This window comes from Pelmatolapia mariae, linkage group LG15, assembly GCF_036321145.2.
Source record: "Pelmatolapia mariae isolate MD_Pm_ZW linkage group LG15, Pm_UMD_F_2, whole genome shotgun sequence".
NCBI lineage: Eukaryota > Metazoa > Chordata > Actinopteri > Cichliformes > Cichlidae > Pelmatolapia > Pelmatolapia mariae.
The window spans coordinates 19,828,982-19,972,305 of record NC_086240.1 but is presented as its reverse complement, the minus strand read 5'-3'; the positions used below and the strand labels follow the sequence as shown (position 1 = coordinate 19,972,305).

General features: G+C 40.4%; 7 protein-coding genes and 6 non-coding genes across 30 annotated transcripts in view; 4 read left to right on the top strand and 9 right to left on the bottom strand.

The window, feature by feature from the left end:
* The window catches only part of esco2 (establishment of sister chromatid cohesion N-acetyltransferase 2), an 8,833-nt gene extending 4,627 nt beyond the window's left edge, over positions 1-4,206 (bottom strand). The window contains exons 1-6 of one of the 4 annotated variants that reach the window (XM_063495387.1): positions 4,148-4,206; positions 3,050-3,112; positions 2,340-2,482; positions 1,853-2,165; positions 1,461-1,755; positions 41-162 (exon numbers count right to left, since the gene is read on the bottom strand). In XM_063495387.1, coding sequence (XP_063351457.1) covers positions 41-162; positions 1,461-1,755; positions 1,853-2,165; positions 2,340-2,482; positions 3,050-3,108 — 932 coding nt within the window. In that variant the 5' untranslated portion in view covers positions 3,109-3,112; positions 4,148-4,206. Of the gene's footprint in view, positions 1-40; positions 163-1,460; positions 1,756-1,852; positions 2,166-2,339; positions 2,483-3,049; positions 3,113-3,482; positions 3,550-4,060; positions 4,114-4,147 lie in introns of those variants that run through there. The other 3 variants (XM_063495390.1, XM_063495389.1, XM_063495388.1) reach the window with 3 other exon arrangements.
* Positions 4,207-4,514: 308 nt separating this feature from the next.
* ccdc25 (coiled-coil domain containing 25) lies at positions 4,515-10,001 on the top strand. Its single transcript, XM_063495375.1, has 9 exons — positions 4,515-4,692; positions 4,829-4,876; positions 5,040-5,079; positions 6,121-6,172; positions 6,408-6,483; positions 6,625-6,728; positions 6,852-7,054; positions 7,489-7,534; positions 8,759-10,001. Exons 1-9 carry the CDS (start codon positions 4,668-4,670, stop codon positions 8,786-8,788), a joined length of 624 nt encoding a protein of 207 aa, XP_063351445.1. The 5' UTR covers positions 4,515-4,667; the 3' UTR covers positions 8,789-10,001.
* Positions 10,002-10,203: 202 nt separating this feature from the next.
* Positions 10,204-10,276, bottom strand: trnaa-agc (transfer RNA alanine (anticodon AGC)). The gene has a single exon. It is a non-coding gene; the product is annotated as a tRNA-Ala (tRNA).
* Positions 10,277-10,788: 512 nt separating this feature from the next.
* Positions 10,789-10,861, top strand: trnaa-agc (transfer RNA alanine (anticodon AGC)). The gene has a single exon. It is a non-coding gene; the product is annotated as a tRNA-Ala (tRNA).
* An 881-nt stretch (positions 10,862-11,742) lies between these two features.
* Positions 11,743-11,815, top strand: trnaa-agc (transfer RNA alanine (anticodon AGC)). The gene has a single exon. It is a non-coding gene; the product is annotated as a tRNA-Ala (tRNA).
* A 14,419-nt stretch (positions 11,816-26,234) lies between these two features.
* Positions 26,235-31,423, top strand: LOC134642707 (up-regulator of cell proliferation-like). The gene is made up of 2 exons (XM_063494660.1): positions 26,235-26,403; positions 26,769-31,423. Exons 1-2 carry the CDS (start codon positions 26,235-26,237, stop codon positions 31,421-31,423), a joined length of 4,824 nt encoding a protein of 1,607 aa, XP_063350730.1.
* A 20,036-nt stretch (positions 31,424-51,459) lies between these two features.
* On the bottom strand, positions 51,460-51,532 carry trnaa-agc (transfer RNA alanine (anticodon AGC)). The gene has a single exon. It is a non-coding gene; the product is annotated as a tRNA-Ala (tRNA).
* Positions 51,533-52,724: 1,192 nt separating this feature from the next.
* Positions 52,725-52,797, bottom strand: trnaa-agc (transfer RNA alanine (anticodon AGC)). Its single transcript has one exon. It is a non-coding gene; the product is annotated as a tRNA-Ala (tRNA).
* Positions 52,798-52,977: 180 nt separating this feature from the next.
* trnay-gua (transfer RNA tyrosine (anticodon GUA)) lies at positions 52,978-53,065 on the bottom strand. Its single transcript is given in 2 exon segments — positions 52,978-53,013; positions 53,029-53,065. It is a non-coding gene; the product is annotated as a tRNA-Tyr (tRNA).
* Positions 53,066-53,361: 296 nt separating this feature from the next.
* Positions 53,362-69,282, bottom strand: tmem214 (transmembrane protein 214). Its single transcript, XM_063495805.1, has 17 exons — positions 69,023-69,282; positions 61,405-61,598; positions 61,045-61,195; positions 60,815-60,949; positions 59,818-59,900; positions 59,464-59,569; positions 58,672-58,753; positions 58,409-58,510; positions 58,113-58,254; positions 57,827-57,918; positions 57,657-57,705; positions 57,373-57,480; positions 56,738-56,855; positions 56,559-56,655; positions 56,083-56,251; positions 55,658-55,809; positions 53,362-54,402 (listed from the first exon to the last, which is right to left on the bottom strand). Exons 1-17 carry the CDS (start codon positions 69,174-69,176, stop codon positions 54,273-54,275), a joined length of 2,064 nt encoding a protein of 687 aa, XP_063351875.1. The 5' UTR covers positions 69,177-69,282; the 3' UTR covers positions 53,362-54,272.
* Positions 69,283-71,470: 2,188 nt separating this feature from the next.
* On the bottom strand, positions 71,471-82,820 carry LOC134642922 (microtubule-associated protein RP/EB family member 3-like). 8 transcript variants are annotated; one of them, XM_063495008.1, is made up of 8 exons: positions 82,722-82,820; positions 77,996-78,075; positions 77,454-77,581; positions 77,226-77,371; positions 76,529-76,688; positions 74,838-74,968; positions 73,967-74,113; positions 71,471-72,987 (listed from the first exon to the last, which is right to left on the bottom strand). In XM_063495008.1, the coding sequence occupies exons 3-8, from the start codon at positions 77,572-77,574 to the stop codon at positions 72,919-72,921; spliced, it is 774 nt and encodes a 257-aa protein (XP_063351078.1). In that variant the 5' UTR covers positions 77,575-77,581; positions 77,996-78,075; positions 82,722-82,820; the 3' UTR covers positions 71,471-72,918. The 8 variants fall into 8 exon arrangements, with proteins under 8 accessions (XP_063351078.1, XP_063351083.1, XP_063351080.1 ...); XM_063495013.1 differs by having other exon boundaries at positions 77,454-77,578; XM_063495010.1 differs by having other exon boundaries at positions 77,996-78,062.
* A 3,101-nt stretch (positions 82,821-85,921) lies between these two features.
* Positions 85,922-117,078, bottom strand: LOC134642886 (dihydropyrimidinase-related protein 5-like). The gene is made up of 14 exons (XM_063494941.1): positions 116,950-117,078; positions 103,392-103,506; positions 101,300-101,449; positions 94,227-94,385; positions 92,117-92,296; positions 91,966-92,034; positions 91,442-91,486; positions 91,283-91,358; positions 91,039-91,195; positions 90,758-90,899; positions 89,850-89,992; positions 89,502-89,709; positions 88,548-88,725; positions 85,922-88,455 (listed from the first exon to the last, which is right to left on the bottom strand). Exons 2-14 carry the CDS (start codon positions 103,500-103,502, stop codon positions 88,370-88,372), a joined length of 1,704 nt encoding a protein of 567 aa, XP_063351011.1. The 5' UTR covers positions 103,503-103,506; positions 116,950-117,078; the 3' UTR covers positions 85,922-88,369.
* Positions 117,079-119,113: 2,035 nt separating this feature from the next.
* The window catches only part of LOC134643295 (DNA (cytosine-5)-methyltransferase 3A-like), a 101,624-nt gene continuing 77,413 nt past the window's right edge, over positions 119,114-143,324 (bottom strand). For 6 of the 8 annotated variants that reach the window (XM_063495586.1, XM_063495592.1, XM_063495587.1 and 3 more), the window contains 16 exons: positions 143,259-143,324; positions 141,263-141,370; positions 140,636-140,783; positions 138,204-138,347; positions 137,938-137,982; positions 137,185-137,264; positions 135,929-136,041; positions 134,488-134,671; positions 131,379-131,463; positions 129,877-130,022; positions 129,680-129,770; positions 129,451-129,599; positions 129,171-129,256; positions 128,554-128,623; positions 128,259-128,377; positions 119,114-125,813 (listed from right to left, as the gene is read on the bottom strand). The exon at positions 143,259-143,324 is cut by the window's right edge and continues 93 nt beyond it. In XM_063495586.1, coding sequence (XP_063351656.1) covers positions 125,672-125,813; positions 128,259-128,377; positions 128,554-128,623; positions 129,171-129,256; positions 129,451-129,599; positions 129,680-129,770; positions 129,877-130,022; positions 131,379-131,463; positions 134,488-134,671; positions 135,929-136,041; positions 137,185-137,264; positions 137,938-137,982; positions 138,204-138,347; positions 140,636-140,783; positions 141,263-141,370; positions 143,259-143,324 — 1,776 coding nt within the window. In that variant the 3' untranslated portion in view covers positions 119,114-125,671. The remainder of the gene's footprint in view (positions 125,814-128,258; positions 128,378-128,553; positions 128,624-129,170; positions 129,257-129,450; positions 129,600-129,679; positions 129,771-129,876; positions 130,023-131,378; positions 131,464-134,487; positions 134,672-135,928; positions 136,042-137,184; positions 137,265-137,937; positions 137,983-138,203; positions 138,348-140,635; positions 140,784-141,262; positions 141,371-143,258) is intronic. The other 2 variants (XM_063495590.1, XM_063495594.1) reach the window with 1 other exon arrangement.

Here is a 143,324-nt window from a genome sequence, read left to right as displayed (position 1 = left end):
ACGAAAAATGAAGTCGATGGCAGGTTTAATACATCAGTACCTTGATGGCTGTGGAGTTGCAGGCTCTTCATTAACGGAGTCCATCCAGTCTGTTGGATCAAACTGCATTTTCTGTTTTGTGCTTGGTTTGTTCTCATACGCCCTCAGCGGCTTGACGGCAGTCTGCAGGAAACAACCAGGATTAAATATTACCATTAACATGACAATATTTGCCATGGAGGGGAAAAACATAATCATTCATTTATTTAACATATCAAATGGCAGACACCATTGCATGAAAAACCTTTAAAATCATCATCATTATCTTATTATCAGATGTAAAAAATAAACATATATTATTTATTGTTTATTCAGGCTTCCAGTTGTCTTTGCTGACGCAGAGGAGCTAAATGTCTGAGGGACTTGAAAACTTCAACCTTAGTTATAAAGGCAGTTACAGTGGTCCCTCGTTTATGCGGGAGTTACGTTCCAAAAATAACCCGCGAACTCACTACACACTTTATACACTTTTCTCAGACAGGCATGAACAGTGAGGCCGCGAAAGGTGAACTGTGTTATTGCGAGGGACCACTGTATACAAGTTTTTCCTGTGCCCTGAACTAAACAGTAATTATTCAGGTTGAAATGTTTCCCCACAGAATGTGTCCTAAATGCCTTCTGTTAATTGTAAGAAAAATATTACAGCCAAGATTAAGATCTAACCTGTTGATCTTTTGAGTGTCTGCTAAATTTAACGCTGACCCATCCTTACAGTTTTCCACTTTACAGCAAGACACTGTGATTAATGCATATCTGGCATCCTGACAAATATAAAAGCACTCCCCAGACCTGCACAATTCAGGAATGGACAGATATAGCAAATGATAGTTACCCCTTCTTATCTTTGAAGTCTAACAAACTCTTCATTACTGTCTGCACACTTTGTTTCCTAAAATGTATAAACTTTCGATATTTTGTAAAAATACAGCCAATACAATTTCAATTTGTATTTTCCTTGTAAACAAACTGCTGGTGGTTGTTTATTCACATTCCTCTCATTCCTTTAGTTAATTTAGTTTCTGTTTTTCTAATCATTTTTAACAAATTCACAAGCAATACATTTCAGGTATATTTAAAGTAATCACTGTCCAAAAATAGTATCTCATTGGATCAGTAAATGGACCCATTTCCCATCTCACTCCAACATCTACAAGACTTCTGTTTCATTTTACTGTACACCAAACTAGACTGTAAGTATCTCTCTGAAACCTCAACGTTCTCCAGGACATCAAGCGACATTTTATTAATTGTAATTGTGCGCAAGAGCCTGAAGAAAGTTACTTTTTTCTTTAAGAGTGAGCTGGAAGGTAAAAATTACTCCAGTGTAGCTTGTATCTGGAATATAGAAACCTTTTCACGATTTTAAGAAAAGTGAATCTCAAGAGATGAGATATTCCAGTAATACTTAAATGTACACAAACCTTTTCAGGTTCTTTCTGCTGTTGGTTTTCCGCCAGAGCACCCTGCGGCTGCTTTGATTCTTTGCCCTTTGTCTGCGGTAGGACAGCTGCAGACGGCCTGGTTGAAGACTTTGGCGCAGTTTTCTTGTACATGGATATAGGTTTCTTCCCTGTACCGAAGAAAGCAGCTCCAACAAATATCTTCGGCTTAGGCTTCAGGTTGCTGAATGTGATGGTGATTGCTTTCTTGGACTCTGTGGGTTTGCTGCTGGCAGGTGCAACGGTAGGAGGATGAGCCGGTTTAGCTGCGACACTGCTGAATTAAACAGTGAGAATTAGAACAATCTTAAAAGACCAACTAAAACAACAGCTGTTTGAAGAAGGCTTCAGAAGTATCAACAGCTATGACAAACCTGCTGCTGGGTTTGGGTTGGGACAGCTTGATCCTCTTTATAGACGTTGAGTAGCTTTTGGTACTCATCTTCCCCCCTTTACTAGATCCTGCTACTTTTCTTGGCTTACTGCCTCCCTTAATGTTCTTTTTTGTCTTCTTTTCTGGCTTTTGGGTCATAGTAGGAGAGGGTGGAGCAGCTGGACAAGGCAGAGAGTCCTTCAGTGCTTTCCTCTCAAGTGGAGTGAGATAGACTGGATTCTTTTTGCCATAGAAGGAGCTCGTGACCAAGGAAGGTTTGAATGGAGATTTTCGAGGTGATCTAGCGGGAGAGCCTTTAAAAATAAATAAATAAAAAATAAAATATCAAATAAATAGATAATAGATAAATAAATCCAAATTATTATAAATGTACGAGGAAAAAACCATTGTTGTTTGCATTAAGTTTTGAACAAATAAGAATTACAAAAGCATTTCTATTGCAACAAAACATGTTTAGTCCATCCCACCTGCTGGTCTGCGATGAGATTTCTGTGGCGAGGTGTCCAGACGGCCAGCTGGCTTCTTCCTGGAAGGAGACTGCTGGGGCTTTCTTGGAGATCTCCTCTTCACAGGTGACATCTCCCGCCTCACCCCCTTCTTGGCTGGGTGACTGATGTTTGAGAAACAAAACAGATGAGACAAGCGACGGGTGAATTGGCCAATAACTTGTAACTGGCAAGTTTGAGCCCATAAACTCGTCAGGAAAGTGTTTACTGAGATTACAGAGCAGATGATACTACTGCCTGAAAACAGGAAGGTTTTAGGTTTGAACCTTTTGGTGAAATCAGGTTTTTCTGCATGTAGTTTTCATATTCTCCAGTTTCCTCCCACAATCCAAAGATATGCATGTTCGGCTAACTGGTCATTCTAAACTGGCCGTAAATGCAGGACTATGTGAGGTTGTTATGAATCACCGTTAGCCCTATGGCAACCTGTTGCAAGGTTACCCCCACTTTTCACTCAAGCCTGAGTTGTAAAAGCAGTTTTGCCCCATTAGTGTCAATTTCATTATAGTAGGAACCCAATTCTAAATTTGTCATAGTATTAAACACGAGCTTCCATAATCTCTCGACTGTAGCACAACTAAGACTATTCTCTTACATCTGAGTGTATAAGTCCAACACAGAGTACGTTTCAAGAGTAAATCAGCAAGCCAAACAGCATATACACAGCTTACCTATCAGAGTCCAGGGAGGACTGCTTTCTCTTTCTGGTTATGGTGGGCATCATCTTCATACACCTGCACAAAGGTAATGAAATAAAATGAAAAAAAAAAAAAGGTTAAGAATTTCAGCTTTGAAAAAAAGACCATCGATCTGAAAAGTCACTCCTAATACAAAGAAAATAAAAGGATTTTTTAAAAATTCATAATCAACCTGGATGTAAAAGAAAATAAAGAGATGCTTTAATCTACATTAATTACTCAAAAATTAAGATGAATCAAAAGTAACACTGCATCTTATTTCAAAAAGAACCAAACCAACCAAACGAGATCTACTGCCTAGTAGAACACCAGCTGCAAATCAGCTGTACCATATTATTCATGCAGACATCTTTTGCAAATCGTAGCATATCTGGGTCACAAATCCGCCGTTGAAAGCAATACTCACTGCAAAAGGGTCACTGACAGAAATGCAGCTTCAAGATATATTTCATGTCCATGGCGTTAAATCAGGAGATTTTCTGCAAGGGTCTGGTGTGACTGTGGCAGGTAAACAACAGCCCACGACCTATGAGTTTAATGATCGATTAGGATGCTGATTATGAATCTCGATATGAGACAGAGCCTAAAGGTACCCTGACTGTCATTTCGTCAGTGAGGAAAAACGAATAATCTCGAGGGCAGCTTTAGCTCGACGGTACATGTTAGCTAACGACGCGGTCATTTAAGGGCACCAAGCGGAGGCGAAGAGATAATTGGCGGGACTATTGGCTTATGCAAAGGCAGCACGGTCTCCATTACAAAACAACGGGCATTTTTCATATCGATCAGGAGTTGTGCACACTTCAACTGGATACGTGCATTTGTTTGTGATTTAAAAGGTGAATAAATTAAGCATTAAACATAAGCTAGTTCTGACTGGCGGGTAAACCTTTATTACAGTCACGTTACTTAAAACTAATGTACCCCAACTATGAGATAAAACACACAAAAATACAACTCTATAGGTCGCTTCGTGTTCCTTACCAAGTATGTTTCTGTTGAGCTACATAAACCAATAAATGTTTGTATATCTGTATATATATATATTTGCGTAGCTGGCGGGTCTCCTACCTCTTCGGCTCGCGCGCGTTTCTTCTCTGTGTTTTGAACAGCGCGCGCCAGTGTCGGGAAAAAACCCTACACCGTAACAGGAAACGGAAACAGCTACCATACGGGAAACGTAGTAAAAGCAGAGAGAAACTTCTAGTTCTAGCCTTCAAAATAAAACATCTTCATGTAAAAAAAAGCCACTCATAAAATTATGAGATAAAATTCAATTTACTAATGGAAAAAAAATTGATGAGGATTATATAAAAATATAAATTAACTTAAAACGAATCAGCATTTACTAATTTTATCTATCGATGTAGACCTTCGGCTTTTGTTTTGAAGGTAAATTTCGCTGTTTCCTTTGCGCTACACGCTACTTTCCCTCAGTTAGGTAACAGCTTCCCAGGTCATTCTGTACACGCGAACGGCAGCAGGTCTTACTGCAGATGAAATTTGTCTTTCTTCACAGTCAGCGGTTTAGTGTCCAAAGTTAAAACACACACTGTTCATCTTTTTAGTGGCAATTTTTAATCCACGTAAAATGGTGTTTTATTTCACGAGCGCCGGTAAGTTGAGCTGCCATTAGCTGTTAGCCTGGTTAGCTTCGCACTCCTTACAGCTGTTTTGTGTCTTTCACGAGTTTCGTGCCAGGTGATTTTGCAGTTTCACTCAGTAACGGCCCACTTCCTGTCTAATTTTCAGTGGTGAACCCTTCCTTCACGATCTACATGGGAAAAGACAAATATGAAAGTAAGAGAGCTGTCCTTTGGTCGCGCACTCACGCCCTTCTCTACCTTCCTCCGATGTGTGCTATATCTGTTCATTCCTGTGTTACTTTGTTGCTTAAACACCGGTAATAAATCTCTTATTGAATCTCATCACCTTTTAACTCGAGGCTGTTTCATGCCTACAGATGAAGATCTTATCAAGTATGGATGGCCCGAAGATATCTGGTGAGATTCTTTATCTGAACTCTGAAATAACCTGAATTTTCTGCAGCTGGAATTTGTAAAGAAACTGAGATGAGCAATAAAAGTACGTGGTTCCTAAACTCAGAGATAAATGTGTCTTAACACTAAGACACATTTATGATTAGGGAATTAACTTTAAGCACCATTTGTAAGAATGTATTGAACGGTCGAGTTTATAGCAGTAGAAACATTAAAGTGCAGTCCGTTAATGTAGGCATGACAAATTCATGTTAGTTTACCTTTGTAATTTAGGGTTGAAATTAGAATAAAATGTTTTCCATGCCAAATATTCACATCCCAGAAAGTTGACTCTGGTGAAGTGGATGCAGCAATTTCAGTCAGTTCAGAGATGGTCCTTTTCACATAAATAGCAGATGAACAAGAATGAGATTTCCATACTGTTGACCCGTAGGATGCTGGTGAAAACAGTACTTCTGCCAAAAACAGAGAAAGAGAGGAGGAAGGCCTGATTGGCGGTAGGGAGAGAGAATGTAGGAGTTTGGAGAGTAGAGGCCTTAAATTGAGGGACTAGACCGCGAGTGCGAGAGCTTGATGGTTTGGACATGTTCAGCAGGGGAAAGTGGAAATACTGAAATGCCAGAAGAGAGGAAGACCACACAGAAGGTTTATGGAGGCAGAGCATGCGATAGAGGCAGATGATCCGCTGTGATGACCCCTGAAGTGAGAGCCAAACGATGAAGGGTTGAATTAAATTTAAAAAAATGCACCAAGAATTATTTGCAATTATTCAGCATTTAAACAAGTGCTTTGGATTTTCTGTATTACTAATGTCTCTCTCTTTAAAACCGATTCGTTGTTAAAAATAGATGACTTTCATTTTTGTTGATTCATATTTTTATTTCCATTTAACTATAATTATAGATTCTTTTTAGAATTATTTGTTCCTTGCCTTTGATATTAATAACTTTTTTCTTCTGTGTATAATTTGTTACAGTTTTTCTTGTTAAAATTATACTTTATGGCATCCTGTCATTTAAACGTTCTCATTTTTCCCACATCCAGGTTTCACGTGGACAAACTGTCCTCAGCTCACGTATATCTGAGAATGCCAAAGGTAAGCATCAGCTCGCCCAACGAGAATGACCCTGAAAGACAGACTTTTAAATAAAAGTTCACGCTCCTGAGTTTTTTCTCGGAACTGGCAATTTATCAAGAATCTAATTCTTAGAATAACTGTTACTAAATATAACAGTCTGTTCTCTGCTTTTGGTTGTGTCAGCGACACTCCACATAAAATTTCTATGGAAAATATTTGACAGTGATGTAACTATTATGTGATTAATTTCTAGGGTCAAACCATTGATGATATCCCACCAGAGGTGCTGATAGACTGCGCACAACTGGTGAAAAACAACAGCATCCAAGGTAAAGAGGAAATACTTTCACCCTTAAGCCTGCAGGCTGGCCTGAGAGATCCTCTTGTACAAGTTTCTGTCTGCTGTTATTTTTACTGAGAGGAATTTTGTATGCAGATGTGGTTAAACTTGACGTGTTACATGTTTTCAGGCTGTAAGATGAACAACATCAATGTGGTTTACACACCGTGGGCCAACCTGAAGAAAACAGGAGACATGGATGTTGGACAGATCGGCTTTTATCGACAGAAAGAGGTCAGCAGACCTGACTTCATGTACGCTGGTGGATTATTATGCAACAATCAGCGTAATACTCTAACATTACATAGTATTTTTAGTCAATTTTATGTGTTCGCTAAACTGGCTTTGTGTTCACAGGTAAAGATCGTGGCAGTGGAGAAGAAGATCAACGAGATAATAAACCGTCTGGAGAAAACAAAAGTGGAACGGTTCCCTGATCTGGCAGCAGAGAAGGAATCGAGAGATCGGGAGGAGAGGAACGAGAAGAAAGCTCAGCTGCAGGAGCAGAAGAGGAGAGAGAAGGAGGAGCAGAAAAGGAAAAAAGAGCAAGAGGAGCTCAGGTAGAACAGTGTTTTAGAAATGTTTAATTATGGCTGCATGATTATAGCCAAAACGATCGTATTGATAAGTACGATGACATTTCAGTCTGCAGCACTTATATTTCACAGGAGCCTCACAGCAGTTGATATAATGCACACCACTTTAAACCTACTGATTGGTTTTTGTGAAACTAAATTTCATCTGACAGCTCTATATGTACTAATTTGTGTCCATTTACACAATATTAGTATTTTCTCCTTAAGAGTCGAAACTATACTAACCAAGCCATAGCAGGAGGTTCCTAAAGCACACACTTATTTACTCTTAACCTTATCTGTAACAGCAAAAACCCGACCACATGTACATTTTAGATATAAATACTTATAAAATAAAAATATGTCTCAAATAAAGTTTGGCCGCTATGTGTGACACTCTTGCGTTTTGGTCACTGCAGGAACTACTCGTCACTGATGAGGACTGAAAACATGAAGACTAATGAGGTGAACACCAAGAAGGATTCTGTTATTTTGTTCATTTACCATGATGTCATATATATATATATATATATATATTAGGGGTGCAACGATACACAAAATTCACGGTTCGGTTCGATACTTTGGTGTCACGGTTCGATATTTTTTCGATACAAAAAAATGTTCATGCTTTTTTAATTTGTCATTTATTAAAATTATAAATATATATTTTAACTCAAAAGTACAGTTTTTAAATTTAATGTTGCTGAAATGACAAAGTAATAAAAAAATAAATATCTCATGGAGAAATCCCTCATCTTTGGAAAAGAGAGTTTATTACAGAGAAATGGCTCTTTCCAAAATAAAAGCTATACTATAGCATCTTCTGGGGTATACTCTCAGCAGCATATTAAACATATCAGGTCCCCATAAGGAGAATCATGTGCTAACGGCTGTCTAAATGACGCGGGTAAAGTCTGTAGCATGCGTGCTTGTTGTTTTTGTCTGCTTCCACTTGTCTTTGCACTAGGATGATGTCGGAGTAAATGTGCAGTCATATTCATTGTGTTCCCACTAGTGCTGTCAGCGTTAATCTGAAATGACGTTAACGCCACAACACGGCAAATCTCCGTTAACGAGCTACCGCGGATCGCCCCGTGCGTGGGGCTGGACGGCGTCAACACGTTAACGAGCAAACTGCGCTAACGCAGTAGTTCCCACCCATGTAATTGAGCATTGCGTGGCACATCCGACATACTGTTTTACTTTTGTCCATGACGCGCTTACCTTCAGGGTCATACTTCACATGAAGACCAAAATAGTTCCAAAGGCCAGATCTGAATGAGGGTGTGGGAGGTTCAATTTGCTATGTTGCAACGAGTTTAGCTTCTGTCTTGCTAGCTTGCACTGCGCTCAGTGGATCTGCGCTCGACAGTGCAGCCTAGGCGGAGTAGTCGAACGCAGATCCACAGCATCGTCACAAGAAAAGTTGATAAAATAAATTAAAAATTTTATATTGTTCGATACACATGCATACCGAACCGAAAGCACTGTATCGAACGGTTCAATATCGATACGAGTATCGTTGCACCCCTAATATATGTATGTGTGTATATATATATATATATATATATATATATATATATATATATACACATACATATTGATGTTTAAGGTGATTTCTTTTAGCGAAGCAGTAGCAGTTGATGATGAACAGTCTGTAACTTGTGCTTTACTGCCTGTACTCTGCAGGACGGCAACGATTCAGATGACTTCATGTGAGAGGAGAAAACGAGGCAGCATAAGACAGACAGCCTGCTGTCCGGCTGCTTTAGCTTCCTGTAACAGACACTGAAAAGATTAAAAAAAACTCAGACAAACCTTTTTGGCTTTGGGACACTCGGAGCAGAAAGTGAGACAGCGAGGGATTGAGGCGCCAGGACTCGTGGTTCAGAAACTGCTTTCAGACCAAACCGAGCTGATTGACCTCCTTATCGCAGAGAGGACACGGTGGACGAGGAAGCACGGGGCACCAGGATTGATGAGGGTCATTTTAAGGGGGGAGACATGCTCAGATAGCAGAACATTATCTGATGGAATTTTCACTGCCTGATGATGTTCATGCTCATGATGATAAAACTGTCTGTGTCTGTGCGTTTGTTTCATGTTGTTGCTCCCAGTGACAATATTTTTATTTCCCCGCATGACAGATTTTATTGAATGCAGATCAGTGTATGAATTAAAAATCACGTTTATTATGAAATCTTCTCGTGTATTCAAAATAGGACCAGTCATTTCATTTAGTTTGAGCTCTGATGAAAATACTAAGAAAAAACAATATTAAATTTATACAGTCTTCATTTACAAAAGTATATCATATTTTTTCTTATTTGCCATCATGACTCCTGATGTTTACAGACCAGTGTAAATATCTTTTAAAGTTAAAATTGAGTTTTTGCACAACAATAGCCAGTAAATCATAACAACATGCTGCTTATTGTAATATAGAGTTATTACCTTCGGAGGCTATGAACCCACAGCCTTTAACACTCAGCCTTAATAAACACAAACACTGATCTCAGGCAAGCTGGATGTCTCATTAAAGGTCACATTTTATTCTACACTGGGAATCTTTTCAAGGTGCTTTCAATAGTCATTACGCATTGTGATAAAGTACATAAAGAGGTGTGTTTATTGTGCAGACTTATAAAATTCTCTGTTGCTGTGACGGAGAGCTTATGGTCATTTGGAAGATGATCCCTCTGTGAGCAACACTCCCCCACTTTTATAACAGCTGTTTAGGACATATCACTATTTTTAATTTTACAACGTGGTTTATGAGCTTTATTGGGCATTAAAAAGGTTCCTTATCACCCCAAAACACTGCGCAAACTAAAATGAAGTAATGTATTAAAAGTAATATAAGTAATAACTAACCTGTTCATATATCAGTATAGACTTAAACTGTGCTGTGGCAGCAAGAAGCTCATAACAACCTGGTAATTAATAAATAACAAAAACACCTCTTTATCCACTGTTTTGTGAAGTTGTTTTTGTTTTGTTGTGGATATTTCTCACGGGAAGTTACGAAGATTCTCTGCACAGAGGGGTTTTTTTATACGACAGGTTTGGATTTCTCACGCTGCAGAAATCTTTTTTTAGTTTTAGTCTGCTTTTAGTTTATGGTTAAATAAATTTGGAGGATGCGGGCATCGATCCCGCTACCTCTCGCATGCTAAGCGAGCGCTCTACCATTTGAGCTAATCCCCCACTGATGTGTGCGGTTGATCACAGGAATGCTACGGTCGCTGAGCGCAACAAGGAGGAACTATCCCCGTATAATTTCCAGAAGCAAAGCCCACGTGTGTCCGTTCTCAGCTCTGCGCATCTGCAGCTCTACAACACCACAGCATGTGTGATCAGTTAAAGGTCACTAAAGCAGACTTGTCTTAGAGTACTGCACCTCTAGTTATTACGTTAAGCATGTAAACAGGGTGATCCAAGGTCTCACAGTGGTTTGATCCGAAACCTCTGCTGATAATGACACATGCCTTTTTTCAGTAAATGGTAAAAGTTACTACACTCATTTGCTGTGGTTAATGCTGTGGGATATGATTTATTTTTGGTCCTGCCTCAATACACAGTCCGAAAATATCTGTTCAATTAACCAAATTAATTTTACTTTCATCTCTGCTGGCGATTCACTTCAAAGTCCGACCTTTCTTACACATTTTAAGACTATTGCTCACTGTCTGATGACGTCACTCCGGGTTGTTTCTTGTGGGGGATTAGCTCAAATGGTAGAGCGCTCGCTTAGCATGCGAGAGGTAGCGGGATCGATGCCCGCATCCTCCAAAGGCTATCCTTTTAGGCATCGTCACAAAACATATATGTTTGCACAGTGAAATCCCCCTCATCACCTACCCAAACAGACAGACGTTGTGTTTTTTTACCCCACAAAAATACTGTACATGTTCAAGCATACAATGGTAGCCCAACATCACACAACTCTCAAATGACATTAAACAGTGGCTTTCAACTGAGCCGACAATCATAATCAAGCAGTTCATTTTAACCCTCTGGGTTTGTTCAGAATCACTACCCTTTCAGCTTGTTCGTGGCCAAAAGTGTCCACCAACAGATTAGGTCTGTAATTTTTATTATTTTTATGATTTTTGCCATTTTTTCTGCATAAAGCTTTTAACTAACTTCAGTTCTTTTCATAAATATAAAATAGTTATTAATTTTGACATTTTTGACCCTTTAAAAACCAGTTTGATTGTCCACTGCACTAGATGGAAGACAACCTCAAATCTCACAATTATATATATTTGCAGTGCTTCTGGAATTTCTTTTATTATTAATAGTAGAGTCCGGGACATGTAATTGATTCACATCAACATTGATTATAATGCATTGTTATTTTTGCGAAGGGAGAGCAAAAACATAAAAACTCCCTCTCAGCTTGTTCGTGGCCAAAAATGACCCATGCCCTTTTTTCAGTAAATGGTAAAAGTTACTACACCCCTCCCTCTTGTCATTTGCTGTGGTTTATGCTGTGGGATATGATTTATTTTTGGTGCTGCGTCTCCAAGAAGAGAATACACAGTCCGAAAATATCTGTTCAATAAACCAAATTAATTTTACTTTCATCTCTCAAATACTCTTTCTTACACATTACACATTTTAAGACTATTTATCAATGTGTGGTGACGTCACTCGGAGTAGTTTCGGGTGGGGGATTAGCTCAAATGGTAGAGCGCTCGCTTAGCATGCGAGAGGTAGCGGGATCGATGCCCGCATCCTCCAAAGAACATTGTTTTAGGCATCATAAGTTTGCACGGTGAGATCCCTCTCATCACTTACCCGGACAGTTCAGTTTAACCCTCTGGGTTTGTTCAGAATCACTACCCTTTCAGCTTGTTCGTGGCCAAAAGTGTCCACCAACAGATTAGGTCTGTAATTTTTATTATTTTTTTTATATTTTTATTATTTTTAAACCCATTGTTTACGTTTACAAAATGCTATAAAATTAATATATCTTTAAAAAAAATTCCACTTTCATTGACTTGATTTTAATTCAAATTCAGAATTTTAACCCTTAAAATACCAGATAGATCACATAATCCTAGGAACTCATAAATGGAAAAAATCATAAAATCGTATTTGTATTTGCTGATGATTCACTTTCACAGTCCAACCTTTCTCACACATTTTAAAACTATTCATCGGCGTCTGATGACATCACTCACTGCCTGGGCAATCATAATCGAGCAGTTCAATTTAATTTATAGATTCAAGCGGCTCGTGATATTATTGGCCACCAGATGCCACCAAAGACGATTGTGTTAAAAAGCTTTGAGTAACGAACCCTTTTCTATACAAGCTTCAGTGTTTCAGAAAACTTAATTTGGCCAACACTAGTAACCAACTACCTCATACACATAAAATTTAGAATGTATTCAAAGTAAATAAAGTTTATTTATTTATTATACAGACTTTAAAGATGAACATTTTCTGTTGATAAAAAACTCAAATGGTAGAGCACCTGCTTCACATGCACAGGCAGTTAAAAAGAAAAAAAGGTGGCAGGCAGTAAATCTAGTAAAGGGTAAGTCTTTCTTTAACAGTGACTATTTCACTCCTCCATTGTTTTAGGGTGATAAATGAAAAAATATAGAGTACATCCTTTAGCTCTGTATAAGCACAGTGCTGAGTCTAGACACATGGGGGGCATTGCATGTGGACCTTGAACTGGGATTGCTGCTCCTTCCAGTATAACTTTACTTAACCAGGAGTAGCTGAACACTGGGCTTTAAGGAATTTGTTTACTGTGGAAAGGAAAGCTTTTTGTGTTGATGCTTGAAGGCAAGGCCTTTTGGAGGATGCGGGCATCGATCCTGCGACCTCTGGCATGCTAAGCGAGCGCTCCACCATTTGAGCCAATCCCCCTGTGTCTTCGGCTGTAGCAAGATCACAATGCAATGACGTGTGCCACTGAAAATATATCAAGAGGTATGAGTTATTATTTGTCAGACTATATCAATCGCCCATTGATGATGGCTAAAGATTACATTGCTGTTTTCTGTAAAGGATATATTCCTGAGTGTCGTGACGTACTAGTGAAAGTACGTCGATCCCGCTACCTCTCGCATGCGAAGCAAGCGCTCTACCATTTGAGCTAATTCCCCTCTGGTTGCGACTTACAAATGTCACATGATCTTTGGTGTTTCAGAGCTGCCCATATGCAGTCCTGAGTATACACCAGGGCTTTGCTTATGAACCTTGAACTGGGATTGCTCCTCTTTCCAAAAGTAGTTTAATGAAATTTAAGTTCTAGTAGGGGTACCTGGTCACATGAACTTTTCAAATATTGTAAAGGCCATGCACAGAATATAAAGTCAATGCAGCATTTGAAATGATCTGCTACTTAGAAAAATGGATAAACTCTGGCTCATTGTCTTGAAAGGCAGAGTGCTCGTTTTAAATGGACAACTGTTCCTTGTTGCCCAAACTGGCACACTGCAAATTGGTTTGCTCTGATTTTTTGTTTAAAGATGGTAATTCCCCACTTTTCGAAGCTCAGACTCCTCCCAACCAAGGTGTAACTCTTTGCATTTAGTCTTTATTGTGGCCCATAAAACAATAGGTACCAACAGCATTTAAGGGCTAATGCAAATTGATATCAATGTAAGTGGAATGTGTTATGGCTATGTTTAAAAAAATTGAGAATTTAAGAATACTGACTTAAAAAATTCATTATGAAGACATATTTATTTTAAAACTTTTTCAAATGCTGTGTACATACAGTATATCATGATTACTAGTCATCCTGCAAATTGTTGTGCTATATATCTGTGAACTTTAAAATGTTTACCAAAAATATCCTATTTGAAATCATTACAAGTCTAACAGAAAAAAATGGTTACCCTCAGATGCTAGTTTTTTTCTCCTCTTGGTTTGTTTATACAAAAAGGAAAAATTAGCAACAAAATCAGTTTCATTGACACATGAATTATTTATAAATGCACATAACATGGAAGTGCCTATACCTATAGGTGTAAGTATTAAAATGTGTATATGAAAAATCAAAAAGTAAAGATATTTAAAAGTCATAAGTAGCATTAGCATTGTTGACTTTATCATCATGCATACAGTGGGATGCAAAAGTTTGGGCAACCTTGTTAATAGTCATTATTTACCTGTATAAATCGTTGGTTGTCATCATAAAAAATGTCAGTTAAATATATCATATAGGCAGTAGCGGTTTTTGATACGGGCCACACGGGCGGTTGCCCGGGGCGGCATCGTGGTGGGGGCGGCACCACGGGCATCGGCAAACCAAAAAAAAATTGCTCGTACTCATGCTGCCCCGACATCAGCCAACGCATATTGGGAATGGCATAGGTACCGATCGGTTTTCTATCGCCCATTTGCTGGGAGTAAGGGTGCCCTCCGTTTGTGAGGTGCGCCTGCTGCTTGCCGCACAGGAAGGAGAGGGCGGGGCGGCGGGGGAGTCTCTGGGTGGCTGGAGCAGCATCTAATAACCAACTCATGAAATAAAACAAAATAAAAACAAACCAACAAACACGAAAACACCAGACATTATGATACAGACTTATAATTTGCACTGATGTTTTTTCGAAATTCTATACGCGAAAAGTGAGCGCGGGAGCCCTCGGTGCGCCTGCTTGCTGCTGAAGTCAAAGTAAACTTTATTGTCATCTCCGCTACATACAGTCCAGTATATAGAGAGACGAGAGAACGAGGCTCCAGTTACAGCAGTGCAAGTAAACAAACAATAAATATAAGAAGAGTAAGAAAATAAATATACACTTTAGGACCAGGGGTAAAGGGATCAATAACAATTTAAAATGTATATTTTATATTTTGTTGATTTAAAGTCTCACATACGAAAGGGGAGGGAGACATGCTGCTTCCAAGTAGAGCACATTTCATTCATAATGTTGTAAATCCAAGCCCATTATGGATTCATGATTTGAACTCTGGGTTGTGCAAAATCCCAGAAATAAACCCTAGACAAAATCAATCTGTGAACTAAGGTGCAGGTCTATTACGTTATGATTCTCGGGTTGGGGGATGGGTGATCATACTGGAGTACAAAATTAAAACCAAGATGGACAAGAAAAGTTCAGTTTAGAAAAAAGAGAAAAGAAGAGGAGGAGAAACGAGCAAAATATACCGGTAAGCAGATGTGTCATTGGATAATGGCAGGTCATCCTGAAACAATCAGAAGCAGAATACTTTATTAATCCCTAAGCAAATTATGTGGGTTACAGTTGCTCCAAGAAGAAATGGTAAAAATAGTAACAGTAACAGACTAAACTCCAAACAATACATTGTGTTACAGATTTTAATATTAATTAGTCATTGTCAATTGTTGATTTGTCCTGTTCTCATTGTATGACGAATTATGATGGCTGTTTGGTAGCCGTTTGTATACTATGCATACTCTCTCTCTCTCTTCATATGTGTGTGTGTGTGTATGTTTCTCTGGTGAAATTCAGTATGGTTCCGACAACAGTTTTATGTTAATGTACAATCCTTAATATGTTTTATGTGTGTGTGGGGGGGGGGGGGGGGGGGGGGGGGGCGCCAGTGGGAGTGTTCGCCCAGGGCACCAAACAGGTTAGGACCGCCACTGCATATAGGAGACACACACACAGTGATATTTGGGAAGTGAAATGAAGTTCATTGGATTTACAGAAAGTGTGCTATAATTGTTTAAACAAAATCAGGCAGGTGCATACATTTGGGCACTGTTGTCATTTTATTGATTCCAAAACCTTTAGAACTAATTATTGGCTTGGTAAGCTCAGTGACCCCTGACCTACATAGTGAATCCAATAGTGAGAAAGAGTATTTAAGGGGGTCAATTGTAAGTTTCCCTCCTCTTTTAATTTTCTCTGAAGAGTAGCAACATGGGGGTCTCAAAACAACTCTCAAATGACCTGAAGATAAAGATTGTTCACCATCACGGTTTAGGGGAAGGATACAGAAAGCTGTCTCAGCGATTTAAGCTGTCTATTTTCACAGTTAGGAACATATTGAGAAAATGGAAGACCACAGGCTCAGTTCAAGTTAAGGCTCGAAGTGGCAGACCAAGAAAAGTCTCGGATAGACAGAAGCGACGAATGGTGAGAACAGTCAGAGTCAACCCACAGACCAGCACCAAAGACCTACAACATCATCTTGCAGCAGATGGAGTCACTGTGCATTGTTCAACCATTCGGCGCACTTTACACAAGGAGATGCTGTATACGAGAGTGATGCAGAGGAAGCCTTTTCTCCGCCCACAGCACAAACAGAGCCGCTTGAGGTATGCTAAAGCACATTTGGACAAGCCAGCTTCATTCTGGAATAAGGTGCTGTGGACTGATGAAACTAAAATTGAGTTATTTGGGCATAACAAGGGGCGTTATGCATGGAGGAAAAAGAACACAGCATTCCAAGAAAAACACCTGCTACCTACAGCAAAATATGGTGGTGGTTCCATCATGCTGTGGGGCTGTGTGGCCAGTGCAGGGACTGGGAATCTTGATTTATTTAAATTTATCTAGAATTGTGAATAAGTATTTTCACTCGACCCGATCGAATGCCTTCTCTGCATCTAAGGAGAGAATGCACTCAGGACTCCAACTGGAAGGGGTGTATAATATATCCAATAGTCGGCGGATATTGGAATAAGAGTAACAATTCTTAATGAAGCCTGTTTGATCTTATAACTGAGGGCAAAATATTTTCTAGTCTGCGTGCCAAAACTTTGGCCAAAATTTTAGCATCGACATTTAATAGAGAAATTGATCTGTAGGATGAGCATTCCACCGGATCCTTACCTTTCTTTGGGACAAGAGCGATACTTGCCTCGTAAAAGGATGGCGGAAGTTTACCACACTTCCATGAGTCGGAGAGGGTTAAATGTAACTGGGGTAAAAGCTTTGAAAAATTCTACGGGAAAGCCATCAGGACCAGGGGATTTTCCAGGCTGCAGTGAAGAAATGGCTGCACCCAGCTCCTCTGGCGTGATGGGTTCATCTAATCTGTTTTTACTATCAGAGGAAAGCATAGGTACGTTCAAAGACTTTAGAAAGTTATCCATTAAGGTGATTTCCTGCGGGAATTCAGAGGTGTAAAGTTGGGAGTAAAACATCCTAAACGTATCATTAATTTTGGAAGGGTCCGAAGTGATATTCTCCATTGCAATGTTGATAATGGTTACATCACTTAGACTAATGACACAGGTTGGTATTCACTCCTGTATTCATCCACAGACAAACCAAGTTCAACAGCTGTGTCAAACATGTTGATAATTTTCATTGTGGTTACATTTGAGGTCTTAATAGCTGCACTAATATTTTTTGAAATCTCGACAAGGTTCATTTTTGAGTCTTTAATTTTGATGCTGGATTTTGGTAAATCCAATTTTTCTCATGTTGCCTTGACAGACGACATGTCTTCTTTTGCATTCTTGTCTTTGACATCAACTACCAAGAACAGTTTTGTTTTCACATCTGGTAGAGAAAGCAAAATCTTCTGCTCATTTTCTTCAACTTTGTCCAGAAACACAAAGACAGCAGTTGATACTTGATAAAGAAAATTGAATTGTGTGAGCGACTCACAAATGTCTCCTCGCAAATTAGCGAAAGCAGCTGGCTCTGGAAAAATGTCAAGATTTTCTCTTCCACTGGGCAGGTACCAACAAACCTCAACCAGTCCATTGGCAATTTTCTTTTCAAGTGCTCCTCCTTCCATTTCTCTGTGAATGAAGTAATTTTGTTTCTGATGACCCCGGCTGAGAATCATATTCAAAAGCTGTGACTTGGATAGGCTGCAGCTTTTCAGCCTCACAAATGAATAGAGTGGTATATCTGGTAGTGGTATATAACCTACTATCTGGTTGGGCCACCCTTAGCAGCAACAACTGCAATCAAGCATCTGCAGTAACTGGCAATAAGTATTTAACAGCGCTGTGTAGGAATTTTGGCTCACTTATCTTTGCAAAATGGTTGCAATTCAGCGACTTAGGAGGGTTTATGCCCATGAACTTGCTGGTGTGGTCATTGTCCTGCTGCAGAACTGACGTGCGCTTCAGTTTGAGGTCATGAACAGATGACCGAATATTCTCCTTTGGGATGTTTTGGTAGACAGCAGAATTCATGGCTCATTTTACCACGGCAAATCTTTCAGGTTTTCAGACAGCAAAACCAGATTATCAACTACCAACACCATATTTTACTGTTCGTATGATTTACCTTTTCTGAAATGCTTTGTTACTTTTACGCCAGATGAAATGAGACACACATTCTGAAAAGTTAAATTTTTCACACAGGGCCATGCAGGTTTGGATTTGTTTCCCCTTTATAATTAACACCTTGATTTGTGTTTACTTGTGTTATCTTTGGTAAATGGTAAATGGCCTGCATTTGTATAGCGCTTTCTCCAAGATTTAAATTTGTTTGATGATCTAAAACATTCAAGTGTGAGAAATATACAAAAAATAGAAAATTAGGAAGGGGCACACACTTTTTCACACCACTGTAGATATTTTTTATTTTTTTTATTTTGTGTGGGTGAACCAAATATTTCAAATATAAATAAACAGAATAAAAAGGAAAGACAGATCACCAGTTATTTGGCTTTAAACAAATTATAATTTGTTTTAGTGCCACAGGCTTAGATGAGCAAAAAATGCAGACTGGGGTTAGGATTAATTATTTTCTTTATTGTTTGTTTCCTTTTCATTAATAAATTTTAAACAACTATTTTAGCAGGGTCCCTTTAATTTTTGAACTGTTTAAATTATTCTCATGGTGGCAAACACCAACAACTAAGATAAAAAATTAAGTGAATAATACATACATGTAAACATAATGTCTATTACCTTTTAAATGAGAAATTTTGACAATAACAGCATTAATGTGCATGGCTGTGTACCTGGAGTTTTGTCTTCTCTGTCCATCATTCATGAAGTCTGATTGTTCCTCTGTGCTCTTCTCTTTAAACCTAAAGAGAAAATATTATTTACCATATATACAGCTATGAAAAATAACACTTCTGAATACTTTTACATTAATGAGTCAAATAGATAAACAAACAATCCATACTTCACTGAGTTAATACAAAGATTGCAAACCAGGATTTTCACTTATGTGTCTATTCTCTTTCATCCCTTTCATAGGATATCTTGAGTTGTTAAGTCTTTGTGATGCTGTTGATCAGCAACACATTTGTGCAAAAAAGAAAATTATTGTTAGAAAAAGTTTAGATTTACCTCTCATAGGTGACATGAAACTGTAATATCTTTCTTTCTTTCTTCTTAAGTGCTGGTGGTTGGGGATAACCTTGCGAGTACTATACAGCGATGATACCACACTCACTGATACATGACATCATGTTGAAACCATAACCTCATAAAAAAAACATTTACAGCTAGCAACATATTCACCATTTAATAACCTACTTACCAGCACTGCCTAATCTGCTGACAGGAGTTTGAACTCTTTTAGGAGCTAAATGACTGAATTAAAAAAAGGAGGATGAGAAACCGCATATACTCAATTTCATCTCCCTGTGGAGTTGATATCTTAATTGATTGTTGTTAGGATAAAAATGTTTTTGTATTTTTTGAAACAACTTGCTTTATTGATTTATTGATGTTTCACAGATGATTTATTTTTAGATGTATATTTAAATGTTTTCTAACATATGTTCCCTATAAAGTCTGTGAGCTTTGATATGTACAAAGTTCTAATTAAAATAAGAGATCATTTTTATTGTCACTGTTGCAGGCACACTGAAAAATGGTTTAACAGCTGTTCAGGTTAAGCAGCATAGATTCAAATAAATATAACAATAACAATGTAAAAATGTGGGGAAAAAAACAATATGTACAATATAGTGCAAAATGGAGTCTCTTTTAAAGAGACCTGCTGTAGTACAGTTTCAAACAGGAGGTGAGAGGAAGACACCTGATGGCCTGTGCATATAAAGTTTTATTGAGTCTGTTTGTTTTTAATTTTATGAATCTGTTTTTAATTATTTTATGAATCAATAAACATACTTTGACCCAAAATCTGCTGAATCCCTGCCATCCATAAAGAAAGTCATATAACAAGATGATTTTTGGTAAGGAGTTGTCACGTAGCTGATAACAAGTAGATAAAGTCTAATGAAGTGTGTTGCAAAAACATTTTGTAGCAGTAAGACTATGAGTCTTCTTCTTTATTTGTTTTTGCCTGGCCTGGCCTGTCTGGCAGTGTAGCAATAAGAATTATTGTCTGAAAGCCAAAAAATGGCCAACAGATTTATTTTCCCAAGTGGACCATTATGGCTTTTGTGTAAGTTAGCTTGTGTTCATAATATTTCTCCATGTATATGTGTAAAGTGGGTGTGGGAAGCCATAGCCCTGGCTCCCAGGACATGAAGCGGGCATGGAGGAGCCCTAGGCCCCATACATCCATAGGCCCCCAGAGCACAGAGCTCAAGGAGGACCACCGGAGGGGTGGTCACAGCACCCAACGAGAAAAGAGCTGAGGAGAGCCCTGGAAGGGGGTCGCCCAGCAGCCACTGTGCAGAAGTCCCACGGCAATGAGTTAGCAGGCTCCGTCAGCAGCTGGCCACACCTGAGCACACTGAACCCTGGGCCCAGAAACCAGAGGGCCCCCTACACCCCAGCAGGGTCCCAACAGAGCCAGGGCAAGGAGCCAGGAGAATATTTAAACTGAAAACGGGCCTTTATTTGTGCTGTATGAAAATACTACAAAAACCACTAGCAAAGGGGAACAGAAAACGAACTAACAAAACCCTAAACTGGAAACAGCTAAACATGAAACTGGAAAAAGAGATAAAAAAAAATATGAAAATACAGAGGGTGAGACGCAGGGGAAGATGAACAGGGGGTGATACGCAGATGAAACACCAGGATGACAAACAGACGATCCGACGAGGAACAGAGTTCCAGTGTTTACACACACAATATATACACACAGAGGGAAATGAAGAAATGGCACACAGCTGAAACTAATTATACTAGACGAGATAAAGGGGAAGCAAAACACAGAGCATGGGAAGTGAGACTGTCCAAAGTAAAACAGAAAACACAAGACAATCTCAAAGACGCAGAGTAGACACTGAGACAAAGAGACATCACTGACTGGGGAAACAGAGGGAACATAGATCATGGAGCACGGGGACCAGGGGCGGATCTAGAGAAATTTTCTTAGGGTGGCATGAAGGTGACATTGAAATCAAAGAGGGTGGCAAAATCAAAGCCTTTTTTAAATATATTTGCAGTTGTTTATGGAAGCCTGTTTCCACCATAAAAAAAAAAAAAGGATTCATAACTCGAAATTTCGAGTTATCTTTCAAGTTATTTTCTTGAAATTTCTTGAAATGGCATTACTATCAGCAAACGTACTCTTGAAAGGATTTTACACAACAACAGACTTTAGCACAGAAAGAACAAAACAGGGGTGGGAAAGGTGACAGTTTTTATACAAGCACAACTGCAACCCTCAGGGCAGTGTCATGGGTACTGTGCCATATTCTTCAGGGTAACAAGAAAATGGCGTCATTCATGCAGACTCCTGATTGGCAGCAATAACTCGAAATTTCGAGTTATTTTTCTTAAAATTTTGAGTTAATAAGTCGAAATTTCAAGTTAATAAGTCGAAATTTTGAGAAAATAACTCGATTTTTAATTATTTTTTTTAAGTGGCAGAAACGGGCTTCCACAGATGGTTAAAATGATTCAAATGCAGTAAGTATAGACGTTTCATGTAAATAAAGTCTACAACTTAATTATTTTCTGTAGCCCACAAAATTAAACATTTCAGTTACATAAAACATGTACATTTTTATCTTATGTACTGTATAGTCTGTATAATAAATAAATATGTAGCCCAATAAGTATAAAATCCAGAAAGCTACACACTAAAAAGTGACAAAAAACATTAGCATCCGCTGTACACTATGCGTGGGAAGAAAACTTGCACTTCAAATCTGATTGTCTAAAGTGTCTTTTTCTCACATGGAGCATATAAAAGGTATAATCTGCTTCAGTTCTCACTATTCTGTGTGGTTTATGCAAGTGTTTATTTAGTAAAAGCTAAAGGTAATCATTAGGTTTCAAAGGGTCCTTTAATTTCATTTTTAATTAATTTTAATAATACCAGTTTCATTTTACTTATAAATAGGGATCCATGTATGAGCCTCCAGTGAAACCTAAAATAATATTGTATTAATGCTGGGGTTTTTTTGGATGGCAGCATTAGTTTTTTGGAAATGTGACAAAATATTGTCTTTGTTATCTTCTGATTGTGGTTAATCACCGATTAAATGATGTAAAAGTGATAAAACTTAGAGGTTAAATTGAGTCAGAACCCAATTCCGGCTCCTCCAGTTAATGAATAATTAAAGCTGAGAAGTCATTTAACGCATTCCACATTTTATGATTTAATTGGACTGTAATAGCGCTGCTGATGTTTAATAACCACCTAAATTATGTCAATAAAAGAAGAGTGAACAAGTAAATATACAAGAACTCTGAACCCTAAAGTAATTGTCAAAATATTAGTTAATGATATTCCAGTGAAGCCTTCCAGTCAATGCAAATTTTGTGAATTTGTGACCTTCTTTTGCTGTAATGAGAGGGCTGAGACACTGGATTTAAGGCAGGAGAAAAAGATGGGAAGCAAAAATTAGGAAAAGACATTAACAAAATGAAAATGCAGACATAAATGCATAACAACACAGTGGAGGACAAAGAGGGGGTGTACTGGGGCCATTAGAAAAACAAAAGATCAACAACAAGAAAAAAACAGAAACAAAACTAATATCACAGAAATAAAAATTCAACATCATAACAACCAGCTTTAACAGTGACAATTCCTGAATAAAACCCTTCAACCTTTAGTGTTTTCCTAGTTTGGAAGACTACGAGTCTCCATCGGGCCATTTAGGTCTAACTGGAACATTCTTCCATTTAATTTAGTTACTTAAATGCATGCCATTTGTCTAGCCAGCCTTTATATCTGCTTATCATATATAAATGAATAGTCTTCATCATTTTACATTTACACTAATATGGTAAGTAAAGAACCCCTTAAAACAGCGGTTCCCAAACTTTTTTTGCTAGGCCCCCCTTGTTTTACAAGAAAAATGTTCGCGCCCCCCCTCCCCCCACCCCCGCGCGTGCACGCACGCACGCACACGCACATCCTCCAACCACACACCCATATTTTGCTCCATTCTGATTTATTTCACACCTCAAACATTGATTAAACAATTAAGCAAATACAAGTAATCTGCAATAATTTACAGGCAGCAATGAAATAAACTACTAATTCTTTTACGCTACGGCCACACCTACACGGGTATTTTTGAAAACGCAGCTGTTTCGTTCACATGTAAACGGCGTTTCGAATCACCGAAAACGGAGATTTTTTTTAAAACTCCTTTTTTGCGTTTATGTGTGGACGAGGAATACAGAGTTCGTCACGCAATGTCAAAGGTATGTGCCTTTTTTCACGTCACGTTGTTTACATGAGATGAATTGCAGAATGGCAGATAGAGACGAAATACTGTTAATCTGACTATCTGCAGGTTTTACACGCTTACATTTACACATGCAGTTACTGTCCCTCCATTTAGAAAGGCAGAGGCCTCACGGTGTGATTATTTTACGTGTAGTTGTTTTTTTCATGTGTAATAATATTCAACATTGCCCAGCGCCTGCTCCTGATGCAGGGAAAAGCAATTCTGCAGGGAGACCTACCTTGGCACTTGTGCAAGTGAAGCCAAAGGGAAGATATGCTTCACCATATTTTCTAGTCTTTGGCTTAGAATGAAGTTGGTTTGGAAACATATTCAGCCATGCTTCATCTCCTGCTTTGCGTTTCTGTGGGTGCACCGTGCTAGCAGTGTCCAAGCAGTTGTTTTTTTGTTTGTTTTTTTCCCTTTTCATCCCGCGCCCCCCCTGCCATGGCTCTGCGCCCCCCTAGGGGGCGGGCCCCACACTTTGGGAAGGTCTGCCTTAAAAGATCTTAATAGTCCTGCTGTTACAAAATGTTTTTACAACACACTTCATTAGACCTTATCTACTTGTTAACAACTACGTGACAACTGCTTACCAAAAATCATCTTGTTATATGGCTTTGTTTATGGATGGTACGGATTCAGCAAGATGTTGGGTCAAGGTCTGTTTATTGATTCATAAAATAATTAAAAAGAGATTCATAAAATAAAAACAAACAGACTCAATAACAGCTTCTATGCACAGGCCATCAAATGTGTCTTCCCCTCACCTCCTGATTGAAGTACTAATAATCCAACGTCACTTACCTGTACTACAGCAGGTCTCTTTAAAATCCACTGACTTCATTTTATATTCTACATATTGTTTTTATTTCTTCAACATATTTATATTCTAATTGTTATATATAATTATCCATCCCCAAAAAATCACTCACCTCTGAAATAAGACTGAATCAGGTTGTCACAAAAAATATGAAAAACAATAGAAACTTTTTATTGTTGTATGCAGTCACTAAGCTCAGTTTATTCCATAAATATTTATGATGTTGTTATAATTTTAGCTCTGTACACCATCACATAAGATTTGAAATTATGAAAATTTGATGTACTTAAGATGGTTTAGAAATCAGATAAAAAGGCATCACATCAAAAACTGTTAGGGAATTGCAGATACTTTATTCAGCACTACAGAAACTGCAATCAGGCTCATTAGTGTTTGTCTTAAGTACAATGCATGATAAAATGTTAAAATAACTGAAAATGAAAGAGTTCAAACTCCTGCCAGCAGATTAGGCAGTGCTGGTAAGTAGGTTATTAAATGGTGAATATGTTGCTAGCTGTAAATGTATTTTTTATGAGGTTATGGTTTCAACATGATGTCATGTATCAGTGAGTGTGGTATCATCGCAGTATAAATACTCACAAGGTTATCCCCAACCACCAGCTCTTAAGAAGAAAGAAAGAAAGAAAGAAAGAAAGAAAGAAAGAAAGAAAGAAAGAAATTACAGTTTCATGTCACCTATGAGAGGTAAATCTAAATTTTTTCTAACAATAATTTTCTTTTTTGCACAAATGTGTTGCTGATCAACAGCATCACAAGACTTAACAACTCAAGATATCCTATGAAAGGGATGAAAGAGAATAGACACATAAGTGAAAATCCTGGTTTGTAATCTTTGTATTAACTCAGTGAAATATGGATTGTTTGTTTATCTAATTAATAACTCATTAATGTAATTAACAATAACTCAATTAATGTAATAATAATAATTAATAACTCATTAATGTAAAAGTATTCAGAAGTGTTATTTTTCATAGCTGTATATATGGTAAATAATATTTTCTCTTTAGGTTTAAAGAGAAGAGCACAGAGGAACAATCAGACTTCATGAATGATGGACAGAGAAGACAAAACTCCAGGTACACAGCCATGCACATTAATGCTGTTATTGTCAAAATTTCTCATTTAAAAGGTAATAGACATTATGTTTACATGTATGTATTATTCACTTAATTTTTTATCCTAGTAGTTGGTGTTTGCCACCATGAGAATAATTTAAACAGTTCAAAAATTAAAGGGACCCTGCAAAAATAGTTGTTTAGAATTTATTAAGAAAATAATTAATCCTAACCCCAGTCTGCATTTTTTGCTCATCTAAGCCTGTGGCACTAAAACAAATTATAATTTGTTTAAAGCCAAATAACTGGTGATCTGTCTTTCCTTTTTATTCTGTTTATTTATATTTGAAATATTTTATTCACCCACACAAAATAAAAAAAATAAAAAATATCTACAGTGGTGTGAAAAAGTGTGTGCCCCTTCCTAATTTTCTATTTTTTGTATATTTCTCACACTTGAATGTTTTAGATCATCAAACAAATTTAAATCTTGGAGAAAGCGCTATACAAATGCAGGCCATTTACCATTTACCAAAGATAACACAACTAAACACAAATCAAGGTGTTAATTATAAAGGGGAAACAAATCCAAACCTGCATGGCCCTGTGTGAAAAATTTAACTTTTCAGAATGTGTGTCTCATTTCATCTGGCGTAAAAGTAACAAAGCATTTCAGAAAAGGTAAATCATACGAACAGTAAAATATGGTGTTGGTAGTTGATAATCTGGTTTTGCTGTCTGAAAACCTGAAAGATTTGCCGTGGTAAAATGAGCCATGAATTCTGCTGTCTACCAAAACATCCCAAAGGAGAATATTCGGTCATCTGTTCATGACCTCAAACTGAAGCGCACGTCAGTTCTGCAGCAGGACAATGACCACACCAGCAAGTTCATGGGCATAAACCCTCCTAAGTCGCTGAATTGCAACCATTTTGCAAAGATAAGTGAGCCAAAATTCCTACACAGCGCTGTTAAAGACTTATTGCCAGTTACTGCAGATGCTTGATTGCAGTTGTTGCTGCTAAGGGTGGCCCAACCAGATAGTAGGTTTAGTGGGCAATCACTTTACTTGTGTTGGCTTTGTCTGCTATTTAAATTAGCTTGATGGTCTGAAACATTAAACGTGGGACAAACACAGCAAAAAAAAAAAAGGAAATCGGGAAGGGGCACCCATTTTTTCACACCATTTTACATAGTGAAATAATTGAATAGTTTAATAACAAATATACCAAGCATAATCACAGACATTACAGATGTTATTTTAGCAGTTTGTGTCTTTAATTTAAACTTATCTGTTTGTCTTCTTTAGGCCTGTTAAGACTTATCACTAAACTTGGACTGGAAAACTTTTATCCCAACAAGCTGACTCTGCAACTTCTATTAGAAATCAACAAAAGCAACACATATGATCATCCTGTTCAATCAGTGAAAGATATACCATGGTGCTTCTTTAGAAGATTGTTTACAATCAATGCAGAGTGCAGGGACTGTACACAGGAACCAAATAATAACCTCGAGGAGGATCTGTCTGATGATCAGTATGACTTTGACTTTTGCAGAATGGATGACTCTGACGATAGGTTTAACCCAGTTGACATCATAGTAGCACTTTTCGCATGTGCTGACAGCTTCTTGCAACAGCAAATGACCCTAAAGATGTCAATGTGCCAGTTTTCTGTCCCACTGTTGATGCCACATAGCAATAACAGTCAGTGTAGCCTGATGCTTTGGGCTCTGAGAGACATTGTCAAAGAATGGCGTCCACATGATTCATGTCAATCAAAAAACTTTGTTGAAGACAACATTGTTCAAGCAGATATGCCACTCTATTCATTTGTGAGGCTGAAAAACTGCAGCCTATCCAAGTCACAGCTTTTGAATATGATTCTCAGCCGGGGTCAACAGAATCACAATTACTTCATTCACAGAGAAATGGAAGGAGGAGCACTTGAAAAGAAAATTGCCAATGGACTGGTTGAGGTTTGTTGGTACCTGCCCAGTGGAAGAGAAAATCTTGACATTTTTCCAGAGCCAGCTGCTTTCGCTAATTTGCGAGGAGACATTTGTGAGTCGCTCACACAATTCAATTTTCTTTACCAAGTATCAACTGCTGTCTTTGTGTTCCTGGACAAAGTTGAAGAAAATGAGCAGAAGATTTTGCTTTCTCTACCAGATGTGAAAACAAAACTGTTCTTGGTAGTTCCTGTCAAAGACAAGAATGCAAAAGAAGACATATTGTCTGTCAAGGCAATACGAGTAAAATTGGATTTACCAAAATCCAGCATCAAAATTAAAGACTCAAAAATGAACCTTGTTGAGTTTTCAATAAAACTGCGTGCAGCTATTAAGACCTCAAATGTCACCAGAATGAAAATTATCAACATGTTTGACAAAGCTGTCGAACTTGGTTTGTCTGTGGATGAGTGCAGGAGTGAATACCAAAAAAAGGCAGCTGAAGAAATTGTGCGGGACATTGAAGTGCAAGATATATCCGATTACAAGAAACAACAACTTCCTCTGCAGGGAGATAACTGGAAGAAGTTGTCACAGTTGGAAAAGAAACAGTGTAGATTAAAAGATTTTGGTGACTCAGGACCGGAAGACTACAAATGTCAGCTCCAGCAAAAAGTGAAGCAAATTAAGAAGGAGCAAAGTACCTACAAATTGTCCAAAGGAATGAGAACTTTCATTGCTAACTTATCTACGAACAACAAGGAAAAACAAAACTATTTCCTTAAATGGATGAAACTGAAGCTTGATACACAATCACGGGAAAAACTCTCCGCATTGAGAAAGAAATTCAAAGAAGCGTGTAAGAAGAAAGACTGCAAAATCATTGCAGAGCTGGATCAAGCTTTGCTGGAGAGCTCTTTAGGAATAGAGCATTACATGAGAGAGATGGGGCTGATCTATGAGTTTTATTTGCACTCACAAAAAACTACTGGTGAAATAGCTGCTCTGCCAAGTGTTGTAGCTAAAATGCTGCTTGATGGATATCCTTTAGAACTCTTGGATGGAGATGCTTCTAATATTCCAGAGAGATGGGTGGCAGATGTGCTGATGGAGCTTCATAGGAAGGTTGGAGAGAAGAGCAGACTGTTGGTAGTGTCTGTGTTGGGTGTTCAAAGTACAGGAAAATCAACACTCCTCAACACCATGTTTGGTGTGCAGTTTCCTGTCAGCAGTGGCAGATGCACAAGAGGGGCTTATATGGTCTTCCTCAAAGTTGGTGAAGATTTAAAAACTGAGTTGAAATATGACTTCATAGTTCTCATTGATACAGAAGGTCTAAAATCTTCTGACATGGAACAACTAGAGGACAGTTATGAGCACGACAACGAGCTGGCAACCTTTGTCATTGGTCTAAGTGATGTAACCATTATCAACATTGCAATGGAGAACTCCACTGAAATGAAAGATGTCCTACAAATCACAGTGCATGCATTTTTGAGGATGAGGCAAATTGGTAAAAAGTCAGTTTGTCATTTTGTACACCAAAATGTTGCTGGTGTTTCAGCTCATTCCAAGTGCATGAAAGAGAAGAAACATTTCTTGGACCAGCTAAACGAAATGACCAAAATTGCAGCTAAAATGGAAAAGCAACCTTCTATTGAAGCATTCACTGATGTGCTGGACTATGACATTGAAAAAAACCACTGGAACATCCCTGGACTCTGGCATGGAACCCCACCAATGGCACCAGTGAACACAGGTTACAGTGAAGCTGTAGCAGATTTTAAGAAAAATCTTTTGGAAATAATGAAAGATGACAGAGACAGAGAAGCCACACAGATCCCAGATTTTCTTGAATGGATGAAAAGTCTGTGGAGAGCAGTCAAATATGAAAACTTTATCTTTAGTTTCAGAAACACTCTTGTGGCTCATGCTTATGACAACCTTTGCAACGAGTTTAGTCAATGGGAGTGGGAGTTTAGAAAACACATTTTCTCCTGGCAGACAGAAGCAGAGCTAGAAATCTTAAATACTGACAATGAATCTGAAGTTAAAACTTGGGAAAAAGTGGTTCATTCCAAAAAATCCCAACTGTCCGACAAAAAAGAAGAACAAAAACAGCTAATGATGGAGAAACTGATTGACTATTATGCAAGGAAAGACAGACACACAAATCTGATAGAGAAATACAAGGAAGATTTTTCTAGAAGTATTATTGGCCTTGCCAAAGAAATCGAACAGTCTGTACGCACTAAACTCGAATGTACCCTTGAGCTAAAAATCAGCAAAAAGAAGGCTCAAGATATACAGAGAAATTACAGAGATGTGATTGAAGAGCAGGTCATGCGGCTCTTGGGTAACTGGAAAAAATCAGCTCTGTCAGATAAACAGCTGATAGATGAGTTTGAAAAGATGTGGACAGAAGCAACAATAAATGTGTGTGGTCTGAAAGAGCAAGATATTGCAGGATCAGTCCTGATGCAGTTAAAAAAAAATTTCTCAAACCGGAACGTTAACAAGGATTTACAGGTTGACTTAAAAGAATATGGAAAAAAGCCATTTAAAGTTATACGTGTCCATTTTGATTCCTGGATCAAAGGGGTAATACACTGGATTCTAGGTGATTGTCAGAGCTTTGCAGACAGTGCAATTGAATCTTGGACACAGTTTGTACTTGATATAGTGAAGACAAATGGAGATTACCATGAGATTTTTACAAGGGATCTTCTAGAGAAAATCGATAGTTTCGTTGAACACAGTTACAAACATCACAAAACAAATATGCAGTTTGAGATTGACCTGAAACTTCACATTTGTAGCTTTGCCACAAGGCAGTTCCTGGAAATGCACAAAAAGTTTTTGTACAAGAACAATCCTAAAAGTCAGCTGGAGAAGTTCAAGAATCAGTACATGTCAGACTTTCTCGATTTGTACAAAGAGAGAGATCACTGTCAACGAAAAGCAAATGATTTTGCCAGAGTTTGCATCAAACCTGCAGTGGAAGACTATGTAAACAGATCACTGGGAGTAGATATTGTAGATGAGATTTTGACCAGCTGTCATTCAACAGAGTACAGTTCCCGCTCTTATTTCCAGTACAAAATTCAGAGAGAATTACTTCAAAAAGAAGACTTTAATAGTTTTGTGAGGTACACCAGTAACTATGAAATGTATGTTAAGAACTGGACATTTGAGGACATCAAGCAAAAAATGTCAGAGGATGAAACTTTGTCCAAACTGAAAAACAAGATCCTGCAGGTCATATTTACAAAAATAACAGAAGCATTAAATAAGGCATCAAAAACAAAGGATGGCACTCACCTTGAAGATAACAAGGAAAGCATCACAGAGTTCATCAACAACATGCACAAATATCTAATTAAGGACATCTCATTTTCAGAGGAGGATGAAAAAGCCATCCTGTTTCAAATCCAAAGCACATGCCATCCATTTATCAAAAGTCTCAAGACCTCAATAGAAGACTTAAAAGCAGAACTTCAGGAGGAATTCTCAAAATCCAAAGATATTGCTGCTGATTTGGAAAAACTTCCAATCAGACCACATGATGAGCTTTTCAAGCGGGTGTTTGGTTGTGGACAACAGTGTCCATTTTGTAAAGTGCCCTGTGAGGCTGGAGGGAAAGAACACAATGAGCATCATGCAGCTGTGCATCGACCACAAGGTCTTGGCAGATATAGAAACCATCGCACAAAGAAGCTGGTTGAAGTACTATGTACAACTGATGTGTACAGTGAAACTACATTTTCTAACGCACTAACTAAGTATGAATGGCATCCTTACAAAGACTACAAAACATATTATCCAGACTGGCACATTCCAGCAGACCCTTCCATAGAAGCATCGGACTATTGGAAGTATGTTTTAGTGAAATACAATGAACAATTTGCTGAAAAATATGACACCAAGCCAGCTGATGTTCCACAGGCCTGGAGAAGCATTACAAAGGAGCAAGCACTGAAAGGCTTAACAGAAGCATTCAACATGAAGTGAATCAAGTAAAATCCTAACAAATATCATTCAAGAAAACAATGTTAAAATAAGCACTGATGTGTACTTAGGATACAGGACATCATCATTATAAAGATCAGTGCAAATAAAAGTGAATCAATACTGTTGAGCAAATTATTTACTTGGCTGAAAGACGTCAAGCTTTCCTATTTTATTTTGTATTGTGTCCTTGACATATACTTAAAATAGTTATTTTAGAGTTTTGGACATATGTAGAGAACAGTCTTAGATTCTCAATCTTTTTTTTGTTCTTGCTTTTGTTGTGTTTTGTTTTGTTTTAGATTAGAAAGAGTTTGATTAATGTTGATATACTATGAGCATGAGAAAATTTGGTTTTTAAAAACAAATCCTGACTTTTAGATTCTGAATTTTTCCTGTTTTTTCCCATTATTGTAGATATTACATATTTACTACAAAGAATATGTACAGTGTGATCATTTATAAAAAAAATTCCTCTTTTTTTCCCCAAACTGAAATATTTCAATATGACAAATAATTTATAGTTCATTTAAAAACACTTAGGCATGCTTTATAATATATATATTTTTTTATTTTTAAACAGCTGGTCATGTAATTTCAGACTTTTTCTTAACATTTCATTTTTTAAAGCATTTCCTTTCATCGGTTACATATATTTTCACGCAGCTATGCATAATAATAAAAACAATTCTACTGCTAGTAGATTTGTAAATTTCAACACGTAAATTTCTTTACATATAAATTTTTGGTGTAGGCAAATTTTCATATGTGCATTTGTCATTAATTCAAATGTTAATAAAATTGACTTTGTTGTTCATGTTTCCTCTTTGGGGTTGTTTTTTTGTTAAACAATTTCACGTTTTTAAAATGGACAAAGATTAAAATATAAAGGGAGTTACACCTTGGTTGAGAGGAATCTGAGTTTCTAAAAGTGGGGAATTAGCATCTCTAAACAACAAATCAGAAAAGTTTGACTTTGCAGATTGAAAAGATTGATCCAATCACTCTGAAAAGACTTTCTAACAGGTCTTCTCCCTTTTAATGCCTCACAAAAACTGAAAAACATCCCTGCTCATCCTAAAATAATTTCAGTAGAATCATGACTTCTTCTTTAGCATCCAATGCTACTGAAGAGCAGCAGTCACAAATGTACTAACCAGGGGCAGATGCAGAGAAATTTTCTTAGGGTGGCATGAGACTGGCAAGGAAATCAAATAGGGTGGGAAAATCAAAGCCTTTTCTTCAAGCACATATACAGGTGGTTACATATGTTTAAAATGATTCAAATGCAGTAAATATGCATGTTTTTCATATAAATATAGTCTACAACTTAATTATTTTCTGTAGCTCACATAATTAAACATTTTAATTACATAAAACATGCAAGTTTTAATTTTATGTACTGTATAGCATGTATAATAAATAAATATGTAGCCCAATAAGTACTGTGAGATTATTATATTATCTTATGCCACGTTATACCCCTAATTAAAGATTGTGAAATTATTATGTAGGTTTAGTTTGCATTATTCTCCTGACTTAGAAGAAGGTGATAACTATTACATTTATTAAACTGATTTGTATTACATTAGATTGCCGATTTATGGTGAATGAATGATATTGTTTTATGATGCATTATACTGCTGAGTTATAAGAAATATTGTTTTCAGAGAATCATGGCCTTATTTGTCTGATTAGAAAAGAACAGAACTGCAAAGAAGCCAAGGTCATAACTTAGGCTCACTGAGATAGAGAAAGAATGTGGATGCTTAGGTATTATGACTTTGGAGGGGGGCTGAAGCTATAAGCATGTGAGAAACGCTCAGACACTTCGAGATCAGACGGACACCCTCCCGCGCTCATTTCCCCTCTGGATGGTTTATGCTCAAAAGTGTTGTATGGAATAACAAGAATTGTATGGAATAAAATGATTGTTGATTGAGCATTTATACACCGAGTGTTGTCCTTCCTTCAGCCCAAAGATCAAAAGAACTGGAGATTTAACAGTACATAATCCAGAAAGCTACACAACATGGGGTGGTTCATTTACAAACAAGTCTAACTTAAGTTTGACACCTTTTTTGTTAGAAAAAACATCAAATTGTTACATGCTTAAATTTACACAAAATGTCAGAAATCTGCACCATCATGAACAAAAATTTAAACCAAATTTTTCATGATTTGTTTGTTAACCCTCTGAGGTCCAAAATATAACTGGCTATTTTTGACTCCTTTTGATTTTACATTTGTATTTCACCTTCAAATTGTTTTTTGTTTTTTTCACCTTGCCTTCCTTGGTATCATTCTTTTCAGTTCAGCTTCACGTGCCTGAATTTACAGTTATTTTTTTCATTGACATCCTGTATTAACACAACTGTTCTGAAATCACACAAAAAAACCTACAATCCTAGTAGTAGTATTTTTTTAATGTAAAAACCACAGACATGTTGAGTAAATTATTTTATAGCTTGAAATGCAAAAATAAATTGTCCATTTTGAAAACTTATACAAGTATTTATCTAAAAATGCAGCCAATACACCTGGCATATTACATATTTTGTACAACCATTTAAAAATATTATCTAACTAAAATTAGAGAATAATCAGGTGTCACAATAAGATGCCCCACAAATTATTTGTTCCAGTAAAAAAAAATTTATTTGTCCGCCACAAGACAGAGGAGAACTCAACAGGGATAAACTCAACAGGGATAAACCCGCAGGCCTGACAACAGGTGTATCACTCCTCTTTTCCACCTAGAGACAGTGTTTACATTGCAATCTGCCTTTGTAAGTGGTAAATGGATTGATTGTTATATAGCACTTTTCTACTCTCCCGGAGTACTCAAAGCACTCTATATAACATGCCAAATTCACCCAATCACACAAGCACTAACTACATTGATAGACATTCACACTGCAATGGATGCATTGGAGAGCAATTTGGGGTTAGTATCTTGGGGTTAACCGACTGTCCTCCCCTGCAGTTTGCTTTATACACCAATCTGGCTGAAACATTACCCACACAAACCAGTAGCACAGGAAGGTATAGCGGAAACCATTGAAGGACTTCTGAAGGTGGGTGTTTTGGAACATAGCAACTCACACTGGAACACGCCTATCCTTCCGATAAATACCAGATGGTGCATGATTTGCAGGCCATAAATGCTGTCTTTAAGACCAAAACTGTCCCCATGCCCAACCCATACACTACACTGAAAAATCTTTCTCCTGATCAGAAGTGGTTCACTTGTATAGACTTAGCAAATGCAATTTTCTGTCTTCCTCTCCGCCAAAACTGTAGGGATATTTTCTCATTCACACACAAGGGGCAACAGTACAGGTACACCAGACTCCCTCAGGGTTTTTCTTTGTCTCCAGGGCTCTTTTATCAGGTGTTAAAGGCAACTTGTGTGTTACCTTCAGGCACAACACTGATTCAGTATGTAGATGATCTTCTCATTGCAGGTGAAACTGTAGATGTTGTCACTTGGCCTCTATGACGGTTTTAAGCACACTGGCACAACGGGGATTTAAAGTCAGCAAGGAGAAACTGCAGTTGGTAAGGACTCAAGTCACCTTTTTAGGCAGAGTGGTTTCTCAAAAGGGTTCTGGCCTGTTACCAGGCCATAAGTCTGTAATTTTGAATCACACCAAATCTCTCACTGTGAAAGACATGTTGTCTTTCTTGGGCCTGACAGGATACAGTAAAAATTATATCCCTAACTACACAGGCCTCACACAGCCATTACGTGACATGGTTAAAGAGCAGGTTAAAGGTGAAGCCTGGTACCACTGGAGCCAGTGTGCAGTAGATGAGGAGCCAGGAAGGTCAGTGAAGGAAATCCAGGAGCAACTTGAACACCAAAGGGGAGAATCGAGCTCTGACTCAGACGAGTCAGAGAACACCCAGACCTCAACCACAGGGGCAGAATAATCCCCTGGTCTGTGGCAAAAGTCTCAGGGTAGTCTACCCCTGAGACTGAAGAAAGAAGAGGAGGAAGAACGCCGAGACTCACCCTACGCTGGAAAAGAAGACTGAGTGAATAGATAGGAAGGTTGTGAACTCCCCAGAAAATACCCTTAGGGAAGATGGTTTTGGGGGAAAGGAAGAAATTTTTAGCAATTGGTAGCTGTGCTAGTATTTTTATTTTAGGGTTAATTTTCATTATTTGTAAACTGGTCAGAAAAGAGGTTAGGAAAGGCTGATCAGCGTAGAGACAGATTGCGTCCGGATGGTACTTGGAAAATGTGGAAATGTGGACGTGTATGAATTACGGCAGTGGAGTAGAAATCCTGAAGACCAACCAAATCACCAATGGTTGGGTACAAGATTTAGCCATTTTTAAGCCTCCACGTTGTAAATACATTGTCATTCAAACAATGTATCCCCCCCCCCGAAACATTCAGATTAATTACTTCAAGGATAAATTTATTCATGAGGGGGAAGTTAGATGGATAACATTGTGAGTTCAGTGCATTGATGTGACATTGTCCCAAAGGATTTAGTTATTCTCTACGGTTAAAGAAATTGCACTAATTAATTTATATTTATTATAAATAATCCTAATTATACATCTTGCTTCCTTGTTTGTGTCCTGTGTCACTAAAAATACATTCTATTTTAGTTTTATACATTGATTAATGACCTGCAGAGTCTCCTTATCAAATTAGGTGTCCATAATTGTCACTTAAATTGTCACTTTCTCCATCTTGAAAGTGACTGGATGCTTGCATTACATACTTTAGGTTCATTTTTTGCTGGCAGGTTTCCAACCCCCCCCCCAAAAAAAAAAAAACAACAAAAAAAACAGGCAGTTTTAGAATATAACATGCAGCATTCTATAGATGGATACATAAAAAGAAAAATATACATGTTTGTGCTAACTTTCTAAACACTTTATTTGTTACATTTGTGTTAAATGGATTTGAAAGTAGATAAAACACATTTGTGTTGGCCTTGGCTCATTAAACTTTTTGTCTTTAATTTAACTTTGTCTTTGTTAGTTTCATGTACTGCACTCTCAGAGACTGAATGAACCAGCATTGCAGCCATGGGTCATTGTGAGCATCACAGGGAAGGTTGAAGCCGCCCACTGCACCTGTATGGCTGGAGTCGTGGATACCTGCAGTCATGTCACTGCTCTTCTGTTTAAAGTGGAAGCAACAGTGTTGATCCGTGGCACACGGACTGTTACAGATGAACCTGCATACTGGGTTTTCACCAAGATACACCCAGAGTTTGGCCATAAGATAGACTTCTCCTCCTCCTCCTCCTAATTTGCATTTACCAAATATGTACTTACTAAGTAACAGTGTTCAAAAGTTGAATAAAGAAACAAACACATTTTTGCCTTTTTTTTAACATTAAAACCAAATTGTAGAACATCACATTAGTAACAATGTAGAATCAACGTCATGTATAGTTTACAAATGACAAAAATGTTTACATAAAATCACGATAGCATTTAAATAATATCACGCACCACTAGCATTCTGTAATTTACTGTCTCTTTTGAAAACCTATCACTACATATACAGCACGAGACTTTTAAGAGTATTTAACAAGAGCATTTTCCCTGGTTTTACTACCACACTGGGGCACATGTTCACCAAAACGCAGCGAACCTTCACCATCTTATCTAGAAAAGTCACCTCTTCACCCTCACATGGAAGAATTAATCTGATTGGCATGATGGTGTGTAGCATGTAGTTTGAAGCAGGTTTTCGGAGTGCCCCATGTGTAGCGTTGGAACCCAGTCATGATTTGTTTCATCCATTTCATAAGCTGGTTTGCCTGCAATAATGCCATATAATTAGCAACTCTATAACCCTCAGAGCGCACTGAAAAGAAAACTAACATGCTATAAAGAGTAATGTGATGGCATCTGCCACACAGGGGTAAATTAGTTCATTTTTCACTTTATTAGTTTGCTTTGCAGTTTACTTCATTAAGTTAATTCATTAATCATTTGGTTAAACCTAGCACTGGTATTATGAGGCGCGCGCATAGTAACATTGTGTGGTTTTTCTAAAATGTTTTGTTATATTAATTATGTTTCTCTCTTTGAGTTACCTGGGTTTGGGCGGTGGCTGTTTCCTGTCTGGGCAAAAGGCGTGGCTGAGGACTCTGGGAACAAAATGCCTGCTCAGCAGGACCAACCATGGGCTTACCAGGAGCAGGGGTGTTTTAGGTTTTAGTTAGGTTATTCTGTGCTTAGTTAATATTAGTGTGTGTGTTTTGTTTTCCCCCCTATTGTGTGAAAATGGTTTGGCCAAATCATTATAAAAGTTACCCTCATGTGTCTTTGTAATTAGGTCAGTTTGTGAGTTAAGTTGTGTCTCACTTTGTTTTGTTTGAGTTTCTGGAAAATACTTTTTGTAGAGTTATATTTAGTTGACCTCTTTTACGGGCCTGCTAAGTATGTTTTTGAATTTTGTTAATTTTGGACTTTTTGAGGGTTAAAATAAAGAAAACCCTTTTTGAAGATACTTTTTTGCCTGTGTCCTCTATGCTTTGGCTGCTTGGTCCCTCACAAGTAATATGAACTTATTTAGAACTTACCTGAATAAAAAATGTCTGGAGCACACCAACACATATCTGGGTATGGTAGAGAACTGGATATCAGCTCGTCTCACAGCTGCTATCCAAGCTAGACGCCTTCTTTTGGTAACATCTGATACATGAGCTCCCTCATGAAGCTTCCATGTGAGGAAACAATGAAAAGAGAGCCCATTTTCAAGCTTATTCCCTTGCCAGTAGTGCGATCTAACATTACAACCGACCACGCAGTAAGCATTTGTTTGGACTGCTAATATGGAGCCTTGACCTGAAATCCTGGTCACAACCCCTCCCGTGACATCACGCTCCTATCCCAGTAGGAATGTTTCTGTGTTGATGCTTAACACTAGGTTTACTATCCTGCGCAAATTTGCGTAACTTCACTAAACCCAAAACCCCCTAGAATTACTGGCTTTTTTATTTTCTGGTGCAAGTCCCGAGGTGTTAAGCACCCCTGCTGAGATTTTCACAGGTCGTCAGCTTGTTTCTCCTACAGCTTTTGTTGTGCAAACCACCCATTATCCTTGAGGCCTGGCACATTTGCATTTTCTCACTCAGAGTTGCTCAGATCCAAGGCAGGCCAAACCTCTGTGTTACAACTTTCAGAAATGCCTGGTAGAAATGCTTCAACTTACTCATGAGATTTTGACCACATTTCTTGCGGAAGTCACAGCTGTACTGAATGCACGACCGTTGTTGCCAGCTGCAAGAAATGCTTGGTAGGGAACAGCTGTTCCCTACCAAGCAAAGAACAAGGTTCGTTGTCCATTCACACAGTATATTGCAACCAAGCCAGACAAATTTGGGATCAAGTTCTGGATGGCCACGGATTTGGACACCAAATATGTCTGTAGTGCATCTCCTTTCTTGGGAAAGGACCCCAGTCGTCAGAAGGGAGAGAGGCTGGCAGAGAACGTGGTCATGAAACAGATGGAGCCGTTTTTGGATGATGGGAGAAATGTCACAACGGACAATTTCTTTACTTCACTGTCACACAGACTGCTGCAGTGCAAAACAACGTTACTGGGCACGGTGAATAAAGTCTGTGCCTGTGAACTTCCTCAACTTGCAAAAGATACTGCAAAGCGAGAGGTATTCTCCACTTCAGTGCTTAGAAGTGGCAGTGTCTCCTTGACAATTTATGCACCTAAAAAAAAAACAAGACTGTGTGTGTTCTAAGTTCCATGCACCAAGACGTGACGATCGGTGACGGCAGAAAGAGGAAACCCAACACGATAACACACTATAACCACATGAAGGTATGTGAATGTGTGTACAATTTTACACCAGTGCTACAATGTTTTCTGATGTGTGCTATACAGGCCTATAGAAAAAAACATATACTCATGACTCTCTCTCTCTGCTTTTACAGTGTGGTGTAGACGTGTTGGACCAAATGGCATGGATGTATTCCGTAAAATCAGCAACACGCAGGTGGCCAGTAGCGGTTTTCTACAATATGCTGGACCTGGCAGCAGTGAATGCCTACATTTTGTACAAGGCATGTACAGGGTGGACAGGCAAAAGAAGATTGTTTATGAGTCTTCTAGCTCAGCAACTTCGTTGCCGATTCATGCAGCACAAGGAAATATTATCACAGAGGCTGGCTTCTGCAGCTGCTGTGCCGGCGCAGTGCCAGGTGCAAGAGAGCTGCAACAGGAATCGCAGCAGGTTTACCTGTGCAACATGTCAGAAATTCACCTGTGCCAAATGCAGGGATGATGGACACTGGGTCTGCAAACGCTGTAAAGTTTGAAACACTTTGAAAAAAAAACAGACTTGTGTACCCATATATTGTGAATGTGTGCCTTTTGTATGTAGGTTGTAACACAGAGGTTTGGCCTGCCTTGGATCTGAGTAAACAAATGCCAATGTTGCACAAACAGACACACACACACACACACACACACACACACATACACACACATACACACACACACACACACATGTCTGGTTTGCTATCCTCGTGGGGACATCCCATTGACATAATGCTTTCCCTAGCCCCTTACCCTAACCCTAACCATTAAAAATGAATGCCTAACCCTAACCCTTACCCTAAACCTAACCATAACCTAATTGTAACCCTGACAGTAAAACCGCATTTTGAGTGTGAAAATTGCTTTCAACCCCGAGGGGACCTGGATTTTGGTCCCCACGGTGCAGAAAGTCCCCACCAGGATAGTAAAAGTCAGATTTTGGTCCCCACCAGGATAGTACGAACCCGTACACACATACACACATACACACACACACACACACACACACACACACACACACACACAGCAAATCGAATAGTTATGTCTATAACTTCTGTTCCCTGAAGGAGAGGAACGAGGTACAACACATAAGTATGGGATATCATGCCCTCGCGTGTCCTGGCTGAAGAAACCTTTATTCACGCCTTTAAGGCAGATGACGTGTGATGACACGCGCACGGCCCCGCCTGCACATATAGCCGCTGTCATCACAGTCATCCCTCAGTTCGATAGCCGCTCTTCACCGAGCCAAACTGCTCAGTGGGGCCACCTTGTGTTGTACCTCGTTCCTCTCCTTCAGGGAACAGAAGTTATAGACATAACTATTCGTTCCCTTTCAGTCGATTCACTCGGTACAACACATAAGTATGGGACATATATACACGCCCCGCAGAGCAGCCACCGAACCGGAATTGGGCCACTACTTCCTTAGTGAGTGGTAGACCCAGCAGAAAGGACAGTATGAGCCACCGAAGGGGCTGTAACGTCCAACCGATAAAACTGCACAAAACTGTGCGGTGATGCCCAACTAGCTGCCGCACAAATATCAGCTACAGGCACCCCTTTAAAAAGAGCCCATGAGGTTGCCATCCCCCTGGTGGAATGAGCCCTCACCCCGTGGGGCAAAGCAAGACCTCTGGTGCTGTATGCCAGTGAGATAGCTTCTATAATCCAGTGGGACAGCCTCTGTTTGGACAGAGATCTACCTCTATTTGGATTGGCGAAGCAGACAAACAGCTGGTCACATAAACGCACATTCTGAGTGCGCTCAATGTAGGTGCGTAGCACACGCACTGGACAAAGAGAATGCATCCTCCTCTGCTCCTCAGATGCAAAAGGAGGGGAGCAAAAGCTCAGCAACTCAAACTCCATTGAGCTATAAGATGCAGGCATGATCTTGGGAAAATAGGCAGCATTTGGACGCAATACGACCTTGTGGCCATCAGGAGAAAACTGTGTGCAGGCGGGATGCACAGACAGCGCATGAAGGTCACCCACTCGCTTTGCCGAAGCCAAAGCGAGAAGTAATGCAGTCTTATATGAAAGAAATTTCATATCCACAGACTCAATAGGTTCAAACGGGGGGCTACAAAGGGCCTCCAGCACCAAAGACAAGTCCCAAGCAGGGACACTGGACTTAAGCACGGGTCTCAGCCGGCGAACTCCTTTCAGAAAACGTATGGCGAGGGGATGTGCACCTGGTGTCACCCCGTCAAAGCCAATATGACAAGCAGATATAGCTGCTAAATAAACCTTAATTGTCGAAAATGAAAGGCCCTTATCCAGCAGCTCCTGCAGGAATGACAAAACATCCACAATAGAGCACTGAAATGGGAGAGTGTGGCGGTCCTGGCACCATTGCTCGAAGGCTCGCCATTTGTAAGCGTACAAGCCTCTAGTAGATGAGGCCCTAGCGCTCTGAATTGTCGCTATCACACTAGGTGGCAAACCCTTAGCAACCAAGTTTAACCTCTCAGCAGGTAAGCATGAAGGCGCCACAGATCTGGGCGCGGATGAAACACTTCTCCTCCCGCCTGAGAGAGGAGATCCCTGCGGAGAGGAAGCTGCCAAGAACTCGCTGCTAGCAGGCTGATTATTAAAGGGTGTAACCTCCATTCTCTCACCAGAGGACCCCCCCTGGAGAGAAGGTTCCAGGTTCAGGTGGCCCGGGACATGGGTGGCTCTCAGAGACAGAAAATGAACACTGCACCATAACAGCAGAGAGCGAGACAGCCTCAACAGGGGAAGAGAGCGTGTTCCTCCCTGCCTGTTTATGTAAGACACCACTGTTGAATTGTCCGTCCTGACTAAGACATGCTGGCCCTCCAGGACTGGACGGAAATGCTTTAGAGCTAAGAACACTGCTAACAGCTCTAAGTGGTTGATGTGCAGCTGGCGCTGAGCTGCGGACCAGATCCCTCTCACTGATGCACCCTTGCACAGCGCTCCCCACCCTCTTAGGGAAGCATCTGTGGACACCACCTTGCGAAACAACACCCTCCCAATCCGAGAGCCCTGATGCAGCAGCCTGGGCTCCCTCCAAGGACGGAGAGCTAGCATGCAAGACGCGGTTAGCGGCAGCCTCCTCCGGGGATGACGCGATGCACACAGGCGGTGAGAGAGAGTCCAGCGTTGAAACGCTCTCATTTTTAACAGTCCAAGTGGCACTACGGCGATCATAGATGCCATCATGCCCAACAAGCGTAATATCATCTGGAAACGCAGTCTGCGTCCCAGCTGAAACTGAGCGAGGCAGCGATGAAACGCGGCCACTCTGTGCTCCGACTAACGTGCGTGGCTGGAAAGCGAGCATATTTCCAAACCGAGGAAAGAAATCTGCTGACTCGGGATTAGCGAGCTCTTTTGAAAGTGTGACAGAACCAGTGACAGCTGTGTCTCCGCCTGCTCTCTGGAACAAGCTGCGAGAGCCCAGTCGTCCAGGTAGGCTAAGATGCGGATGCCTCTCTCTCTGAGGGGCGCTAGTGCTGCCTCGGCACATTTCGTAAAGGTGCGAGGAGCGAGCGACAGCCCGAACGGCAGCACTAGGTATTCGTAGGCTACGCCCTCGAATGCAAACCTCAGAAATTGCCTGTGTTTCGGGTGTATAGCCACATGAAAATAAGCATCTGTTAGATCGATTGTCGCAAACCAATCTCCCGGACCGACTGCATTCAAGAGCTGTCTGAGTGTTAGCATCTTTAACCTGTACGTACGTAGATACGTGTTCAAGACTCGCAGGTCGAGGATGGGACGAAGCCCTCCCCCTCTTTTCGGAACAACAAAATAGCGGCTGTACCAACCTTTGTTTGTCTCCGAAGCGGGGACCACTCGTATTGCTCTTTTCTGCAATAGCGCCTTTATTTCCTCTCTGAGTATCATGGCCGCCTCGGTGTTGACAGTCGTGTTTACGACTCCTTGGAAACGAGGCGGCTTGACCCGGAACTGCAACCGGTAACCTATGGAAACAGTTCGCAGCACCCACGGAGAGGGGGCGCAAGCGCGCCACTGAGGGAAGTGAGCAGCCAGCCGGCTGACCTGCAGCACCGTCGGCAGGGCGTTGTCGCCCCCCAGTGTGTCTGCAGGGAACTGCATCACCTGCCTGACCTGCCTCATTCTGCCCGCAGGCTGAGCATTTGTGATTGTTTGAGAATAAACAACACTCTTTATTGATTGTAACATGGGAACATGTACATTCACACAGTTTGTTGAAGGCACCTTTTCTGGGGCACAACAATGAAAAACAGCGGGAACACTCGATGTGGTCACCTGAACATTTAACACATCTGAACAGGGAGTTACCTGAGGCATTTTGTGTGCAGGGGTTTTGTGCTTGGGAGACAGTGTTAGGAAAGTGCAGCGCCTTCTGGGGCTGACAACCTGAACAGAACTTAAGCGGCACCTCTTGTGCGGCAACAGAGGGGTAAAAGCAGCATCTCCCTGCTGCTGGACCCCTTCTCCACTCGAAACCACAGCTAGGAGGGCTGAGGCTTCTTCCTCCTGGGCGTCGGGTCCCGCTGGGGGCCCGAGGGTGGGCCTTTGCTCCAGGCCGACTGGCGTGGAGCTCGGGCCGGAGGATGTGCTCTCGCTGGCGGCACACCCACTTCAGCAGTGGGCGCCGATCTCTTGCCAGTCGGCAGAGGAGCGGCGTGCCTGTGAGAGCTAGCTGCGGGCTTGGGTTTCGGCTGACGTCTGGGGATGATGTCGCGCAGAGCTTCTGTCTGCTTCTTCCTCAGATCGAATCTAGCCTGAATGGCTTCAAGTGAATGTCCGAATAACCCAGCCGCAGACACTGGTGCGTCCAGATATACAGCTCTGTCCCTATCCGGGACGTCAGAGAGGGTCAGCCACAGGTGCCTCTGCGCCACTACTGTCGAAGCCATCCCTCTGCCCAGGGAGAGCGCTGCACAGCCAGACGCACGGAGGATGTGATCTGTGGCGACTCTGACCTCGTTAAGAAGAGGTGCCAGCGAGCTGTCATCAGGAACCAGCGATCCGATCTCCGCCAGGCACATTGCCTGGTACGTCTGGAGCATGGTGACGGAGCTCATGGCGCGAGCAGTGCCGGCCTGAGCCCGATAAATCTTCTCCAGCTGCGAAGCAGAGAATCTGCAGTGCTTGGACGGCAGAGTTGCGGGGCCGCCGACACCATGGTTATGGGACGGGGCCAGATAAGCAGCCAGAGACGGCTCCATAGGGGGTGGGTTAGCTAAGCCAGCCCCCTCGGCGCCGTCCAACTCCATGTACTGTCCATAGCCGGGCACAGTGACGCGGGTAGACAGAGGTTTGTCCCATGACGCTGTTAGCTCGCAGAGAAAGTCTGGGAACATGGGAAGGCAGTTTTTGGCCGTTGCGGGCTCCGGTGGGAGGAAAAAACCCGCGAACCGCGACGGCTTCTGAGCTGGCGGAGGAGAGGGCCAGTCCACCTGCAGCTTCTCAGCAGCACGGCAAAACAGGGAGAAAAGAGAGGTGTCATCGTGGCCGACCGGCGCAGCAGTGGCGGCACATTGGGCCGACAATGAGCTCTCCTGCTCATCCTCCGACAAACCATGGATGTCCAGGCCGATGTCCAGCACGTCATCGTCTTCCTGGGGAGCGCTGGCGGGCTTCAACCCAGGCTGAAGCCCGTCAGCGCTCCTGCATGGTTCCGGCTCGTCATCGGCTAACCCGTCAACATATTCCATGTGGTCAGCCCAGCTAATTGCGGGGACATCGACCGGAAAATCCTCGTCTTCGGACTCGGACGAAGCCGGGGCTCCAGACTCGGAAAGGAGAGGGTCATGCCGTGCGACAGCTGAGCGTCCCAGCACTTTTTCCACAAACGTCATCCGTCTTTCCAGGGTCGAGCGCCGGAGCTGGCGGCAAAACGCACAGGCTTCGGGCTCCGTCAACGCTCTCCTAGCGTGGACGATCCCCAGGCAGACAGGGCAGGCATCGTGCTGGTCGCTGTCGTGCAAAGAGAAACCGCATCCCTGAGGACAGGGGCGAACAGAAGATTTCTGCTTTGCTCGCTTCGGTTTGGAGTCCATTCCAAAACGCAAAGCGAAATGCTGCACAGGAAAACTTGAAATTAGCGCTCCGCGGGCAGCCTACACACCAACAGCGCGGTGGAGGCTAACACCAACAGGGGCAGTTAAGCTAAGTTCAAGTCGGCAGACAACGGAGCTAACTAGCAGCAGCTAGCTAGCCCAACTCAGCAGAGGTGTTCTCAGCGAGGTGAAGAGCGTAAGAACTGAGGGATGACTGTGATGACAGCGGCTATATGTGCAGGCGGGGCCGTGCGCGTGTCATCACACGTCATCTGCCTTAAAGGCGTGAATAAAGGTTTCTTCAGCCAGGACACGCGAGGGCGTGATATCCCATACTTATGTGTTGTACCGAGTGAATCGACTGAAAGGGAACTGCATTTATTTGTCCCACAAGTGGAAAATCTACATTGTCATTGCAAAAAAGTGGACAGAGCACGGTATAGAAAGTGCACTATACAAACAATCTGGAAACATATATATGGACACGAGTATTCAAAAATATTGGTGTATGTATACACACACATCTATCTATCTATCTATCTGTGTGTGTGTATATATATAGATATATATATATACATACATACATACATACACACACACAGATCTATCTATATATATATATATATATATATATATACATATATATATATATATATATAGATGTGTCTGTGTGTATAACTAGACTTTATGCATATTATATAAGGCGTCGCTATATAAATATATAAATATATGTACAACTCTGTGTATATATGTTTATGGACAGGCATCCAATATAGTGACAAGGATTGACAAGAACTAATATTACATATGAGAAATATTGCACATAGAAACTACCATGGTGTATAGTACGCTGCAGGTAAGGAAGGAAAGTAGCCTTGCAGGGAAGGAAAGAACTGAATCTCTCATGGTTAGGGGTTGGGGAAGGGTGTGTTTGCACAACAAAAGCAGGAGAACAATGGAGCTGAAGACCTGTGAAAATCTCAGCACAGGGGAATTTACGCAGATTTGCGCAGGCTAGTAAATCTAGTAGTAGGGACTTGCACCAGGGAAAAAAGGCTCAGTAATTCTAGTGTTAAAGGAAAGGTCGCTTGGAGGATGCAGGCATCGATCCCAGCATCTCTCACATGCTAAGCGAGCGCTCTAATATTTGAGCTAATCCCCCTGTATCTTCAGCTGTAGCGAGATCACAATGCAAAGATGTGTGCCACTGAAACAACATCAAGATGCATGAGTTATTATTTGTCAGACTTTATCAATCGCCCATTGGTGATGGCTAAAGATTACATTACTTTTTTCTGTGAAGGATATATTCGTGAGTGTCGTGATGTACTAATGAAAGCCCAGTAACAGTAAGGTCTGGTAGGGGTAGCTAGTCACAGGGATTTAAGAGATTTGTTCACTCTGCAAATTAAATGTTTTCATGATGAGGTTTAAAGCGAAACATCCATTTGGAGGATGTGGGTGACAAACCCGCTACCTCTCGCATGCGAAGCAAGCGCTCTACCATTTGAGCTAATTCCCCTCTGGTTGCAACTTACACATGTCCCATGATCTGTGGTGTTTCAGAGCTGCACATATGCAGTCCTGAGTACAGACACACCAGGGCTTTGCTTATGAACCTTGAACTGGGATTGCTCCTCTTTCCAAAAGTAGTTTAATGACATTTAGCTTCTAGTAGGGGTACCTGGTCACATGAACTTTTCAAATATTGTAAAGGCCATGCACAGAATATAAAGTCAATGCAGCACTTGAAATGATCTGCTACTTAGAAAAATGAATAAACTGCAATCGAAAAGTCTGGCTCATTGTCTTGAAAGGCAGAATGCTCGTTTTGAATGGACAACTGTTCCTTGTTGCCCAAACTGCCACACTGCAAATTGTTTTTTTTGTTATCCAGGTAAGGAAATTCTAAAACGTTTGTTCTCTTAAATTAAAGCCACAGAGATGCGGTGTTTAGAAAAAATGCATATCAACTGTTCTGATACTCCTGATGCATACGGGATCACTACAGGTTTTCGAGAAGGCAGCTGTCCTTCTCTCCTGGATCAGCTGGAGCTTTCTTTAGGTGCCTTCCCAGCGTTGACAAAAGTCCAGCTGGGATAATCACATTTACTCAGGGCCTCCTTGGTGTGATGTTCTTCTGCTTCTCTGGGCGCTGTGGCTGTGGGGATGGTGTTCGCTCTTTGTTGTAGCGTCCTGATGACACCCAGTTTATGCTTCATTGGATGATGAGAGTCAAACCTTAAATACTGATCCGTATGCGTAGGTTTACGGTACACATCAGCTTTTAGATGTCCCCCATTGCTGATGGAAATGTCACAATCTAAGAAGGCTAACCTGCCACTTCAGACAGTCTATCACTCTCTTCCTGTAACCACTTCCTGGGTCTCGTTTCAGGGACTCATAAGTATTTTCGTCACTGAGCAGTGACAAAATGTTCTCATGATAGTGTTGCTGGTTTAGCAAAACTGTGCACCTACCTTTGTCTGCCTGAAGGATGATAATGTTGTTGTCATTACTAAGTGATGTGAGTGCCTTCCTCTCCTCCATGCTGATGTTGGATGCTGGGGGCTTTGTGTTGCTGAGACAGGCCGAAACTTTCGCCCGTAGTTGCTCTGCTTCCACATCTGCAATGTTGTTGTTTCAAATTGCTGTTTCTGTGACTGTGATGAGTCCCACTATAGTGGGATTTGTCTTGGCGTCACAGCAAAATTCAAACCTTTAGCAAGGATGTTTTTCTCTGTTTGGGTGAGCTGTCTGTCAGACAAATTCTTCCCCCACTTGTCCACATCCTCGGTATGGCATCCTTCTCTCCTCTGGCCGCTGAGGACACTCTTTGTATTTTGCTGTGGTTTCCGACATACAACAAGTAATTCAAACTTCCTTTGTTGCCTGGTTTTAGACTTCTCGTGCTGTGCTAGACGAGCCTTCTCGGTGAATTCAAACACCTTTTTAAGAGTATTCTCATCTAGAAGCATTGTAAGTCTCTGTCGGATCCACTCCTCTTCAGATTTTAACACGTCGATGGTCAAATTTGTTTGCCTCACCCGTTCATTAAGCAGCTTTTAGCAGACTTTTAGGAGTAATCCTGTTTTGTCGGCATCTGAGGCTGAATCTCAGGTGGTCCCTGTAATCAGCCATCTTGCGTGCTGTTTGCTCATACTGACGTACTGATCTACTTACCTGGATGATTGAACATGCATCAAGACGTTATACTTAGAAAGTGTTAGTACATTTGTGAACGCTACTCTTCAGTAGCACTGGATGCTAAAAGAAGCAGTTGCCATCTTTCTGATATTATTTTAGGATGATCAGAGATGTTTTTCAGTTTTTATGAGACATTAAAGGGAGAGGACCTGTTAGAAAGTCTTTTCAGAGTGATTGGATCAATCTTTTCAATCTGCAAAATCAAACTTTTCTGATTTGTTCTTTAGAGATGCTAATTCCCCACTTTTAGAAGCTCAAACTCTTTTCATTTAGTCTTTATTGTGGCCCATAAAACAGTAGGTACCAACAGCATTTAAGGGCTAATGCAAATTGACATCAGTGTAAGTGGAAAGTTCAGCAGGTGATGTACTAACAATGTGCTAATTTCTGAAGAGACACAGGCAGTTAAAAAACAAAACAAAAGAAGAAGGCAGTAAATCTAGTTTAGGGTAGGTCTTTGTAATAGTGACCATTTCACTCCTCCATTGTTTTAGGGTGATAAATGTCAATATAGGAAGTCATCCGTATAAGCACAGTGCTGAGTCCACACTGCATGTGTTTTTGTGTTGATGCTTGAAGGTACGGCCTATTGGAGGATGCGGGCATCGATCCTGCTACCTCTCGCATGCTAAGCGAGCGCTCTACCATTTGAGCTAATCCCCCTGTGTCTCCTACTGTAGCAAGATCACAATGCAATGACGTGTGCCACTCAAACAATAGCAAGACGCATTTGTCATTATTTGTCAGACTATATCAATCGGCCATTGGTGATGGCTAAAGATTACGTTGCTTTTTTCTGTGAAGGATATATTCCTGAGTGTCGTGACGTACTAATGAAAGCCCAGTAACAGTAAGGTCTGGTAGGGGTAGCTAGTCACAGGGATTTAAGAGATTTGTTCACTCTGCAAATTAAATGTTTTCATGATGAGGTTTAAAGTGAAACACCCCTTTGGAGGATGCAGGCGTCGATCCCGCTACCTCTCGCATGCTAAGCGAGCGCTCTACCATTTGAGCTAATCCCCCTCTGGTTGCACAGATCATGTCCCATGATCTGTGGTGTTTCAGAGCTGCACATATGCAGTCCAGAGTACAGACACACTAGGGCTTTGCTTATGAACCTAGAACTGGGATTGCTCCTCCTTCCAAAAGTAGTTTCATGACATTTAGCTTCTAGTAGGGGTACCTGGTCACATGAACTTTTCAAATATTGTAAAGGCCATTGATTTACGCAGTAAATCTAGTGTAGGATAAGTCTTTGTTTAATAGTGACTGTTTCACTCCTCCATTGTTTGGGACTAATCCCCCACGGATGCGGGTGTTTGATCACACGAATGCTACTCTCACCTTAAAACGCCAAAGGAAACAACTGACTGTGGCGTACTGAAAGGAGGAACTATCCCAGTATAATTTCCATAAGCAAAGCCCACATGTGTCCGTTCTCAGCTCTGCGCATCTGCAGCTCTACAACACCACAGCATGTGTGATCAGTTAAAGGTCACTAAAGTAGACTTGTCTTAGAGTACTGCACCTCTAGTTATTAAGTTAAGCATGTAAACAGGGTGACCCAAGGTCTCACGGTGATCACTAATCCATATGAGCAAATCCCCCTCTGATTGCAAGTTACACATGTCACTGCTAAAGAAGCAGTTGCGATCTTTCTGATATTATTTTAGGATGAGCAGGGATGTTTTTCAGTTTTTGTGAGACATTAAAGGGAGAGGACCTGTTAGAAAGTCTTTTCAGAGTGACTGGATCAATCTTTTCAATCTGCAAAATCAAACTTTTCTGATTTGTTGTTTAGAGATTCTAATTCCCCACTTTTAGAAGCTCAGACTCCTCCCAACCAAGGTGTAACTCTTTTCATTCAGTCTTTATTGTGGCCCATAAAACATTAGGTACCAACAGCATTTAAGGGCTAATGCAAATTGACATCAATGGAAGTGGAAAGTTCAGCAGGTGATGTACTAACAATGTGCTAATTTCTGAAGAGACACAGGCAGTTAAAAAGAAAAACAAAAGAAGCAGGCAGTAAATCTAGTTTAGGGTAGGTCTTTGTTTAATTGTGACTGGTTCACTCCTCCATTGTTTTAGGGTAATAAATATCAAACTAGAGAGTCCATCCGTATAGTGCTGAGTCTAGACACATAGGGGACCTTGAACTGGGATTGCTCCTCCACACACGCACAGCTTCAGACACCAAGTGTCTTTTTGCACAATTCTTAGTATTTTGCACATTTCCATTGCACTGTCTTGTCTCTGTATTGTCCTGTTCTGTCTAGTGTTGTGCCGTCTTGTCTTGTTGTCTGTGAAGATTCTCAGTCATCCAGGTCATTGTAGTCTAAGGAGCTTGGAAAGAAAAAGCATCTGGACTTCTTTGTCTTCTTTGTTTTGTGTCTCACATGAACTTTTTAGTCATTGTAAATGCCATGCACAGAATATCAAGTCAATGCAAGTAAACTTTTTACACAGTTTAATACAAAAAGCTCTAAAGCTAGTTAATTTTTCATGTGCGCTTGATTACATTTGCACTTTTTACCAAATGATAATAAGCTACCTCACAGTTATCTCATAGTAATGCCTCTCTTTCCACCTTCTATACATTCAGTGCTCTGCCATGGTTATTAGTGTTAAAGAAAACGTTGAAGCTGCAGATGTATCTTCTCTCTTGTGCCTCCAGGCGGCAGCAGAGACACATCTACGGCTATCAGGGAGTCATAAGCATACAAATACGTTTATTCTCTATTTCAGGTCGTTTCTTCATTCTACTAATTAGGGTGATTTATTTAAAGTTATGTTTATATCAACTTCATATTTCATTAATATACACTGCCATATAGAAATAATCATTAATCAATCAGTTCCTGTTTGCTTTACAGATTTACCTGGTACTCTTAAAATGTATTACTCTCCGTAAACAATAAACAGTTTTAAATCACATGAATATTTAAAATGCTCTATTTAAAATATTTTAACGCGTCAGAAAAACTCTTGGAAGATGCGGGCATCGATCCCGCTACCTCTCGCATGCTAAGCGAGCGCTCTACCATTTGAGCTAATCCCCCCACGCTTCAGAAGTATCCCGTTCGCAGTCCCAACGCGTAATATGCTGACGATTTGTCAAGTCCTGCGATGTTCCTGACGAGCGCGACAGGTGAGCTTCCGCGTTCTTATGCTACGCGCCAGGTTGTCAGTGAAATCTAGTACAATGACGCTCCCGAGGTAATACACGTTCCAGCCATGTATTCCAGCCCTAGCCGTATCCCAAACCCTAACCATAATCTTATCCCTAACATTAACCAGCATGTTATATAGTGTTTTCCAAAGAGATATCAAGTCAATGCAAGTAAACTTTTTACACAGTTTAATACAAAAAGCTCTAAAGCTAGTTAATTTTTCATGTGCGCTTGATTACATTTGCACTTTTTACCAAATGATAATAAGCTACCTCACAGTTATCTCATAGTAATGCCTCTCTTTCCACCTTCTATACATTCAGTGCTCTGCCATGGCTGGGGGGATTCTTTGCCGCCCTTCTGCTGTGTGCCCAGCCTGGAGGCTGCGGTCTGTGACCGGCTCCCGGTGCAGACAGCTCCCTGTGATAGTGTTTCCTCACTTGGCTAATGCGTACCCAGCCCAATTTTACTCTTTAAGTGTGTGTGTGTGTGTGTGGTGGGGGGGGGGGGGGGGGATGATGTGTGTATCCATGACCGTTTCTGTTAATGAGAGTGCGGGGAATGAGTGGGGTGGGGTGGGCTGCTTTTAACCATGTAAAGCACTTTGTGCTACAGTTTGTTTTGTATGAAAAGTGCTTTATAAATAAAGATTGATTGATTGATTGATTGATTGATGTAAGTAAAACGAGTGTACATGTGTATATTCATTCCAAACGGTTCTCTTGTTTGCTGATGTTGGGTCCCCGGAAGCTTAAGATATCGACGATTTGTCACCTAGCTTAAAATGTTAGGCTTTGAAGGTGAGAACGTGTTGACAGCAGGGACCTATAATAGCTTATACAAAGACTCCCTAAGTTTGAAGTGTCGAACGAATTGATTTCAGTGAAATTCGTCGCAAAAACTTTCGTGAAAATGTAAATGTGACATTGGCATCTTCTTTATGTTTTGTGTCTCAGCTCCCCCCCAAAAAATTACCAATTTTTAAAATAACCATATTTTCTAGTCGGTCTGGTTGGTTGCATTTTGCAACTTGAGAGTTAAAACAAACTCACGCCAACCACATCGACGAGACACAAAGGTTTGGAGGATGCGGGCATCGATCCCGCTACCTCTCGCATGCTAAGCGAGCGCTCTACCATTTGAGCTAATCCCCCTTGTGCGCAGTGCCTCGCAACCTGATAAAATATATCTATGTAATCGGGTTGGGCTATAGCCAACAGAGTCTGTTGGTTTGCTAGCAATGGTGCTGGTTCGGCTAATGAACCGTATCTACCGTGTAATCTGTATTCGATCGTTGCGCTTGAACACCGTGAGAGAAGAAAAAAAGTGTCGCCTCCTTCGAGCCGGATTTGAACCAGCGACCTAAGGATGTCTATTGCACTCCTCTACAGTCCTCCGCTCTACCAACTGAGCTATCGAAGGGGATAGTATCGTCTCCCCACAGTGTTTGTCTATAAGTGGCAGCGCTACTAAGCAGGCGAGAGGAAAACATTTACTGGGACAAGATACGTTTTTAAGACGACTGCTGAGTCTGCAACACTTGACCCTGAATACACATATCTAATAATTATATTTTAATAAGAACATACACATGCAAAATTGAAGTTTGAGGGCAAAGCCCCAAGTCATGACAAGACAACTGTTAACAAGGTGGTTTCTATTATTTGCTGTGTAGCTCGTGGCACACTTGCGTAAATCAGCTGATAAAAACACTGCAGTGGGGTTGGAGTCTTTATTACAAATCATTTACATTACAAAGTAAGACAGTCTCTTCCATATCATCTTGTTTACAGGGTGGGGGGTTAGTTAAGTAAAATGTCCAGAGGAGGGCATTTCTCAGATTACAGCATACAGGATGACAACGCTGGCATCACTGATCCACGCAGACAGAAACACAGAAATGCATTGACCTTCAGGTACATGATGTCGGTGCTTCTCGCAGCTCGGGCGAGAAGCTTCTGCTGGTAGGTGAAGCATTAGAAAACGGGACAGAAACAAAGCAGCAGAGACGAGACACAGATTTTTTTCTTCTGGACTGATGTGAGAAGACTGTTTACGACCGTGCTCTGGACGAGCAAATCCACCCGGAGACACAACTCCCTAGTTAGGTTTGACAAGGGGTTTGCACACACAGGACCAGGTGTTGAAGATGACTTAACCCTCTGATGAGGTTTTCAGTGGCTTGGAGAAGTTTCTGACATGTTCCCTGCCTTTACCAACTTTCACAACACTTTTTTTTTAATTATATTTAAATAAAAACGTTTTATAAATCATCTACAAACCTATATTTTCTATAAATTACAGAACCTGCTTAACCCAGAGGCTCAAGCAGTGGCTGAAATTTGCAGTATAAAACTCAGGGAGAGAGAAAGAAGGGTACGACCTCCGTATCCAGCAGTGACAAAAAGGCTGATAGAAAAAAAAACCAAAAACATCTAAACAACACCAAACTGATTTTAAAATTTAACCAAAACAAGAGACAAAAAGGGTCTTTTTTGAGTGAACTCGTTTCCCTCTGACCCTGCGGCATCCACTTGCGTCACAAAGGACATGACAGACTCACGCTGGGCCAGAGTGTGTGTGTTGGTGTGTTTAGCTTCCTGTGTGCATATCGTGTGTGTGTATTGCGTTATCCCGCTCGAGTGAGCAAGTCCTGGGCCCATGTCTTGATTGCCGAGGTCGTGTGTTGGAGTAGCTGCCACGTCGAGTTGGTAAAGGACAAGGCGTGGCCCTGCAGACATGATACAGACACCTCCCCACTGCAACAGAGAAAGTCAAAAATCACTCACTGCAGCTTTATGATGCTTTTAGTTCCTTTTAAACAATACAAACAAACACATTTGGCTACTACCCTACTCATAACTGGTTTAAATAACAGGCGAGACAATTTGTGGGAATGCTCATGATTTTCAAATCTAGATAGTTCTAGAAAATCTAGAAAAAATTACATAGTAATAATCCATTGTTCCATAAATCGCCACCATTGCACTCCCAGGTGATTCCAGAATGGTTCCGATAATTTAGAGTTACAAAGCAAAATTATCCCTGGTGAGGAGTCAGATTCAGCGTGAAGAGAAGATGATACACAGACTAATCGATGATGATGCCGCTTACATTTAAGCCAGGCCTGCATTAGAGGCTCTTAAATCAAGCACCTTGGTGGTTGGGCCTTAATGGGCCACATCAGCAGGGATCCAGTGTTATATGGATCTGGTGGTCAGAGGTGGAGGCCTTAGCGGTCTGCTCCACATTTTCTGAACTCGTTCTCAGGGTCTTGTTCATGAGTATACAGAGCAGGAGATTGACAGATGAACTCTGTAATGATCTGTCAATCACCTCAGAGGTTATCAACAGCCAAGGAAATGGCCAATGATGCATCTCTGCTTTAGACTGCTGCCCTCACAACCGAGACCTGGACAGTTGTCAGAGGATGAATGAATGGAAAAATAGTCTGATTGTTTATCAGCAGGGTGCAACTACCTGGCTCCAGTAAACAGAAGAAGAACACACTGCTGAGAAGTGAAATGTGTGTGGTGCTGTGACGGTACTGTGCAAATAGGAGAAACATACACAGACAAAGCCTACAAAGATCTGCCAAAAACTCTGGTGAGCGACTCCCTTTAATGAACAAATAGGAACGAGGTCCAAACTCCAGCAGGATAAACTGGCATGTCACTACATCGGTCAGTGCAACTGGTAACCTGCACGCATTTCTCAATGGCTTCAATAAAACACAGCAATAAGTAAAGGTGAATCACGTTTCATCCCAACAAGCACCATAATGAGGGCTTCATAGTTAAATCATTGTTGCAGCAGTGCCACAGATTCTTATAGTTAGTCAGCCCAGAGGTAAGGTGTCTTCATTTTAGTCAGATTATTCTAATACAAGCTGTGTTGTTTAACCCTACAGACCAAATACATCTTTGTGAAACCAGTCCCAGCCGGTTTAACTGCCCCACACTCAGGCATGTAGTAATAAAGATTAACTGTTAAAGAGCTGCTGTTAGTACTAACTTGCAAGAGTCCTCTAAGTTGGCCCATGCTCTCTGTAGCAGGTTAGATGTGTACGCCAGCGCTGGCAGGATGTAGTTTTGATGTAGGAAGATGAGGAGCTCCTTCAAATATGCCAGAGCCTGGAACACACTCTCTGGGGTGTTGGTGTGCACCTGGACAAAGACATGTAACATAATCAGAGTCAGACTGGGGTTATTTGGTAGTTTCTTATGTAATGCTCAAAATTTTAATTAAGGGGGAAAAAGTGACACAGTATAAACACAAATAAATCCACAAAAGGATGAAGTGATAATCCAGCTGGACTGTTTAATATACACCCAGAAAGCTGTGCTTCCCACCACCCCCCAAAAAAAAAAAAAAAAAAAAAAATTGTACTTCAACATTTAAATGTTTAAGGTCAGGTGGAGCTGTAGCCATGGCCTTACCCATTCTATGACAAGAGGTGTGGTTTCTTTAACCCAGACAATAAACCGTGAGGCGTTTTCAGAGATGAAGACGGCTGCTGACTTTGCCTTTTCCAAACCTTGTTCCGTTGCTGGACCCAAAACCCGGACACACTCAGAGTAATAATAAGGAGTGTTTGTCTCCAACCAGCTACAGAAAATACAAAACACACAATACACACAATAATGATCATAACTGCAATCTTCATTAGAGGAAAAATGGAAGAAAAGAAAAAGCCATAGATTTTTTTTTTTTTTTAAAAGCAAATAATTTTATGACAGAACAGTAGGTTAATCTAATAAATCTATATTAATATAGTATTCTAAATAAAAGCCAACAAACCACAGGGAATAAAACACTGTGTGCCTGAGCGTTATCAGGAAGTGAGTCAGAAGCTTGTTTTAGATTTTAGGGATTATTTTTAAGTGTCGGCTCTGTTGACTAGAAATGATCGTACCTGAAGCCCTGCTTTGAGTAGACTGTTATTTTGCTCCAGGCCTGCTGAGATACAGCTGTGATCCCTGAGGAGTGCAGATACCTGGCTGTGATGGAATCTGAAACGCAATATAAACACAATGAGTAGGCCACAGATACAAAGATAGGCGAATATGGTGAGTAAACGGCACTCTGACAGACCTGCGACAGAGCCGTTTGATCTGACGTCGTGGGCGATGAAGCCGGCAACGAACACGAGCAGAACCAGGAGCAGCTTGGACCAGGGGAACCCGTGACCACGCATCTTTACCTGCAGATTCTGGAGAATCACAAAGCACATGTCAAATAAGGTTCATAATCCAAGTGTTAGCTTTATGATTCCATACATGTCTAGCTGTTGCCCAAGAAGCAGGGATAATGTCAGAAGAAGTTTTTAAAGAGGAGTTGCACATGCTCATTCATGCATTCATCTCTCCAGTACTCCCATCTGCAACTCACCAGGTTCTTCAGTTCAGTAACTCTGCTTGGAAACTACCCAGTAAGTCCCAAAACAGTTGTTCCAATATCACAACACTACTGATCTCTTTAATAGGCTTTCAATTTAATATTCTTCTCTTCCTTCCTTTAGTTTTAGTTCCTAAATTTCTATCTTAATTTTTTAAGCTTTTTATGCCTTCTGTCAGCACTTTATAAATATTGCTCACTTTCATATTGTGGAGGTGCTTCATGATTTAATATTACACTATCTTCGTGTCTAACCTAGACTTTTTTGAAATCGCGAGTTTAATTTTAAACAAACATCTCTTTATCAAACATGAACAGGCTGAGTTGCTCACCTGGCACAGGCTGTTGCACTCCTGAAGGTCATGAGATTCAATGGTGTCTCTCATTTCTTCGTTGGTCACTCTAAATGACTGGATCGTTTCCTCGAGGTTCTTCCGAAGCTTAAAAAAAAAAGTCCAAGTAAAACACAGTGATGGAATTAAAAGACAATAAAAATACCAGTCACATTAAAACTGCATTATTAATCAGGTTACACAGGCTTTGATGTTTAAATAAAAGTATCCCTGGGAGGTGCGTTTGGTTTATGAGCCAACAGACATCGTGACAGGACTTGTACCTTTGGTGGAAGGATGTTCCAGGACTTTAATAAGTGGTTCAAAAGCAAACTGAGGAAAGAAAGCAGTGAGTCTGAAATCAGTTTGAAATCATCTTCATTTGTACGGTTTACCTTATGTGGAGATGTGATCATAAATAAAAAGACAAAAAAATAAATGGTCCACAGGTTACCTGGACTGGGGTAGGTGTTTGGTGTAGAGCTGCCTCCACACTCCTAAACTCTGAACATCCACACACAGACACTCAGTCATACTGCTGAGCAGCTGCAAGAAGCAGAAGACAATGAGGTTAATTTTTATAATTTTACTCATAATGTATTCTTTGACATCGTTTAGTGAGAACACAATTTTATTGAGTCATTCTGCTTTATTTAATCACTTTTGTCAAAGATCGTGTTGTGATGGCTGCTGTAACAGTACAGTAGCAGCAGTACTGTATACAGAATTGTGGGTCTCACCTCTCTCTTCATGTCGTCAGGACAGTGTGGCGTGGCTCTGGACAGAAATGACGGCAGGTACGTGTGCAACGTGTTCTCTGGCTTGGCTCCAAATGCGAGGGCCTTCAGTCGAGGATACAAACGCCTCAGCTGCTCCTGCAGACTGCAATAAAAAAAAAAAAAAACAGAAAAAAATATATTAGGACTCAGCTCAGAACGCAGATAACATTTTTGCAATGCTTTTATTTCTAAATAGAGATTATGAACAGTCTGAGATGTCTTGCTGTTGGTCTGTGTTTGCACTGCTTTACATTTACCTTGATGACAGGGCGTTCTTTGGCATGAAAGCAAAATCGAGCAAAGGAAAGAACTCTTTCGGACCCATAATACCAAATCCTTTTGTCAGGTTTGAATGAAGTCTGGGAAAAGAATTAAAGTATGTTGAAATATCCATGACATTCAAATTAAAGGTATCACTGGTAATGATCTTAATAGTTTAAGTACTACAAATGAATGGAAAGGAAGTGTCTGGAAGATGAAGAAATGTGAGAAATTTCATGGATTTCTGAGTCAGACTTACGAGAGAAGTCTCTCCAGATAGGCGATGGCATATGAGGACAGAGACTTCACTCCCAGCACAGGGAGCATGATGCCCAGCCACACTGAAACAAAACTTTTTTTTTTAGTTTAGGAACCTTTTCTTCTGTTAAAGTGAAAATATATATATTTAATCACAACTTGGGTGTAATTTTGTACTTAATTAGTAATTTTAGACACCATTTCCCCCCGACTTTCATTGCAATTTTGCACTGTAAACATTTAATATAATCACATAAGTTTGATATGAGGGAGCCCAGACATCAACATCAAACAAGAAATTTTCCAAAAGTGGTTTCCACCCACATTCCCTCACATCCTGCAATTTTATTTTTATCAACATGAGGAATACTTTAGCATATTAAGCTCAGAATGACACGGTTGTGTTTTCACTTGCCTTCAAGCAGTCAAACAGAATTAAATAACGGGGATGAAAGATGAAAGCTGTTACATAATTTTCTAATAATATTCACCCTCCCATGCCCACATACTGCAGACTCACAGTCTCACCAAACACCAGACAAACACTTGGAGCACCAGCAGCTATCAGGGGGGAATATTACTGCTCTAATGTGCTCTGTTGCTTCAGTGAACCCCAACCCAGAATGTCTGTCTTCACACATTGTTGGGAAAGTGGGAGAAAGGGGAAAACAGACAGACCTGGACTAATACTGGGCAAATACCTACTTGTTCAGAGCAGTTTTGGGCTTTATGGATATGCGGTAATGTAAAATATTTAAATTATTGTGTGCCTCTGTGTAAAAGTGTTTATTACCTCTTAGACCCTGGCTGAGATCATAAAATCCTGCTTGGCCTAGAGCCCACATGATGGTCAAACACTTTACTGGACGATTCTGAACCGACCGCAACATTTCCAAATACTGCAGAAAAGGAACAAGGAGAAGGGAGAGTTTTACAATATAATAATGCAAAATTATTCAAACAGACAAATCCAGCAATACCCACTCTGAAACTACCAGTTTGAAAATATAATACATAATTTGATAATATTACACATGCCCAGAAAAGTTAGGAAAAATATAGTTTGAGCTTTTAGTGTAATAACATGCAGAGCAGGAAAAGAGTAGCAAAGCTGCTGATTATTTGCCAGAGTGACAGTCACACTCACCTCTGGCAGATTTTGGGTGGCTATTTTGGGTTTGTCCTGCAGGACTGCCTGAATGCAAACTCTGTAGCCATGTAGAGGTTCTCCTGGAAATAAAAACAATAAGCTTTAGGTACTTTTTCGACTTCTTTTTCTGCTTTATGAATTTTAACTAAAAACTGAAACAATGCTTAGGTAAAATTTTTATTTCATGAGGCATACTGGTGACCTTGCTGACTATTTACTTACAATGCTCTTGGTTCAAGTTTGTTAAAGGGTAAACACTGGTAATTTGAGGTTTGATTCATGGGTTTTGACCCCACCCTAGCGTTGAACCATAACAGTGGTCTTTGCACTGATTAGAACTTTTTTTTGTCCCTTGACTGCCAACACAGTCACACCACAAGACACAACACTTTCTTTCGCAGCAGTGCAATTTCACTCGTCACTAAAAGCCCGTTTAGTTTAGCTCGTGCAAAGATCACAAACAGACGCCTTTGTCAACAAGATCAATGTAGACACAGCAAAAGATTTTTGCAAGTGAATACAAGAAAGGAACATAATGATTGCCTGCAGCTGCCTTTCTTTCAGGGTCTCTCATCTCATCTGATTTCAGATGTTGGCTTCAGGCCTGTCACTGCCTTGTGGGCTCTGTGAGGCAGACAAGTAGGCCAACCACCTGGCCTTCTCTTCACGTCTGTCTGTGCTGCCATTGAGGTGAGATGGTTTTTATGGTCAAAGACAACCACTAACCTGGGCATAAATCCCACATCTCCCCACCTATTTACCACCTTGTTTATTTGTTTGTATTTATTTGGTTTATGTGTAACATTTTATATGTTTTATATTCAATCAGAATATTATTTCAACTTACAGAACATTCAAGTTTAATATTGAGATTTCTGCAGCTTTAGTATCTTGGCGCATTTTTCCCTGTCTGTTAATGTTCTACTGAGTAGATGCGACTTTACTGAGTAAAGTCGCATCAATAAAAGGATGTAAGAGGTTCTCCTGGGTTTACCTGACTGCCTGTCCAACTCCCTGAGCATAGTGTAAACACAGTGGTCGAAGAAATCTGGCAGAGCGCTGCTGCAACGTCCGATGAGGCCTTTGATCACGCCCCTCAGCTCTTTTCCTGTAAGGCAGTATGGGTAGTCTGGGACAGAAAAGACAAACAGGAAGACTTAAGTATTGAAATGCTTTAACCGCACGATAAATAAATAGGCATATCAAAATAAGAGTCTGCCTGACCATAAGGGTGGCTGCTGAGTGTGGGCTCCGTGTCCTGGGCAGTTAAATGGAGGTTGAGGTATCCCGCCAGGTCTTTGATCCAAACCGAAGGGTTTTCTGGAAACAGGGTCTGACTGCGAGCCAACTGCTGCTTCAGGTCTGCAACATCCAGCTGAAGACAGGACAAGAGAAAAATATCAGCACTGGAGTCTCAAAAAGAACACACCCTTCAAGCAAAGGCTAGATCGGTTTCAGCATGTGACAGTTGGCTTTGAAGATGTAACAATGCTGCTTTCTTTAGAGATCATTTCGGGTCATTTCTTTCACTAAATTTCCATTGAGTTTAATATCAGTCAACTTAAGAAAATGTCTCTTACTGACCGCTTTGAACGCCTCCTCGAGGGTTTTGTAAGTTGTGGGAGAGGCCGTATTGCTCGAATGCGACTTCTTGGGTGGTTTACTTGATGAGGGCTTCTTGTTTTGAGGCTCGGATGGTGGAGGAACCTGCTCCTTGTTCTGCTTCTTTCCCACCTTCTCCAAGCTGTCATACAGACTCTCTGACATCTTCACAGGCGCTGAAGGACAAAACAAAGCAGCTGCAGTGAAATGCAGTGACTCCTCTATCCTGAGTCCTAAAAATCAAGTTACTCTCCTCAGCGTCTTGCTTACCCCCTTCGGCCCTCCCTCCACGCCTTGCGTAATGGGCTGTTACCCAAAGGAATATTTGTGGCACACCCAATACAATTCACAAAGGACTGGATTTAAGCACCAACAGCATTCCAGCTCTCCCCCTTGTGTGTTACTTGTTAAACAGTTTTGAGGACCTATACAAAGTTAAGAACGCCTGATATTTTTAGAGCCTGTACTTTGATATTAAATCAATACTTATTTGCAATGTTTTATAAAGGCAATAAGTAATTGTATTTATAAGATGTCAAAGCTCTCTCACTGGCCAAAAGTGGCAATACATTGACTATCAATTTTAAAATAGACCCTGTTCAAACACCTGCAGCTTGGAATAAATCTGAAACCTTTACAGACTGTGGGGAAAACAGTGAGCAATTTAACTGCTTACCAGTTTTTACTCTGTTGGTGATCAATCATGTTGTCACTGTGCAAAACACACCAGGGGTGGATGGGAGGAACTAAGATCACTTCTCTTTACATTTAAGCTGGTTAATGAGGTGATTTGATAAACGACTTAAATTGGCCTTTTACCTATGAAGCTTTTATAGTGATCACAGTAATATGGGCTGCTTCTGTTGGCTCTAGAAAAATGTTTTCCTTCACTCCAACTCAGGTCATTGTGTCAGTCACAGTGCTGTCTCTTTCCTGCACTTCGTTTCAGAATGGAGCTCCTTTTTAAACTCTACCTGTGATCATAACTGAGCTGCTGTGCTTTTTCATGAGAAAAATCGAAGTTGGACTGAACCAAATAAAGCTTTAGTCACACATGTGGATTTAGAGTCAGCGTGTCTCTTTTTTTAGTCTCAAACATGAGTAAAACACACAGCGTTCAACACTGGACAACCAGTGTCACTCTGTGTTTTCCAGACTTCCTTTATAATTAAAGCAAGAATAAAATACTGTGTGTTCCGTTTAGTGGTGCAGCGGATCACAGTTGATCCGTAATCCGAACCGATCCCACTCCACGGTTCGGCACACACATGATCCGAAGATTCAAAAAAGAAGGGAAAAAAAGTATGTGTATGGTGCGTGTGGTGGGTCTGTCAAGCAATAGTTATGGCCAGCGCTAGCGGTCCAAGTGGAGGAGCAGAGGAGTTTGCGGTATTTAAGCAGCCCTTTGCTGCCCAGTCCGACTGGGCTAAAGCTATTACAAAAGCTATTGGGGTGTTTAGCTGCAGACGAGAGGCCGTATTCCGTTGTGTAAAACAAGGGGTCCTATGATACCCCGTTGCGCGTCCACTTTAGTGGCAAGATCGTTCCAAGCATGTATGAGCAGGAAAAGATTTAAGTTATGGCTGAACTGTCCCAGGCATCTTCTGTTGCCCTAACTACTACAAATCGGTGGACCTCCAGGGCAACGGAAAGCTACGTGACCTTGACAGCTCATTATATCACAGCGGAGTGCAATATAATGAGCGGTATGTATTATTGTAGGGTCTACCTTACAATATAAAGCGCCTTGAGGCGACTGTTGTTGTGATTTGGCGCTTTATAAATAAAACTGAATTGAATTGAGTGGTAGATACAAAGCCCTATACTGCCCTATATTGTACCATAATTTCTTTTATAATTGCGTGGAATGAGTCTTGAGTTGAATGTTTTTAACAGGAAAAAAATACTTCAATAAGTAAATAAGTAAATGTTAAATTTTTGTCTTTTTTTGCTGATCCGAAAATTGATCCGATCCGTGACTTAAAACCGTGATCCGATCCGAACCTTGAGATTTTTGATCCATTGCACCACTAGTTCCGTTTGCTTCACAGGTGAACTCATAACTGTTAGTGGTGGAAATAGCAGCACTGGTCCAAAGAGGCCAATCACGTTACCTTTTCTTCCCTAACCCAAGGTACAGAGGATCAACTTAAACTAGTAGTATTGCCTGAATACTAATAGACAGGATAGTAAAACTCTCTATTTAAATGTACAGTGTTAAAGCTTCTGTGTAACTCATGCTAAAAGACTTCTACAGCTAAAGCAGATGTCACCACCAGCTGTTCACTGATCATTCAAGCTGAACATGTCGCTGAGAACATTACACCTATATTTAGTCAGTGTGTTAACTTCAACACTAAAACTAGTCCTCATGCCCCTGAACTGAATCAGCTGAAAGCAGGCATAAAGACCAGACATGTCAGTCATATTGACTCAAACATGTCAGCAAGCAAAGCACTGACATTCAAGTCCTGTACTACAAGCAATATCCATGATTTCCGTTATTTAGTTTTGCTTTAAATCTGAAATCTCTTACTCCAACATAAAAATACAGCGGTGAAAGAAGGTGATTATCAATTTGATAATCACCTTCGGGATTTATGAATCTAGCTAAAATTCCATTAACATGAAAGTGGCGATAGCAACGTAAAAGCATGAAAAGGTTTGGTGACAGCATTGTGGCATATTTTACAGAGAAGCTCAAAATATAACGAGAGAAACATATGAAGAGGTTTAACAGGCATGTGAGTGTGTGTGATAGTAGAAGAGCTGCATAGTATGCAAGCCAAATGCTGCATGAATGTGTGCTTGTGTGTGTTGATCACTGAAACTGTAAACATTGTTATAGCATTTTTCAAGTCAGGGAGGAAAGTTACCACTATCAAAGCTTTAGGATTAAGGCATGGGAAGACCTGTCTATATTTACAATCTTGTAATCTTTGGTATCCTTTGCTCAGCTGTTTTCTTGTGGCCTGCAGGGCAGTTTCATCTGTATTTTTTCAGCTAGGAAATGAAAAAAAAAACACAACAACAACAACAAATTTGTATGAGGCCTAAAAATACTGGAAAATAAATAAAACTAAATAAAAAACACTGAATTTCAGCCCACCACAGGCCTATAACTCTGAAAATACATTAATATAGAGGTGAAATTATGCAAGGCTTCAACAAATATACCAATGTTTTTGCACCCAATAAATAAATCAGCTGATTTTGAGAGGGGGAAGGGGGGAGGGGGAAGGTGATGAAACTGATGTTTCATGGAATGATTCTGCTGAAACAGTAGACTCCCTGGTTAATTATCGAAGTTTTAACAAAATGTGGAGCTTGAAATGTCTTTTCTCATGGCATCATATGACTCAGAAATCCTTGCAATCTTATCTGGAACCTTGTGCACTATTGTCTGCAGTAGATAATCACTTAAAGTCTAAGTGAACAGGGAACTTTAAGTGAATTGGCTGGTTTCCTTAAGACCAACCAATTAACATCTGTTTAAAAAACAAAAGAAGCACATGACCGCAGACTTAGGGAAATACCAGCAGTCCTTGTAAATGACAAACGGTTCAAAACAAAGACAGAAGTGTCCTGATCAAAATCAAATCAAGTCACTTTTATTGTCACATCACATGTGCAGGTACACTGGTACAGCACATGCGAGTGAAATTCTTGTGTACAAGCTTCACAAGCATGGGTGAATGGCTTCACTCAACAAAGAGGGGAGGCATTCTAAAGTTTTAGAGCAATAAGAAGCAAAAAGCTGATACAAGTTTACCTGAAGGTTGGATTACAGAAGGTTTAACATACTAAACATTTATTTTTCTGAATGAATCATGCTGTATCTTCAATTTTTATCTGTATGTTTCTGAGATTAGGGAGTTGGACAGACATTGAGCTCTGAAAATAATTAAATAACACAATTAATATAATCCAACTGAGGTGTAAAAATGTTTCCCATGTGGGACTCAAACTGGTCTCTGGTGTGAGCAGTAAAATTATTCAACCCCCGCTCTCTCTAAATGTCGCCTTTTTCCCCTCTTTGAAACTGGGAATATTCTTTTTATTTTGTGTGTACATGAATACAAGTCAGTGCGAGAGAGAGCCCAAAATATGAATCCACAGATTAAATGTTGTGACCATTTCATGAACTGTCACAAGACTGTGCTGCTGGCTCTCTAGCAACTTCCTCACACTGGACTCCTGCTGATGACAGCAGTCCTTTTTCCGCTCTCCAAACTCGGTCAGCTCAGCGTAGTGACACTTGAACCAGTTCTTCACCTGCTGCAGGTTCTAGTTCTGGATCTTATGTGGGTTCTCCACAGCAGAGAAAGGACTAATGTCTCCAGCTGAAATCCAAGATGGTGGAGTTAAAATCAGCCTGACTGAGATGACGGACTCTGGATAGCTGAAAGATATCAAGGAGGGAACTGACAACAAAGCCAGCAAATCGAGAAACATGTGATGGACCAGAGCTAGCTAAACTTTCAAAATAAGAGCGAAGAATATATTTTCATAACTCTAAATCTTTGAGTGTGTCGCTTGAGTAAATTCTATTAGTGGGAAACACTGCAATGTAATTAGTATTTCAAACATAAGCCTAAATGTAACATCTATGACTTCCAGCAGTCATTCACCCTATGCTTTACATTCGAGGCTGGTGCAGGGTAGGCAGCTATAAGCTGTAGTATTATGACTGGGCTCAAAAGCTCCACGGTGAAACAACAACTAACAGGATCTCACATTTTACTGTCTACAGTCAGACTCCCTGGTGATTTTGATAGTAGATTTTTCATCTTAGTTTTATGAAATTATTTAAAACCACCTCAAAAAAACAACAGTTTTGGGGATCATTTTGGTGTAATTTACTACAAGAAGCATATTAGCAGAAATCAGTAACGTGTGACAGTTTTCGGATTATAGTTTCTATCAAGAGAAAATACCAAAAATAACAAATTTTACTGCCCTAATCCATGGACCACTATAAGCAAATAATAGCTGAGATGATGTTTTTAAGCTTCCTTAAATTCAAGCTTTGTCGTTCTCACATGTTTAGACATGTGGGAACAAAAAGTCGAACATGGTTATCATACAAGCAGTTCTTTATTTGTCAGGAACCAAAACACTGACCTCATAAGAGAAAAGATGTCTTGTACCAGATTTATCTACTAGCTAATTCCCATCTGCAGTCCCTGGGCAGGTACGCACAATCATAAACATCACTGATTTAAAGGGCTTTTTAAATAATGCAAAAAGCAAAGGCAGAGACATTTACCACTCTTCTCTGTGATCCAAGCTTCACACTCTTATCTGTTGAACACTTACATAATGCCTGATTTTGCTGCAACACTTTTCTTGCTCTACCACATACGTAATCCCTCCAGGCTAAAGCTAAAAAAAAAAAAAAATCCTCCAGTTTTATGTGTCAAAACCACAGACCCAAAAGTAACAGCCTCATGATCAAGTCCTGATGAAAGCCTTTAAGAAACAAACTGAGATTTGGCAAAATGTCTTTCTGAATGTGTGATTCTGTTGTTTGTGTTAATAAAATGATTCACATAAAGTGTTGGAGAGTTCATTTACTAAACAGATCAGGTTTATTTCTTATAAGCTTTAGACTAAAGCTTTACACCACTTCCCCACTGAATCAGCTATAGTGATCGGACTTTGGACAGTAAGATTCAGTGATAAAAATGAAGCAGAAACAAACAGCTCCAGCAAAGTGAGACATATCATTTTGTGATGATCATCCAAAAATCAAAAGACTCAGTGAAGCCTCTTCAAGCTGCTATTGCTAGATTTAGTGAACAGAAAGTATTTTGGTCAATTTAAGGGTAGAAATTGATCAGAGGTCAGTAAATAATATGTTGACCTTGTGAAGAGTCATTTCTAACACAGATAAAGGTAACCATGGTGTTTGTCAGTCTTTGACATAGTAGGAGACACCGGGCGGGACTCTAAACAGAGGTAACAGCAGGGTTTGTTTGGTACGTAAAATTTGATAAAAACACAAATTAATTCTGGTTCTTAAAACATGGCAGAAAAAATGAATAAGTAGATTAGGAGCTCCAGCTTCAGTATGGGCTTCATATTTAGTAAAAACAAAACATCATTAGGTTGACATAATGTTTCAGCAATGTGGTAGATTGAAGCAGCTGGTAATTCAGTCTTAACATCACCTAACTGCACGTCTAAACTTGTCATAGCAACGTTACTGAATTAGGTTTAATTTTCCAATTTTTAAAGGTGTAAATCAAATTACTGAGTTTAGCACATTATTCCAACTTTGACATTTCTGGTTAACAATGAGAATTCTCCTGATGCCACTGATAGTAATAAAAGGAGGACAAGTTTGAGATCCAACACTCCAGTGACTTTATTCATGTGAGGAATGTCAATAGAATCTTCACTCCATCGTTGATCAGAAGACATAAGTAAAAACCTGAGTAAACTTTACTCGATAAAAAGTTGTTAGCAGAAAAACATTTTTCAAAATTAGCAACGCTATTTATATTATTTGTTTTCACTGTGGTTATCATCTACTGTAGAAACAACGTATGCAGTTCAAAGTGAAGAAGAACAAGCATTTTCTCTAAGCATAACATCGCAACGCACTTCAGATCCAGCATCACCTTCAAAGACCGGTTCATCCCAAGGACAGAACACCAAGACACAAGCTAAACAACAGTGTACCATATGTAGTGCACTTAGGAGTACTCAGACCCTTATTTCTGAGCGAAACCTATTAAAAGTGCATGACAACAATTTAAATAGAGGAAAGAAAAACATAAGTGACAGCTGGAGTGTCAGTATTGTTGTATCCTTGCAATATTGTTTAGATGATAGAAGCAGGACTGGGTGGCAAGGTTTCTCAAAGGTGAAATTGGAATTGAATTTATAAAAACTTGCCCTTTACACCAGAAGGCTCAAACAAAAATATAACTCGGACCCTGATCACTGATTACCTCGAGGATTATAGGTAAACAGGAACAGTAAGTTGTATTGTTACTAATAGGAGTCCTTCTACATAAGTAAGAAAACGAAGTCAGAAAAGTAAAGTAATAACAAAATAGAGTAACGAGTTTAATCTAGTTATATAAACGATGATAATAGCTGTGATAACTGTTTATGAGGCATAAAGCTGAAGTAAAACCATGGCTAAACGTGTAGCATAAGATTTAAATGGCCACGTTGTTAAATATTTACCCACAGAGCAATGACAGCCATCACTGTAGGCGAAGTAAAAACAAACTAATGCTGCTTAGCGTCATACCGATCAGCTCCAAGATGACAAAAACACCTTCAGGCTCGTTCGAAAGCGCAGCTGAAGGGAAGTCAAAGGTCAAAAAGCTGCTCACACATGCTGACAGACTCTCTCAGTGCTGACGTTCACTTTGTTGACACTGCTAACGAGCTAACTAGCAGCACGAAGCACAAAGGCCGCTCAGCTAGTAGTTTAAAATTCACGCCGACACACGGACTTAAGGTAGAGCCACTCAGAGGTGAGCTGGTAAAACCGCAGACGGTGTGAGATAAAATTTATACCAGGAAGTAATGCTGCGTGAAGTTGAGCTTCAGCAGCTAGCAGCGGGCCGTGTTCACTTACGTCTGGACGGCTGGTTAGATTCGCCCAGGGCTTTCCTTCCCCCGCTGGCTTTCTTGTCGGCCGCTGTCTTGCCTCCTCCGCCGGAGTTGTTGCTGTTTTTCTTGCCTTTCTTCACCACCTCCCATTTTCCGACCGAGCCGTTATTTGAAGCCATGTCTCCGGGTCCAGATGGGCTGTTATTAGTTCGGGTACCGTGACTTCCTGCCTCCTTCCTCCCCGCTGCTGAACGAACGAGAGGACGTTGCGTAAACTGCTCTGAGCGTTTAACCGTCCGCGTGCCACGTCTCTATGTCGGCATGACGTCAGAGTGATGCGTTTGGACCGTTAACTTTCGTATTCGTGGCCGAACGGAACAAGTTTAAACACGTTATAAGGAATTTATTAAACGCGTCTTCAAGACGGAATCATAGACGACCCCGATTCATTTTAAACACAACTAAATACAAAAATAATATGAGTTCGGTTTTAAAAAATAAAATACATTTTTAAAAAAATCTACAATTTAATGTAAAATAAACAGCAACTGCTTTTTGATAACTGTTTTTAAATTTTCAAAAAATTAAAAAGAATTAGCGCAAAACTTACATTTTAATACTTTTTAACTTAATACCAAAATTAATATCCTTGGGGTTATCTCTTATCTATTTTGTTATGCCATACTATATTAATTATTATTGAGCCATTTTAGATTCTATAGAGTACAGTGGTCGTCTTTTAATCCTGCCCGAGAGCTCCAACTCCAACATCCTTTGTCCACAATTTCCACTCTCCCACCTCTGTACCTTTTCTTTTCCGGTCACAATCTCTACCACACCTGTTTCATACCTTTCACCCATACAACTTACCTTTTTGTTATTTTACCTTATTTTAGTAGTCAGACAATATTAGGCATTTAATGTCATTTCATTAACCAATTGTGAAAATGATCTCTAAAGCATATTTAGAGCATCAGGTATTCTAGATTTAGTCCAACTCACTGGTTCTACCTTCAAGTGTTACACTTATCTGTTTTGGATCATAATTGACAAAACAAATAATTTGTAAACAAATAATTTGTAGTCATCGCAGCCTCTAGAAAATTTGACGTTTCGTTTTGAAGATATATGGATTATAATAATATATGCCAATAGTTGAAATCCTAAATATGACACATAACTAATTCTATCATGAAGCTGCGTGCTTTAAAAAATCCCACTCAAACTGTGATGTTTGAATCACTGCCTCTGTCCATTATTATCCATTCCTGGCTCAGCAAACAGGTAAAATTGAAAGGCTTATTTTCTATTTTGTGAACAGGAAGTTGAACATCAGGTACTCTACTGCTCAGCTTTGAATAAAACATTCAGCTCATTTCCATTTGCCTGTGAAAAGTTCATTATCTCATCCTCTATGCTGTCATCACTGATAACTGCCAGGTCCAATTAAACCATCAGCATGCTGCAGTTTTCTGTCTGGCTGCCATCTCTGTGGAGCAGACGGTCGAGTACAGCCTGCAGCGTCGCTTAGTGTTTGGCACAAACCTCCCAAATCCCTCAGCAGACCTCCTCCACTCACTGTAAGTGGAAGCATAATCCTGGAACTGAGTGGACGTCTCAGTGTGTCTTGCTCTTTTGTAGGTCGTAAAACATCTCACTACTGATTCATATTTTTCCATGTGTGAAAGCTTTCTTGGCAACATAGTGACAGACCTATGTATTGTTGTAGAACTATGTCCAGTATGTGAGCCTGTAAATATTTGAGGAGGCCCGTTCCCTCATTATTTCATCTCAGATTAAGCCGATAAAAGATCTGGAGTTGATTCAAACTGTTGAACTTTTCACTGTAACTTTCAATATGAGGTCCAAAGATATAAATGCAACTGACTGCTTGACTTCTACGGAGGTGCATGGAGGCAACATTTAGCAAACATGTGCTGGGCCTGACTGTCGTGGGTGTGATGTGATCAGTATGCTGCTGATTTGCATAAGCAAAAATGATGTAAATAGAAAACGCTGCTCCTAATGAATAAAAAACAGGAACTACATGAGACTGTGGGGTCTCTGAGTAGTATACTTAACAACCACGGTGTAGGACTGATCCTACACAGGTCCTTCATCCCGACAGCAGTCAGGCTGTACCATACCCAGACAGGAGAAATACTGTTTAAAAATGCATGTATATTGTTATCATTCCCACTGCGCTTTATGTACATATAAAAAAGTAAAATCTTGGTGTATTTTACTGTATATAGTAACCATGTGTGCATAGTACAGTATTTTGGCTTTTTTGTTTACTATTTTTCTTATTTATTTTTTTCTATTTTTTGTTTTTTTCTATTATGTCTCTAATTTACCTTTTCTTCCTGTCCCTTGTGCTGTTGTAACAAGGAAATTTCTCCAGTGTGGGATTAAATAAAGTCTATATCTATGTAAAAACACGGCAGCAGACAGCACACAGTGATGAGGTCTGTTACTTTTCTTGAAACTCATAGCTTTATTTCATTCCAGCAGTAAGTCCAAATGATGCAAGTTTATCACACAGCTGCCATGGCAAGGTGAGAGAGGGTCTGATGTTCTCTTCTCTCAGACTGATCTAACTAATGGCAATCACACTCAGCCTGGCTGTCAATCACAAAGAACAAACCTTTAGTTCCATGGCAGCCATTGTGGTGTGTTAACGCTATGCAATTTATGAAAATTCAATTAAATACGGCAACAGAAGAGTAGTGATAGCAGCTAAAATGTTTAACTCAATTAAAACGGTCAAACATTAGTATTTAGTAGTGTCCGTCTATAGTCTTCTTTTTTACATTTGTTCATTGATAGAATTCAAAGCCTGACATTTAAATAAGTTTAAACTTATGCCTCTGACTTGGCCTCTGAAGAATTCAATGCAAAGGAAACAAAAGTCTTTTTCAACAAATCTACAAAATATAAAATTGCATCTTTCTGTGTCGTTCTGGCTGTAGCCAGTCACTGCATGTTGGCATTTTGGATCATTTCAGTCAGCTTTTTTTGCTACATTTAGTGCAAGACCTTCAGTTTCTACAAACCCCATCTTGTGTTTTTTCAGAAACTGTTTAGAGCAGATTAAAAAATATAAATAAATAAAAACATAAATACATCTAATGGCTCCTAAACAAGCTGTCTGGACAGTTTCATGAGCAAACCCTCTGTGCTGGGACGATTCATAAAAATAATAAAAACATATCTATGATGCTTCACCTCAGAATGATTACTTTTTTACGACGTACATGTGAGCATTTCAGAGTCTGTGATATGTCTGTGGGCTAAACGTTCACATGTGTCATCGTGTGCAGCGTGCATGCTGCTCTCTGGATAGGCTTAACGCCTTTTTATAATCTCACTTTGAGCCACTTCCAGCCAAAATCTTCTAAAGCTGATCACATTATGTGGAAAACATTGTGTGGTTTCATGTATAAACTTTGCAGAGAACCCTGATCAATATGTGTGTCTGTGTGTGGTCAACAATCAGAGTGCATGATGGGAGAAAGTGACCTGCCTCGTCAGACAGATTCATAGCACACCAGAGCTGTTTGTCATCTCACTGCTGTTAACTATAAACCTGCGACACACCAGCAGGATGAGAAGCCCCGCAGTACAGTTGTCCCATCAGGTTAGAACAAATCGAGTAAGCCAAGCCAGGCTGCTGGGTCTGAGTCCAGACCGGTCCGGGTTAAGCGTCCTTTACTAGTAAGAGTTTGGAAAGGAAGTGAGGCTGTACTACAAACATGTTGTGAGATGGACAGCCGTGGACAAGACAGGCGAAGTAAGGGGAGTTTGTAAAATGTAAACTAATTAGAGGGAAAACAAAAAGGGGCAAAAATGGCAATTAAGGTCAGATTAAAGGACGAGAGGTGGAGGGGTGATGACGGTGATAAAGAGGAGAGGAAGATTTCAGTACTCCTCGTGTTCTCCTCGTGCTCCTTCATCAATTTCATCATCTTCTGGTGGTGCAAATCCCTCCTGGAAAAGATAAGATCAGTGTTTCAGGCTTTACCAGCTTAAGGTCATCTTTCATAAGTTTTTTGCTACATTTGTTCATAATCTCAGTATTTTTAAAGATTTCCTCCTTGCAGCAATATGTTAAAACACACAGCTGTTCACTCAGATGTCTCTGTACCTCACTGAGGTGCTTTATTGCTTTACTGACATGGGTCTTGTACTGTGGAAAGTACAACCATCACCCACCTCCACTCCCTCGCTGGTCTCCACTCATAATGCACTTAACAAAGAGTACCAGAGTACTCTTGAGTTTGTCCCAGCACCTCACCCCTCCTGCCTCACACTTGCTAGCTTTGGGGAGTGCTTGAAAAGCACTCACAGAGAACACAGAAGGTCTGTGATTTTATGCATCTTGTGGTTTAATTAGAGCCATTTTTGGAAGCAGTGACAAGCTGTCCTCTCTTGTGTCTTACTATTATTATGTCATAGAAGCAGCTGTAGTTTCAGATGTGTCAAAAGTCTATGCTCAGCCACTGTTAGCCTCGTACCACATGCCTGAATCCAAATGAACCGTGTCACAGTGATCAAACAATGTAAACAAACTGGACTTTGCTCATGGCTCAGATCAGCCTAAAATGTTTAAAATTCCATAATCAGGAATTCAAGGAATTATAATTGGCTCATTACCTGGGAACATGTGCATGACTGCAAGCAGTGTGGAGCATGTAACTCTGAACGCAGGCTGGTGAACATTTGACTATTCAAATGTTCACCAGCCTGCAGATGACATAAATATGTGATGCCTTTGGTAAAGTCAGGGGATAAGGAATTAATCTGAATACTGTGGGAAATAAATGTTCTAACAACCAATAAACATATCGTCTGATTTCTTGTAATATCTCAAGATATTTTATGAAAGCCTGAGACCAGTCCACCCCCCCAAATTCCTGGTCTGTGCTGTAATTGCTGCATGTAAGTAAACACTTTGGCCTGTATTTACCTCTGTAGCATACAGAATGTCCATGATTTTGCTCAAAACTGGGTTGTTTTCGTTCTCCTGGCAGATGAGTTCAATGTCTCTCAGCTTCCCAAAGTAGAAGTCCCTCTCCTTCTCCAGCCCGTCTACGGTCACCTTCAGATCGAGCAACTATGACCAGAAACAACGGTGGAAAAAAAAACGATGAGGGAGACAGCTGAAACAACAATGTTGTTCAACAATAAAAACAAAGAAACAGAAGACACAAAACAGAAGAAATGATATCATAACATGCTCACAAAGCTGCAGCGTTTTAAGGAAAAAAGCTACATATAAATTTTGTGTACTAATGTCCACAGTCAACTAACAGGATGTGAAGATTTGTTGAGCTGGTCACATCAGACCTTTTCAGTGTTTTCAGCCTGACTTGTGTGAGTCAGAAAAACATTCCAAAGTTAAATTGTTGTAACACTTTACATTTTTACCACCGACACAGTCCTGGTACAGAAACAAGGAACCAGCTCGAAGACTGGTTCCACTGCCAAAAAGGTGGCAGCACAAAATTTCTATGTCCAAAGTTGAAACTATTGACGTGTGTAGCTATGAGAGGGAAACTGCAGAGTGACTTAAGAGATTTCCATCCAAAAGTACTCCAGGGTCTGTTAGTGACGCTGTGTCACAGAGCAGATCAGCAGAAATGTGGGCTGGTTCTTAAAGAGTAGTAATCAGAATCCAGCACCAGTACTCACACTGAAAAAAGAAATCTGGGAAGCTTCCAAACCACTACCAACTTCATTAATGCTGAAGGGTTTGAGTAATTATGCAGTTTTGATGTAAGAGCTGCACAGGACTTCTGTTACAGGGTTTTCTTGAAAAGTTATCAGGGCAGCGGTACCTGCTGGTTGAGCTCTATGAGCTCAGCGTCTCCTCCATTACGCGTCACAGGAGGGTTCCTGCGGGCTGATGCTATCTGCCTCTGCGGGGTGGGGACACTCTTTGGTGCTGTGGGAGATGTTCTCATGGGGCCTATATGAAAGAAGCACATGTTTACATGTCTATACATCTATTTAGCTCATCAGCCCCTAAGTATGTTTGAGTATGTAGAGCAAAATCCTTCTTGACATAAGTTTACTAATCAGGAGCTATTTTGATAATATCTTGTTTGGTAATTTTGCTAAAAAAATACGATTTAAGATCCTTGTTATCCCCCAGAAAGTTATATTTTTACAAAACATCACATCTCTTAATGGCTCAATCCAGAGTGGTGTTTGTTCAGTGAATCTCATGAGAGCATTGAACACATGCCATGCTAATTCATAATATTGACTGAGTAAACCAAAGAAAAGGAAACAGTACACATTTTTACTATAGCATGTAGATACCACAAACTGCCATGAAACTATATTGTGCATGCATCAGTGAAACAGCATGATTGGCTAATGTGTTTCCTGTTTCACCTGGCAATTGGTTCTTTGTGGGCAGGGCTGGGACATAATCCTCCCATTTGTATTAAGGATACTTTAAAGGCCACATAATGTTCCACTTTGAGGCATATTACTGTCAGTTAGTACGCCTCTGTTTTTAATGCTGTGACTCACTACAAAATACCAAACCTCAGAGAACAAGGGCTGCGCAGCTCTGATGTTTAACAGCTTTGATTCAGAATTAAAGTCCATACACTCACCTGCCACTTCAATAGGTATACCAGTTCAACTGCTCATTAATGCTAAAAAATAATGAGCCAATCATATGGCAGCAACTCAGTGCATTTAGGCATGCAGACATGATCTGCTGAAGTTTAAATTAAGAGTCAAAATGATGAAGAAAGATGATCTAAGTGACTTTGAACATGGCATGTTTGTTGGTGGCCGATGGGCTGTCATACCATTTCAGAATTACACATTTCAGAAACTGCTGATCTACTGGGATTTTCCCTCACAACAATCTCTAGGGTTTACAGGAACTGGCCTTAAAAAAGGGCAAATATTCAGTCAGCGGTACTTCTCTGGATGAAAAGGCCTTGTTGATGTTCGATGTCACAGTAGAAAGAATGCCTAGACATTGAACCTCGAGTCAACAGCAGCAGCAGAAGACCACACTGGGTACCACTGCTGTCAGCTAAGAATGGGAAACTGAGGCTAGTCACATGTGCTCGCCAAAACAGGACAATAACTTTACGAATGCAGCATTTTTCAAAGATTGGAAAAATACTGCATTCAAGAAGCTTGACCTACAGTCTTGAATATTTCCTTAAAGTTCTTCATATTATTAATGCTGTACATGCAGAAGAAATACTAAAATTGTAATATGAGAGTCGAACTACCTAATGGGAAGGAGCTGGCAGACAGATAATTAGAGCCCCTAGTGCTGCCCACAGCCAGCCAGGATAGAGCACTCCATAAACTGAGTAACACACTGCAAACACACATGCTGCATGGAGGGGATGTTACCTGAGCGAGTGGGTCTTTTAGGTTTATGATGAATAGGTTCACCTGGGTTAGAGGTGGGGATGTGGTAGCATGAAGATGTGAGAGAAGTAAAATGAAGGGTTTAGGTTCATGCACAGCTGACTATGTCGTGTTGTACCTGGATTAGGTGGAGGCGGCGTTCCTTCCTGGCCCTGCCGTGTCAGCAGAGGGTCGTATTCTTTCCCATCATAGTTGGCATCGAAAAACTTCTTAAACCACTGAAGGAACTCAAAATTGTCCTGGAACTTCCCCTTCACCAATTTCTCCACCGGGATGATCTGAAATGTTTTTAAATAGCAGGAAAAAAACATTCTTGAAATGTCAGAAAAGGGATTCTTGGGATTAGATACTCCAATAACTGTCATTTTGGGGTAACATCAGCCATCTTTAAGATGATCTGCATGTTATCACCTTGCTTCCAACAGTCAAGGTAAATGATCCCCAAAAAATCACATTCATAATATTAGAATGACAACTTTAAAGACAACTTTATCTACAGTACAGTTAAAAACAATTTAGACTGTGCCACAGTACTTTAACTGTACCGATTTAAATAGAAAACAGAGTGGTTCTTATATGCAACTTCACCCAAGCCATTTTAGCTATGCTTTTTCTACTTAAACATTCATACTCTGATGGATGCCTCTAAGAGCTTAGGGTTAGTCCAAGTTTGTCCAAGGTTATTCGGCATGTAGGCTGGAGCAGCCAGGGATGAGCCACTAATATAAACTACTTATAACTAATATAAAAGTACTTTTACAGATATGACACCTCTGATAATAAGAACAAACAGCAGTTGGTTTCGCTGTTCCCACCTTGTCAACGCTCATTCTCTTGAACGCAGCCTGTAAGACCTTGAAATTGTGGATGTATTCATGTTCCAGTTTTGCGTTGAACTTGACTTTCTTCAGTAATATGCAGCCTGGAAACAGCATGTCCATGAACTGGCAGTAAGCTGCGCCTGAAAAAGCAGAACATGAGCACAAAGTCAAGAAAAACATTTATTTTAATTTGAAGCTTTTTCTCGAGAAGTGTGTGTTTACCTGTACACAGCTGCTCGATCTTTGTGTAGGTGAGCTGCAGAGAGTCGTTCACCCACGCCAACATGTCATGGCGACTCAGGTTCTCTATGGTCATAGAGGTGGAGTAGACATTCACTGCCATCCTCCTGCTAGGCACCCACATACACGCAAGCGCATGTAAAGATATTAACATCAGTGTAACATCTGAAGGCTCCAGGCAATTTTTTTTCACTGACACATAAGTCTGATTAATCTATGAAAATGTGTTTATATCTATATAAAGTAAAAGTAAGAGACTCCACACAATGAAGAATATGTGTATCCAGTTAATGCTGTACAGCTATAATGGCAAAAAGGAGCGTGTTAGATGACAGAGAATTCATGATCTTTTTTCATTTCTTATTTTATTTACCTTTTTTTTAATGTTTACGATTTTTGATTGACAGTAAAATCACCATTTGGTAATTTTGTAATAATATTACATCTTTATCTTCATGTTTTATTACATTTATTTAAGTTTGCATGCTTTATAATAAAACATATGGGAACACAAGTTTACTCACCTGTGCTGGGTGTGTGTTGGTGCGTACTGCTGAGAATTGGGTTGTACTTGGCCACTTATACAAAGACCTGGAGACAGAAACTGGTATCATGTTCAGTATCAGCCCGGTTACAGTTTATACTTCACATAAGGTAATCATCTACTCAAAAATGCAAATTTAACTGTCTGGGGACATGTTTACGTGACTTATAATAAGTTTTTGAATTATGTTGAAACACTGAAATTGAACAAGTCACCATGATTTAACCCCTTAAAGAAAATTCAAAACCAACAAAATATAGCAACATTAAGGTCTTTAGTTCAAGCTGACCAAATATGAAATCCATGTGATTAAATCTGTGTGCCGATTTCTACTAAAACACTGAGAAATTCAAACTGGCTGACTTCTTGTTGGGTTTAGGGCATAGCTCCTAGATCCGTTTTTGTACATCTTTGGATATTTGAGGTGTTTACATAATTTCATAAACATATGTGAAACACTGCGGTGTGTCTACTTTATTAAAATGCTGTAAGTGAAGCTACATTTTGCACCCCAAACATGGGAGACTCAGTTCTGACACACACATGTGCAAATTTCTGAGGTCTCAAACAAATAATCAGTGAAATTTCAATAAGAACATCTTAAACAATAAAAACTAAACATAAATGAGTAAACTCTTAATAGAAACTGACTGAAACCAAACTGAATGCAAAACAAGAAAATACATAAACTGCAAACCATAAAAATAGGTCATGGAGGTTTACCCCTCGCCAGGGTTACAGAGGGACATGCCACAGAAAACCTGAGGCCGGGCCTCTAATCTCTGCCCAGTTAATCCTGTTAGCCCAGGTTCAACGTGCTCTGCCCATCGCAGTTCAGACCGCCCGTAGGTGCGTCAGACAAACATAAAAACCAACCCAGCAGGGAAGCATCACACTGACAGGTGAGATAAGGAAAAATCCAACAATACCACAGCATTTCCCGTGACCTGACGGCCTCCAAAATAAACACAATACAGGATGTTGTGCTGAACAATCACTTCCTGACTGCAGCCAGTGAATCTGCCAGATATTCCAGTATTTCTGTGTCTGAACACAGAGTCCTCACATAAAATACTACAGTTTAGCTACTCTGTGAACTCCAAGCAGTTAAATAATGAAGTCTGCTCTATGACTTTTTCACCCACCCATGATGCAAAGCTGACAGTTATTCAACTTTCAGGTCACTGCGACCATTCAGGCAAATTATTCAAGAGTGACACAGTACTACAACAACTCACAACTGTATTTATTTCTTATCAGCACAGCTAAAATAACACCCAAGCTGGCCACAAGTTTCAGGTCATATAAGGACACAGATTTTCATGGATTTTCAAATTAGTAGGTTTTTAGCACCTTTTTCTGGATCAGACTGGTAGGTGATGACAACATGCAGTGATGTGAAAAAGAAAGTTTTCTCAGGAGTCTGTGCAGTCCTGTGAAAAACTAAATACACTCAGTGATTCAATAGTCTGTAGGACTACTTTCAGCACTTGAAGTAGTTGTTTTCTGTCTCACTTTATCAGTCATTTACACTGCTGTAGAGGTATTCTGGCCAAGTCTTCTTTACAACATTGCTTTGGTACATTGAGGTTTGTGGGCATTCATCTATACACAGTTCTCTTAGATCCAACCACAGCATTTCAATCAGGTTTGCGTGTGGACTTTGATCCACTGATTGATTCTTTTCAATCAGTGTTTCTTTTCTTTTTAAGCCAAGCAAATTTATAATATATTTTTACTTAATCTTTCCAGGGAAGATACTAACTAGGCAACTTTTGTGCTTTAGACCCTAGACATTAGACTTATGCTGTGTCATTGTTGATACTGCTGCGTCGCCACTAATGCAGCAAAATGCTGCTGTTGCTGGCACCTTGTCTCAGTAGATTCACACTTCAGATTAGGAAATGTGTCATCAAAGACAGCAGTTCATTGGAAAAGAAGGAAAGAAAATTATCTTCATTTGTACACACATATACACATATAAATGCTGTTACTTGCAAGCTACAAGCATTAATAACACATTGTTCTGATTTATTTTATACCATCAAAAATATCAATATCACACTTTTTTTTAACTATTGTGACATAATCTTGAGCTAATACACAGGGGGGGAAAGTACTATATATTCAGGGTATAAGGTATGGAAATGCAGGAAGCAAACTATCCTGAAGTTTCCAGAGAAATTTCCAAGTCAAACCTTAAAAATCCCTGACATCTCCCCTCTATTTTAATTGTAATTTCCAGAAAATTCAAAACACCATCCACACATAGCAGCTAACTGTTTTTGCAATTATTTCACTTGTTTAAGTCAAAGATAAATTTGGGTGTTCTTTTGAATCTTATTACTAGCACTTTATGTTGAAAAGAACACACTTTGATAGACTTCAGATTAACTTAAAAACCATCAAAACGTGAGTACAGACTCATTGAGCAATAAAGTGATGTAAGTAAGCTGCAGTATAAGAGTGCAGTATAAGCTCCTGATTATGTTTTGCTTTGTGTGATGTTAGTTTTGGAGGCTCTCTACAATATAGAAAAAAAAATATGCTTATAAAAAGTGTAGCCAGACCAATGAGTTTGACCCAGCAGCACTGAAACATTGTAAAATAAACACTTGAATAAATATGATATAATATTTTTAGATCAAAGCTCTGCAATTAAATCAGAGATTTTTCCGCACAGGCAAACTAACCACATCAACAATTATAAAAGACACTTTTGTTTTCAGAGTCAAAATAACATGGGAAATTCAGAGAGTACAGTCAAATAAGGTAACAGACAGCATCATCAAGGACCATAGCCACCCAGCACATCAGCTGTTCTCCCTGTTACCATCTGGCAAATGTTACAGGAGTCTGTCTGCTCGGACTACAAGACATAAAAACTGTTTGTTTTTTTTTACCACCAAGCCATTCGCCTCAACCACAAAACTTAAACACAAACACCACACTCCACAGCATGCACACAAAAGGTGCCCTACAGTTTCACAGGTACATACTACACTCTGCACTGGTCACCCCACTTTTATTAGTATTTAAATAAGAAAAAAAAAACCTTACTCTGTGCAATACTGTACTAACTGCCATGCAAACATTTTGTACTGCTCAGTTTGTACTGCTGCTCACTCCTGCCACTTATCTCATGTGCAATTACTAATCACCAAAGGACCACTTTGATCCAGCAGAATACTCTAATAATCAACAACAGATATTTTTTTTTATTAATATAATTTGCTGTTTTAAAATAGGCAATTTTTTGAGTGTTAAAAAAATGGTTCTGTAATACCCTCTTACATGTGACAAAATCTCCAACACCACTGACTGAAATGCAGCGCAAACCATGACAGTCTCCACCATGTAGACTGTAGACACTCGTTGTTGTACCTCTCTCCTCATTCTCTTTTGAATTTATTGATGATGATCTGAAACACAAATTCCTAATTCTAACTCATTACTAAATAAGACCCACTGCCACTAATTTTCAGTCCAGTTTTTGTGTAAGTTGGCATATCTCAGATTATTATTATTATTATTATTATTATTTAAACACACTGCACACACCATGGTGAGATATGCCAATTTTTAAGCTAAAGCCTCATTGAGAATCACCTTGCTGGTGCAAAAATACTATTTATGCGTTTTAAAATGTGTTATCTTTGGTATTTTACACAGCTCCAACTAAAGAAATTATGTGTTTTTTGTGACAGGCTGTTAGTAAAAACTTGCTTAGTTTGTCCTGATACATTTTCAGATTTAGTGTAAAAAAAAACATTGGTAGGCTGACAACAGCTGTCCTCTCTTTCTTTTATTAATATAACCCATACATTTATTTTAAAGCTTTAATTAGCAAATATTTTTCTATTATAAATTTATAGTGTTAATTATGAAGCTACTAATAAATTATGCTGATTGACCTATAAAGTGCTAGTTTTTTTCTTTTTTTTCCGTAAGGTCTGACCTACTATCGGGAAATAAACTAATTAACAATAATTAACAGAATACAATATTACTAATTAAAAGACGTAATAATTAAAATTAACTAACAATAATTTCAGACTTTTACAGGACACTTCTGCTTAGTTTGAAATAATATCATATTATAGTGGTTATAAAGAGCTCTTTGTCAACAGGTTTTTAATCAGATAAGGGGCTCAATCTGATAAAAAACTTCATTTTTTTTATCAGCAGAGATCATTTTGCATTTTATAGTTTGATCTAAGCAGGCTATGAAAAGTTTGGTAATGCAATAGTTATAAACCATGGTTTGTTGGATAGTAAACGGCTGAACTTCGGTCTCACGGCTCAGTGTTTTGACAGTTGACGTTACAGCCGTTTCAGCGCTGCTCAGACCGATCAGCTAGCTCCCAGCTAACTGCTCGCCCCCCGCCGGTTGTGGTGGGGCTCCGTGGGTGTTTGGCTACTGTTGTTTTACATAAGCGGATTTTTCCAGCTTATTTAATGTCCCCACACTTGTATCCGCTAACTTTAACCCATCCGAGCGTAACTGAAAACGCGACTTTTCCACGCTAACGTTACCCCCCTCTGGAGGCCTTTTCGATAATACACACGCACCTTACCAGCCAACGACTGGCTGTCACCTACGGGACGGCTGGAGTCTTTATCCCGTGAAAGAGTCACACAGTCGGTCAGACAGCACAGACTGGGCCGTGCGGAGGGCCGTTTTCAATAAAGTTCTTGTTACTTACTGAGGCTACCTCCGTCTCTCTCTCCGCCGTCCCGCTGCTTCTGCTGATGGGCTTTCCGTTGCTATAACCCCGACTGTCGCCCAAGCAAGTTGCGCGAGATTGCGACCCACTAAGCCACCAGCAATGCGCATGTGCGGCGCAGTGTATAAATTTTTACAGGAGTTTCAGTGAAACTGTGTCCACTGAGCGGCCATGATGGAGACGGACTCTAGCAGCGTGACTGCGGCACAGTATTTTTTCTGGAAGAAGCGCTCACTGTGGCATTTAAACATTGTATTCACCCCGTATAAGTGCAGTATAAGTGGGTCTGAAAGACGTTAACACACATGAATTTTAGTTCGAGGATAGAAGAGATCAGTTTAATTCTTATGCTGATTAAATTGATTTCTTATCACAGAAAGAGCTGGATATCAGACACTATAAGATGTTAATTTGGTAACAAGCAGGTCTGTACTAATGATGTCAGAAAGAAGTAAAACCTAAGGATTCCTAATACATCACAGGGATGCTGTTAAGTTCCAGAAGAATAAAACTCAGGTAATCACTGGACCGGTTTGAAATCCTTTATTGCCAGTTTATAGACATGAATAGGAAGAGAGGGGGAAAAAACATAATACATAGCTTGACTGAGGGAACACTCAGAAACTGATTGTCACAACATAAGCTAACATCAAAATGCTCAGCAAACGTAGTACACCCTAGCAAATGCAACTTGAAACCCAAGGTGTGCTGGTCAACAGAGGCTTTTTCTTGCAGATGTTGTTAAAATGGTCTGACCAGGAAAAATGCAGGTCCTGTATTAGAGCTCCTAAAAATCTGATGTGATTAAACAGATTCACATCAGATTCAAGTGCAGTGTGGATCTGAGGAGTCGATGAATATCAATGACCTAATGGTTAAATTTGAATTTCTTTGAAACCACCTTTTTGTCGTTTATCCACTGACTCAGGGCCTGTGATTCATCTCTCCATGCATTCTTTAACTCCTCATAGATATTAGCGGAGTGATACATTATCAAGTCATTATCAAGAGCTTCAGGTCATTTGCATAAACAGAGAACAGGAAGTAAGCGAGGCAAACTTAGTACACTTTCTGTTTTCTGGCAGAGAGAAAGCTTCTCATTATAGAAAGATCCAGATCTGAGAAATTATACCTATACCATTTCAATTTGCCAATCAGCAGATCAGGACTGATGGTATTAAGGAAAGAAGTTAAACCCAGGAATGCAGCTCCTGCTACTTTATCATTGTTAGATTCTGTGAGCCATCATGTTTCATATCATCAGGAGTTTTTTTTATGCTAAACGGACAGATTATTCTCATTAAAGTACTTTTTCATATGGTTCACGACAAAATCTCATCTTTGGTATTAGAAGTGTCACAAAATAAAGTGAAAAGTGTTTGTTTTGACCAAGACAGCTCTTCACGACTTACACACCAAGCTTTATCAGCATAATACAGATAACAGACATTAAGGATGTTCCTTTAAATTCCTCTGAATGTAATGCCGCCATTTGGCTTAGTTGTTTAAGCATTCCTTCCTCTAGTAACCCAGACATACATAACTTTCTTTTTATTTATTTGCACCTTGCATGAAGCCAGTTTCCTGTAAGGATTATTAAAGTTGTCTTTAAGGATTATTAAAGTTTTCGCAATCTGATACACGTATCAGCTCATGCAGACGGAGAAAGACTTGTTGAAATGTGTCAAAGAGTTAATGACATAGCCTCAGTCTACATTAGGGCAAATAGTATATCATAGTGTGGATGTGAGAACCTGCACTTATTCAGTGATCTTTTCTGCATGTTCTGAAATGCAGACCCACTGGTCTCTGCCGTGTTGCTTTCTCAGTGTCATCAAAGTTCCCAAAGTCGGATAGGCACAGAGTGATATTGTGGCTAGATGGCTGGGTGGGTGGATGCATTACCCAGGCTGGAAAGCACAGAGAGATCAGGATTAAAAAGTCAGTTTTTGAAAACAGAAGAGTGACACCAAAGGTGAACAATGCCAGAAAGACTTTAGAAGACACGAAACGCTTTGCGAACATGGCTTTCTATTATGATGCAGAATTTCTTCAGCATCAAAAATCTGAGTATTTCCAAGTCAAAAACTAGTGCTTCTGCCCAGAAATAAAAAAAAATGTATATATTTTGCCTTTTCTCACTCACCAGTTGAACAAAATTTACCTAAAAATGGTGCACAGGAGATCGAACGTCCTGACTCAGGTGAGTGTGTGTTTTCTCACTCAGTAATGTCAGTGCTGTTACCATGGTAGAATGCAACAAGCAAAAGAATAATAAACTGGTGTTGTTGTAGTAACTGTTGAAAACACCCACCAAGCATGGACAGCACGGACGTTTTCATGCCTAAATCTGGTCGGACAGCCATGGCCTTTATATTTCAGGATGTTAGAAACACTTAAATTCAACCTGATTCCAACCATTAAATAATTTCCCCTACTGAGCATGACAGACAAGTTAAATGTATTCAGACATTAAGGCTAGAACCAAAAAGTGAAAGTATGCAAACTTGTCTTTTTGTTGATGTTTGGTTGTGAGATGAATGTGATCAGACAGCCACACAACCGGTAGATTAACTAGTATTACTGGATACCATTTCTGCGTATCTCCATGTAAATGGTGTTTCTGTTCCAGTGTGTTGCATGCTGACCCCATAAGTTATTGTTCACACGTACTTGGATGGCACTGTGCTGCAGCAGTTAGTAAGAAGGGTGTGGATACAAATCTGCTGCTCACTGGAGGATTTTTCAGGAGGTTATGAGGAGGAAAATTCTTCTTTTCTGGATGAGGACTCCTGTCACATGTTATGTCACAACTTTTTCTTCTTCACTCATCCAATCATCGACCAAGCTACATAAAAAACTAAACTACATTTGATTAGAAGGATTTAAAAGGACTCCTGTCACATGTTATGTCACAGCAGGTAGAACTAAAAGACTAAATATAAACCCATACTTTGACTCTGTGTGCACTTGAAGACAATCTGCCTTGAGCTCTGTCCTCTGAAGCACATTTGTGGATATTGAAGTAACTTCAGGTCCATTTATGGCAGTACATCACTGTGGTAATTTATACTGCACATCTGGAGCAGACAGTGCTCCAGTTAAGACATCAATAAGTTGAACTCAACAACTCCTAAAACATTCACATAAAAAACGACACATGACCCAGATTTTTCCTTTTTTCTCACTTTATTCTTTTGCTGTTATTCTTGTGGTAAGAAACAAGCAGCCACTTACAGATTCAACACGTTCACTTCCCAACACAATGAGAATCTACAAACACGCACAGCCACTGAGCCGCCACAGCGCCTTCAGGACAACAAAACCATCCAACAGTAAAACAACGCCGTCGTCGTAGGTAATTGTAGAAAAACAGCACCAGTTTGTGTGAAGCTGCGGTGATCGGAGGGAGCTTCACTCCTCCTCCTCACCTGTTCATGTGGTGCTCTTCATGCATGGGTGTCGGTGTGGCACAGGTGATTCACGTTGGCACATTTGAACAGGAATAGAAAAACAAACATCCTAAATATATAGAGTGCACAGACAACAAGACGTGATCATGTATAAATATAATACTGGTAGGCAGGAATGAGAGGATCAGTAGTGGTTTATCATCAGCCTATGTAGCTCAATCGTCCTGCTCTGTGGAGGCTCACTGCTCTGGAAACATCTCGCTGTATGTTCCTACAGCCGGTCCACGACGTGCCTCTCAGTCTCAGCAACACTCTTTGATTTCTGCTCACTCTGAGGTCTCAGTTATTTGGTGTGTGTTCAGACTGCAGTGTGAAAAGTGTGCAAAGGCTCATTAGTATGCACAGAAAATATTCAGTGAGCTGACACACAACATAATCCAAAATATGCCCTTTACTTTACTTGTTTCAAAGAGTCACAACGGTAGCTTTTCTTGTACCTGACGTTTCTCACTAAGAAGCTGCCCTTACTATCATTTTTCCTACTATTAACGTATCCTTTATTATTACTGTGTACTACAGAGCGTCTGTGCTGGAGCTCACGGTCTAATAAAAAGAGAAAGTCAGAGTCAGAGCCACAGAGAGCATCCTGCTGCTCTAACAGAGTCTTAAATGCATGAAAATAGACTCAGGTTTGAGTCATGTTCAGACGCTGGTTTAATCATTTATTTGAACCTGCGACCCAGAGAGCAATAAGAGTCGCAGAAAGGCTGTAGGATGTACTGACGGACTCATGTTTACGGGACATAAATAGAGAGTAACTGCAGCTTTGTAAGTCAAGAGTCACGTCCTGGAGTAAATGAGTATTTTTAAGTTTTCTTCACACCTTCATGTTCTGTGTTTAACCCTCAAGCGACCGAGACGTTTCAGTGACTGAATCACCTGATTGGACTCGGCCACTATTAAAAAAAACTTCTGAATAACCTGTATGATCAAGTCATGATCATATATTTTATTAAAGAGAGTTTTTTTAAATAGTGGATCTATTTGTGTTTATCATGCCTCTACTGTTTCTACCATGTATGAGAGTTTACTTTACACCACTGGCTCACAGGGAGAAAAAAAGGGATGTTGGGTCAGATTCCCTGGCCAGCTGGGGCCTTTCTGTGTGGTTTGCATGTTCTCCCTGTGCCTGTGTGGGCTTCCTCCTACAGTCCAAAGACATGGATGTTACATTAATTGATGATTTTTAAATCAAAGCCTTTAATGTTAAAAAATATCATTATCCTCAGCGCACCAATTTCTGTAAAAAATATATATAAATAAAAAGTTGGAAGGAAACATTTTTATAATTAAAAAATACAACAAGGTAAATGACTCCACTCGGTCACTCGAAGGTTAAATAACATGTTTTTGTTCCCTTCATGCACTCTGTGAGCTCTACAGACACCCCTGAGATGAGGACAGCGAACCAGATTTGGGGCCAAAGTTATAATCCCAGCTAAACTCACAGGCTGAGTTCTTCCATAACTGAGGGTGAGGTGGGAATGTTTCTGGGACATGTGACCGAGTTAGAGGCAGTGAGAGAACGGGGATGTTCAGAGAGTGTATCTTTACGAGGACACGGTGTTTGAAGCAGTTGGATTTCATCACCACACGGCGCAATTCATCAAAAACAAAAACACTGTTTGAGGAACCCACGATGCAGTGGGACGCCGAGTGGGTGGTGTAACCACAAACAGGACCCACACACATCTTCACATGAGTCTAAAGCTATGGTGTCTACAGTGTACGTCTGTTTGTGTGTGTGTGTGTGTGTGTGAGACGGGGGGTGTAATAGATACAGTTTTAAATAATTCGGTCGACATCACTTCAGTTCTAACCATCAAAAACTGTACTGGTTTTGACATTTCACAGTTTACAATACAGGCAGGGTGATAATGAGCAGACTTTATCAGAGTTAGTATGATCAGCTCGATTTTGGCAGAACAATTTAAATCCAGAGACAGCCCTTCGATCAGAGCAGTCGCTCCAATTAAGACACAGATTAGATTCTCTGATCATCGGCGTTTCGTCACCAATCACAGACACGTGCTTGAATTTTTTTTTGCCATCTTTACTTTTATCCTGTGATTGAAAATCAGTGCAGTTTTTCTGGTTGTTCAGAAATGTACAAAAAAACGGCGGCTCGGACGGATGAAGCTCCAACACCAGTGGTTACCAGATACCACTGGAGCGGCCGCCGGGAGGGGCCAGGATCCGAGCTGAGGACCTCTTCGGGATGTGGTCGTCGACCTGAGACCCTGAAAAGAAAAACACGTACGGCACTATTAAATTTGATCGAGGACTTCGGTGTAACGTCACCATAATCAAGGATGATTTTATTAGAGCTCACCTGAGAGGCTGAAAGAGGACTCGTGAAGGTCTCGGACTCCCGAGTGCACTCGACCGCAGGGTTTGTTGGACGTCTCTCCATCTATGGGGCCCAAACCGAGTTCCTTCTTCATGGTGTTTGCAACCTTGGCCACATCACCAGAGTACGGATCCCTGTCCACCCCTTTGTAAGCCTGAGTCTGAAACACGATGAGGTGAGAGGTAAGATTAGGATGTTTAGCCATTTTTAACCTAATAATAACAGCCAGTTGAGCTGGTGCTGTAAGACTGATACTGATTAAAATTTGTTGCACAAAAGTAACCAAGTTAAATTCCACTTAAGAAACACAAAACTAAAACAAGGTGTGAAAAAAACTGGAATTAAAATAAAAGCTAGACTAGAAAAAATAAAAAGATCTTGTGCACTCACAAAAATCATTAAAATGAAATAAAAACTAAAATTATCTCTAGTTTTAGTTTTTGTCAGCAGGCACGAGTACTTTTATTTGCACTAAAACATGTGTCCTGAAACTAGAAATGAACATACTCACTCTGTAAACCACCTGAAACTGAACTGAACTGTAAATATAAGTTCTTATAAAAACAGTTTCTGTACTTTTGAATGTGAACTTTGTCACAAGTTTTTTAAATAAATTGAGATGAAAAGGTCTAAAAGCAAACAGAGTAGAGAGGCTGGGACGGGGGGCTTTCACAGACAGCGGCAGCAGCAGGAAAACACACTGCTGGCTTCCACAGGGAGCAGGAGCATTAAATCCTTTATATGGGCTGTCAGATCGGTGGAGTCAGTCACATCATGATTGGAGTGTTTGTGGCAGGTTTGCTGTCAGCTGACACAGCAGAGCTCAGCCTGGACCTTGCTGTCCTGCCCTGGAGTTTTAATTATCAGTCGAAACACTCACAACACACACACCCAGGTTTGGAATCAGTGTTAATAACGTGATGACAGTGAACACACCTTTTCCCTCTGCACCATCTTCTTGTAGAGGTAGTCGGGGAAAGTACGCTGCGGGTAGAACTTTCCGGATCCCTCGGCGCACATGAACACGCCATTCTCACACACCAAACGCCCCCGGCTGATGGTGACCAGAGGGACGCCGTGGCAACGCATCCCTTCATACAGGTTGAAGTCTCCGCCCTGCACCTGAGTGCTCACAGAGATTGTCCTGCACACACACACACACACACACACACACACACACACACACACACACACACACACACACACACACACAGAAAGTGATGGATGTGTGTCCCTATGTTATCCAGTAATAAAGGTGATTCCTGTTTATTTACAGCTGTGTACCTTGTCGCATCTGGATCCCAGACCACCACGTCAGCGTCAGCCCCGGGGATGATGCGGCCTTTGCGTGGGTACAGGTTGTAGATCTTTGCAGCGTTGGAGCTCGTCACAGCCACAAAACGATTCTCATCCATTTTCCCTGTAACCTTAAAAATACAGAAAGCCCATCTGATCATACAAAACTTGTATTTCTGTGGCTACTGTGGTAGACCATGATGTCATTCAGCTGCTTCCCCAGAGAGAATCTCATCCCAGTATTGGACAAACTCCAACTCCAGGTCTTGGATGGTGCCCTGGACATCAGCTGAGAGCTGCATGGCCACTCTAGCTAGAGCAGAAGATCTATTTCATGTGCTGGTAAAGTGGTCTTTCTCATAGAGGCTTCAGAGCAGAACATGGACATCCATCACCAGCTGCAGTTCAAGATGGCGCAGTATGAGTTTATTCACTGGAGAAATACTTTATTTTTATTGCAAATAACTGGAAATAAAACTGAGCAATCTCTCAGGCTGTTGAGTTTGTGGAGTAGAGGAAATATCCTGGCACAGTAACTGATACAAGCTTTGAGCCTCATGTGGATGCTAATGGTAGAAGATATCACCAGTGCTTGTCATATTATGATAAGCGTCAAACTTTTCATGAAGTTTTATAAACAGAAACAAAACTTAATGAGAAAGTTTTATTTCTGTTTAACTGGTTCAATCCTCACTTTCTCATTTGTTGGCTGTTGACTGAACCTCAAAAACAAACACAGACTGAAAATGAAGTCAAAGCGTGCAGAAAACTAAGACTTACCAACATGGTGTCAAAACAGACTTCAGAACTTCCACATCCACTGGTTTTGGATGATAAATTGTGTGGTTCATGGCTGATCTCAGGTTTTTATGTGTGCGTTTGACGTGTGTACGTACCACTCCTCTCTCCCAAATGACGCTCATCCTGTCCTGGACTCCAGGCACTCCATGAGGGATCTTGGTGAAGTCCTCTTTGCCCAAAGCTCTCTGCTTGGTGCTGAACGGACGGTGCTCTGATGCCACCACGCTCAGATTGTCACTGAAACAGGAAACAAGATATCCACGTTTAGTTTAGAGGAGCGTTTTTATCTACGGCACCTTTGCCGGTCACTGAGCTGCTGTTGCGATCGGTTTACTCGAAGCAGTACAGCATGCTGATGTGAGTGCAGCACACATACTTGCCCAGCAGGCCCATGAGGTAGCTGGGTGTGTTTGGGTCAAGGCGGAGCGGAGGGACGATGACATGGGCGGCGGCATGAGCCCAATCCTGGTGGTAATACTGCATCCCATTCAACACTGCGTGAGCAACTGTAGTCTCCCCATGGACCACCTTACCTGAAATTATAAAAAGTGAAGAGAAGTCAGCTTTCATCCTCTCCATCGTCACGGTGACAGTTTGTCTTTATTGGGCAGTAAGCTCACCCTGCATCTTAGCAGCAGCGATCATATCACCAGCAGACATACTGGACACATTTACCAGGTAGATTGGGCAGCGAGCCTGCGGTCACACAAAAGATTTTAGTCAGACATTTAATTACTTATCAATAACTGCACACAGACTGGATATTAAAATGTTTTTACCCTGTTGGCGATGGTGATGGCTCTGTGAGTGGCCTCAGACTCCAGCTGCAGACAAGAAGACAGAGTAAAATCACAAAATAACAACTTTAATAAGTAAACATTTTAATATTTATTGCAAATATCTTCCAAAAAAAAGTTCAAGGCCACAATGATTACTTGTTTTTGTTTTACATTTACAGGAAAGATCCCTAAATATTCCTACTTAATATTCAAAATTAGGTTTTATCAGCATTTTTAGGGAACATAAAGGAAAATAGTTTTATTTTCCACTGTTATGTTTTAGACTTTTATCAGTGCTTTTTCACACATCAGACTGGAAAGAGTTTTTACTACAAGCCACATTCAGATAGTCCCACACTAGTCTAATATCATGCCCGCTCACACTCTAATGGATGTGTTGGGCGTAAGTCCAAGTGCTCAGTGCCACTGTAGACTGCAGAAGCAGATTGATCCTCTGACCTGTAGATTAGGATATGACCGCTACCTCCTGAAACCCCCCACCCCTCTGTCCACTGCATATTTACCTCCTCTGGTCGACTGATCTCTATTCCCTCCGGCCCACTGATGCCCAAATCCAGAGCCTCTTTGGCACCCTAACAACACAAACACATTCATTTTAAAACAGGTTTGTGATTTCACTTTGACGTCAAAGGAAAAAAAAAATTGTCTTTGCACCTCGGCCACCAGCTCTCCGTTTTCAGCGTGGACTCGGGCAATGGCACCGATGTCCTTACAGGTCTGCAGAGTCTGGTAGAGCTCTGAATCCCGCAGCATCATCATGTCTTTGTAGGCCATGAACATCTGGAAGGAGTTCACTCCGTGTTCCCTCACCAGGGTGTCCATCTCATTACGTACCTAAGGACGATTCAGAGGTCTCAGGGTCAGCAGTCCGGTATCTGTATTACAGTTAAGTGCTTGCAAAGCTTCAGCTTATATATGTAAAGGCAGTTAGTGCATCGGGCATTGGGAATGCGGGCATGGAGTGAAAGAGAAACTGTGTGTGTGTGTGTGTGTGTTTGTTTTGTGGGGCTTGAAATGAGCTTGGAAACCTGCCACAATGAGATCACGCTGCCTTTACACTGGTGACTATAACAGCCCCGCTGAGAAGAATCCATTTCATTCATTCAAACAGCAGTAAAAGGAAACTAGACAGTTTAGTGTTTAAAATGCTGAATTGTGCTGCGGTGAATGGGGCATAAAGGTCACGTCATAGTCATGATGGAGTATTGATGAAAGGAGCAAAACTACTTCCTTCCATAATGATTAATCTACTTTTACAGCCCATGACAGTTTGAGTATTTTTTATCATTATTATTGTTATTATTATTCTCTCCTGTTCTTGTTTCTCTGCTACTCTCCTTGTCTGTGGACCCGGCCTCTTCTGTGTCTTTGTTCCTTCTGTGTTTCCTTGTCCCTGACACCTTGTTTAGTGTTAAGCAGGATTTATACATTTGGGTTAATTTATGCTGTAGATCATCCACTGTATGGTAAAGCCCTCTGAAAAAGCTATGCTGCAACATCACTTCCACTAGAACTACAACCACACATCATGCTGATGCAGCGTTTTAGTGACTAGCTCAATTTCTCCTACATATTTTCAGCTACCTCTGTCATCATTGTCCAAATCAATTCAAAGAGAGAAACCTTCTGCCAACTATTCTTTTGCTGATGACGGTGTTGGACACTAGGATAGACTACCATGCAGACTTGACATAGATTCAAAGTATAAATAAGTATAAATAAAAGTATAAATTAAGACTTCATGTCCTTGTTTTACTTTGATAGTCAGTTTTCTCTCTTGTGTTGTGTTAGTTTGATTTTCCTTTCTTTTGCCCTCCTTTATTATTATCTGCCCCGCCCTGCTTGTTTTCACTGGTGTTCAGCTTTGTCTTTGTGTTATTAGTCCCCTGTCTTAGCTGTCTTTCAGTTTGTCTTTGTTGGCTTGTCTACCTAGGCTCACTTTCTCTGCCCAAGCTCTGTTGGGCTATTGTTTCATGGATTTTTTTAGCCAGATACTGGCTTGCCCTGGTTTTTCTGCCTTTGTGTCCTCTCTCTATACCACAGCACCCTGAAATGTGTTAAGAAACATTGTCTGACATTTATTAACCTCCTAGGACCTGGCGTCCACATATGTGGACATCACATTTTGGGTCATTTAGATCAAAATACTCAGTTTTGCTCTACAAGGGCCTGATATCCACTTATGAGGACATTATACTGCTACTGTTCTATCAAAATTTTAAACAACTATCCTCATATGTGGCTCTTATTTTTCTTAAAAACAAAAATAAGGTAAAAAAAAATCTGGTAATTCTTTGTTTTTACATTCATCGGGCCCCAATATGCCCAAATATCAAAGAGAAATTAAAAATGCATGCCGTGGAAGAGTTCGGGTCTTAGGAGGTTAAACAAGAATGACTACCAGTCAGAGCTTTCTGCTGGACAGGTGTTGTATTAAACCTCATTCTGGCATGAAACTTTTAACAATATGCAATGAAATTGGGCACATGCACAAAGTCAGCAGATGATGTAGGACAGACATTAAAGCCAAAGGCTGATGAGGCACCTTGACTCATAGAATCTGCCTAATGTGCCCACTGAGCACGTGTGTTAACCCAGTTCTTGTGCGGGTTTAATCTAGGTCATTACACATTTCACCCACAAACGGCTGGCTGCGTTATTATTCATTCAAAGATGATAAACGCCAGAAGAGCATAAAAATAAATAATGATATATGCTACCAACGTGATTCCAAACTCTGTGATGGTACGTTTTTTAAATTTACCTTTGGTCCCCACCAGGTCAGCCCGACGTGCAGAGCGTAGTCGCAGCACGCCTTGGCATCAGCCAGAGCTCTGCACTTCTCGTAGGCGTCCAGCAGGGAGCAGTGTTGTTCAGGCAGAACCAGAGCCATCACCATGGTGGTACCACCCATCAGAGCCGCCTGGGTGAGGTAAGAGGGTGACCAGGGGTGACAGAGAGGGGGGCAGAATAAGAGAAAAGAAAGACTGATTAGAAAGAGGACAATAACACCAATGTCCAGCACAGACTCTGTTTGTCTGGTGACAATAGTCCTTCCTTATCAACTGTTGTCCCGTCATCATATGCTCTGCTCTTTATTGATTTCACTGACTCTCTTGTAGCCACTGCTTCATTTTCCTTTCAGTGTTGTTCTCAGTCTAAATGCCCTTATTTAGTACTGTTATCACTGGTTTGCCCTCTCTATAGAAATATCTCAGCCTGACACAGAAAGAGAGATAAGGCTTTTTAAAATAACTTTAATTTTTTAATACTTGCGCGTACAAACACGAGTGCTGTATAAATATACAGAACTTACAAGTTCTGTATATTCAGCAGGTACATGAAAACATTAAGTCAACTTGTAAGTCAAACAAAACTAGATACAATTAAGTGAAAGTGACGTTAATACGACAAGAAGGTATAAAAGATGCAAAAATGCAAAAGGCAAAATGAAAAAGGTAAATAATACATAAAGAATAAAAGAATAAAACCAATCATAGCAGTATGGATGGATGGATGAACTGTTTTACAGAAATCAGTGAGTCTGGGAGCTTCTTCTTCTCAGGCAGGATGTTCTAAAGTTGACGGGCCCTCGCGGCAAAAACACGCTCACCTTTATATTTAAGTCTAGATTTTGAGGCAGCCAGAAGATCTTTACCTGAAGAGCTGTAAACTGGTTCATATGAGGTCAACGTTCCCGGCATTCACTGATTTGATGTGACAGTGTCTGCTAAAACCAGTCAGAATCTCAGCTGCTGCATTTTAAAGTACATGGAGGGGAGAGCGTGACTTCGCATTCATGCCAGTGAGGAGGGAGTTATGGAAGTCAAGTGTTTTTTCCTTCCTAGAGTGTGACAACATTGGTTTCATTAAGTTTTGACAAAAGGCTTCACATTACTGTAGCTATACGTGTGAACGTCCTAATACTTCACAACCTCAAAAACTACAAACATAATCTTTCTGAATATGGCTCCTGTTGCTGAATGTGGCTCTCTCACTTCTACTCCACAGGAAACAGAGAACTGGAGAAGATGAGAGATGAAATTTCTAATGAAGGAGAGGAGTGGGCGGAGAGGAAGGAAAGTTACAGATGGGGGAAAAAAGAGAGGATGAAGAAACAACGATAGACTAGAAGAAGTGAAGGAAGCTGTGTGGAGTGACTCGTCTTCCTTGCTACAATGGTGAATGCACTTTTGTGTAACCATGACAACAGATACTGCTCAGCCATGCCTGTCGCACGTCCCCACCCTCTTCCTCCTCCTCCTGTCCTCCTCTCTCCATCCAAAATTGTGCAAACATTCACCCATCCAATATCCTCTAACAGGAATATGACACTGAGGCATGATGGGAGAACGTCTGTAATCGCATATAAAACAGGAAATGAAGAGGTGGGGTGTGAGACAGCTGTAATCTGCTCTTTAGTCATCATCAACAATCAAAATGACGTTAAACCGCCATCATTTTTGCAGCCTAACCTCAATAAAATGTGACTACATGAGAACATTTTTGTGACAACGTGGAGCCGTTGCCTCGGGCTCCAGACGTGTCTCACAGACGGGGGGCGGGGTCACCTGCTTGTGAGCGTAAGCTCAGTCGGCCAGTAAGCTATCAGATTTCTCATTACCATAGAAACCAGTCCGAGCGATGTGCAATGTCAGCATCGAAGGTCTCAGCATATGTGTGCATGAAGAGTGTATGTCATTGATCACTGTCACTACATGTAACTGTTTGTGTGTGTGTGTGTGTGTGTGTGTGCGTTTGTGTGTGTGTGTGTGAGAAAGCGGGGGGGCACAGATGCACAGCTGGGGATTGTGGGATTTAGGCTGTCTGTCTGCTTGGCCTGAATTAAGATTTACTGCCGGCCCCCTTCTTTAAAAAATCCCAGAGGGCAGAGGAGAGAAAACAAGCAAGGAAACAGGAGGTAAAGGGAAAAAGAAATCCCTGATCACTGCATCTTTACCGATCCATGTTACGCACACGTCAGCATGAGCTAACATAGCTATAATCAGTGTGAACTGATTCAGGGGCAGTTTGAGACTTTTCTGTCAAACTGGAATAAAGGAGCTGTCTGAGAGTTGAGATGTTTTTCATGCAACATTTGCGACTACAAACACTCGAAACAACATCCAATTTTAGCTTGTTCTAAATTACAAACCTGCTGTGGAGATTCAAGAAGCACAGCATCACTCGCTCACTGCAGACAGCACAGAGCATATCTGTGTTATTCTGACGGGATGTGTTTAGCTGGTACAGTGAAGCTGGCAACAGTAACAATACCAGCCGGGTGCATGTTTAAGCCCAGGATAGTTGTGCATCCTTTTGCAAGCTTTCAGATATTTCACAACAAAATGAGTCTTCCCTCCAGTGACATCATTACACAGGCTTTGTGAATGTGTCCACATAACTTAAGTAGATGATTTTTAGATCATAAATTCCTAAAGATACCAGAATATCAGGTCAAATCAACACACAGTGCGCACTGATTATTTAACATCTGGTTAAGAGCAGTGATATAAGCATGTGGATCGTTTTTCAACTCTTTAATTTAAACATACCAAAACATAAACAGTGATGGAGAAAGACAGTGTGTTCAGCCAACCAACATCGTTTAATCTTAGTGGATTTGACCTAAAAGCTCTTTCTGTCAACCCAACATACTGACACATAAACCACAAGCGGTGCTTAATATGAATCTCCCGCTCCATTAAAGACCCCTAACCCCTACTGTGAAGATAATCCCCTGCATAGAAAGTAAAAAAGTTGGCGAGAGGGCGGCAGGCATGAAGGAAGGAGTAAAAGAAGTTGAAACCCAGTAGAAGAACATCTATAGACTAATAAAGATCAATAACAATATGGACTGTCCTGAAAAATTCCATACTTTTGGGATTTTAAACTGTAAACTGCAAAGGTGGATTATTTTAACAGATCACCAAGAGAAACTGTTGATTCATTCTGAAACTACACAGAACACAATCATTTAAAAACTAGCATTAGTTGTGAAGATTTTAATGTATAAAAGAAAGAGTTAACTTTTCCTCCAAGAAGAACCAACGAGCACACAGAAATCCTGTCACATGAGTGCCTGAAGCTTCCTTTACATATGAAAGCGACTGTGAGGGGGTGAGAGGGTCTCTGTGTCAGACTCTGGGAGAGGCTATCAGTGTGAGACAGATTACTGCTCCAGCCCTCTGATCAGCCTCTATCAGCTCCACTCGCACTTCTTATTACAGCCGAGCACCTCACCTTCTTCCACTACCGTCCTCCTCCTTCTCTTCATTGCTTCAGTTCAGCCTGCTGAGACATTTAAATTATCTCTGCCAGGCCTGCTGTGATAGATACAGCTCAGGCAACATTTCAGGCTTTATGTAAAAAAAAAAGCAGATCTGCTTAGCTGGATGTGATTGATCAGTGTTACACTGTGAAGACTGACTGTGGATAACAGTGAGAGCTGATCACACACTTTATTCTGTTAGTATTTAATAACAGAGACACAGCTGTGCTTTTCGATTGTAGTTTATATCGTCTGGAAGTCGTTTTTAGCTGTTCAAACCTGTCACCTGTCAGGCAGTGTGATGCCCCTAAGGCCGAAACATTTTTATTTTAACTTTAAAGAGTTCCTGGTTTTTTAATTTACATCTACATATGTGGGGTAGTGGTCAGCGCTGTCTACAGATGGTATAAAAGATGGATGTAGCCACTGTGACATCACACACTGAGTAGTGAAGTCTCATTATGAAACCTTGAGCTGAGGGTTTGGGCTGTTGCCACCTTGGTAAGAGATCAATGTGAAACTGAGGGCACTGTGCAGTCGTTAGCATTCCCAGCATTATCCTCCTAAATCTGATAATGACCAAAATTTACAAAACCAACTCTACAGTTTATTTAATATGACCTTAAACTGGTGACTGATATCACAGACTGAGGTCACAGACTGAGGGATCCAAGTGCCATTTTCCCGTAGATTTTTATATAGCCAGAAGTCTTTTTATAATTAGAAGCGTCGCCCCCTGCTGGTCATCATTGGCTTCCCTTTACAGACCTTGGAGCTACGTCTATCTTTTATAAACAGTCCATGGCAGACACAGAAAGAAGGTTCTGATGATGGACTGGCTACATGTCTGGTGACCTTCACCTGGATAAGCAGCTAAGAAAATGGATGGCTGAAAAGACTTCAGCATGATGTCAAAGAAGCTAAAACATCACATCCAGATCATTTCTATCCGGGCAGCACGTTCTTCCTCTTGACCTTCCACCATTACAGCGTGTTATATAAATCGGGGTGAAGCAGAGGAGGAAGGAAGTAAAACAGAAGAGGGAGCAGACAGTTACAAAACAGAGGGAGAAAGGGATGCAGAGGGGGGAAATAGTTTAGAGGTTCATCACAATTATACAAGCTGTTGCTGCGGTAACACAGTCACCATAGGAACCACACAATACTACCACGGTCATGTGTGCACATACTCTCTCACACACACAGAAATTTCCATGCTAAGAGTGCGGGTTGGTTGTCATGGCAGCGAGGGCAGCGGTGGGGGCTGGGGGAGAACTGGCACCAGTTTGTCACCAGTCTTCAGCCTCATTTCTCTCCTCTTACAGCACAGCAAAGTCACTGCCGCAATTTTATGATGTGCACCATAATTTCCAAACATGCTGGCAAGGCTGCGAGAAGAAAAGATACTAAAAGTGCTGCTGACAATCTCCCCCAGACAATCACTTGCTCGTCAGCAGCTACACTGAACAGAAAGACATGCTGGGCGGGCAGGGTGGAGGGAATAGCATTAATATAAAACATTTTTATGCCTCGTCCCCAAATACTGACACGGTGCCCCGCATTTTGATTGATTCTAATCGACACTGTGGGACAGACACTTTGCTGAAGTCTGTCTTTTATCTAATGGCAGTAAAAAAGGAAAGGAAAAGCTGTCATTGTGGGTCACCTGCAGGTTAACGTCACCACTTTTCCTGTACCTTTGCTACACCTAACACGGAAAATTTCAAAGCAACACAAAGTCACAAATTATGGAGATTTCAGCTATTGAGGAACAAACACAAAGAAGCTACAATAAAGAGTGGAAAACCAGTTAAACAAAATACCTGCTCCTTTAGCTCATTTAGCTTATTGTGTCCTTATTGTTCCTAAGTCATAGAAGTGGTAATAATACATTAACAGCAATAATAGCAATTAACTAAATTGATATTTTTGGATGTATTTATTTGTTAGATTATATTTTAAATTAGTGAAGGTGTCGATTCTCATGTTACATAAAAAAATAAATTGAGGAATAAACAGAAGTACCTGAAGTAGGGTGACTTGAAACTAAACTAAACTAAACTAAATGTGGACCAGCTTTGCTAATTTGCTAAGCAAGTCTAGATGGTATTATGTCTGACTTAAAACATGAACACAAACTGTGCTGGTTAGAGGTTTAGTATTCAGTGTCTCTCTTTTCCCTTCTGTTAGAGTCACTGGAAGTTCGTCTCTTCACACGTGAGACTCACAGTTGTGCAGCAATAATGTTAATAACTGATGCATAAAGCACGAGTGAGAAACAAAAAGACAAAGACAGAGCATGACCTTTCCAGTCACTAGACCATAGTTTTTAGTTTTGTCAAAAATGATTGCACTAACACAAAGAAAAGCTGTTGGCCCCAGAGGCGTGAAAAACCTCCAAACTGCTGACCCTTTGCAACTTCCTCGGTGCTACGTTAGCTCTGCTGCTATCAGCTGGGTCACTGCTGCTGGCGTATGAACGAGTGAGCACAGAACAACACAGATTTATTAAAATAGATCAGCCCACTGTCAGTGACACCTGGCGCAGTCCTAAATAATCCCAGTGAGCTGTAAGTTCAGATTTCAGATCTAAATTCTCTGTTTCAGACAGTTTTTTCTACTCTTTGCTCTGTATGATGTAAATGTATCCTTAACATGGTCTCAGTCACAGTTCTGGCCTACTGTTCCAAGCTTTTGTTTAAGGGAGAGCCAATCAGAAGCAGAGCAAAGGGGATTGTTTCATGCAGAAGATAAACTGAGAGGGTTCAAGAAAGGCCCAGTGAAAGACACATATGTATTTATCCATTTGTACATACCATCATTTTGAACTGTGAATCATGCAAATCTACCCTAGCAGAGCCAAATAACAAAAACTAAACTTACTCATCATCTTCTGGGGACTCCATGTTACATTTATCATGTAATAAATTATTAGATGTGTCTGATGAAGCAATCACCTACAAAAACACACACAAAGTATGTGACGTTGACAAAAAGTCATATACTTTGACTTTTTGTCATATGACTATTTTTTGCTGATACTGTACTGTTGGCGTCCACAGCTGACGCCCTTGACTAAAACTGTCAGGCATGCCAGGCAGCATCTAAACAGACAAGCTGAGAAAATCCTCCAACACATGCATACCACTGCAGGCAACAATAACACTCCCTCTTAATTATGAAATCATCCTCGCTGCTCAGGCTCTCAGTGGAAAACATGCAGGACATTCATAGGAAATTAACAAATAAACCCAGAACAGATGAAAACTAAACAGCTGTGTGAATGTGTGTCTAAAAAAGATAAGTCTCTGCTTTCAACCAGAAACTGCTGACAGGTGTTTGCTTCCTGAAAGACCAATGTGAGAAAACATGTGGTCATTAGTCCTGATGAAGCTAAAAGCAGGGCTCAATATTTCACTGCAGACACGTCAGAGAGAGTCACAGAGAAAGCATGACAGCTGTCTGCAGACTTGAAATGTGTTTAATCACAGGCATGCTGACGAGCCTGCTCACAGCAAAGCCCTGTGTGTGAATGTGTTTGAGCAGTGTGTTTACAGCGTGTGTACCTTGGTCCCACTGTAGAAGTCGTCCTGGATGGTGGCGTTCATGAAGGTCTCCTGCAGATGCACACTCGTGTCAATTCCGCCCGGTAACACCAGCTTTCCAGAGGCATCTATCACCTTAGCCCCGCCTGGTATCATCAGCTCCTTTCCAACCTGCCACAGAAAACACAAACACACGAATTACAGTACTTTATTTTCACTTTATTATCACTTTATTTTATTAAAGGCCCAGCTACAGAGCCCTAAAAACCAACCAGCAACCCCCTGCACCTCCCGTACTAGGCAATAACATAGCTGAAACTGGTCACCAAGAGGTAAACCACTGTGCAAAAGCCGTGAATCACCCAAATTTCTTTTTATTTTACTTCCGAAAAGTCCAGACTTTTTTAAAGTGGATTTTCTGAAGCACTGGTTCTTATATAGTACTTTTCTACCATAGTTGAGCCCAACTATAGTAGTGTGCTACTATTACTCTATGTCTAAAAGCCTTTGAACATACACTCCGAAGAACACATCAGAAGCAACTTTACACTATCTGCATTTTCACTGACTTTCAGGCTAGTCTTGTTAAGGAGAGTAAGGATTTATGCTTCCCATATTAGTCACTTTGCACACACACAGTTTGCTTCTTCCAAAGTCAAGGACCAACAGAGTTAAAAACTCCTTTGTCCCACACGCCATCAAACTGTTTAACTCCTCACTGGAGGGAGAGGGAGGGAAAACAGAGGGACAAAGGAGGGCGGGAACAACTAATCTGTAGTGCCCTTTTCACTGTGCAATATTTTTCTATATTCAACGGTACAATAGACTCAAAATAGTTGAAATGTTTTCATTACATCACTCTACACCTCTTTACAATGGGTTTCATCTAGCAACCTCCAGTAGCCAATTGCCATCACCGCGGTAGGGGGATAAATATTTTTCAATAGCAACCTGTGATTACCACCAAACTCTGGGCCTATATCAGGCCAAGATGTAAGGAAACAAACATTTACTTTTAATACAACCCATTAATTGTTGTTAAATACATAAAATTTAAGGTTATTCAAGGTTCTTTTTCTTAGGGATTTAGTTTGGTATATTAAACCAAACTAATTTCAGATTTTTATTTTCTTAGGTAATCAGGTGCAGATTTAGATCTAGATGTGCTGCTAAGGGTGCTTTCAATTACTGTGGTCCTGTTCTTTGGAACAAGCTGCCTGCTGAAGTGAGGTCATTTATAACTGTGTGCAATGTGATATATAAATAAAATTGACATTGACATCATAGCTCTAAGCATGATAGCGTCATCTATGGCTTGTTAGCCCATCTGACATTTTCATCCACACTGAAATACATACATACTTTCACAGTCCATAGAGAATGACTATTAATTACTTTGGTAACTGTTTTTGTGATAATGCTGACAATTAGACAGGCTGACATGAACATTAGTACACCTGGTAATCTTTTCTTCTTATCAGAGGAGCTGTGCATATTTGCAGTTTAACTCGACTTCTAGGTGGTTTTCTTCTGATTGGCACAAACACAAAAAGAAGGTCTCACAGCCTGAGATGTTCCCCTTTTGTATGACAGCTTAGATCAGTCTGCATGCTTACACAGGCTGACCTCACTATTCAAAACTTTGCCCATTTTTAATATGAGAACTGTTAGTGTAAAATGTTACTCTTTGGGACTGAGAACGTGTTGGTTACAGTATAACTCGCTCAGCTTCGACACTTTAAATACTGCAAAAAAATAGCTGTTGTTGTCTGTGATGGAAGTAAGCACTGACAGAGAGTGTGTAAACGCTCATCAGCTGCAGCAACACTGGGGCGTTTCAGTACAGCTGATTCAAAGGCGTCCTCGCCACATAAACCGATGCTTATCTCCATGACAACACTGTGTGAGATAATTATAGTACCATGGTTTGGAGCCACAGAGTTGACCGAGTGGTTCTCTTCATGCTATTACTGTGAAATGAGTCATACTAACAGCTGGAGATGTACTGGACAGTGAAAGTGTGAAAGCGATGAAAAGTTTTTACTGTATGACACGTGGAAAAATGTGCTTGCAAGTAAAAATACATTTGCACATGTGCACATTTAACATTTACCTGCTGTATGATGCCGTTCTCGATGTAGACATCTGCTTCCTGGGTGAAGTCGTCATTGACCACCTTTCCCCCCTTGATGAGTATACGCATGGACCCCATGTTAGCAGCCATAGTCCTACAAGATAAAAAGGTATTCAAGTAAATCCAAGTACCCGTACACGATATTTAGCATGTTAACAACGTTGCGCAATACCAGTCCTTACCATAAGATGGTGCAGTGAGTAATGTTTGTTTTGTATTTAACCAAACAAACCTCAAGGAAATGTGGGTAGGACTAAAAATAAATATCAGAAGTGAAACAGAAGCTCAGATCTAAAATATCTTAACACACCCACCAGTAGAGTGCTACCTTTTCGTGGTAACAGTTTAAATTAAATTCTGCAGTGCGAAATTAATTGTTTTAAATAGAAAAAGTTGCTTGATTTGAACAAAACTAGCTGAAATCTTACAGCTCTGAAAAGGTTCATACTCAGCTGGAACTACTGCTTTTATCCAGTGTTTAATTTGCTTTACACAGCAATACTTAAACCCTGGCATTGTACTGGTCTATTCAACTTCAGGAATCCAGTTTGGAGTCCTTCTGCAACCAACCGCTACTCGTAAAACCAAAGTCAACAAATTAAAGTTTGTGTTCTGTATTTTGTGCTGAGTTACACGTTACAGTTTCTGGGAAGCATTTCCTCCAGTCTTTAAAGTGTGTCAGCTCAGTCTATAAAATATTTAGGAGTGGATCTATAATTTATAAATCTATTACAGTATCTGCGGGAATAACAGATTATCAGTGCTTTGCAAGGACAGATGGAAAGAAGATGTTTCCTTAAGGATCTGGTAAGCCTGATATTAACAACTACCAACTAATAACAGTTAGAGAATTACAGGTCTCTTACTATTACAATTTATTACGATTTATAACAATTTATTCATAGCATGAGACCTCAATAGTACAGTAGTAAATAAAATAAAATAAAGTAAAAAAAAGGTATTACCTCAGCCTTCAGGAAACCTTTAAACACATTTTCACTATTTTCTGATGTTGCATTGACCAACGTATTCATTATAAAAGGAAATGAGTATATTAATCGGTAATTTTACAAGGGTTACAGTACGTTCCTGCGCTTCGTTCTTCAAATATTCCCTTTACAACAAAGTGAATTTTAATGATCCCACCAGACTTGTGGTTAGCAGACATGTAACTCACCTAATTTCAGGCATTTGTGCTGTATGAGCAGTTTACAAAATGAATGCCCGGTGGTCCTTGTGTGCATAATGATTACTTGTGGCTATGATAATTTCTGGTTGTGTTACATTACACAGACCCAGTACACCCAGTTTGTGTTTTTCATACAATCCTATTCATTGTAGGATCCTGGTGTTTCATTTCCAAGTCTTTTACAGTTACAGCAGTAAAATTGATCCTCTGTGAGGTTTTAAAGTGTCTTTTTATTTACTTCTCCTTTTATTTATTTATTTTATATTAGTTAAGTGAGGGAAATGGAAAGCAGTGTGGAGTTCTTTATCACCATAGAAAAATATATAATGCGTGTTCTTTAATATTACTGGCTTTGGTTTTATTGTAACTTTCCACTTGTAATCACTACATTGTAATTTTCTGCAATGAGCCATGGCTAACAAACCAAGGCTATGGCTGAACAGACCCAAAATTACCTCCTATATTTTTTCTTAACCACTTTTCTTTGATCTCAATGGAAAACGTCACATCGAGGATGGGAAAGATATTAAGGAGATTTCATAAAGATGGAGGAAAAGAGAAACACAGCGCTCAGAGGATCCAACTGCACTTTCACTTGGCTCAAATTACTGAGCCAAGTGGAAGTGCAGTTGTGGTGAAACTATGATGTGCTGAAGATGGACAACAAACAAATCATAATTTTCATATGACTATGTGTACCCCTGGGTTTAAAAACTGTTGAAGCTTCAAAACATATCAGCAGGTTATACTGAATATTACATGTTCTGCACCTGCGGTCCCCAAACTTTTTTGCGCCACGGACCAGTTTATGTCCAACAATATTTTCACGGACCGGCCTTTAAGGTGTTGCGGATAAATACAACAAAATAAAACCAGTACTGGTACCAAAAAACAGAAGATCTATTCATAACACACGGGAAAAGACCCAGGGAAACCGGGTTAACGATTAAAAAAAATAAAGATAAAAACCAATAAAAACCCTGAAAACCATAAATTTCACACCTGAGCCTCAACTCTCGCGGCCCAGTACCAAACGACTCACAAACCAGTACCGGTCCGTGGCCCGGGGGTTGGGGACCGCTGTTCTACACCACCTGCCAGTCATTTTGATTGCTTGTCTTTTTGACAACTAACTGAAATTTACTGCCGCAGAAGCCCTAAAGCACCACTTGATGCCCAATATTGATGAAGATTTCTCAGATGAACTCTTTTTTTATCTAGAAAATGAAGATATATAATAATATATTACACCACTCAGTAATTCTAATCATTAAAATTGCCTCTCCTCCAAACTACACCAAATCTGACCTTTTCTGAATTAAATTAAACAAATTTAAAGCATAGGGGAGATTGTTTCTTTGAGCCTAAAAACTTGAAACAGCTGGCTTCATCATCACCACCAACATTTTTAAAACCATGTTTTATTCTTTGGCTTTTAAACCTGACTTGGTTTTATATCTGCTTTCTACAAATATGAAACGTATTTGTTTATTTTGTTTTAAATATATTTTTCCCTTTTGCAACACTCACTACATATTTAAAATTACACTGCACATCAAAACAGTGTTGTTAACCATTAGCTTTTGCAATCTGTGGACCACTATGTTTTTCTTTCAGATGATCATTGAAAAAAAAAGTAGATTGAGTAAACCTAATAGGATCAACAAACTGAGGTTCTCCAATAAGCATGTCTTTGTGTGTATGTGTGTATTCTGCATGGGTGGCTGTATGCAATGTGTTTGATGGCCAGACACAATAGAGCCCCAGTCACACAGAATCAACTCAAAGAGATGGAGGAGAATAGAGAGAGGAAGGAGAGAGGGGAGAAGAGGGGAAGGAAGAGAACAGTGAACAGAATAGTGAGGAGAGAAATTTGTACCCCCACTAGATGGGAAAGAGAAATGGCTTTGGTTTTGCCAGCTTGCTAATAATGAAGCCCGGGGGTAACAAGAAGCTTTAAACATAGATTTAAGTAAAGTTTCTGAAATATATTGTTGTTTCTATGAAAAATATTCATTCATACTGTCTGGCTTTACTGTAAGAGCGCTGAACAGAAATCATCTGGGATCAGATCATAGTCCAGTTGAGTTCAGAGAAGATGGAGTCCAAAAAAAAAAGAAAAAAAGAAACTAGAGATTTACAACAATGGCCAGAGAAAGAGAAGAAGAGGAGAAGTAGCTTATTGTGCTGAGATGAAAGATAAAGTGGTAAACACGATGGTGGAGCGCTGTGCAGTATGGAAAGCAGTGCCCTAAAGGCTTGGCAGCCTGATTAAAGGAGTGGTTTCCCGGGAGATGGGAACTGGAGATCCTTCAGCGGAAAAAAGGGTTCATACACACACACACACACACATACACACACATACACACACACACACACATGGTATGGTGAGGCATACTAAAGCACCAAGACTGATTTATCATTTGAATTCCACTTGGTATAAAGTCAACACTCACATACATGCATACTTTGTAGTATTTCACACTAAAACTTTTACGTCTGCCTCATGTTTTATCATAGTTTTTTCGTTCACAATTTTAGCTACTAAATGGTTCTTGGCCCCTTTTTTACTACAGAGCTGTCCTATTGTGTAATATGTATAGAGTGGAGTTTGGCACTGGCTTGTTAAGTCTGGCATCATTAGCCATCCTTTAGTGAGGCAGCGCTGGTTTGAATAAAGTACTAATATGATCAATGTGGCTGTCAGAGTGTTACCATGAAGCTGAATACCCAGGAATTAATGAAAACAGAATTTAGGAATTCACAGGCTAGATGACATCTAAAGATGATACACCATTTATACCTGACTGAAGTGTTTCTAAAAAACTAAAGTAAACCCCACTGCAGTAACTCTGGACATAAACAAAGACAGGAAACGACACATTTGGAAGGTTAATGAAGTTGGACTAGTTGAAATATGATTAGCTACCTGCTAAAGGTGAAACAAAGCCATGATTAGGCCAATGTAAATACATTGGCACACATTAAGGAAGATGTAGGATGAGTTCATGTTGAGGGTCCCAGAGAAACAGAGACACCAAAAACACCCATATGGAAAAGATATATATAAATCTTATAAGGTTTGTATCTGTCTTGTGTGAAACTTGTATGAAAAGCATACAAAATTAAAATCAGATATAAGATCCCTTGAAAAATTATATAAATGGAACTTGTATGTTTTGGATACTTCCTAAAACAATATATGAAAGTAATGAGAAAGTGGCCACTTTCATGAGTAAATCATATAAGCCTTATATGATTCACTATATGAAGCAAGCCAAATCTGATGCAAGTCTTTTATAAGTTTTTCTTTTCCATATTGGCAGATCAAACTTCAGGCACAACAATGTCTGAGATGACCCCATCACAATACGAATGCACCATTAATATGTTGTTACAGGGTTTGGATTATTAGCTATGACAATGTCTTGATTCTAAGTTTACAATCCACACTGAGATCTTAGTCGGCCTAGGTGATTCTTTTATGAAGTGTTAATTGTATCATATTTTATTTAGAAAAACATAAAGACATGTTACACTTAAATACTTAAATACTGCTAATAAAACAGAGCCAGACCCAACACAGGAGACTCCTGGATCCAGAAACAGTGTTTGATGTGACGTCATCAAACAAATTCTTTGAATCTTCAATAATATTTTCAAGTATTATGTTACTTTTCACTGAGAAAAAATATTTGTAATTTTTTAAAATGTTTCCCACACAGTGGTTCAAAGAGTTACTTCTAAAATACTCAACCATCGCTTGGGATGCTCGTTTCATATATTTGTCAGAACATATGAATTTAAAAAAAGGAAATTATTGACAGTGTGGTGCCTCTAATTAAATACACGGGTTCAGATGATTCACAGATGCTACCATTCTTTTTTTTAAATTTAGATTTTAGACAGTTTCCCATCTTTTTTGGAAGGGACAAACCATCAAAACACCAGTCCCCAAACTTCAGAAAATGTGTGACTTGGTGAGGAAAAGAAACAGTTAAGCTGACAGAGAAAAAGACAGTGATGTCTACATGTCTATAACTTGGTGCTGCTGTTGTCACTATTTTCTAGTCAGCTCAGTCCAAACCCACACAGACTGCAGACTCGGACTGGGTGTGGGACTGGGAACGCTGACTTCTGCATCGGACACTGGAGGCTTTGTGTGTTTGTAGGAATATAAGGACAAAGGAAATTAAACTTCCAAAAATGAAAATAACACCTTTAATTAATCACAAATGGGCACAGTAAGTTCACCACAGGTTCAAGGAATGGAGTATATATATAAAAAAACACTGGCTGGCTGCTTTATCTGACCTGTAACAGAGTTGACGAACCCTACTTTAGCTGCAACCCTAACTGACAATAGCTTACTTTACTATATTAATTCAGTTCTGCCATATAGATCAAACGGTGGCTGCAAAAAGTGTTACTTTGACTAAAAAGCTAAAAGCTCAGCTGAAATATAAACATTCAATTCTTAAAACTAAGGAAAAAATATTTATATATGTGTAATTTTGTTAATTGGTCCTGAGTGTCCACTTTACTTCATTTACTTTCTTTTTCTGGTGGGGGGTCAGTATATGGCGTTTCTGTCCTGATGAGCATTAAAATTAAAGTTAATTTAGATAATACTTAAATAACTGTCCAAATTCCCAGAGACTTTTAGGACATAATTTGTAAAAATTAAACAAAATTTAGTAATAGTAGTAGTAGTTATTTTAGTGGATTCTTAAGTTTAGACCACATTTATGTTTACAGGTTTATTTCTCTACTATTTGCTTATTAAATATCAAAGTTGAAGAAGCAGGATGATAACTGTTGTACAATAAAACAAGTGACTCATCATAGATCTGCTGTTGGTAGCATTTTAACTGATTGCGATATTTTTCTTTACAGAATGCAGTACAAAGAGACGCTTGGGCTGTGGTTTCATCACTGTTTGTCTGGCAGAACTCCTTCTAGCTCAGGTCTGGGCGTCACCCGGACCTTTAGTCGTCCCTGACTGGACAGCGGTTTTTTGGAGGGGTTTTGCAAGCAAATGCAGCCACTTTGCAAATACACTGGAACCAATGTTTGTGCAAGATGTATGTTTTCTAACAAGACATAGACTTCCAAGAATTTATTTACTGAAATCAGAGGTAAAGCTCAGTTTGTGGAGAGCAGAATGCTGTTTTTAAGGACTGAAATTTGAATCGCCATTCTGAGACAAATATAATATCATGACCGATGCAGAGCAGGAACAGACATCTGAATCTTTACCTGTAAAGCTGTAAAGGCAACAAGAAGCTATAACCAAGTCTTACTGAAACAACAGTCCCAGTTTCTCACATGCTCCCTTGGGAAAATGAATTGCCCAACCCTGTCCTATCTGCTCCATGTGGCAGCACATGGAGCAGAGGATGTTTTTCTATATATGAAACAGACTTTTATGGAGAACATGAAGCAGCTTGAAGAGATGTGATGCAACATGAGGTGATCGAGGAGATGAGACATAAAGCACAGTCAGGAGCTGCGATGTGACATGATGCAATGTGAGGGGCAATGACGGGAAGCAGCCACTGGCCCATTTTAACACTATCTGCTCTCAAAAGCTGATTTCCATTTCACACAAAAACACGAGACTTGTGCTTTTACATCAGTACGGGAGATCTGAAATTCAGGCCTTGTGTGCACAGAAAGTCAAAATCGTCAGGAGAAACTGAGGTCGTCTCTAATGCTCCTCGCTAACTGCATTCAAAGGAAAAAAAACACATCTATTTTAGACATCTTCAATGTGTGTGTGTGTGTGCATGTGTGTGCGTGTTCACTTTCTGCTGTGTCACAGCAGGTATAACAGACACACACACACCAGGCAGCATTTCTCACACACCCTGGGACCAGCTGCTTCTGCACACACACACACACACACACGCACACACACACACACACACACACACACACACACACACACACACACACACACACACACACAGATAAACACCAACATCAGCTGCACACAGTCTAACACAGCGAGACACACCCTAGTTTCCTCCCCGCTCCATCCAAACTTTTTTTAATGGGGGACTTAATTAATAATAAATGAGGAGCAGCAGGCTGAGTGAGTTGGGACTGTGTGTGGCACACAGATTCACGACATACAAATACAAAGACACAACTACTTCACAGCATGAATAAAACCTGAACTCTTATACTGGAGGCACCATTTAGAAAGCAAATTATTTATTGGATAAAAATGTACAAAAGCTAAACCAGTGGTTCTACTGCAGTTGGATGAGCAGGAGGGATGAAAATGAGGAGAAATGCTATGATGATTTACTTTCTTTTGCACGGAAATGTACTGTTTTTTAATGGAAAATATGTAAACAGGGAGTTTGTCTTGATTTTAAATTCCATAAAATGTCGTCTGGATTCTTTTTATTTTTTTATTATTGATTGATGAAAATGGTGTGGTAAGGAGCTTTAAAATAATTAATAACCAATAAAAAAATTAAAACTTAGCATTTTCCTAAATAAGTTCAAACTTGGCTTAAACAGCTGAAAAGAGGAAGGATGAAAAAAGTTGTTTAAAAATGTTTATAAATTGTTACATTTTACATGGTAGCTGCTGACATGCTCACATGTCTGTTTGTGGGCGTGTGTGTGTGTGTGTGTGTGTGTGCTGTAAGTGAGAAGAAAGGACCAGACAGCTGATGACTCTTGCTTGATATTTGCCACAGGGAGGGAGGAGTATCTCTCTCTCTCCCTCTGTGTGTGTGTGTGTGCGTGGGTGCATGTGTGTGTATGTCTGGATTACCTTGCATATGTGCATGTGTGAAAACTAGAGCTATTTAAAAAGCCAACCAACATGCAGCAGACAAATTTACAGCCACTTGAAGATAAGAATAGATACTAAACACACACACACATGCGTGCACACACACACACACACACACACACACACACACACACACACAGAAGAATTGTGTGTACTGCTGCAGGTTCATGCATGAATAAGCATTAGTGAATCACACACAGACAAACAGACAATAAGATAACTGGGGCATCATTCTGAGGATTAGGGGCATCTCTGTCTCTACACGCCCCCTAATCACACTATACATTTAGAAAAAAATTCAACGCCAAGAGCTGTCCATAAAATTTATTTTGCCAGTATTTTTTCTGTCTGACCTTTGACCTTCAGTCTGACTTACTCTTTGAGTTTTTCCTCTTCTCATTTGAAGGTGAAATTGTTTACATTTTCTGTGGTCTTCCTCGCCACCTTCCTGGCAGCTCCATTTTCAGCATCTGTTGTCGAGTATATCCACTACCCCTCCTCTGCACATGCCCAAACCATCTCAGCCTCACTCTCTGACTTTGTCTCCACAACACTTAACCTGAGCTGTCGCTCTGATGTCCTCATCTCTAATCCTTTCCATCTTGTTCCCACCCAATAAAAAGCTTATCATCTTCCACTGTCCCACCCCAAACCATACATCACAGCAGGTCTAACTACCATCTTGTAAACCTTCCCTTTCACGCTTGCAGCTTTCTATCTGTTACAAATCAGCTCTCACACTCATCGCCACCCACTCCACCCTGCCTTTCACTCTCCTCTCCGCTGTCCATTGCTTTAGATGGTTGAACTCGTGTATTTAAACTCATCTACCTTTTCACTGTTACACCTGTCTCCCTCTCATTCACACATACGTATTCTGTCTTGCTTCTACTGTCTTCCCTTCCTCCACTCTCCAGAGCATACCTCCACCTCTCTTACACCTACAGATCACAATGTCATCATAATTGCCCTCACTTCCTCCTTACTAATGCTCTGCCCCCCATTTCACTAACAGTCCTCTTCTCTCTCTGAATTTCTTCATTCGTCAGCTTCTTAAAGTCTTCTCAGCACACTCTCTTCACTTATTAATACATTTCCATCTCTATCCTTAGCGAACCTAACCCACAGTACATCCTTTCCAACTCCATGTCTGGCCACTGAATACAAATCTTTTTCCTTGAATACTTTCCTATGCGTCTTCACCAAGTCACCTTGACCTCTTTTCTCTGTCCAGAGGATACACCCTCATCAACAGAGAGTATCTTCACAGTCAACTAGCAATGGCTTAACTCTTCCATGAACCCTGTGATGTCCAGAGTCATCCTAGACGTGCAATGCTGCTACATTCTGCAGTTGACCTTAGATTATCAAGACCTTCTGCATAATATGCAGTACACCTGTGTGCACCTTCCTCCACTCTTATGCACCAACCTGCTCTTTATGTCCTCTTATTAAAATGATTGTTCATAAAATATAAGTTCTTATACCGGGAGTCAATCCAGGCCACCTGGGTGAAAACCAGGAATCCTATCCACTAGAACATATGGGACTGCTTGTGTTGGCCACTTATTTGGATATTCAGCTGCTGCTAGAGCCGCCAGTTTGGTCGCTGCATTGGTCGTCACAGTAGGGCTGTGCGATATGACCAAAATCTCATATCCCGATATAAGACATCTATCGTCCGATAACGATATAAATCACAAAAATTTTACATTTTCTGAAAATTCTGTGAATCTCGGGCAGCTCGACTTGCGTGAAGTGTTTCCAGCTGGGCGTTGTGTACCTGGAGTCCAATGTTTTAACCGATGCATGAAACTATACATTTTTAGACATAAGTTGTAACGGCCGCCGTTTTCTTTGTGAGTATTTATTACACGGTGTGCTGCGGGGAAAAGCCTGTTCTAACGTTTGAGTCTATGGCTACGTTCACACTGCAGGTCTTAATGCTCAATTCCGATTTTTTGACCAAATCCGATTTTTTTGTCTGCTTGTTCACACTACACATAAAATGCGACATCAAACGCTCTCCAGTGTGAACGCTCAAAGCGGCCCGCATGCGCAAAAGAAGATGTCACACACAACTCGCTCTGTTTAGACCCAGAGCAAACAATATTGTTTGACTGATTGCCCTTAATATAAAGACTTCGGACTTTATGTTTCCAGATTTTTGCTTTAAGTTATTTTGTTATTTACATAATAATGTAGATAACCTAATAATGATCCTTTTTACGTATCGGATTCAGGACCACATACGAAAGTGACCCAGATCGGATTTGAAAATATCGGATTTGTGCCGTTCACACTGTCATACCAAGATCGGATATGGGTCGCATATCCGTAGCCTTAGGCTACGTTCACACTGCAGGCGAAAGCGCATCAAATCCGATTTTTTCGCCCCTATGCGACTCGTATCCGATCTTGGTATGACAGTGTGAACGGCACAAATCCGATATTTTCAAATCCGATCTGGGTCACTTTCGTATGTGGTCCTGAATCCGATACGTATCCGATGTTTTAGAAAGCGACTGCGGTGTGAACGGTCAAGTCGCATTAAATCCGTCTTTTACGTCACTGACACAAGACAGACGCCAATTATCGGCGCCGGAGAAGCGCCCGATAGGACATCGCGAACGATTTCTTGCCATCCGGTGAAACTGTTGGGAAGACCACGTTGGAGAAATGTGGACATTTTATTTTTACTGTATTTTCTGCAGATTCTGACAGAAATCTGCAACTATCCTTTGAAGCACCGCTCCTCTAAAACAGCAAAAAGGATCATCTACATTATTATGTAAATAACAAAATAACTTAAAGCAAAAATTTGGAAACATAAAGTCCGAAGTCTTTATATTAAGGGCCATCAGTCAAACAATATTGTTTGCTCTGGGTCTAAACAGAGCGAGTTGTGTGTGACATCTTCTTTTGCGCATGCGGGCCGCTTTGAGCGTTCACACTAGAGCGCGTTTGATGTCGCATTTTATGTGTAGTGTGAACAAGCAGACAAAAAAATCGGATTTGATCAAAAAATCGGAATTGAGCATTAAGACCTGCAGTGTGAACGTAGCCTAATAAGGTTTATTTTTTTGCACCTGACGGCTCTTTTTTGCATCTCATCCGGAAACACTCTGCATACTTAGTCACGTGATTTAGTTTATTTTGAAAGGTCTCAACAGGATCTTGAGCTTTATTCTGAAAGGTTTATGGGGAAAATAAACAAGCGGACACGCGATGATTTTATCGTCATTGTTGCTAACGACAACGCATACAAACAGGCTCTTGTCCGTCCATAGTGTGATTATATTAAATATAAGATAAAGAGAGAACTTTAATAAATTAATATAGCCACTAAAACGGTGAAAAAATATTGCCGTAAACAGTTTATTTTGTGACACCACAAAACAAACGATAGCGTAAAATGAAACGATAGACGTTTTTATATCGTCATCCGATATATATCGTTATATCGAACAGCCCTATGTCACAGTGTCATCAACACTGCCCAATCGCGGGTACTTTTTGCACGATTCTGACCAACATCCTGAATATCGCTGTCACCACTTAGACAAAGCAGAGAGCAGAAGCTGTTTAGTTATGCAGCTTTTCAAGCTTCTTCCTCTGTATAACCTGGGAATCTCTGAGTGACCTCTGCACAGGTACTAGCTGCAGTATTCTCCTGAATGGTGCAGCAACTCAGACAATACCTCATCAGAGCTGGTATAGCAGGAGAAGAAGTCAAAACTGGAGGTAAAAGAAATGGCTTAGTCTTTTGAAAACTGTTGCAACATCTCCCTCTATATAAACTGTGAATCTCTGAGCTTCGGTATTGTCATTAAAATGGCAGTAAACACATTTTCAAACTAGCAACAGCAGGTTATGAAAGTGCATAATTAGCAGTGGATGCAACACCATCATTCATCAGGTGGGAGGTGTAACAGGGCCATTATTAGATAAAGCTGCTCCTTACTTCCTCTTCCTGAAATGTCTGTCCTTATATGCAAGTTCCTATACGTGGAGTCAAACCCAGGCCACCTGGGTGAAAACCAGGAAACCTGACCACTAGACCATGAAGTGGTCAGGTTCAGTTGCTGCGAAAGGACATCATCACCTCCTTATCACCAGTTATACCAAAGGAGAGGGTGGGGTACTTGCTGCACTCTACTGATCAGCATCCTGAACAATAGGTGTCGCCACTCAGACAAAGCAGAGAGAAAAAGCTGTTTAGTTTTGTAGTTTTGCAAGCATCTAAAGCATCGTCCTCTCTAACGTGGGAAACTTTGAGCTCCTGCACTGATCCATCATTGAAATGGTGGTAAAAACTGACAGAATTGCACATTTGTGCCTCAATCAAGGATACAAAAAATTAGGAAATGCATGACCAGCCGAAACCCAAAGACTACACCAACAGCTCTGACTATAAGGGTCTATAAGAACCAAGCAGCAACCTCCAAGGAAATCCCTTACATGTTAGGAATACCCAAAATTAGAGAATTAAAAGGGATGTTTACCATCTGGTACATAAATCACTGTTGGCATCTTCATATCAGCCCTGCAGGCATGACGTTTGTATAAGTCTGCCTGCATACACAATAAGAGAAAAGTAAATCACTACATGAAAACAGGGCTGTTATATACACCGGGAGAACATGCAAACTCAGAAACCTAGCTGTGAGGCAAGGCTACACCACCACCCTAATTAACACGTTACACACTAGAAGACAACCATTGCATTCCTAATGGAAACAGACCGTGTGTAGGGCAGCAGTTACATCATCTAATCAGGACGCCCTCTGATTTATTCAGATCAATGTGGTGTACCTGAAGGATTTGCAGCACCCAGGAATACCCTCAAACCAAATAATGTGCACAAACTGGATTTTAAATCACCTGTTCACGTTTTGTACCCAGCCACACACACACCAAGGACTCCAAGCACACACACATGCGCGCACACACGTCGTGCATACAAGCGAGTGTCCACGGCTAGAGACAGACCCCTTCATTATCATCATCATCATCATCACCGTGACTCAATAAATTTGGGAGAAGAGAGAATAACCTAAAAGGTACTTACATAACAAACACACAGCCTTGCAGCACTGATGGCACGCCACACACACACACACACACACAGACTCACATCTCACGCATATTTCATCGCCCCAAACCACACGATGCCATTTTCACCACATCACCGCCAATTTTCCATTTTTTCACCGCATTTAAGCGAAACTAATGTTTTTTCATTCGTTTACTGGAAGGAAAAACGTTAATTCATTCACATTTTAATTTAGACGCAGAAACACGTCACTGATTTGCAAAAATGTAATAAAATATAGAAAATCTGCCAAATTTGCCTAATTTTCGTTTACAGAGACTGATTAATGTTCGTTATAACCATGCCGTTACCAATGTTAATGGCATAAAGAGGGATTTTAACGCCTCTAATTATGACTACAGGTGATAAAATCTACCGATTTGGTCAACAGCTCTACAGCCTGACCTCCTCTCATTTGTGGGATTTTCTGTCTTCTTACCCGGTTCGCAGATTCCGTGATCCTACTCAGCAGGAGCCTCTCTCCGATGCCCAGCACTGGCCGAGTGCGCGAGGACAGCTGGCACAACGCGAGCAGCAGATGCTTCTTCGGCGACGGTCCGGCAGCAGCCAATCAGGGGCCGTTAGAATGAGAGAAATCGGAAAACCGACCAATGGGAGGGGAGTTTAGTCTGTGGAAGGCGTTTCCTCTTCCTCTTGAGTGATACCTTCACTTGCGGTTCGAAATGTAACGATTAGCATCCGATTTTATTTTTATCTTTTTTTTTCTTTATTTTTTTTTGGAAAAATTGAGCGAAGCATTGACTATTATTAGTATCTTAGGCCACTTTAGTTGCAACATGAGTTTACATTTTCTCTCCTTGATTATATTTCTGAAATGTTGAGTATATATTAACAAAATAATAGCAGAAATGCATTTTATTTCTGATTTATTTATCTTCTGCTGCTTAATCTTTAGACATGATCTCTAAAAAGATAAACCCTGGCCCACACGGGCTCTTTGTGTGATTGTTGCTTTTGACCCAGTGCACTCGAACGGGGCAGTTACAGCGTTGAGAGGTTACTTTGAGCACTTGAATGCAACAATATGGAGCTGAAGTGCCACAGTGTGGAGACAGGGATGCCCTCTTTGGCAGCTTGGCTGGCTGCAGCCGCTGTGGTGGGAATTCAGAAGAATTAATTAACAGCAGTCGAACCACAAGCCTGTGACCTGCACATATATACTGAATACACCTGCAATATCAACCTGCAGGAAACGAACAGCTGATTCACAGGTCAGGTATTCACAAGTCTTTCCAAAGCACAAAATTATGTCCAAATTGGCTCATGTGATAATTAATAGTAAACTTTAATACCTCATAGTATTCATGTAAGTGATATCTGTTCTTTAATGATTATTGGGGCTCTAGTTTGGGAGAAACCAAAAAAAAAAAAAAAACAACAACCCCAAAACAAAACAAAAAACAAACAAACCCCCAACACAGAACAAAAATACTTGTGGTTCAGGAGACCTTTCCAGTCAGTAATGTGTGTTCTTTATATTTCATTAAGCTCTTTGCTGTTATTTATTTATGGGCATTTTTTGGTTGTTGTCATTATAACAAAACTGTAAATAATAGCCAGCGTCAGTTGTGCAGATAGATATGAAGAAAAATAGTAAATGGATCCAGATCAATAGATTTACCACTAATCTGTTCATAACATTTGAAGTAATCGTTCTAACTTCACTTTATTGAAACTAGAGAGCCATTTCTATTTTTACATAGATTTTTATATGCTTTACATATAGTATTCTATTAGATTTTATTTTACCTCACTTTTTAGATTCAACTGAGTTACTTTCCCTTTTATCTTTTGTTGGTCTAATTTGTTTTGAGCTTTTCTCTTTAAGCTACTTTGTTGTAGGTTATGTTTATCATTCTGGAGGAGCTGGAGTACTTGCAGATTCTGCCTTATGCTGCCTGCAGTGACGAGGTCACTAACAAAAAGCAAAAAAAAAAATCAGTCAGGAAGGAGGAGGAGGAGAGAGCAACTGTCTGTAGCTATTTAGATACCCAATGAAGGTCAAATGGAGCTGTATTTATTTGTACTCACCTGTTGCTCATTCAGGTGCGTACATTTGTGTTTCTGATTGCAGTTAAGAAACTGACTTATAGCAGCATAACATTAAAACCAGAGTCAACCCACAACTTTAGGAATTATTTTCATTTTCAGACCCAAAACTGGGAAAATATTTTATAATTTCACAAACTTTTTGGCTGTGGACCAGTCTGATTAATTTGCAGACTCATTCTTGAGGGTTTGCTCTCCAACATGTGATGAGAAAAATGTGGTCAGTAGTTTTGGTTTGATTCGATGTGGAAAACTGACATCAGAGAAGTAAAATAAGCTGCTAGACCAGGGGTGTCAAACATAGGCCCCGGTGACCAGAATCGGCCGAGCAATCCAGCCCACTGGACAGCTTTGGAAAATGTAATTGTCATTCATGCCACATCAGAGTAAACAAGTAACAGATAAACAACAGAAAGTTCCTGTTTTTTCATCATCTGCTATAGAAATGTATGGGTTTTTTGGGGTGGGTTCACAGAACAAAAGACATTTTCTGTGAATTAATGAAAACTTTATGTTTTTTAATTACAGGGCAGTTTTGGCCATGAAAATCCAGAACATATTCTGTAGTTTTACATCTAGATTTTTAAGACATAGCACCCCCAAATGCCACATAGGTAGACACACTAAGCAGATAGTCACAATAAACAGTTCTTGTTTATTCACGGTTCATTTCTTACATTGTTCAAGTACAAAGTTAAAATGCCTTTTTAATTAGTTCATATTCATACAAGAGTAAAATAATAATAGTGCCTTTCTTCACTACCGCAAACATAAATACAGTAAATGTAAAGACAAACTTGATTTATACTCCTAACAATAAATTTTTCTTGTTTTCAGATAAAATTTTAGCACCTTTTGAAACACCAACAGGTCCTCCTTTTCCTAAAAGCTCATCTTACATTTAGTCCATGAGATGAGTGTCTGCATGCGCCACAGCATTGTATTTGTAGGTGTTGTGCATGTATCTCTGCGTGTGAGCGTCGGTCGCTCTGTGTCATAACAGTGTGTGTTTGTCTGTGTATGTATGTGTGTGTTTGAAAGTGTATCAGTGTTTAAAACAGCGCATCACTCAGCCTAAAAGCTGTCGATAGGCGAACAGAAACATCATCACCGTATCACCCATCACTTAAAAACGTCAGCTCCTTTCCTCACACTTTTCCCCTCCGTGGAGCTCTCACACAGAGACGTGTTGGAAAAAAGCAAAATAAACAGCTGGAAACTGTAAACAGGCTGAAAATGCCTGTGCTGAACCAGCAGCCTCCAGAGCAAATATAACAACGCCGGTGAGCCACAAGACTTAAACCACTGGCAGCTGCAGTGAGTGATCACGCTTTTAATGCGATGCTCTGCTGAGAAATTTGGATCCTGGCGTTCAGTCAGGTGTCACTTTGTCACAAAACGCCCACCCAGCAATGGCTTACATGTCAAGCTCACACATTTTATGGCAAGGGCACTCCCCAATGGCAGTGGTCTCCCCCAGCACACCACAAATATGGCTCGAGGAACGCAACAACAAGCCTGATGTTTGGACGTGGCCTCTAAACGTCCCAGATTGAGGGGGGCCTATACAATATTAGGCAGGTACTTTAATATTATGGCTACTTTGGCGTGTATATACATCTAGATATAAATATCCCCGTCTAAAAGTTGTGAAGTTATTTAACTGTTTAACAGCTTCTGAAGAAGCTCAGATTTCTGGTTCAGAGGATGACCAAAACTTTAGGAACTAAGTTATTAAATTTGATTTAAATGTTTTGGCATGGATCAGCTCTGCACATGGCCTTCAATAAATCTGAAATGATAAGATTCTTTGAAGCTCATGTATTTTATTAATACGTTTCTTAAGTCTCAGGACCTCCAGACTGGGAACCGCCTTATGCCAGTGGAAATTCAGCTTTTACAGCCAGCTTTAACTCTACCCGTCTCTGTTTGAGAGCATCGTGCGGCTCATAGCTTCAACGATTTAAAATAGAACAAGTCACTATACTAACTGTAATATATGCTTTCTCTAGCCTCTCTCTCTCTCCACTCTAGGCTGAGACTGAACTGAACTGAGCACCAACCTGGAACAGTACACACACACAATAACAGATTATTACTGTAATTATTATTACCATATTATTATTATCGTTACTCCCTAATCTAACATGGAATCGGAGATTACACTGACTGACTGACATGCAGCACCTGGGGAGGGGCAGGGCAGGGCGAGGTGGGGTTATTGGAGTGAGGGAGGGATTAGGGTAAGGGTGGGCAGGATTTGGGAGCACCAAGCGTCGTGGGGCCATGATGATGTCACAGCCAGCAGCGCTGCGGAAAGCCTGATGGCGGACAGGCGGCCGGCAAGAACACAGTGTGTATGCATGTGTGAGTGTAGCGGTGTTGGGTGTTCTGTAGCGAAAGGAGAAGCGTGAAGGTTGTTTCCAGCAAATGAGAGTGTGAGTGTGTGTGAGACCTGCAAGAAGAGCACTGTAAAAAAGAGCAGAGTTTAAAAAGCACCTGAAGGTTGGTTGTAGAAACGGAGAGTAAACATGACGGAACAAAATCTTTGAACCTGCTGGCTTACTGTGGCTATGAGAGGTTGTGCATGTTTGTGTGAAGGTCTGTGTGTGTGTTTGTGTGTGTGAGACGGCATAGACTGCATGTGTCCAGTTGTTAGCTGGTATCTGAGGAAGGTCTGAGGATCGGAAGGCTTCCTGGAAAAGATGGTCGTCCGAGGACCAAAAGCACCAGACTGAAGTGTTTTCTCTAAAGGCAGCCCTGTCTAAATAAAACATACATATGAACTTGTTTCTCATAGTGTGTGTGTGTGTGTGTGTGTGTGTGTGTGTGTGTGTGTGTGTCTGTATGTGTGTGTGTGTAATAAATACAGCCACCACACTGGATGACATTTCCTCTTCACAGAGCAGCTGAGTTCATCCCAGCATGCATTGGGTGAAAGGCAGATGAAACACCCAAGAAGGCTCACACAGCTGAACCTGTGTTACATAAGGAAGCTTCTTTTTATTTATACAGGGCTATCTGTTTCAGTCACAGGAAGTAGAAAGCCAGCATATTGTCCACAGAGTAAAGTCGGCCTCTGCTTTCAGCCGACGCCGATGCAGAACGGTGACTGTAGGACGTTTTGGATCCCTGTGAAGCACAGGGGGAGAACGAGTGCCAGGGGGATGGCAGACTAGTCACTTAACTGACAGTGGAGCTGAGGCACAAAAAGAAGCTGCATTGTAAGAGGAGGGAGCGTAAAATGCTGCTGAGAAGAGGATGCTGAATGTCTCCTACTTCTAACCACCAATGTTTTAGGTTAATGCTTCTCGGAGGCGATGGTGCTCTGCAGGCAGAAATAATCCTGCAGAATGAGTTTAACCTCATTCTGTAAAAGACAGAAGTGCCTTAAACCTGGATTTTTTTTTTTTTTTTGAATGACCAGCAGGGCGGCGATGCAAGAAAAGACTACTGGTTATTTTAAGTTGATGGATAAAATCCTGTTCTTTATATTCCCTATGGTTGGAGTTGGAGATTGAACGCACGTAAACAGAGACACAGACATGCTGAACTGAGATCCTGGGAATTTTGTTATGTTGATAGAAGTTTAACTTCCAGGGGAAAAATACCTTATTTCTTTTTCTTAATTTCTGTTTCTTATGTCCCAGTGACCTTTGAAATTAAAGCTAATTTAGATAGTATTTCAAAACTGTCCAAATAAATGCCTCGAGGGGCTTTCTCTTTAAAGGTACTTTTTGCAGCTGTATGCAGCTTTAAACTAAATCCTTCACCATCAGGGGGCAGTGTTTTCCATGTGACTCTGTTGATATGGTTTGAGATTCATGCTACTGTTTCTGTTTTTACCCTCTGATATTTGCTTTTATTCCTCAAGAGGCCTTTCATTCATTTACTCCTTTCATTTGCCAGACTGCCAGCCTAAGTAAGAATACATAAACCTGATGTGCTATCTTGTGGTACAAAGTGGTATTACATGGTCCTACTTCACCAACGGCTGATTTCTCTCTAACACATTTAAGGAATTGCCAAAATCAGCTGATCTAGACCTTCTTCTGCTAAGTTGATGTGAATTTGAAGAAAAAAAAGTTTGATTAAAACTGTTCACTTCTATTTTGAGGTGAGATTTTCATATGAAACTCAGAATACTGTTAGTATACATTTGAGTTCACTGTACATATAAAAAATAAAATATGAATAGAATGAAACAAAAGCTAAATCCAGTTTCTACTTTGGTATCTTGGCAGTATTTGGATCTTATGTTCAAATGCCAGTTCAAAAACAGCAAAAGCACTGGAGTTACTGCAGTTAGTACACATTTGGAGGATACTGTGCCAAGTCCTAAACAATAAATATATTTGCATTTCATGATCTCAAATCCACTCAAACACTAAATTATTTTGCAAAATACTTAATGTTTGGAATTTATGATGCTGGAGAGTTATTAGCATAACATTTTGCAGAAATTTCCCATTAGCCCTAAACAATACTTTGAAGAAAGAGAGGGAAGTCAAAAGATAATCAAGTTAAATTTTAGATTACTTGAATTTAACTTCAAATTTCTCCAATCTATCAACCTAACATCCAATGAACATCGTCTTCTGCCTTCAATAATCTTAACGAGGCAAACTTTGGTATAATATGATGACATCTACTTGTTCCTGATGATCATCAGCTTAGTGACATCGGAGTAATATTAAATTTAAAATGAGCACCAAAGTCATTTAACAATTGTCATCCCAGCATAAGTGAAACACGAGGAAATATTTTCATTATTAAAAGCATTCGCGAACCTAGTGTCTGAAAACCACCAGGAAGTAATCAATACAGTACAGAGATGGTTTGCTTGTTGTGAGGAAAGTAGAAGTAGCTTATGTTTTATATACTGTGTATAGAGTACATTTGCAGTATGAAGTATGTTTTACCCTAACATGGTTGTCTCCCACTAGAGGGCACTCTAAGCACTGAGGATGCAGACAGCAGCAAGGATGTTTCTACTGTACTAGTTCTGTTTTAAATTTCATAACTTTTGTTTACATTCAGAGGGTTTTTTGCTTTTATATGTCAGCATTTTGATCTTACAATAAGGCTGTTAAAGTTAACTGAAACTAAACCACAAATTAGTTCACTGAAATAAAAAGAAAACTAACCAAAACACTTACAAAACTATATAAAATATTAAACTATACAGCAACTGTCTTCGGTTTTAGTCAATTTGTCAACCAGGTTGAGGACACCAGGATGTCTTCATCTCTGTGTTTGTTTTGTTGTATTATTCCATCCTGATAAAAACTACCATACATTTCATAATAAGGAGAAGTAAAACTAACACTGAAACTAAAGTGATAATAGTAAGTCCACCCTGGAGACACAAGAAACTACTGAAAAATATAAAAATCAAACATTAACAAGTAAAATAAACTCCTCAAACCACAGCTGCATCCCAATAAAATTCTGTTTTATTTTATTATTTCATATTGCTTTAGATAAAAGTGGATCTCTTTTTTTTTTTGCACTGAGGTATAAATTCACCTGCTAGGATTATTTGTAGCACAAGAGCATCCTCCTCCTTTAAGAAACATTTAAAGGTTATAGTCTTATTAAGCTGTAGTCACACTAAGAAAAATGCTCTATATATTAATCTGAGCTGGTCCCAAAAAGTTGATTCTGTTCATCTGGACGTAGCATTTTCAGTGACTTCTTCAGTCTCACCTGACTGCAGGTTTCCCCAACCTTATAAACAGTACCTTTGCATAATGACTAAAACTAGCACCAGTGAGTAACAATGGACTGTGAGGTCAGTTTCATGATCATAAACATGCAAATTGCCATACCATTCACAGAGAGTTGGGGAATGACTGCAACCACAGCATGAAAGTGAAAAGATGAACTCTTAGGCCTCCTCGTCAATTCAGATATGCCATCCGCTTAGCCAGAAGTTGTTTGGTTTCCCCAATGTATGAATCATGGCAATCCTTCTGGCACTTAACAGCGTGCACTATATTACTCTGTTTGTGTTGGGGGACCCGATCCTTCGGGGGGACCAATTTTTGGCGCAGCGTGTTTTAGGGTTTGAAAGCTACCGAGACATGTTGTTTACAGAAAATACGTCTCAGCTGTTCTATTACTCCTGAAAAAAAAAGATCAATAAATGTTTTTGCTTAGGTAGCAGTTGTCCTTCTCTCCTGGATCGCCTGAAGCTTCCTTTAGGTGTCTTCCCAGCTTTAATGAAGCCTTTTTGGTACAATGTTCTTCCACTTCCGCTATTCGCTCTAGTGAAACATTCCTCCCATTGAAAGCGCTACGTCCAGAATCAACTTTTTGGGATTTCCTTACCTGGAGCATGCATCAAGAAATCTAAGCTGGGTTATCTTCCTTTTGGACACTCTCCTGCACCCTCATTCAATCCTTAAACCTCACAGCTACCTGTTTTGCCTGCTGTTGCCTCCACCTGCTCGTCTATTTTAACTCAAAACTGCAGCGACTGAAACAAGCAGAGACCATTCAGTCTCCAAGAGCACCAAAATCTGTAAAAGTGTTGTATTAAAGTGGCACCATTTAGACTCTATCACTGCCTGACCAGCACCACGAATGTTACGTGTGTTTGTGTGTCTTTCTGTTTTCACAACACATGAATACAGTAAAGTGTTGCGGGACTCATTGGTCTGTTTGTACGTATTCAGAGAGATCTTAAAGACAGAAAAAAGGCAGGGCATCTGTGTTAGTTTGGCGCCCCCTGGAGGTTTGAACTCCAGCTGATACGACACAGTAAAGCCAGAAGACATCAGTTTCAAGGTCGGACAGGAAGTTTGTGTATGACAGAAAACTGTACCTGTGTGTGTGTGTGTGTGTGTATGTGTGTGTGGTAGCACGGTAGCACCAGGGGACTAAGGTCAGCCAGTGGTCTACAAGGGATCTCAGGAGCAGTCCTTTACAGAGTGTGTATGTGAGTGTTTGTGTGTGTATGTCCGGTCATCTGTTTCATCTTGCGTCAGCCAACCTTCATGTACTGACTGTACACTGTGTATGGTTATCAGTGTCTGTTTCTGTTTATATGTGTGTGTCTGTACGTGGGAGAGAGTTGGTGTGTGTGACTAGTTGCAGGCAAAGTATTCCTTTAGAGGAGCAAAAAGGTGCCTGATGACAGGGACGCTCCACGAACGTCCCAGAAGCCTTTGTCTGGCCAGACGACTCATGTTGGACACGTCGGTGTAGTGGACGGGGAAACCAAACACCCTGAAACACACCACACAGATCATTACTTCAGACTTTAAATAGAAAAAGGTCTGTGAAGCAAAGCCAAGAAATATTTCAATTTACTTAGGATCCTAAACTGAAAAAAAGATTACTTTTTTTCATTTGAATTTGTTATATTTGTTAGTTCTTGTCTTTCAAAGATTCAAAACATTTATTGTCATGAGTACAAAGAAAAGCATTTCTCTGTGCAATGAAATTCTTTCTCTGCTGACCACACACAGATGCTGGTTAATATGTGCAAATAGAACTGGAACAGATAAAATACAAATAGTATAAATAAATAAATGGAGACAAAAACTGAAGTGTTAAATAGATTTGTGTGCAAAAGAGCTTTGAGCTTAATGCTGGTTTAATATGTAAGATGACCTGATGTGGAAAATTATTACTGTTCAAATAGATCAGCTGTTCAAGAGTCTGATAGCAGTGGGGAAGAAGGAGTTGTTGAGTCGGGATGGATTTCACACTTCTAAACCTTGGTCCCGACGGCAGAAGTGTGAACAGTCCGTGTTGGGGGTGTGTGGGGTCTTTGAGGATGGAGGAAGCTCTCCTCTGGACTCTGTGATGGTAGATGCTCTGCAGAGAGGGCAGCAGAGTCCTGATGATCTTCTCCGCAGTTGTTATCACTCTCTGCAGGCGTTTGCGGTCCATAGCAGTAGTGCTGCCGTACCATGCAGTGATGCAGCTGGTCAGTGTGCTCTCCACAATGCAGCTGTAGAACTTGCTGAGGATCTTGGCCCACATACCAAATTTCCTCAGCCTCCTCAGGAAATACACCCGCTGCTGAGCCTTCTTGACCAGCTGTGAGGTGTTCAGTGTCCAGTGGGATCCTCAGTGATGTAGACGCCCAGGTATCTAAAGCTGCTCACCCTCTCCACTTCAAGCCCCCGGATAAACAGCAGCTGGTGAGGCCTCCTCTTCTTTCTCGTGTCCACTATCATCTCCTTTGTCTTGTCAGTGTTGAGAGTGAGGAGACCTTTTGGAGGTGACACAGTCTTGGGTGTACAGGGTCTAGAGGATGGGACTGAGGACTCAACCCTGTGGAACGCCAGTGTTTGTAATTATGCTGGCTGAAGTCCTGTTGCCGATCCTGACGGACTGGGCCCTGCCAGTCAAAAAAGTCCAGTAGTTAGTCACATAGGGTGGGGTGTAGGCCGAGTGTTGCCAGCTTGTGAGTGAGTTTGTGTGGGATGACTGTATTGAAGGAGGAGCTGTAATCAACAAAAGGTACCCTGATGTATGAGTCTTTGTTTTCCAGATGGGAGAGGGAATAGTGAAGGGCAGCAGCGATGGCGTCTGACGTGGACCTATTGGGCCAGTAGGCATACTGCAGGGGATCCAGAGTGTCTGTGATGCTGCTCTGAATGTAGCCCAGCACCACTCTCTTGAAGCACTTTGTAATGATTGGAGTGAGTGCAACTGGTCTATAGTCATTTTGGCAGGTGGTTAGGCTTTTCTTGGGATGAGGGATGATGGTTGTGGTCTTGACTAAGGTCAGCCAGTGGTCTAAAAGGGATCTCAGGAAGTAGTCCTTTACAGTGTGTGTATGTGTGTATTTATGTGTCTTTGTCATTGTCTTAAATGTTTGCTTTTCATTTGCTTTGATTATTTTTTGTTTTAATGTTTTACTTCCTGCTTTTGTTTCTTTCCCTCCATTGAAACGCGGTCAAATTCATTTACCTTGAATTTGACTGCTTCCACCTGTGTCTCATTTAGTAATCACCCCTCTTTTTATATGAACCCCACTTCTCATTTTACAATTTACATATATTGAAATTCTCGAATATTAGTCCCTCATTACCAAATAGTAAAGAAGAGACACAATTTCATTTCATGAAATGTGAAATCTTGTTAGTTAAACATGTGGCACAACTACGTCATAAGAAGTTTTTAGCCCAATTAATCTCATATTGAGCTTTGTATTGTAAGACAAAGACGCTACAATAAGAGAAAGAAAACCCCACCAATCAAATGACTTCCTATAAGTAAGCACTTGGCAACAGTGGGAAGGAAAAACTCCCTTTTAACAGGAAGAAACCTCAGGGAGGGCAGCCCATTTGATGCGACCGTTTGAGGGTGAGGCGACACACGTACATGATCTCAGGTCTAACATGCTTGAATTACAATCTCAACCCTACTATGTCACCATGTCACCATTTCTCTAATAATTAAAACAAGTTTAATTATCACTTTCATGCAAGAACATGCTTAAAACAATTAACCTCTTAACATCCACCTGTACAGGTATGTATATATGGATTTTTCATTTTTTAAGGTAAGCCCAAATGTAAATTCAGAAGACCCATATGGTCAAAATGAAATCTAACCTTTACCCTTAGAGGTCTGCAGTCACCTGCTGGATGTTAAGAGGTAAAAAAAAAAAGACACACACACACACACACACACACAAACACGCGGCTCCTGTACCTTTCCATCTCGGTGCACCACAGTATGTCCTCCTTGTTGTCCATGTAGACGGGGAAATGCTCGTCTTTCCCCTGCTTCACAGAGTTGGAGCGTGTCGTTATCGTACGCAACTTCTCAAACTGGAATTAGCATCCAGAACCAAACACGCACAGACAGACACAAACAAACAAACCAACACACGCATCCCTTTTAATCCTACAGCCTACTCTCATTTTCAACAGCAGCTTTCTGTGATTCAGACACACAAATACACACTCTCTCACACAAACACACACACATACACACAAGTGGATACCTTGGCTGTGCGGCCATGCTCCAGGCACTCCTGTAGGTCCAGCTTGTCGTTTGCCATCGGTGTCAGAGGCCTGCAGTATTCAGAAAAGCACAACCTAAAGCAGAGCTGCATTTTTAATTCAGTAAGGAAAACTTGTAATCACCCCGCAGCTGGCTTTCCCACGTGTCCGGCTGCTGTCTGTTCTTTAATTGTTTCCGTTTTCTCATGCTTTCAAACTCAATACTGACATCATTGCTCTAATCCAATCATCTTCTTGTACACCTTCTCCAAGTCAATCACCCTCCACACTGCACTTCTGCCTTTTTGCCTCTCAGACGCTCATTAGTGCAACCCACCTCCTCCCCATCTCCGCCTCATCCTGGTGACTCAGAGCTCCATCCAAGCCTCCATCTTCATCTTCATCTTCACCACCACCAGTGTCTAGACTCTGGGGGGTCCTGTCCTCTAATTCCTGCTACTACTGAGATTTTGTTCTGCTACGATGGGTCATCGGAGACTAATCGCCAGACAACTGTATTGAATTCTGTATCTCAATAAATCATGTTCAGTTCTTCCAAATGATCTCTCCTTACTGAAATAAAGCCAACAAACCTGTGGTGTCTGTGTGTTTGTATCACCTGGACATGCCGGGCAGGTTTCCCCAGAAATAGCGAGCACGGTGGGCAGCAGAAACCTCCTTGGCGTCGATCATCACTGGGTTACACTGGAGAGGAATATGAGGGTTATGTCATACTGCACCACGGCCCTGAAGACTTACTTTTGTCCTAACTAATGGATGGATAAATGGGTCCTAACAACCTTCTGTACCACAACTGAGAATGTCCTGTGGGGATGTAGTTGGGGGGCTTTTTTTAAATTTCACTTACAGAGTAACTGCTGTGGGTTTGTTTGCCGTACCTCTAGAAAGCGGGAGATGTCCCGTTTGTCGCTGACTCCCATAGCGACCACGTTCTCAAACAGCCAGAAGAACGGCCTCTCGTCGCCGGGTTTTGGCCGCGCCTCATGCAGCAGACGGTAAAACTCAAAAAACAACCGGCCGGTCCCCTCTGAAGAAAGACGGGGAAAGTTCAGCCTCTTATTTCATTTAGCACAACGAGCAACAAGTAATTATACGAGCGCTTCCTACCATAAAGTCCTTTCCTTGCAGGGTTGACTATGGAAAGGTCGTTGCAGGGGCTTCCTCCTATCACCAGGTCAAATGGTCCCCATTTATCGATCTGCCGGTGGAAACACAGCACGTTAAAGTTTACTGCCTTTAACATAATGTGAGGAAATTTTTCTGGTTATGTTGTGGTTTTGAGGAACAATAATGATTTCTCTTACATGTTTGCGAGTTACGGTGCGTACGTCTCCCACGTACATGATGCGTCCCTCGTGTCGAACCATGCCGACAGTGATGGAGTCTTCACACACTTCTGATGCAACATACTTTTCGACCTGGATGCCCAAATCTTTCAGCACCAGAAGACCTGACAGACACACAAACGTCATGCTAAAAACTCTTTAAGGGTGCTTAGGTTTTAAGATGGCGCGGCCACGTCCAGACGCCTTCCTGACTGCTCTGCACAGACCATGCACCTTTTTAGTTGTTTACTTATTTATTGCTTTGTTACCTAATGCATATCTACTGCCTAACAACTGAGGACTTTCAACTCAGGACTTTCCATACAGGCGCTGTGGAGAGCATCCTCACACAGAACATTGCATCCTGGTATGGGAAGAGCTTTGTTAAGGACCAAAAACGCTAACAGAACGCTGCTGCAGGGCTGCTCTCGCCTCCCTACAGGACATTTACAAGAGGAGATGCTGGTCCAGAGCAGCTCAGATATTGAAGGAACTGTCCCATCCCAGCAACAAACTGTTCCAACTTCTGCAATCAGGCACAAGGCTCCGCGCCATCCGAGCAAAAACAGAGAGGCTCAAGAAAAGCGAGTGACACAGGAGTCATTGTTACCACATTCGCATATCATGCCCGATCTTTCTGGCTTCACTACGGCACAAGACACTTTAACACCCCACTCACACAATGTACGTTCTCAGATTTATTCATTTGATTTATTTATATAATGTATATAACTCACTCACTTACTGCATGCACATAATGTCCTCTTTGTTTATATTCACTCACTGTATATAATGTTCTCTCTCTCTCTTTGCACAGTCGAGGAGCGTATCAGGTCACATTCCACTGCGTTTTGTACTTGTATGCATGTGAAAAATAAACAATCTTATTATAAATGTTTATTTTTAAAAATAGATATAAATCCTTCTAAAATACCCAAAGCTTCTAACAGAATGTGGTGAAACAACATTTATAGCATACAGCATTTATAACAAATACTTAAACCCGCACAGTCAGAACGCCAGGCATGGCCAATACCAGCTGTTCATGTTTGTCGTGTTCATTTTTAACTGCTTTGTCAACTTTGGGATGGATGAAGTAAATCTTACTTTGTCTTCACATTTCTGTTTTATACTTCCACTTAACCACTTTTCTCATTTACCATTAAATTCACTTGCTTTATTTTTGTCTTATGTGTATCTGTATTATTTTTTATTTCATTTTCGATGGCAAGCTCTTCAATGAAGAAGAGATTTTAATCTGAGAATATTGTGAGCTGCACCAAACTTTTTTTCTGCGACTTAAACTGGGTGGAATAAGGATGGGACAGGATATCTTTATATTTCTTTTTGTTTCTTATTTAAAGCAACACAGCCCGATTATGATGGCACTAGTCGTAAGGATAAAGGATCATATTAACCTGTTAATCAATAATTAATTGATGATGAGAATAGTGGTTAATTGCCGCTCAGCACTTACACACCTGTGGCAATGCCATCGAATAAAGAGAGGACTCTGATTGGTTGCCTCTTCTCTGCTGCAACTGGGGGATACAACTTGGCCGGCTCCTGAGAGAGTTAAGAGGAAGAGGAGATCAAATGAGATATCAAACTCTACAGTATGCAAAGGCAGAGAGCTTCTCTTTATCACTTTATTCCTGATAATGATCTGCTCTTTACTAAAAAAAAAAAGTCAAGAAGAAGAAGAAGAATATCAATAATTAAACGTGAACATGATCTGTTTTGATGTGCATTAACCTTCATGGATAATTGAGAGCTGACGAGCTCTGGAGCGTAACCCACACTGATCTCCAGATAATTATGTTTCCAGCTAACTGTAATGATTCACACTTCAAAGTTCTATAAAGGTTATGACAGGAGATAAGATGTAAAGTGGCAGATACATCAAATTTAACACAATTCATTGACTTACAGCATGCAATGTGAGCTTAAATAAGATGTCTGATATTCACAGGCTGCTGTAAGAAGAAATACAGTACCGAAGAGCAGTATGTTTATTAATACAATATAAAAGCAGCTTAATGAGCCGTCTGAATTTGATGTTACCACTTACACAGTGACACTTCGGTGTCATAGCTCCCCCATGCTTCATAACAGCTATTCTCAAACTGCATTTTTAAAAATGAAAATCTTTAAACTTTTAACAAGATGAACTTAGATGCAATATTTTTTTGTTTTTCCATTAATTCATTAACATTTTCACCATCAGCACCTGAGAGCTACTTCTCCATTTTAATTCTTTACAGAGATATAAAGTTTGAGTTTTGCTCACGAATGAGGAAAGATGGGAGGTTGACAGATGGATTGGCACACCACCTACAGTAAAGCCGATTCTCCCCTGGTGCACTGTGGTCAAGGGAGAGCTGAGGGTTAAGTGAAGGTGACGATTTACTTGGCCACGGGCTATTGGTAGGGATTGAAAGAATGAAACTTCAGCTACAAACTTCAGTATTATTCTCCAGACTCACTCCAGACTCTGTATTTATGCAGCCTTAATTAGTTTTTCATTAGTATTGTGGTTATGATAGCTAGCGTTGATCCATAAATTGCTGTGGAACTGCAGGTTAATGAATCCTGACAGGAATTCGGAGGCAGCACAGTTCACCCCCCCGCCCCTTAGCCTGGAGGAGGCTTTAATGTGTACCTGGTAATGATCTGGAGAAGTGGCAGAAAATGAATGAAAGGATGGTAATGAGGTGAGACACCTGTAAATGTTTAAACATCTGTTAACTGGCGGGAATCACAGACGCCCTCTTCGCGTTGTTGTTTGGATATGGGAACAGATTTATTGCTCGTCTATAAATGTGGGCTCGAGCTCGCAGCCTCTCTCTTCTACCGGGTCGTTCGGTTCGCTGGAACTTTGGTTGCTTTATTTATTGTTTTACTTGCACGTGGCTTATAACTGATAAACTCGCTGCATTAGTTATGTGTGGTAATTCTTTCCTACCTGTTGATCCTCGGTCGTGAGATGGCTATTTATTAAACTTGCAAACTGTAATCACAGCACATAATAAAGTTTATCTACAGTATATTATCTACAGTCATATGCAGAATTCTCTGGTGAATTTGCTGATTTCGGAAGTGAAAGTAAGAAAATATGTCTGCTTTTGGTTTCTCACACTGGCATATGTAAATATCTGGGAATCCCCTTACTTCTGAAACAATTAGGACTTCATTAACGTGTTAGATGTTATGATGGAGGTCTTTAATCTTCATTAAGACTTTCACAGTTGATAAATTCTCTGGTCCTTCAGCCTTCATGGTAAAGCAGAACAAAAGCAAGATATTAAAGTGCTTCCTGCCTGCTGTTTCCACCCTCTGACAGATGGCAGTTAAAGGGAACTTTGACACTCGGGATCTGGAAGAAACTATAGGCAACCTCATCACATGATATGAACGGCATATCATAAAGAGCAGCATCTGGACAGGACAGAGCTGATTTGGAGGAAAATGCAAAGCCATTTGACTGAAACCATCAAAGCAGCAGCACAAGATAAAAAGACACCTCAGTAAGTGTTTGTCAAAGAAGAAGAAATTTTTGGATTTGAAGCTGTGTAGCACCAAATGTCAGGAATTTTCGAAACAGATGTCTGGCAGTCGGTCAGCAAAGTGAAACAGAAATAAATCTGACTTCTACAACAGGTCAGTGATCCAAAGCAGATTTCAGAATCTGCAGCGAGCTACAAGGAGCACGAGCTGGAAAACCTGGATCTCCTAACTGTTCCACACCTCTTATTTTAAAAAAAGAGGCAATCATGCTTTTGAGGTTGTAGCTCCCAAATGTTAGAACAGCCTTCCTCAGCCTATCAGGTCAGCTAAATCACTGGTTTGTTTTAAACAATCACTAAAAGTTCTCTAGGTTAGCTTTTGCTTAATCTTTCACCCATTATTTTTGGCCTTTTGTTCTTCTGATATGTCTGTATAGGAGTGTGTATGCAGGACTGAAAGACCCATGTATTTGACTGTCTGTATGCATGTATGATATCTATATAGATCTCTCTTCATTCATTTAAATATGGTGCCACTTGTTTCTAGAAGGACTCACCTACATTATGAAAACAGTGTTAAAAACAGACCTGGACAAACACTTTTGCTCTTTAAAAAAATCACATAAATCATTTAACCTCCTAGGACCTGCCGTCCACATATGTGGACATCACATTTTGGGTTATTTAGACCAAAATACTCAATTTTGCTCTTCATGGGCCTGATATCCACTTACGAGGCCATTATACTGCTACTGTTCTATCAAAATTTTAAACAAATATCCTCATATGTGGCTCTTATTTTTCTTAAAAACAAAAATAAGGTAAAAAAAAAATCTGGTAATTCTTTGTTTTTACATTCATCGGGCCCCAATGTGACCAAATATCAAAGAGAAATTAAAAAAGCATGTCGTGGAAGAGTTCGGGTCTTAGGAGGTTAAAAGATGTGATAATAAAAGATTACTAATTTATCACCTCTCACACTCTTGACAACCATTCCCGACCTGCCCAACAAATACCTAACAAGGCAATTAAAGCCCAGTGAGTAAGGGAAATTGTTTTGTAGGAAGAGGGCATTCAAACTTACAAATTCCTGCTCGTGGTTGTTGGCAAAGAAATGCTGAAGTCTGCAGGGCCAGTCATCCCGCCGTCGCAGTAGGCCGTAGGTGCTGCGGGGTCCACACATGTAGCAGTTCCAGGGGTCTTCTTTGATGGCTGCCGCTGCCGAGCCAGCCCCGACCAGAAGATCCACGCACTCCACACAGAAACACCTAAACGCACACACAGCAATTCATCATGTCTCATGTCTATTTACCCGCTCATTAATATGTCTTTGTCAAGTAATAATTTCTCTCCGTTCCCTGTCACCTATAGACTGGACTTAAACGAGCTAAACGTATTGAAAAACGTGAGCTTGTAACTAATTTTAGCAACTATCATCCAGTATAGAAAAAAGACATTTATTCCATAATATTATAGGAAAATATTAAACTCACTTTCTTACATGGAACATGATGATTAAAGACAATTCGGCATTTATCAAATCCTTCAAAATTTCTGCAAAATTCTGTCTTGTAACAAATAAAGTTCAGCCTTTGAACAGTGCAAGTCTCAGAGAAATTCCAAAAATAAAAAAAACTCATAGGCTTCGTCTCGAATACTACTGGCCTTAGTTAATATGTGAAATATTATAGTTCATGACAGTACAATTAGAAGAAGACTGAAAAAGTATGACCTGTTTGTAAGGGTTGCTGGGAGAAAGCCTCTTTTCTCTAAAAAGAACATGGCAGCATGGCTTAGGTTTACAAATTAAATCTGAAGAAACAACAGACTTCTGGAACAAAGTCCTTTGGACATTCAAGACCAAAGTGGAGATAACTGGCCATAATGCACAACACTCAACTTAGCATATCAGCACAAACACCCCAAACCTTAATATGTACTCGGTATACAAAAGTATTCTAGAGTCTGATGTGATGCCATCTGTGTGACAGCTAAAGCTCGGCTAAAACTGGACAATTCAACAGGACAATGATCCCAAGCTCAGCAGCAGCTCTACAACAGAATGGCTGAAACTTCCGTGAACGTGAATAACATTGTAAAGAACAGTGAGCCAAAATTCCTTTACTAGGATATGAGAATCTCATTAAGTCATACAGAAAACAAATACTTCAAGTTGTTGCTGCTTAAGGTGAACCTACAAACTACTGAAGGTGTTGAGGTGTACCTGTCTTTTTACAGGACTGCAGAGAGTTCTTTGAAAAAACCGCTTTGGACTGAAGCTCATTATCTTCATGTCTGATCCCTGCTCTGTTTGCAGTGAAAGGATTAGAGCCGAGATGCCAAAATCAACTGTGTACTCTCTTTTGAAATAAACAAATCCACATGAGCTTTGCGCCAATAAAGAAAGTCATTTATCACGTTTTGACATTTAGGTGTAAACTGTTTCTGTACATGTGAAATCAAAAACCTTAGCAGGACCTGAATGTGCTGAGAGAAGCTGCTGTTTGCCAACCCCTGATACTGACCTACAGCAGTTGTTGTTGCCACACATGAGCACTTCCCTGCCTCCACAGCAGATGGTGCAGTAGGACTGGTAGCCATCATCGTCATACTGGTAGGCGCACTCCAGGAACGAGTTCTGCCGAGGAGCAAAACACAAGGTTTTTTTTGTTTCTCCTTCTGTCCATTGAGTTTATTTTTACATGTCTGTGAACTACAACAGATTACCAATATGTAACCGATGTTCCAATAATATTGTCACTGCTTCCAAAACAGCTAGCTGCTTGGATTTTTCCCCTGGGGAAATGCAACTTCCACACATACTGGGTGAGATATTTGTTGTTGGAAGAAATTTATCATGGAAAAAACATTTTCTGGTTCCAGCTTCCCAAATGTGAGAATTTGAGACTCTTTGTATTATTTAGTATTGTTCTTAATATCTTTGTGGTCTGGATTGTTTTTTCATTCACTTCTGCATGTTGACAGGCAAAAATACTCAGTTAATAATAATAATAAGAGTGATTAGTTGCAGCCTTGGAGAGCTGTACACACAGAAACCTTCATGTTGAACATGCAGAATCTGAACATAACAGCTGAGATTTTGGGTATTCTGGGGCTGTCTGAGGTCTGTTTATACTCACATCGTGTGAGTTCTTTTGACCAATCACATGCTACCTGATTACCTGAACATAACCCGGTCAGTAGTAGGTTCAGTTTAAAATCACCTGGAAGTGCCAAATATTCACAGTTTGTTTGTTTTTTAAGTGTGATATAGAGTTAAAGCATTATGTTTTATATATGAGACCTTTAAAGCTGTAGCTTAATGCCACTGAATAAAGCTCTGCAGTAAAAGCTACAGCAGTGCAATTGTACGTAACATTATTGGGAAAACTTGTGATGCTGAAAAATCTATGAATATAGTCAAACTAATTTCACTAACTAACTCCTTCATCCACCTATGGGACAGTCAGATTTGACCACACTGAGAAACCTTTCATGTTTAACCTTTCATGACCAACCTGTGTGGGTTTCCTCCTGTGCTTCGGCCTCCTCTCACAGTCCAAAGACATGCTTGTTAGGTTAATTGGTGATTCTAAATTGGCTGTACATGTGGGTGCGAACGGTTGTCTGTCTATCTGAGTGCACGGCGCCTGTACAGTTTGGATAGACTACAGCCCCTCTGTGACCTTAGGCTGGATAAGCAATTAAGAAAATAGATGGATCCCACAATAATAATCATACTAAATTACTGCCTTCAATCAGAGAGAAGAGGGATTCTCACCTTGCAGCCCTGGCACATTGCTCCTACAAACAGAGGATGCTCCAGGGAGACATTGAGGCTTCCACAGGAGATGCAGATATCTGAACAAAAACAGAGAGAAAATACAGACAAACTAAATCTACAGCATTTATTAGTTTGTTCAAGTGTCTGTTTATATGTACTTTGACATTTTGTAGACAGTAAACACATCAGCTACTTGTCTAAAATGTAGGGACAGTTAAAAGGCCTGAATCAGAAGATGAGGCAGACTGCTGGAATAAGGTCTCAGCACATCTGCTATGCTAAGATAATCTGGGGCCGTATAGGGTTTGTGTGATTAAAATTAATAAATAATATTACAATAAAATGAACTCTAAATTTTACAGGACAGAGCAGAAAAAGTAGGAGTGATATGCAGTTGTTGGCTGGTCCAATTGAAGGCAGGTTATACAGGACTAGTAAAACTGATTTATTTTACTGGGTATGCTTAACAAGCGAAAGCTTAAGAATAATCCTTTATTCTTCTTTATTAGTTGAATTTGAGAGACAACTACAAACCAAATGCTGGTTGAAGGAGATAAAGCATTTTTAAAGGATCGTGTCAATCTTTGTTAATCCTTTATTAATATTTTGTGTCATGTTATTACTCAACTTTGAATCTTCTGGATCCAAGGTTAACCAAAGCTTAGACAAAAGAAATACTAGAAAGAAAATAAAGTATCCCTTCTTTGGTTTAAATATGAATGACGGTTAAACAACTGGAGATGCTTTTACCTTCTATATTCCTGGTCTTCTTTTTGATCTCAAATATAAGTCTCTCTGGAAAACAAAACACAAGTTAGTTCAAATACATATAAACGATAACAACAATACAAGTTTAATAGAAGGTATGATATTATCAGCCTAGTGTGGGTTTAAAAGAAACCAGAATATTAAACAACAATCAGTGTTTTTGTTTTACATGCTAAATGGACAAAATAAAAAGAAAGGTTTTTTTTTTAATTTATTTCAATTTCTATTATTTTTTTTTGTATTTTTACCTCTGGTCCCTTCGTCGATCACCTCTCTGATCTTTGCTTTTTCTTGCGAGTTTTTGCGTGGTTTCTTTGCAGGTGGAGGTGTGTACGCAGCCTCAGGCTCCCCCCACATCTCTGGGTACACTTCCTTATATGGATTTTGTTCCTCTGTAGGGATAGGGGCATGAAGTTAACACATGGACACATTAAATGAACTAAAGCTAGGCAATGTTTGTACTGAGAGAGATCCACACAGCTTTATGCAGCGTACCTTTGATAACTGATAAATGTTTTTGCTTTCAGCCCCACTTTTCCTGTCAGTAATGACAATTTCTATATGCTTTAGATATTTTAAAACAAATCAAAAGACAATTCTGATCTATCAGTTGTTGCAGTAAATATTCTTTTTAGGATAAGGGTCTTTTCTACATACACCCCACCCCCCCAACGAAGAAAAAAAACAGCAGAAAAAGATATAAACATCTGTGGAATAAGATAAGACAGACACAATATGCCTTACGTGGATAGGAAACCCCATAAGAGCTGGAAAAAACCCTCCTTAACAGAATAATTAATACATTAATTATGAGCTCATTTGTCTTGTTTTTCTGCCAGTGGTGCGGCGACTGAAATGTAACAAGTGGAAGAGAGCTGGAGAGATCAATATAACATATAAAAGATGGCTTTCACTTTTTTAGATCTTGAAAGGGAACTCAGATGGTTATGGTTGTTAAACATACAGACGGGACTGAATGAAATATTTCATAATTAGACTAAACTGATGATGATGATATCTTTATCATACACATAAACTAAAGAGACAGAATCAGCCAGGCAGGTAAATTAAAACTGCAAAGATTCCACTTTCAGACCTTTTTATTACAGTGAACCTCAAGTTATCAGCAGCTGCATATTAGCAGCGTAGCATGTAGATAAACCACATTTTTGATTAGATAGTTTCTCTATCACACAGATAGTTAATCACTGCACTAGGTCTTTACTGCTATTGAACTCAATTCCAGTGTGTTGTATTACTGATCGATGCAGCGGTGCGTATCACACAACTGTGGTGCAAGATGAACGCTGATTCAAATGTTTATATAGAATTAAAGCGGACTTTCTTTAGAACTTTTAATCATATTTTGATTCAGTTATCCAGTGTGTGACCCTCTGGAAAACTGCTGATTTTTACTTTACACTGTGGCTGAACACAAACTCAGCTTTGGACTATAGTCAGAGGCATACATGGATCCAGACACTTTTTCACTAATTGTTTTCGTATCCAAGGCTAAATTCGTGTGTGGAAGCTCCAACAGTGTACAGTTGCTTATCACAGCCAACATCTTCTACAGCTGTCTTTGATGTCCTTGTAGCTAAATGCTTTACATGTGCAGTGCTGTGAATGTCATGGTCAAGACTGCAAAATAAAAAATGTTATTCATCAACAGGTTTGTATGCCTTTAGCTTTTCTTTATCATAGACCAAAGATGTGAAACATGAGTAAAAATGGCCCTGAAATCTGTCATTTCTCCACTTTTTTCAATAAAATATCTTGCTATTTCCTTTATTTTGATGCCAGCTTTACAGCCTTACAAAATGGGCACAGATCAAAAATAATACTATTAATATTACAATACTATTATTGTTATTTTGCTCACAAAACCTCTACATCTCAAGGTTTTGTGCTTTTCTCCACCCTCACGATTAAACTGTAATGTTCACTGAATGACAGCAGACCCCGAATGTGAACGTTTTCAGAGTACACTCATTTACATTTATTAAAGAAAGAAGATCAAATTAAGCTCAAACTGAGTTAACTGAATTAAAATGAGTTTAACGCCTCTGGTATAGATAGTGGGATCTACAAACATGACCTGGTTCAACTGGCCACCCATACTGTAACACTGCCTCTACCATGTTTGACAGGTGATATGTTATGCTTCGGCTCATGAGCCGTTTCTGTCCTTCTCCATACTTCCCAGTCATTCTGGTGCAATTTAACCTTGGTTTCATTTGTCCAGATACTTGTATTTTAAGGTTTCTACAAAGTCTAATCTATTCTTCTTGTTCCTGGGTGTAACCAGTGGTCTGTGCTTTGTTGTAAATCCCATGTATCTCCATTCATCAAGGTGTCTCTTCATTGTAGACTGACAATGATATGCCTACCTCTTTCAGAGTGTTCTTATTCAGTTAGATGTTTAGTTGTCTTCTGGGGTTTTTCAGGCAAGAGTAATTGCTAAATTCAATGTAAAGCTTTTGTTAAACCCCTTGAATTAAAGCTGAAAGTCTTCAAAGAGGCAAAATTATAAAAGTGTGTCACTATCCAAGTACTTATGGACCTGAGTGCATTTACAGTACACAGAACATAGCGTGGCTCCTACAGTTGTAAACAGGTAATTTGCTGTGCCCAGTTAACAATGATGGAGGTGGTGTTTGTGTGAGAGAAGATGACATACCCTCTGGAGGGTCCAGTGATTGTGGACCAGCGGGCAGGAAGCCGGTCATGGCCCACTCTATCATCTCTCTGGTCTGAAGATCCACCCCCTCTGCATCATCACTGCCATCACAGGAAGGAACTGGCCTCCCCGCCCGGACGCTGGCCACCTAAACATAACATACACAAGCAGTCTAAGTTATGTATATACCAAAGTTTCCGTATCATTAATTGGAAATAGAAGTGATGGGAGTGATGGAAAACAGTTTTTCATGTGGCTCCTGTGACGAGTTAAAACACTAATGTGGTTGTAGCATACGAAACACAGTGGGTGCCACTGAAGCTTCTCTCTCTCACTTTTTCACCAAAAACAAACCCCACACAAAATTATAGATTGCACTGCTATTACCCACATGTTACCACTTTTAAATTGTGGGCAGATCTAGATGAGAACACCACCTCCACAAATGCAAAATAGCCAACCAGGCTGAGCGCACAAGAGAGGAATGACTCTTAGACCAGCACATTCATATTTTTGGCTTTTTCAGTGTTTGATTTCATCCTGAGAGATTTATAGTTTCCAAGCCTATTAACATCAACATCAACCATCTACACACTCAGAGCAGAGGTTAAATAGTGGGTTTGTTACCCGCAGAGCCTCGAAGATGGCTTTCCGGTACATGGACTGTTTGTTGTAGGTTGGCTGGTGGAAGGCAGATGAGAAAGAGCTCAGGGGCATCAGCTTCTCCACACAGACCTACACAGTGAAGGAGGAGAGCCACAAATCATCATCAGAAAAGAAGATACCTTGAAATCTTTAAAGGATGGACTTATAATTCTTTTAGAGAAGATTTTAGACTTTTAGACTTAAAAACTTGGTCGTAGCTTACTAAATTCTCAATGTTCAAAATTCACAAAAAATAAATTATTACACTTTCCCAAATGTCAAATTTTATCAAATAATTGTGAAAAAATTCATAGAAATTTCAGCCAAGGAACTGTAGCTTCAAAGCAGTCTACCACAGAAGATAGCTGAGTATCATATTTCAAAGATTTTAATTGACTGACAATATCTCCATATGTTATCGTCTGTAATTTTATTTGTTTACATTTGCTGCACATCTCTTTCTCCCCCCTTCAGAGGCCTTTACGGTGAACCAGGACTTGAGTCTCATTGCAGTAACTTCAGGTTTAACCCTGGATTCTTCAGGAATTACTTTATTTCTGCTTTATCCTGTTTGCCTGGGCTTGTCTGGGCTTCTCTGCTTGGGCCCAGACCTCCCTCTCCCCAGCCACCTCCTCCAGCTTGTCTGGGGGAACACCAAGGCATTCCCAGGCCAGGCGAGAGATATAATCTCTCCAGTGTGTCCTGGGTCTGCCCCAGCCAGTAGGCGCCCAGGAGGCATCCTTGTCACATGCCCGAACCACCTCAGCTGGCTCCTTTCGATGTGAAGGAGCAGCGGCTCTACTCCGAGCCCCTCCCGAATGGCCGAACTTCTCACCCTATCTCTAAGGGAGAGGCCAGCTACCCTTCGGAGGAAGCCCATTTCCACCGCTTGTATCCACGATCTCGTTCTTTGGGTCACTACCCACAGCTCGTGGCAATAGGTGAGGGTAGGGATGTAGATCAACCGGTAAATTGAGAGCTTCGCTTTTACACTCAGCTCTCTCTTCACCACGACGGACCGATGCAACACCAATCTGTCTGTCGATCTCCCGCTCCTAACTTCTCCCGTCACTCGTGAACAAGACCCCGAGATACTTAAACTCTTCCACTTGGGGCAGGAACTCGTCCCTGACCCGGAGTGGGCACTCCACCCTTTTCCGGCTGAGGACCATGGCCTCAGATTTGGAGGTGCTGATTCTCATTCCCACCGCTTCACACTCAGCTGCGAACCGTTCCAAGGCAAGCTGGAGGCCATCACCCGATGAAGCCAACAGAACCACATCATCCGCAAAAAGCAGAGATGAGATCCTGAGACCACCCAAGTGAAAGCCTTCCGCCACTTGGCTGCGCCTAGAAATTCTGTCCATAAAATTATGAACAGAACCTGTGACAAAGGGCAGCCCTGGCGGAGCCCATCACCCACCAGGAACGAGTCCGACTTATTGCCGGCTATGCAGACCAAGCTCTTGCAACGGTCGTATAAGGACTGAATGGCCCATAGCAATGGGCCAGGCACCCCAAACTCCCGGAGCACCTCCCACAGGACACCCCGAGGGACACGGTCGAATGCCTTCTCCAAGCCCACAAAACACATGTAGACTAGTTGGGCATACTCCCATGCACCTTCAAGTATCCTTGAGAGGATGAAGAGCTGATCCAGTTAATATATAGATATTTTCCTTAAAATTGTTGCTGTTACATAATATTTGTAGGTAGGCACACTTACTGGTTTCAATTATTATCATTTTTATTTGTAATTTAATTGCTCTCCACTGGTTAGGACTACTGGTGTTGCAGCTGAAAGACTAACACTGTCCCACACAACAAAACCATGGCCTGCTTATATTTAACCAACAGTTTAATTTAATTGTAATTATAGTACATTTTCTCTTGAGTGCATTTTATTTTTAGCCACCACTACATCAGCATCAGCACTACAACATCAGATCTGTCTAGCCGTAGCACTAATGTTACTCACCACAGAGAATTTGCCATCACCAAACCACATTACCCAGCGAGTGCCGTCTGCAGCTCGACTCCGGCC

Excerpts from the sequence above, each read along its gene's own strand:
- LOC134642922 (XM_063495008.1), bottom strand. The coding sequence starts at position 77,574 with ATGGCAGTGAATGTCTACTCCACCTCTATGACCATAGAGAACCTGAGT. Across the intron at positions 74,969-76,528 it reads GCCGCCTCCACCTAATCCAG|GCCCCATGAGAACATCTCCC; the intron begins GTACAACACGAC and ends TCTTTCATATAG. Across the intron at positions 74,114-74,837 it reads TCATAGAGCTCAACCAGCAG|TTGCTCGATCTGAAGGTGAC; the intron begins GTACCGCTGCCC and ends TTCTGGTCATAG.
- LOC134642886 (XM_063494941.1), bottom strand. The coding sequence starts at position 103,502 with ATGGCTGCTAACATGGGGTCCATGCGTATACTCATCAAGGGGGGAAAG. Across the intron at positions 91,359-91,441 it reads CCATCACCATCGCCAACAGG|GCTCGCTGCCCAATCTACCT; the intron begins GTAAAAACATTT and ends GTGTGACCGCAG. Across the intron at positions 88,726-89,501 it reads AGATGGTGCAGAGGGAAAAG|ACTCAGGCTTACAAAGGGGT; the intron begins GTGTGTTCACTG and ends ATCGTGTTTCAG.
- tmem214 (XM_063495805.1), bottom strand. The coding sequence starts at position 69,176 with ATGGCTTCAAATAACGGCTCGGTCGGAAAATGGGAGGTGGTGAAGAAA. Across the intron at positions 61,599-69,022 it reads ATCTAACCAGCCGTCCAGAC|CGCCTGTGAAGATGTCAGAG; the intron begins GTAAGTGAACAC and ends TTTGTCCTTCAG. Across the intron at positions 59,570-59,817 it reads CCACCCAAAATCTGCCAGAG|TATTTGGAAATGTTGCGGTC; the intron begins GTGAGTGTGACT and ends CCTTTTCTGCAG.
- LOC134642707 (XM_063494660.1), top strand. The coding sequence starts at position 26,235 with ATGAATTCTGCTGTCTACCAAAACATCCCAAAGGAGAATATTCGGTCA. Across the intron at positions 26,404-26,768 it reads CAACCATTTTGCAAAGATAA|GCCTGTTAAGACTTATCACT; the intron begins GTGAGCCAAAAT and ends TGTCTTCTTTAG.
- ccdc25 (XM_063495375.1), top strand. The coding sequence starts at position 4,668 with ATGGTGTTTTATTTCACGAGCGCCG. Across the intron at positions 5,080-6,120 it reads GGATGGCCCGAAGATATCTG|GTTTCACGTGGACAAACTGT; the intron begins GTGAGATTCTTT and ends TCCCACATCCAG. Across the intron at positions 6,484-6,624 it reads GAAAAACAACAGCATCCAAG|GCTGTAAGATGAACAACATC; the intron begins GTAAAGAGGAAA and ends ACATGTTTTCAG.